At 40.7% G+C, this 144,179-nt stretch overlaps 4 protein-coding genes across 9 annotated transcripts; 1 reads left to right on the top strand and 3 right to left on the bottom strand.

Annotated features, from left to right (window-relative positions):
* Positions 1–60,044: 60,044 nt before the first annotated feature.
* On the bottom strand, positions 60,045–68,359 carry FRG1 (FSHD region gene 1). Its single transcript, XM_071684115.1, has 6 exons — positions 68,231–68,359; positions 67,622–67,751; positions 65,201–65,297; positions 64,744–64,910; positions 63,445–63,572; positions 60,045–62,544 (listed from the first exon to the last, which is right to left on the bottom strand). The coding sequence occupies exons 1-6, from the start codon at positions 68,284–68,286 to the stop codon at positions 62,325–62,327; spliced, it is 798 nt and encodes a 265-aa protein (XP_071540216.1). The 5' UTR covers positions 68,287–68,359; the 3' UTR covers positions 60,045–62,324.
* A 6,342-nt stretch (positions 68,360–74,701) lies between these two features.
* On the bottom strand, positions 74,702–92,139 carry LOC139760652 (sphingomyelin phosphodiesterase-like). 3 transcript variants are annotated; one of them, XM_071684087.1, is made up of 13 exons: positions 92,002–92,139; positions 86,531–86,648; positions 84,969–85,131; positions 84,430–84,585; positions 83,766–84,001; positions 81,091–81,249; positions 80,040–80,234; positions 78,845–79,015; positions 77,929–78,047; positions 77,597–77,670; positions 76,880–76,959; positions 76,566–76,673; positions 74,702–76,016 (listed from the first exon to the last, which is right to left on the bottom strand). In XM_071684087.1, exons 2-13 carry the CDS (start codon positions 86,626–86,628, stop codon positions 75,860–75,862), a joined length of 1,716 nt encoding a protein of 571 aa, XP_071540188.1. In that variant the 5' UTR covers positions 86,629–86,648; positions 92,002–92,139; the 3' UTR covers positions 74,702–75,859. The 3 variants fall into 3 exon arrangements, with proteins under 3 accessions (XP_071540188.1, XP_071540187.1, XP_071540189.1); XM_071684086.1 differs by lacking the exon at positions 92,002–92,139 and adding an exon at positions 89,709–89,907; XM_071684088.1 differs by lacking the exon at positions 92,002–92,139 and adding an exon at positions 89,264–89,287.
* Positions 92,140–92,248: 109 nt separating this feature from the next.
* Positions 92,249–126,709, top strand: mRRF2 (mitochondrial ribosome recycling factor 2). 3 transcript variants are annotated; one of them, XM_071684082.1, is made up of 16 exons: positions 92,251–92,355; positions 94,078–94,202; positions 96,289–96,401; positions 98,361–98,474; positions 100,203–100,355; positions 101,779–102,019; positions 103,309–103,519; positions 104,216–104,437; positions 105,311–105,442; positions 106,997–107,141; positions 109,341–109,457; positions 116,002–116,148; positions 117,519–117,619; positions 118,144–118,329; positions 120,535–120,681; positions 122,047–126,709. In XM_071684082.1, exons 2-16 carry the CDS (start codon positions 94,078–94,080, stop codon positions 122,215–122,217), a joined length of 2,325 nt encoding a protein of 774 aa, XP_071540183.1. In that variant the 5' UTR covers positions 92,251–92,355; the 3' UTR covers positions 122,218–126,709. The 3 variants fall into 3 exon arrangements, with proteins under 3 accessions (XP_071540185.1, XP_071540183.1, XP_071540184.1); XM_071684083.1 differs by lacking the exon at positions 92,251–92,355 and adding an exon at positions 92,660–92,848; XM_071684084.1 differs by lacking the exon at positions 122,047–126,709 and having other exon boundaries at positions 92,249–92,355; positions 120,535–121,000.
* On the bottom strand, positions 126,135–140,254 carry Miox (Myo-inositol oxygenase). Of its 2 annotated transcripts, none has more exons than XM_071684089.1 (7): positions 140,101–140,254; positions 136,707–136,895; positions 135,963–136,166; positions 134,588–134,724; positions 130,874–131,008; positions 127,166–127,261; positions 126,135–126,999 (listed from the first exon to the last, which is right to left on the bottom strand). In XM_071684089.1, the coding sequence occupies exons 1-7, from the start codon at positions 140,140–140,142 to the stop codon at positions 126,891–126,893; spliced, it is 912 nt and encodes a 303-aa protein (XP_071540190.1). In that variant the 5' UTR covers positions 140,143–140,254; the 3' UTR covers positions 126,135–126,890. The 2 variants fall into 2 exon arrangements, with proteins under 2 accessions (XP_071540190.1, XP_071540191.1); XM_071684090.1 differs by lacking the exon at positions 140,101–140,254 and adding an exon at positions 138,953–140,027.
* Between the last annotated feature and the right edge of the window lie 3,925 nt (positions 140,255–144,179).

Here is a 144,179-nt window from a genome sequence, read left to right as displayed (position 1 = left end):
CTGGATGTACCACTACATGTTTTCAAGGTGAAAAAGTTTTGGTCTTACAACAGAGACGGACGAGCAAGCACAGGCATCAGCTGCATATACCTTGTCTGTGTCCTTGTCATCTAGTTTCTCCTGCCTGCCATATCGTGTTGCTTCGCTCAAACGTGTGCCAAATGCTTCCGTATGAAGTCGCCGATACTAGTCTTCAGTATTTTCAGTGCATGAGTAATTTCTCGCTGGTAGCAAACCACAGTCTCTCTCTCTCTCTCTCTCTCTCTCTCTCTCTCTCTCTCTCTCTCTCTCTCTCTCTCTCTCTCTCTCTCTCTCTCTCACACACACACACACAGCTGCCTTCAATATCCTCCCCCACTCAAACCACCCACTCTCTCACATCTCTCCCTCTCCCACCTCCCACGAGCATACGTGATCTGGGGGGACGGGCAACCCTTCCCTACAGGGCCAGCCAGTCCGTCCACTCCCCTTCCGCAGCGCCACCTCCCCACCATCCATCCCCTCCCCTACAGAGGGCGGCGGACGGCCCAACACATGGTGAGGTCCCTCGGGGTACAGGAGGAGAAAAAGCACACCGAGGGGAGGGCTGGAGTGACGAAGAAACGTGGTAACTGACCGAAAAGTTTTGAGAACGGGGAGTAGGTCAGGAATGATGAATATCGAAAAGAGGAAAATAATAAAAAAAAGATGTATCCATTAGATTGTATCCATTCATAATTATCATCAAGACGCAAAAGCAGGTGACTCAAAGCTTAGGGACGTTGAGAACGACAGGGTACAAGCAAGCACAGGGCGACAGGAAATACCGTATAGAAAATGGGAGGTTAGAGTTGGGTAGCAGGAAGAGTGGCGGTGTTGGTGTGGGGGGGACAACTCTGTGGTGCTGTGGACGTGTGGGGAGTTATGGCCCCTTCAAAACATACGTCAGCTCGTAACAAGCGGGGCCCAACAGCCTCCCTTTCCCACCAACCCTTTCCTTGCCCCTCACACGTCGGCTGATGGAGTTAACCTCCCACCCTCACCAGCACCCCTCGCTGCCCCTTGGCACTAGTGTTACAAGACACTGGAATAAACTACGATCAAACACTGTCAGACCGAAGGCTACTGGTACATTTATAGTCCGGCTAAGACAAATACTTTTATCATATTGGTTACCAGCGAACAAGTCTGCATTAGAAACGCAATTTAACACACATGTGTTTGACCTAAAAAGTAGCATTTGGGCTCCTTCCCTGAAAGCAAGGCGGACGAAATTAGACCAGATTTTTTTCCCCTCTCCCACTCATACTTTCCAATGAGATTTCCATGTCAGTATACTAAAGTAGACTGCACGACGCTACTCCTTCATAGATATATCCCTGCCGGTTGATATGCCACAGCGAGTGGCGGGTGGAGAGGAGCCATATGCTTTACTATCCTGTCTCCATCTATGGTGGTGGGAGGGGAGGAACCTTCTGCTTTACTATCCAGTCTTCATCTATAGTGGTGGGTGGGGAGACGTTTCTTGCTTTACTATCCTGTCTCCCTCTATAAAGATTTGGAATGCAAGTTACTGTTACTGTCCTCTAGTTGATAACCTTGTGTCATAACCCATTAAATCTTTAATCATTTATTTTTCTCATTTACTTCAAGAATTATATCTGGCTTTCCTATGCACTGCTATATGGATTTCCCCTGTACTCCAACGTCCCGTTAGCTGGCTTTCCCATGTAATCCTGCGTCAGCTGGGGTTAAGACTTCCAACCACAGCACCCCTCGCTGCCTCCCGCTTGTCAGCTGGGGACAGGGAGGGCCCGTGTGACTAACGCCAGCCTCGGGAGAACACATCAGCCTCACCACACGAGAGGTCAACACATGAATCACACTACACGGCAGAACAACCAGTTTACCCAGCTCCGTATACACCACCGTGTTATCATCTTGCTGTACACCCGACACTTCCTCAATCCTGACCCGCCATCATAACTCGACTTTACCATCACACTACCATTACCCACGGCTTTCCACACCCTCATCAGACTACCATTATCCCCAACTTCCCGCACCCGCGTGTATATACACCAGAGAGAAATGTTTACATGACTACAGTAACCCAGGCCAGGCACTCCGTCCCTCTAGCAAACCCCGTCTCAACGGAACGTATAAATCAAAAATAGAAAAGAAAAAGATGCGTAAGAAGCGCCCCTCTCGGCGCCACTACTTTTGGTCGTGATGAAATCTTGCTCCCACCGAGGGGACCAACGCCAAGGAACCTGGCTATCAAGCCCACATAGCCTTACCGGCCGCCCCAACAGGACCCTGTGGGACATCGCCAACGCCTGTCTTCTGCAGCAGCCTCAACCTCAGGGCCCTCGGCAACATGTCTCATCCGGCAACACAAAACTACGGCAATCGCCTAGTAACTCAGGGCCTTAGTGGTGCCAACTAAACTTCTGCATAAGCTCCACGACAACCGAAAACGTAACACTCTCACGGAACACCTGAACTCACTAAACCCATACCTTCCAAACTGGCGTCAGAAAATGACTCATATTCATCTCTCCGGCGTATAGCACTTCGGGGAACATGCTTTACCTCTTGCACCTGAATCAACGCCACGGGAACCCTGCTTCTCTCATTTCATCTCTATTTACCTTCTCATTTAATCCAGTACCAAATGAAGAGGCAATCCCTGAGGTACATAATATCTGCTATTGCATTATAAGCCCAAGCTTGTACTTTTTTCTTAATTTCCTTGACAGCAATAACAGTCACAAGTGACTTCCACACCTCACGACGCAAATTCAGTCATCTTCCATCTTCACTCTTCTGGTAAACGTAGAATGGTTGGTTGGTTGGTAGGGTTTTAGGGCTATCAACTGCCAGGGTCATTAATAAAGTCGTCAGCGTCAAGCTACATCTACCAACCTATACATCTTTAACACACATCCAGTCACTGTATGTAGGACCCAATCAAACATCTCAATCGTGTAAGTCCTGTAATTAATAATTAATGATTACGAGGGATGACAAATCAATACGAAATTTTATGTTGTTTTTTTCAGGACAATAACAAGAAGTTAAAAGAATAGACAGCGTACTTCTTGTATCAGAATGACCAAGCGAAGAGGTCGGAGAGACGAGTAGCGACCATAGGGCCCGGCCTGGCCTCCATCAGGTCGGTGCTCACGGGAGGGAGGTGACAGCCGTCATACAGCCCCGGCCCCAGTGGACACTGACAGCCAGAATCCAGTCCTGGCAACATCAGGCAACACTTGTGAGCTGTTCCGTGGTTAGGACAGAAGGACAGGCAGGCAACACTGATGTTGTCAGGGGCCAGCGTTGCTCAGTGGTCTGAACAGTCAGTGTGGAGAGGGACAGAGCTGTCGGGATCAAGATGTCTGGGGCAACAAAAACTAACACACATATCAGCTCCGGCTTTCTTTCATTGCTGGTGCTCTCCCACTGCTGTTACAAGACATCCTGGTACTTGAGAGCACTAGTGCTCTCCCATAAATAAAGGTACGTACATGACATGGAATACAGTAACATACAACTTTACTGTCATTCATTGTCACCAAAACTTGCTAAAACTAACCAAGTTTAACTTGGTTTGGATATGTCTACATGGATTTGCACTGACTGTTAGGTTGGATCCATCTGGCCAGCTCCGGTAAGGTAGTTTCCAAAACAGAGACGTCACGTTCCTCCGCTGCCAGCTCAACGATGCTGTTATGTGCACGTCCTACGTGCGCTGTCGAGTACCAGCGATGGAAGAGCGCTCTCGCAGTTCAACGGTCAAGACTCAAAATGGTTAGACGCAACTAGTGGAATGCCGCAGGGATCAGTCTTAAGACAATATGTTTCTGATATAAATAAATGCCAATGAGATATACAGTAAGATATCAAAATCTGAAGACGACACTAAAAGCTACGAAGAAAATGCTAAAATTGCTAACATAAATTGAACCTCAACAGCTGCAGGCTGACGCAGACAAAATGGACTGGCTCACAGATGGCGAACGAATTTTAATTTCGATAAGCCTAAAGTTTTACACATCCGTTGTGAAAAAGACATGAAGAGCTACGCTACGAATTCTACCAACATAAATGGTACAATAATCTCCGATTACCAGAACGAGAGAAAGCAGTGAGTAGAAAAAAGTATCGGCTTAATACGTTAGGTCATTAGATTTCAGGTTTAAAATACTGGTCCTCACTCTTCATTATTTACAAATGTGTCCTCACCTTAAATATCGTACTCAGTCTTGCTCATCCTATTCGACGAAAAACAAATGAAGAGATTAAAGCAGCGAGATACCAAGATGATTCCTGGACTGAAGAATTAAATTTTGGGACAACCTAGAATTCTAAATGGCCTTAAACTTGTCTAGCTGAGAAAAGGGAAAGTTAGGAGACGATTTGATACATGTTTTCAGAAAGCTTACGAGCTCCGACAATCTTGAGCAGTCAGGAAGGAAAAAATCCAACTTTACATGTCTGAATAGACTAATAATAGACTACCACTGGCTCACCGGCGCTTGCGCGTATTAAACTCAGATAGCAGTTGGCCTAAAGGCGTCCATGAGCACGGACGTCGCTGTCCGGTCCACGGATTCGTGTCCGCTGCTGGAATTTGACGCTCCGTTGCCTTTCTATGTCGAGACCTCCAGTAAACGTATCAACATTATACCATTCTATAAGTGTGAATCATAAAACAATGCCTTCTGTGGCTATGTGGTCAGACGATTTCTCAATCTTTCTTTTCCAAAAATATCAATTATTGTTATGTTTGGCATCAATACAAAACGAATTGAAATAGAACAATTACTCCCTCCAGGACTTCAGTACGACCTTCAACCAACAAAGTACGACACTCATGTATGATGACCCAGCCTTTGACCTGACTCTTTAGGGTACGGCCATCACAACCATAGGAAGTGCTGTCGTGCTCAAGGGTCGTACCGTCGTGTTCAGGGGTCGAATACATATTGTTTAAGAGTTTAAAGCCTACATCTTATTAGCACATTCTGCCCTTGAATCCTAATGATTAAAATAACCTTGGCGTAAGATCAATCCAACGTCCATGAAATGTTTCTGATGCTACACTGGCCTTGGATGGTGGCTGGCTGGCACTGCCCCTGGCCAAAGTACGTGTCCAGCTGTGTGTGTAGCCACGTTAAGTATCCAGCTACGTATGGCCTAGGTATCCCACAGTGCGTGGCCATGGTACGTGTCTAGGAGAGAGTATGACCAAGGTATGTGTCCAGGGGCGACGCAGAAACACAAACACACAGTGTGTGTGTGTGTGTGTGTGTGTGTGTGTGTGTGTGTGTGTGTGTGTGTGTACACACGCGTGTAAGTGTGCGTGTGTAAGCACAAAAGGTCATGTTAGTATGGAACTGCGTGTGTACCTGAACAAACACCAACTGGAGAGCCACAGACCGTACTCACCAGGTGTCAAGTGGTGCATAAAAATAAGGCTATGCCGTGTTTATCAATTAACCATCAGTCCACACAAGAGCTCTAGCCGTGCGCTGTGGCGTTCCAAGACATCTTTACTGGACTTACTCTTCCAGTCTATACACACGCCTGGTCACATCACACCAATGAAAAGTTAGAAACCATTATATGCTGGGTAATTACCTACCTGTACGGTAAGGCGAGCTTTTACACTCGTGGGGGCCCCCAACACTTTTGTACTATCATAAATTTTTTTGAATAATGTGACGTCCGCATTTACTACTTTCTTATAAAGTTTATTCTCTCCACCGACTATTCTCATACTATAAAAGTACTTCTCAAAACCCTTTCTACCAAGTTTCTTTCCCCTCATGTTATGGCCTCTGGTTGTTGCATACCAGCATCTGTCGAGGAAGTGCTCGCTATCTGAATCATCTTCTGCATGATCAAAAGGTATGATCAAGTCACCCTTCACTCTTCTATCTTCCATGATAGGCAAATTTATGGCCTTTAGCCTTTCCCTGTAACTTGGCTGCATCATTCCGGTACCATACTTGTTGCTCTTCTCTAGACCTTCTCCATTAGTTCTTGGTGCTTTAAGTGCGGGAACTAAACCAGAGGAGTATATTCTAGCTCTGTCCTAGTGTCAGATGTGACGAGCTAAACGAATACTTCCTTATTTATATAAGTTTGCCTCCACTGTTTTCCTAATGTGGGACTCTGGTGATGGGTAAGGGACGATGTCTACTCCTAACTCCCTCCCCTGATACATTCCTGCAGCTTATTTCCCGTAATACAAAATTCATATATACGTGTATTTTCACTGTGTTCCGCTCTCATTACTTTACATTTAGTTGAGTTGAATTTCAACAACCATGTATCAGACCAACACTAGAACAATGTTGTTTCCCTGGCTTTTTCACTTCTCTAATGACTTCTATGTCCTCTGCAAACATATTCAGGTTGAAATCTATACCTTTGACACGTCATAAAGTAATGGATCCAGCAAAGAAACCTATGGCACTCCACTGGTGACCTCACCCCATTTCGCGAAGGCTCCTCTTACATGCGCCCTTTGTTCTTTTCCACAAAGATATATTTCTATCCATCGAAGGAATCTTTCCCTTGTTCCTGCCTGGTGACCAAGCTTCTTTATCAACCTTCTATATGGCTCAGTCTACAAACAGAGCTCACTCTCTCGTAGAAATCGTAAGAGGCGCGTAACACATGACCTTTCCCTTAAACCAAGATGTCTCTCATTTAGGTAATTTCTCCCCTGCAGGAAGTCATGTATTAGTTTCTCAATATTTTTTTTTTCCAAAACCTTACAGATCACAACGTTAGAATCTCTTCCCGGTGTGTGTGTGTGTGTGTGTGTGTGTGTGTGTGTGTGTGTGTGTGTGTGTGTGTGTGTGTGTGTGACACTTATTAAGACGAAGTCAAAAGCGCTTCATGGAGTCGACTCATAAGATCTGTACACCATATACGAACGACAAATAAAAAAACAAATACTATGTTATTTTTCCACGAGATAGCATGGATCAGGGGAGATTCGTTAAGTTCAGGAACACTCTTAAAATCCATCATTTAGTTATAATTACACCGCCTGCTGCTGCAGAAGATGAGGCGGGGGACGTTTTTTGTTGGAGAAAGATACTCTGACGTGCGGCCCGCCCTCACCCAGGTAATGAGATGCCTGACTTCCTGCCCTAAGGTTGAACTATTTCTGTCTCGTGCGATAAATACATCTTATTCTCCTACACAATCCACCACTTCTTGGTAATCTCGCCCTATCTCTCCTGCTTCATCTCTCTCCTTCGTAAGGTTCCCCTCGTTAGGCACCCGGAAATACTTGCTTAGGGAGGCACCTCGCGGACGGCCAGGGTCCCCTCTGACCCGACATTCCGCTTGTGTCACCTGCCGGCCCATCCTCCCTAACCCTACCCTCCCCCCCCCCGGTCCCGGCCGCCCCGTCTTCCCTCACCCTGCACAACCCCCTGACCCTGGCCGGCTCTTCTCTCATCACGCCCAACCCCTGGCTCCCGCCGGTCCATCCTTCCCCACCCCGCCCAATCCATGGCCCCGGCCAACCCGTCTTCCCTCACCCCGCCCAGCCTCGACACAACCCACCTCTATAAGGCCGGGCCTCTCCGTCCCCTGCCCTATCAACTGGCTGACTCCACCTTCATTCATACCCCAACACGTGGCCGGCCTAACCTACCAGCCATAACATCAGGCCTATTCCACTTTCCCCATCCCCATCTTGCCTTACCAAACTTTCCCCATCCACACCTCCTCGTTAATCCCATACCCTTGCCCTGGCCGGCTCCATCCCCAACCTAAAACTTCTGGCAAACCCCACCTCACTACCTACCAACCTAAACCTCACCTCTCCCATCTGGCAAACTCCACTTTCTCCCGGCCCAACATCCGGTAAACCCCAGCCCGACATCTGGTCGTCCACCCCCCCCCCCCCAAAAACATCTGGCGCAGCTCCCTCCCTGGATACGAAGACTTCGGCGCCAAAGCCAACATGGCGGCATATATAAAACAGACAAATAAACACTGGTATCAAAATAGCGTAAGATGAGTGCCGGCCAGGAGAGGAGGGTGCTAACCCTCATCGCCGGCAGGCTGTGGCAGTTACAGCCTTACGGTCCCACGCCACACAGTCGAAAACGAACCAACGTGCCCACGGACCGAACTATATTGAAACACTATTATCCAACGCCTCGCGATCCCAGGTAAGGTAATGCTGAGTTATGGCCAGAAAAAGCCAAGGTTAATATTCGTGTCTGTTTAATAAAATGTGACAAACTTTTTTCATCAGTGACCTCTATAAAAGACGAGGTTCTGATAACCGATAACAGATCTGGTTAGATTATTCGATCAGAGACATGGTTACGATGGTCTACAAGGTTATAATGCTCGATGACAGGCGGGTATGTAATGCTTTATAACTGACTAGGTTTTAATTCTCTACATCAGGTCGTTATAATACTCAATAAACGCAGGTTATACTAATCTACAAAATACCAGGTTATAATACTTCAAAACAAGCCAGTTTATAATGCTCTGTCAGATGCCAAATTGGAAAATTCGTTAACATACCAGATTACAATACTTTACAACAAACCACATTATAATTCTATAACAAGCCAGGTTATGTTACTTTAAACCAGCCCAGGTTATAGTGCTATATAACACTCCAGGTTAAAATACTCAATAACTGGCCCGGTTATAGTGCTCAGTAAGAGTCTGTGTTTTAAAATCTACGTTAAGACGCAAGTACGCCAGCTATACTTTAACCTTAAAGTATCTTAATGATACTTTAATACTTCATTATCGGCATCGGTGAATAACTCTACTCAAGAATGACTATAATATGTGCGTATCTTAATCTTGTCCCTTCAACGATTAGCGTTTAATATCCTTCTTCCTTTCAGCCTCTGGCAGCTGAGGTTAGATCAATACGGATCTTTTAATCACCCTTATTTGCAAAAAAAAAAAAAAAAAAAAAAAAAAAAAAAAAAATTCATTTCAGTATATTCATCTATCTATACATACATACATAAGTGCAAGACAACAGGTATCGTGGTGCATGACAGCCCCGGTGCTGTTCCATGACACCCCGGTTATGTGGCGCATGGCAAGCCCGTAGGCCAGGGCCTGCGCTCGTGCCTCCCGGTTCACATTCCTCTGATTTAAAAACAGATGACACGCGCCATACATCTTGCCGCTCCGGCTGGTTAGCGCCCGTCTGCCAACGGACAGGCCGGCCGGCTGGCTGCCTGTCTCATTTTCCGTCCCATCACCCGGCAACATCCTGCCCGTCTACAGCTCCGTGCATAACCTGGTAACCTTCTTTCGACGGTGCGACCTTTGCGCAGGATGGTGTGACCTCAGACCTGACTAACACGTCTGGTCAGTGGTCTGGCCACTATAAACAAGGATCGTACCGACGAACGCACGGGGTTAAGTCCATTATTCAGTACAATCTACACATCTTAAGTCCGGTCCGTTATGATACAAAACTCTCGTCTGGAAATCCAAGTTGTAGTTCCTTACATTGCAATGTTCTGGTCGGTTTACCTCACACGGTCGATCAGTTATTTCCTCACCAGCGATGATTGTCAAGATTTACCACAAACACAGACTAATCTCTGATTTCTACGATTTACCACAAACACAGACAAATCTCTGCTTCCCAGAACCGCATGACAACACAACACAAGACTGGGCGTTGACACCCACGAAAGATTACGATCGCTAAGAGCAACACGATTGATACAAAAACGATTTAACGGTCGGCAATCACTGTGGAGTTCACGAATACTTTCCATCAACAATACTGCTGAGATGGTGTCAGTCATGCTGAGGGCGACCGTAATGGCAGTCAATCACTAGACTGGGATATCTCTTAAGGCTCCAGTCTGTCCTTGTTTGTTTTGGTTCTAGAGTTAAGTGTTGGTCTGGCCTTACTGGTCGCGCCCGTCGGAGAGGGAAGGGGAGGGGGGGACAATCCCTACCCTCCCACAGGGTTGTGGGGTGAGGTGGGGAACCTGGCACTCGTCACTTAGCGCTCTCTTCACTCGAGGGTCGACCAGCTTTAGCTGTTACAACATGACTCATGCAAGGGATTTCTTGTGATAAGAACTCAACAAAGAATAATGGGAACATTTCCATGATAAGTCTTTAACTCCTTGATCATGAGAGTACGACCCACACATACTAGCCTCGCCTTTAACACGAAGACCTGGCCATCACACCTATGGGAAGTGCCATCATGCTTAAGGATGTTAACGCCGTGCTCGAAGGTCATTCTTAAGGAGCGTATCGTCGCGCTGATGGATCGCCCCATCCTGCCCAAGGGTTTCCACAGGAAAGTCGCCCTACCATGCAGAGTATATGTTGGCCTACCTCTCCGTCGCACTCAGGATGCTGCATAACCTTCACTGCTTCTGGGTACGGAAAAGGTCGAGAGTTCACCTGACTTCTTCCACTGGATATAACACTCTTTAAATTTATGATAATAATAATGCTTTACCTTTATCATGCTAACCGACAAGTGCCACACATCAGTTATGTGTAGTACACTGCGAATAGAAATACCTCTAGTTAGCCTAGCTTTATGATGAAATTCAACAAAACATAAATTCATTTAAGCTATCGGATAAAATCAACTGCTGGTCTAAGTTCGTGCCCGATACCTTATGACACCTTCACAGAAAGCCAGATTAAAGTTACATTACGTACAGGACCCACACACACACACTCAAATGTTGTAAGGCTTGTAACATCAGGAAAGGTTCTGGTAGGTTGGGTTTGGTGCAGGAAGGTAAAAATGACGTCCAGAGATCATGCATAATTAAGTTAGCTCTCTTACGGTACTGCAATAACCTTCCACTTAATCAAATAACTGCTTCTTAGTTCAGATTTATTCATTACCATTCCATGTATGTGTTGTGCCGTCACTATGTTCATTATCATCAAGTTTGTCTGTTGACAATACCTTCTAATATCTCTGACATCACCTAAAATGTCAACACCAGCTACTGCCCTCCAATTAAGGAGAGTAAGCATGTCATAATTTTACAATTCAACCTAAGTTAATCATACAATTTAATCGCTTGTCAGTATGTTTACCTTTCACAACAATTTGCTGAAGTCAGTTTCAAATAAAAAAAAAAAAAACCTAGTATGAGAACTTAATACAGAGAATAGTTTTTATTCAGTGGCTACAAACAGCCCACTGACATATTGGCAAAGAAATTCTGTACCCCAGTTCAGCAGCTGTGGGGGCTGCTGGAGAGCTGTCAGTAGTATACCCGCCATGTATACTGTTACACGACGTAAAAAAGAAAGAGGTTAATTCTCGAGGGATTCGATTCCCGTGCAGGGTGCGGGTCATCCAACCCTGGTGGGAAATACTGGAGAACTTCTAAATAATCCACGCCGAACAAAATCTTAATACCATATCTAAATTTGTATCCTTGTAATAGGACAATATCAAAAACTTCAAAATCTATCCTTGTAATATGACAATAACAAAAACTATTCAATAACACTAATCAAGCTTAAGTATTTCACGTCACCTGTGGGATCAGTCTTTAATATCCAAGTTATTTAGGCATCTTTGTTACTTATTTAGAACTTCTTGCGTATTACTGTGCAAGCAATGCATTAATTTCAGATACTTTTTGTACGTACGCATTCTCGCACTTGGAGACACTCCTCACGAGAACGGAATATGATTAAAGGTAGTCACAGGGTTTTTGCCATTTACTCTCATTCATCTTAACAGTTCCCTGTGGAGTTCTATATATACAATGGAGAGACACGTGGGTAAACACAGAAGGGTGTGATTAGGAGCCGCCATCCGTAAACCTATAAGCCTAATACATGTTCTTCTGCTTCTGTTTTATTTCATTCTTAAAACCGGCAGTATAGTCGCTGTGAAGTCGGGTGGCACAAGCCCACTGTTCATCATTTCAATGAAATGATCATACGGCTCGAGTTAAGGTTATAAACCAATGAACACCTTAATTTTTACCGTATATTTCACAATCATACAACATCCCTAGTATTAGCGTACCAGGAAAACTCCACCAAACATAAAATTACGGGAATGAAGGATTCTAGTTTACATGTGCAATGTTTCACCTGGTACATTCTGTACTGGTATACACTTTTTCTTCGCTCGTACTAAGCTGCAGCAGTCCAGGTTATCCTAAGTGTGCCGGTGTGTGCGCCCAGCATGGTTCTGAGGCTCGCCTCCACTTGGCGTGAGTTATATATAGCGCGAGGCTGACACACACACACACAAACACTGATGGTCACTATAATGCTTTCATTGGTCCCTCCCCCAGACGATGGTTGTTGATAATGTTTTGTTATAGTCAACTCTTTCCTTCCTCTGCAATCTAGATTACCATTTTACATACAAACAGGGAGCTGATGGGGTTGCCCTTTGAATATATATATAAAAAAAAACACCTAAAACAATGTGTCCATTAAAAAATTCTTAATAAATGCACATTTAATGCTAAAATAATAAGTCCACATTTTGGGAATGTAAAATAAATGAATACCTTAAGTTGTACCCGCGTTTCAACGCTCTGTTAAAAAAAATTCAAACGCTTCACAAGCCCCACCAGTAAGCTCAACATTCATTAATCTATGAAATCCTCCTCTTTAGATGCCAGGGACCCATTGAGACCAGGTTGCTAGTGTAGTAGGGAGGAGGGGGTATTGTTGTTGCGGCAAGTGTAGACCCTGTCACTCTGCCACAATAATTAGGCAGTTAACTGGCATGCCCCATTGCTCTCCCGGAAGTGCGCCACCTCTAGAGTCTCCGAGAGGCACGCTATTCTGCCTTGTGATTTAAGAAGGCTCAGGGGAGGGCACCCATACCTGTCTTTTCACCTCAGAGTCCCTAGTGACGAACAGCAGTCCTCATCGTTGCCATATATCTTCAATAAATCATAAAAATGAACAAGGAAAAGGAAAGAGCGGAATAATCTACAGTTTTTTTTTTTTTATGACGTGGAAAGCCTTCTAACAGGGGCAAATTTGTACATATTACGAGAGACATGAGACTGTAACTGTCTGCCCTCCCCGACACTTAGGTCACCAAGCGATGACCATACATGACTGAAACAAAAATACTTCTACGCCAAGATTCTTCGGTTAGAAAATAACTCGAGACTTATTAATGTATATGGAACAAATTCTATCAAAACCATAAAGACACAGTTTATGCTAACGGTGAGTCAGAGTAGCTATGCTAACGGTGAGTCAGAGTAGCTATGCTAACGGTGAGTCAGAGTAGCTATGCTAACGGTGAGTCAGAGTAGCTATGCTAACGGTGAGTCAGAGTAGCTATGCTAACGGTGAGTCAGAGTAGCTATGCTAACGGTGAGTCAGAGTTGCTATGCTAACGGTTAGTCAGAGTAGCTAAATGTCCCATTCTGAATATCCATCAGGGTTTACTAAACAAACCGTTCCATATAAATCAACTGGGAGCCGACGGCTTGCTGGACAAGGGTCACATTGCCAACGCAACCACGATCTCCCGCACATCAACATTCTTCCATAAAATCAGTCTTATTTCTGTCTTCCGCAGTGTAGCAATCAAAATCTACTACATACCAAAATCAGAGATGCCTGAACACTAAAATAAATACCTTCAGCAACACAGGCGTTAAGGAGGTACTGAAGGACCAACCAAATACTGGCTGGAGCAGCTAGGCTGAACCTACTTTGCCTACCTTGCCAGCACAAATGACTAACGTCACCTGCACAAACGTTGCCATTAAAATTCACATCAAATTTCACAAAGGCGGCTGTTTCCATGTTACTTCTCCGAATCTTTCTGATGTAGGCACAGAATCCAATCGTTAGTGTCTGGATAAGTTGGCTACTATACCTTACTCCCTATCCAGCCCTACCTGTGAAGCTGAGACATGCTGAGAAGTGCTCATGAAGCCCCTACAGACACGTGCGTCTTGGCAATCTGAGAAGGAAGCCATAGCGAGACGGGGTGTTGCTGCAGGGGAGGTGATGCCGCTCTTGCCCTACTGCTCCAGTACAACACACACACACACACACACACACACACACACACACACACACACACACACACACACACACACGGCCACAAGCACATACTCTTGTGTATAACGTCACGCACCATCCAAGACGAACACAAATTGCCCAGAACGCAAATCAGATTCTTCGCCCCAGTCGTTACAGCCACTCGCAGCAATACCAGAAGAGTTTTAAGCCCACAAGGTTGTCTGTTGGCATCCCAACCCGAACTTGAAACACACACACACACACACACACACACACATATATATATATATATATATATATATATATATATATATATATATATATATATATATATATATATATATATATATATACACATATAACACTTTAATAAAAAAAAGTACATATCTTCGTTACACTTGGCACAGATTGGAAATTCCATGCAACACCTTAATTACACATAAAGTTCACAAATTCAAGCCCTGCTTCAACGCAAAGGAAAAACCTTGCGATATAAACACGCAACATCTGCAGTACAGTGTGTTAACACATGAACACCCGCATTAACTACACAACTCGCTCATGCGATGGCATCCTCGCCACCATTAGAGCAGATGATCTATAATGTTCTCGAAGATGCTCGTATAGTCCTTGTTGCCAGGTATTTTCCCCCCTGTCATTATCTATAATAGCTTTGAACTGATGCTATAAACATCATCCATCAGGATCCTCATGATGCAACGTCTTTGCCTGCGTTCGCCTTTTGCTCCAAGCCTATCCTCCCGCGTCTTCGATCACGAGACACACCATCCCGTTACATCGTGAACATACCATAAAGCTAGCCACTGACGACAGGGATTAACTCAAGTACAGTGAACCTGGGAGAACAAACCTAACCTATGCCATTCACTCCAGATGGTTATAAATTGCGCAGACTCTTCTAACCAATGATCGTCGAGTTACTTAAAAGTCCCGTCCAATTAGATGTTTAAGGTGCAGGTCCCGGGCACTACTACGATTCAACCATAGCTATATCGATAAGCAATAATTTCCCTTAACTAAAGCCTTACCTGACGTTACCATATGACACTAACTTAAATCAAAGTCAGTCAACATGCATGTGCGCTACCTGACCTAGCTTTCTTTTTTTTTTCACATGGTTTACGCAAAATACGCCCCAGTCAGATGAAAGCAGGGAAATAACAAGAATTGAGAAATTAACAAGAGATCCTAATACGCATACAGACCTGACTTTTACAGGTAGAAAGGTTATGAGCAGATGGGAAGATGTAAATATGAAGTTCCAAAGCTTCGCTGCGCAAGGAGGTATCACGACGCGTGGACTGTCTCCATGCAGAGGGCATGGGATGTAGCAACCATATGCTAGACACGGGTCCAAACTCTAGTGACAGGGGCACCTGAAGGCAGCTACTGACAGCAGTGTTTATCAACCTCATACAACGTCACCATCTGTATGCAGGGTGTAATTAGCCTTATATAACGCCACTATGCATATGCATTCACATGAATTACCTTACCTTCAATCGTGCATTCTCATACCTTTAGACATCGCAAATGTGCTATGCCTTACCTAATGTTACCAAGCTCGTGCATTACCATACCTGTCGTTACCCTTTGTGTTCAACTTCGCTAACACTCGCCATAAATGTGCACTTACATAAAACTCCCATGTAAGAGCACCACCTTACCCATCCATATCTGTGCACACGTCACCTTATTTGAGCACCGCTTTACCTACCGTCACCATACAAGGCTCATCTACTTTACCTAACATCACCATACATAGGCACCATCTTACCGAACGACACCATACGTGTGCATGACCTTACCTAACGTCGCTGTATATGTGTAATAACCTTGCAGAACACCATATACGTGCAACGGTATCCTCTTAAGCGTTGGGCGCCGCGCTGCTGGCTGGGTGCTCACCGTGCGGGTCCTGTTGCACGGTACACCACGGGAAGGCTGACAAGTGGAGCCCGCAATTATGTAAACATACGTGTTTATGTTCTGTTTACCTTAAGGCAGTGGAAGTGATGAAGCAAATGAGGGGAAAGGTTGGGTGTGGTGCAGAAAAAAAAAAACACAGGCATATATATATATATATATATATATATATATATATATATATATATATATATATATATATATATATATATATATATGTAAAGGTTTTTCACTTCCTCCAAAATTCGTAAATACTTTCCCTTGTCTATCCTGTTTCCCTTTTATAATCCTCTATATTTCAATTAAGACCCGGCCTTGGTGTGGCCTTTTGTCCGTGACTGTGGCCTCCAACGTGAACAAAAAAAAATGGTCGTGATGGTGGACATGACTGGCGTTAGTGTCGCAGATGGCGGAGCAACCAGGCACTGTATGGCGATGATGTGCAACCATATACGATCGCTAGTGATCATCGTATTACGTACAGAGAGAAGCGCCATCCATGAAAACAGCGGGTGTGACCAAAGACCACCGCCTCCATGACTGAAGGAAAGCAGACGCCTGCCTGATCATCATGACAACCACAGTGCTTTAATTTGGTCAAATCAACCCGGTAGTGGTGGGGCAACCAGAAGCGCCGGTGGTTATGATCATGTGAAAATGATGTAACCAGAAAGCTGATGGTGGTGGCGTTGGTGGTGGTAAAACACCAGGTTCGAGTCGTGGCGATACTGGTGATAGCGAGAAAGTCGGTTATGGTGACAGGGACGCAGACGACGATGAAGATGAGAAAAGAGCAGCGGTGATACAAGTGTTGGTAGGAAGACTTAAAAAAAAAAAAAAAAAAAAAAAAAAAATATATATATATATATATATATATATATATATATATATATATATATATATATATATATATATATATATGTACAGCGAGAGGTAATAGTAACGCTTTGACGACGATAAAAAAAAGACAACGATCGAGCCTACAGTCACGTCCGAGCGCTACGCGAGCCGAGAGACCCAATTACAACCCAAACACGACGTCTCAAAAGCAACTTTACCATAACGGTTTGAAGTGCATCAGAATGAACACGTGCAGGAAACTGTTACGATTCCACTATAACCGTGGCAAGGTAGTCAGTGTATACAGCACATTAATCAAATGTTAAGACGGCAACAGCTTCGTATGTATGAGTTGTTTAAAATTCCTTTGATAAATGAAGCCTCAAGTACCGTATCTTCTATACTGTACAATGTAAACAAATTCTACACACTTAGACATAATATCTCTGCAAACACACACACACACACACACACACACACACACACACACACACACACACACACACACACATACACCTCAGACATTACACCACCAAGAAAACTCATCAAAACTGAAGACACTTAAAAACTCACAGCGCAACTTCGAAATCTGATTAGCATTAAAGTTAACCTAATCAACAAAAGAAGAAATCATTAATCAGTGAGTTCCACTTCTAATACCATTCTCATACGGTTGAATGAGACAACGAAATGAATTCTTGAAAGATGACACTAATACTTAGAGCCACCCAGTAACTCCAAGTTCAATTCAATGAAATTTCATCTCAATCCCCATGCAACAGAAGGATTTTTGAAGCACCGTTTTAAATGAAATATTGATCGTGAACTGGAGAAGGAAGGAATATCTCTTGAGTCAGCGGCAGAGGTGGAGTGAGTGTCTGCAGGTGGGGTGAGGGAATACAACCGCCTGACATACCTCTGACTGAACTAATGCACATTCCTTATCTGGGAGGGGAGGCGGCAGCCCACCGCTGTGGCTTACCATTACATAAGCAGCTCGACTTTTTAAGGAAAAGGTGGGGGTGGGGGGGAGAAAATATCTGACCGTGAGTCACGCTTCTTGACGTCTGGCAAAGTTCCGGCATTACTAAGTCTTTTCTAATAGCTTCTACCAAGTATGAGAAGAATACTCTCCACTTATAATTACCTTCATCACTTCCGTTCGACATCATAGAGTTTAGCCACGCTTAGTACTGCATCCGTTTCAACATCACTGTCGGAAAGGCAAGACGCTGAAAATTGTATTGGTTAAACATCACGTAACTTGTAAGGTGTCCACTGCCACATGTCTTCGAAGTGGGCGTTTTCCGTGCCGGTTATGGTGTGGCCCGTGACATATCAAACCGTAATTCTTGCCATGAAAGTCTGACGTGATCGTGTAACCAATAAGCTAAAAAAAAAAAACCTAATCATAAATTAACAATGAGAAAATGTCTCATGCTCAATAAATGGTCGTGAAGCTCAAACATGCTTACGATAATTAAATATCAGAGAAAGTTTCAGTCTAAAGTACACTTTAGTAAAAGTAATAGTTCTGAAGAAAATACAGTTTCGCTTTTAACACTATGTCCAAACCACTTACCATTTTCCTTGTTTGGAATCAGAACCATTTGTTATTTCTCTCCTGTTAGCTGCAAGTGCACAATATCCTGAGGTGTGAACTCTATTAAGTCTTAATATCTGAACTTTTATAACCACTGCTAGAAACTATATCCTGTACCATTCAAATTACTAGCCATACCGACACTTCTTACTTAGATATATATAAAAAAAAAAAGTAGCAAGTCTTACCGGTCCCGGGTTTTAAAATTGAAACCTCTTTTGTACAGCTTTCTTAGATATCCACCCAGCTTTAAGTACCTTGCTCCGGTATAAAGTTTCTCAACAAACATGACGTTCATCCTACCATGATGTGCTGGGAGCCTGTGGAAGAGTCCAGCCACCACTGATGGTTAGTGAGCCAATCTAGCTCACACTCATGGCAACAGAGCCAAAGAGCCCCTTACACACCAACGCAGACCATAACAAAACTTTAATACTGCCAACACGCCCATAAATTCTTGAATCTGAGATTCCTAATCTTAATATTATCAAAGCTATGTGCCATCTGTCATCATTAAATTTACATCATCTTTCCTAAAAACTGTTGTAGCAAATATGCAATATACAGCATTCACACTTTGGCCCGCAAGCCTTTCATATCTAATTACTTTAATTCCACTAATAAACACAAAATTCTTATACATACACAAGATCAACTAATTTAATCAGACTCCTCCACTGCAGCAAGTTGCACTGTCTGAAATACTAAGCAAAGAGAGCCAAGAGCATCACAAGACGAGGCTAAGGTAAAACAACATCAGGCGATGCTACACGAGAGAACCAAGAGGCGAGGTTTGGCTGAACCACAAATCGAGAGCACTAACCAGTCAAGGCTAGACAAGAACATCACCAACGGCTGGGCATGAGGCACCACCAGCCAAGGATACGCAAGAGCATCATTACTAGGCAAGGAAAAGCAAGAGCATCATTACTTGGCAAGGAAAAGCAAGAGCACCACAAGCCAAGGCTAGCCAAGGGCATCACCAGCCAAGTCCAAGAGAGAGCACCTTCAGCTAAGGCTAAGCAGGAGCACCATTAGCCAAGGCTAGGTGAGAGCACCAACAGCCAAAGGTAAGCAAGAGCACCACTAAGCGATGCCACGCCACATGCCATCAGCCAAGGCGAGGATACAGCACTACCAGCCAAGGCAAGGCTAGTGCACCACCAGGCTAGACCACGCGACAGAAACACTATAAAAGTCTTCATTCCATTACCTCTTTGAGTACTAAATTCAAAGGTGCCTGCCTCGCTCCCTCTTTGTCAAAGCCCAATTTCTGTTCAAGATCTTTTGAGTGTGGGTCACTGGTGAAGTGGAGGTGTGATTACTGGCACGAGGCAATAGTTGAGTCACCAGTGGAGACTGCAGCTCAGCCAGCGGTCGAGCCATCAGTGGAGGCAGTTGTGGAGGGAAGGCAAAACAGACGCCACGGTTCATTCGAAACAATAATGGAGGCAGTAATGGAAGGGAGGCAGCAAACGAAGCAGTAATCGATGGAGATGGAGCAGAAACAACTGCGGAAACTGTAGACACCAATGGACAGAGTGGTGAAGACAGCAACCGAGGCTAGTTTTAGAGCTAGCAGTATAAGGAAGGCGTAAGCTGGGTGGAGCAGAAGTGGAGGCACTAACATAGGCAGCAGTAGAGGCAGGGCCGGCCGCCAGCAGCATGCCGGGTGACACGTCAGTCAGGCACGGGCAGCAGCAGCTGCTGCGGCGGCGGCGGCAGAAATAGCTAAGTTGAAGAAGCCCGGCAGTGGGGGCACACGCACCCCGCCACACTCACCAGTACCGACAAAATTGCTGAGGACAAAGTGCAAGAGTACAATAATCCTTGCAAACAGAGCTGCAGCTGAAGAAGGCGAAATCAAATATATTCATAACATTTCCCAGTGCGTTGTAGTTTACCGTGATTATACACTAAACATCGATGTTTCAGCCTTAAAAGTAAAGGTATAATCACTTTAGAGACGAACTTTGTCATATCGTCTCTAATATATGGAGAGTTCTTCAACTCTTTTGATTACCTTCTCGTGATTCAAAGTAATCGTTACACAAGACCCGCCACTCGACGTTTCATACACACTACTTCAGCCAAGAGTCAACTGAGGATGTGCTCAGCTGACCCTTGACTTTTAGGTCACTTGGGTCATGTGCAATACATTTATATATAAGGCAACTTGTGCTGACGTAGTTTCATGCCGCGTAAGAAATATGACTTTTACATTTTTATACACGCAAACATGACGTCACACCCTGACCCTCATACCTGGATATGAACTAAGATCGACAAATGAGTCACGTCATCAAGACATCAAAATCCACCCTGATACTGTCAGGTTACCGAGGGTAAACAAACCATTATGATGTACGTACTTGATATCAAATGGGCCGGAGATAACAGTAAATGACTTCAAAACAACCTAAAGTGAACATTGAAAACTTGATGCCCATCGAGACATGTCATTAATTACCATTCAATACTGGAATACAAAAAAAAAAATATATTTCATATTTCCGATTACTTTTCCACGAGAAGGACCTCCACTCACCTTCTACTCACTCTCAGAACGTGTCCAGTCTACTATAGCAAACAAAGGCTTTCACACCACTATTACATTTTCTTTATTACACACTCTACATGCTAAGCTGATTCGTCAAGCGAGAACACCTTCCATTCACACTCGCCTCACACACAACAATGCCACCACTCCGCCCACCACTGCCAATTTTCTTGGCACAATTTGAAACCTCCTTTCATCTGTTCGCTCACTATATGTTAATGAAATATTTGAATATTATTAGACGTCTGTGTTTCTACTATAAAGTGTATAATGCTCAAGAATACTTATCATAATAAACACAAACTATCACGCATGGGAAGCCCCTTTGTATACACGCTAGGATTTCATCCGCTCTTATTGGGATTCTGTTTCCAGGGATTTGGGTTGACATTCCGTACTAAGTTCAGCCTTAATGCTAGCTAGGGTCAGCATGACCTATGGACCAATGCGACCCACGTGTAATAAGCTTACACGAGACACAACCATAACCCTGGCGTCAGCCCTACAAGCGTAACATCAGCATCACAACACTCAACATTAAGGATTCCAAGCCTAAGGCTTTCTCCTCATGTTCAGACCAGCCCCAACCACTAAGGCTTGCCTCAAAACAAGAGCCAGCCATACAATTAGTGTGTAAACTGTACGGTTAATTCGGATCACCTAAAGATTAACCCTCCATTATTTCTGTAGACTAGTTTAAGTTAGGTCAGGTTTGTACCCTCACTAAAGCTAGGAAAAAAACAATATGAGAGGAGGAGGGGATGATGAATCATCAGGTGCTTTATAAATTCCACGACTATTAAACCCATCCTCACATCAAGGTCATCCTAACAAAGGTCTGACTAACAAGCAAATCATATCACTGGTGTGTGTGATTAATTCCAACCAAGGCTCGATAACTTTACACGAAAATTGCTCAACCCACTTTATCACACTGATCCACTCCTACACTAAAATCAAAACAAAATTACCCCACACAGGTGTCATGCTGACCCAATTACGCCATGAGTCACTATAACCCATGGCCCCACAATTAGGTCACACTCAACCAGGTTTCACACTGGTCACAATGACCAGTGACCACATACAAAAAGGCACACTGACCCACTAAATACTAACTGAAGTCATACTGATTCGGTGCGAGACCCAGACTGACCCGCTGATGACAAAGGTCACAATGACCTTATGACCCTGTAATAAGGGTCACACTGGCCGAACAGTAAGGGTCACATAACCCAGTGACCCGATGATAAGGGACACACTGACCCAGTGACCCTACAATAAGGGTCACGCTAACCTAGAGATCCAACAATAAGGGACAAACTGACCAAATGACCTCACAAGTAAGGGTGACACTCACCCAGCGACCATATAATAAGGGTGACACTCAGTGACCGTATGACACACCTCAAGATGGTCTTGCCACGGTGACCTCATTAAGGGGTAATACTGACACCACACACCTAAGGAGGCTGAGCCGGGGCAAAACGTCTCTGTAATGGTATGGATGAAGAGCATGAGGCAAGGGGGAAGGTGGGGTTGCGGAGGCAACTAGATCATAAAGTGCGTACAAACACATCGACCCAGAAGGGCGCCAGGTCGGCCCCAGAGGACCCTCGTCCCTTCAGAAAAGGAGGACACGGCAACACTGGTGATAATGCGAAAGGAGGATCAGGGAACCTTCAGAGTATATCAGGTACAGAATATGAGTGAACTGCAAACATAGTGGGCGAGGCTTTTGTCCTGCCTTGAGGGGCAAATTTGTGCGAAGTGGCACCCCCTTCCCACCTACTCCCTCCCCCCGCCATACCCTAATATCATGCAAACTAAAGTGAACAAAGACCAGAACATTCCTACAGGCTGGGGAACAGAGATTCTTGTAAGTGGTCACTTGGCAGTGTCAGACGTAATGCTTCTCGAGAAAAACTGCACCTCGATCACGACCCCTGAGATCTAACGAGTTAATCTCCACGTTTCTCGCTACGTTCTCCATAGACTTAGATGGAGACCCGCACTTATTTCAGGCTTACAGAACAGAGATGCCATCATCTCGTCAAGGGAGGTCTCCTTCCTCCTCACTCATCCATCGCACCAATAAGTTCGTCATATGTTGAATACCCCTTTTTGAGAGAATCCGTCCGGGTCGAAATAGAGAGGGAAATTTTCCAATAGGACATATATATCATTTACAGTACTGTAGAAGCTTCTTGCTCACCTGATCTTACCTTTCTCTAGACCTCCTGCCTCTTGTTCTTGTACTCTTCCCAATGACTCACACCTTCCCTGCAGATACCGTCCGTACACCCTAGATTCCGTTACAGGGTCATCCCTTTCACCCCAACCATATGGCAACCCCCCCTCACGAAACGAGTCATTGATATGCCACCCCACCTCAAGATGGGGGTGAGGGGAGAGAGGGTATTGGCAACCTCAACCTCTCCAACTACCAAGTCACCAGACCACATCAGGAATCACACCACATGTTTTTTTACGAGTCACAGCCCAACCCATCCCCTCTCACCCTACAGAATCACCCAAACCATTTCAAAAAATCACTATACGTATTTAGCACCACCACCTCACAAGTCAGTTGCACTCTACTGAATCATCTCCACCCTCACGAATCAATTAAACTCAAATGAATTATCTCCACCCTCACGAATCACCAATGAACAAGTCAATCATATCCTCACCATTTATCTACACATTCCTGAATCACTCACACCCTCTAGGTACACCCATTCTCACGCCAACTCCCTCATAAACCTCCTTCCATTCCTACTACCAACCCTCTGGGTAACCCTCACGAATCACCATCCTCCTAACCCCACAAGCCTCCCTCCTCACATCGCCCCTTGTCTCCCCGAAAGCCCTACAGTCACTCCAACACCCCCAGTCATCCACACCCTCCCAGGAGAGTCACACTAGCACCGACTTCAGCGCCTGACCTCTCATTCCTGACGGCCGGCTGGCAAGATGCTGGCGCTGCTGGGGACAAGGGGGGAAGGTGGGGGGATTCCACTTTGGGGAGGTGAAGGGCAGGAAGACCAAGGCCCTCACAGCGGGGAGAGAGAGAGAGAGAGAGAGAGAGAGAGAGAGAGAGAGAGAGAGAGAGAGAGAGAAGATGCGGGCTAGGAAACGCATGACGGGGCCTGCACCTGATACGGGACACGCTCGTCACAGTAGAAGTGGACGTGTCCCTCAACACCAGATGACTTCTGCCACGACGACTGACGATGGCTGTTCATGAGAGAGAGAGAGAGAGAGAGAGAGAGAGAGAGAGAGAGAGAGAGAGAGAGAGAGAGAGAGACGTGCAGGCAGGCAGGAAGTCTGGCTGGCACCACCCGGAGCCAGCCAGCTGCCCGGGCGGCCCTCACCTGTCACCATCCCCCAAAGCACCCCTGCCACACCCATGACACCACCACCTCATCCCATGACAGCACCCGACATCCCCATGACACCATTACCAAACCCCGACGACACCACCGCCACAGTACTATGACCATAGTCATACCTATGATACCAGTCACACTACCATGACACCATCCCCACACCCTCATGGTCCTCCCTACACGCCATGACACCACCGCCACACTACCAAGAAACCCCCGCCATAAAAACCTCCAGAAAAGCAACGGAACACACCTCCCATGACGACCCCGCCGCCCACGGAGCCACTTATGAACATGGCACTTGTTTTGCCTGCAGGGGGAGAGGGAGGGGTGAGGGGGTGTTAAATATCCTCTTCAACTCTCCCTCCCCCCCGACTCCACGCGTTCATGCCACCACCCCTCGGCACCTCACCTTGCTTCCCCTCTCCCACTGGCTCTTCCCCCATCCCACCTAATCCCAGCACAACATCTCGTGCTGACAACAAACACAGTGAATGAGATGGTCACGAAATTTCTGCCATTCCAATTCTTCATCCTGTAAAAACTCAATCTTCCTCCGCCCCCCCCCCCCCCTCCCTTTCCTTACCACCCAGACTCAACACAGACCTCAGGGCGACCTCCTTCCACTCACAGAGTGGGGTAGTGCGATCACCCCCCACCCGCCCCTCCCAAGATGTGACCTGTATTACAAAGGGAAATGAGCCTCTACCTTCACTAGGTCCAGGCGGCGACGCATCGTCGGCCAAACACCCTCCCCGCTCACCAACGTACCTAGAGAGAGAGAGAGAGAGAGAGAGAGAGAGAGAGAGAGAGAGAGAGCTTTTGGTTCAGTTAGAGGTTATAACAACTTGTGGTTAATGATTTGCAGGTCCATTATCCTGAGGCGCACAGCAACCACCCCCCCCCCCCCACACACACACACTAGCGTGGTCGTGGGGGACCGCAAGGTGTGTCACAGGCTGGGCGGCAGAACACTAAGGTTTGGAGACTGTTAACGCCTTGAGTACGACGGTTCGACTCGAGAGTATGATGACCTGGACCTCGACTTGACCCATATGAATCAAGCCACTCACTACCCATGATCTATACCGTCGTGGCCAGGGGAAGAGGGGTAGGAGTAAATGACTTTATCTAACAGACGTGATCTGGTAACATTCTGTCCACAACGTTTGTGTTCTAACCTAGACACAACTGGTGACTTGACTAGTATCTGTTTGCACTCACCTAATTAAAGTGAGTCTCTCTAATAATCCCTGAGTGTCACGAAATCTGCTCACGTGGTGCTAAGCACGATACAGCTCGATCTATGCAGACACTCGTGGACAACTGCGACTCAACACAACGGCATTTCCATATCATGTATCATACATATTCTGCGCACAGTGACGCCCCCTGATGTGGCGAAGGGTCGAACCGTGCAGAACCATTCTCACCCCTTCTGTAACGCAGGGTCGTTTCTTGCAGGACTATGTGCCACTCCCGGTATGAGAGGGTCGTAACATGCAGGACCAAGACTATCCCTTATGCGACACAGGATCCAGGATCTTAACATGCAGACCCGTCACGACCTCTTAATGACGTAGGGTCGTACCTTGCACAACCGTGCTACCCCATCTGTGGCACACGACCCTAACAAACAGACCCCAGTATCACCGGACCTACAGTTGCCTGTTTCTTCATTTCATTCCTCGCAAGACATTTGTTGACATTATACTTCTAACTACTGCTACTACTAACTACTACTACTACTACTACTACTACTACCACTACTACTACTACTACTACTACTACTAATAATAATAATAATAATAATAATAATAATAATAGTACCACCACAACGTATATTAATATTTTCGTTGACTTTATAAAACAGTTGATAAAAAAAAAATGCACACATGACAGCCAGTACAGGATTCGAACCCCCCCCCCCCCACACACACACACACACACACTCCATCCAGAGGATCAAGTTAGCAGTGTTTCATTCCGCCCCGCCAACCAAAGAATATCAAACTGTGTCAGAGTTGTTTATATTCCCACCAGTCAATTGCGTCACGCCAGATGAACCATTATAGTCTCTACCCTCGGATATTTTATTAATTCTTTCTGCTCACAAATCCTCAAATCTTCACCTTGCATTGTCAGGCTTGCGGCCCTCAAAAACCAAACATGGAATCTTATATTTTCATTTTATCATTGTTACTATTATCACTATCATTGTCATCACTGTTATTACTGATTGTTTCCCATTTCTTATTTCCTTATCGTTGTCACCATTTCCAACACAAGCTATAATTACGATCATCATCATTACTACCATCATCATCTATCATGACGCGTACAACTGTTCATGAATGGGATAATTTCACAAACAGTTAACTGAGGCATACATCTGCAGAGTGACAATGAAACAATAATACAAAACGGCACGTTGCCAGGAAGGGGGGAACCCCCAACCACTCTTCTTCCCCGCCCCCTTTTATCTTAAATGTTTAAAGCGGTGAATGCTCCGGATGAAATTTTTCATGGAGAGTATAACGAAAAAATTGCCCTCAGACTCGCGACCTTAAGTCCCCTGAGCAGGACGATGCAGCCCTTATGCACAGCATTACGACTTTTGGAATGCAACAGAACGACCCTAGGTCTTTGAACGTCAGACGTACCCTCGAGCTCACGGGATTGAAACATTTTCCACACAACACAGCAAACATTTAGCACATACGTATTGCAATGGGCCTCTACCCCTCCTCCCTTCTACGTCTACACCAGACATTCACAGCCTCTTTTCAAACACGCTACCCCACACAATACAACCTTAAATCCCAAGAAATAGTTTCTTTAGGCCATTGTGGACAAACTATATGATATAACAACTAAAATGTAACTAATTTCATGAACTTATAACACGAAAGAAACCTGGCGGCCTTGTTCTTAATGGGAAGCAACTGGGGCCATATTTTCTAAATTCATGGTCCTGACCTCTAACAATCGCCAAACATGTGGCCACAGAGTTGTATAATTACAGTACGGTCTCTTATTTCATCAGCCCTGTAATTACTAGCGAGGCTCAGGGAAAACGTTAGTGGATGATGTTGGATGCCGAAATTTGGAAGCCAGTCCCTCTCTAGAGCACCAGCGATATCAAGAGATCACCCCTTAAATAAAGGTTGGTTACAGACGATACAGATATACAGTGCTTATTTCTCAAAGTTAAATACTGGGGAGTATTGCGACTTAACAGAATTTACACCTCAACGTCAAATGCTGACCATATCTAGCGATCGCCTCTTGCTGTCGAATACAAGAGATACACAGCAGTTAAGGCATTTACCACCGAATACCAGTGATATCTACAGCCTAACCGCCACGTCCCAGTCAGATTCAGAGACCCGAAACCTTGCATTCCCAACACTCCCACCCGACCCGCCGAAATTCGTGACGTGAAACGAGAAACAATACCGAGAGGGAACCCTCGCAGGGACTACTGGGAACTGTGCACAATGAAGGAACACACTTGACCTGCCAACCCCAGAGGCAGGAGACAGGTGTAGAGTTGGAGAGGATGCTGGCAGCTTAGACCTCGGCACACAGTCACGAAATCAGCAGTCATTTAGTATGTTCTCGCCACCGAAATGGAGTTCCGTTTTCTCCTAATACGGCACATCAGAATCTACCGGTGAATCAATTTACTGCAAAATAATGAGTAGTTCTGGTCACACTTCTGTATGGTTTCGTGAACAGTGTGATAACTCCATTCTATACGACGGTAACGACTCAAGTATTTCTAGACGACAGATCCACGCCTCCTGCAATCTGCCGTCGTCTCGCATGTGTACTAACAAACGTAAACATTCGTTCCCATCAAAAAATGAAAATCGTCGGAGGAAGGAATTTACCAATAACCCATCCCCGGGTTATTGAACTTACCGTTGTATTATTACATACACGTTACTTCATAATCGTGAATTTATGAACTAAAACAATTTTTTTTTAACACATCAAATGCACATAAAACACGTCAGCTTCAGTTGGCACACTACTTCCCAGAGAAAACCCCATCTCGTGTTGGTGGCGCGCGCCCGCCCAATCCTCAGCAGTAGGTTAATCAAGCATTCCTTTCACTGGATCTCACGTTTTCTCAATCGCACTGTGTGGGGAGCTCAGTGGACCACAAAAAACAAGAACAGGGCCTGACTCGGAAAACAGTGACTACTGTCTGACGGAAGAAAAAGATAGGCCGCATCAAACACTACTTCTTTTGAGCAATAACACGCCATAACAACCTGAAGTTCTCATTCCAAGCTACGTTTTATTTCAGCTTGAATTACAGTTCGAGTTTTGAATGAAAACGACATGCTAGCTTGTAGATTTAATACTACCTTTGGATGGCTTCTTATAATTCATTTTAACTCACGTAACTAGTTTTGAATTATCTTAAAGAAGTACAGTAATCACACCTGACTAAATGTAAGCTATCAAACTTACCTTGAGTTTAATTTGATATTTCTTGCTTATTCAGGTTCACTTAAGGTTAATGGTGTCCCACCTACGCCTGGGCACAAAAACTGCCCTCTTTTTGTTGACGTCTAACTACTTCCGTTACTAGTGCGGATGCAGCGAGAAAAAATCCCAAATATCAAAATTCTGGGAAGCTCAGTATGACACATGACATGTGCCACTAAATATTATGCTATATAAATAATGGACCACCATAAAAAGAATTACTCCATGAGCATTACAAACACGAGTGGGAAGCTTTCACAACTATTTCCCTGCGGGCTGGCGCGCTTTCTCGAGTCTTCCATGATGAGGGCGCGCCCGCGGGCTGGCACAGCTGCCGGCATCTTATTTTCCTCACGGTCCCCGCCCCCCATCTCCCCCCCTGGCCATACGGCAACCCCCAACCCCTAACCATACCGCAGTCACGCACTCTTCCCAAACCTTGACACGTTTATCATAATGTTACCCCCACAAGCTCCCAGCTACGAGTCCTTCGTCAGCAGAAACACCGTTGGCTCAGGTTACACACTCTCGTTTCCTGCATAGCGCTTCATCCAAATATTAACGTCTGGATCTGAAAACAAACAAGACAAACGACTGGGTCACCTACAATATCCCAGTGCATATTTCTTTGCAATTTACACGTTTAGATGTTCACATGAAATAAAACATCACTGCAGTAAGGTGGATGGAGCCTATCTGCAGACACACTTGTAGGGTGTCCTATATAGACTCACTGCAGTGTTTACAACACGTTAACAATCACTAGTACATGAGAATATTTCAGTGTAAATAAAGTGGACCATGGAGTCTCTATCTCGAATATATAGGGGAGAAAGAATACTTCCCACGTATTCCCTGCGTGTCGTAGAAGGCGACTAAAAGGGGAGGGAGCGGGTGGCTGGAAATGCTCCCCTTTCTTGTTTTTTTTTAATTTTCCAAAAGAAGGAACAGAGAAGGGGGTCAGGTGAGGATATTCCCTCTAAGGCCCAGTTCTCTGTTCTTAACGCTACCTCGCTAACGCGGGAAATGGCAAATAGTATAACAAAAAAAAAATAATATATATATATATATATATATATATATATATATATATATATATATATATATATATATATATATATATATATATATATATATATATAAAGCGGGAAAAACCCCTGATGCAACAACAAAGTCTTTAAATATGAATTTCTTTTTCATCTATGAATTCCAGGTGAGCATTTCAATCATCACAAATACAATACGGAATAAACAAAGAAGACACTGAAATTAGGAACAACACAAATCTAGGCCACTCTTGGCAACTGAGAGAAGGAAATGCGACAATACATGAATCTCAAATAGACGCTACACTGATGATAGACCTCTAGTCTGGAGAATCTTGAAGAACACAATGGAAATTTTGGCTCTGAATGGCATTGCAATCAATATCTTCCACACACACACACACACACACACACACACACACACACACTGGTCCGATACACTACTCATAAATTCAACCATTAGAAGCAAGATTATAAAGACGTGAAGAAGAGAAAACATGTCAATCACATATGAAACAAAGTGTGCAGAAACCAACCACAGAAAGCAATCTTGAAGCTGAAATAATGCATAAGTGAACTCTGCAAAACAACGTAGGGAGGATCGTGATGAGGGTATACCAGTGTGTCAAATCTGATCTGTCATCAAAGAACACGGACAACGAACACGAACATACAAAAGATGCATGCTCGACCCGTACATTTCTAGCTTGGTTTCCTCACTTGAGGTAGCAGAAAGAAATGGTAGAGAAAGCCTAGTCAGGTGCGGCTCATGAACGTTTCTAGAATCTGTAGGGATGAGGTACGGGGAGAAGAGAAGCCCTCGAACCACCCACACTACACGTATGTCATTGAATATATGAAAACCATATTTTCAATTTATCAGGACTAGTTCTGCAAAGCCAAGAGAAATATGGCAACCAGAGGACACAACAGGAAGTCGAAGACAAAAAGCAAGAAAGTGCGTGCGAAAACACATCTTAAATAATTACAGCAGACAAGTGGAACACGCAACATCAGAGGAGGTGAATTCTGGTAACACAGGGAAATTCATAAGTTTATATGACACAAATACGTTGAGGAGGTGACTTAAGAGTAAAGCTCCCTACCCACAAGCTCAACCAGGTACTTCAGCTATGTAATCACACACACACACACACACACACACACACACACACAACATGCACACTGCAAAAAGCATTATGTTTACTTACCAGATTCATGAATCACCACTCCATGGAATCCAACAATAATAAAAAACACATCAAAAGTGTTAAAATCTTTTACTCCTATTTGCAAAGTAAATTATTTATAAAATATGACAATTCACATGACCCAAGGGAATATGACATCATGCTAGAGTTATTGACATACTGCAGACCTACAAATGCATTCTTTGCAGAAGCCTTTGGCAAATATAAAAATGGTATCTGAGCAAACAAAAAATACACGAAGGGAATAACTGGAGTATTAATCTTTGCTACAGCTTTCTATAAAATGGTCTATAGTACATCAGGTTATTTCTGTTTTCTCATCGATAAAAAGCTATTCCGTAAAAGAAACTGTATTTGTATCTCGTTATTATTTTTGCAGATACAGATGCCCGTTGTGTAACAGTTAGCGTTACTGACCATGAGTCGCTAAAAGTCGGACCCGTACGGGTCCTGACCGCGGCAGTCAGCCTTCACCCAACCCAGGTGTTCATCCTCCCCTCAGGCCTGGTCTATAAATGCGTGCCTGGCTTTGCCTGGTGTGTGTGTGTGTGTGTGTGTGTGTGTGTGTGTGTGTGTGTGTGTGTGTGTGTGGTGTGTATGTGTGTGTGTGTGTGTGTGTGTGTGTGTGTGTGTGTGTGTGTGTGAGTGTGTGTGTGTATGCATACATCAGTTTAAGACAAGGTACATATATATATATATATATATATATATATATATATATATATATATATATATATATATATTCTTATGAGTCCACGGGGAAAATGAAACACGAAAAGTGTCTGTGTCTCCCCTGATGATGTGATTATTACACGAAAGTGCACTTGGGAACTTTTCGTGTTTCATTTTCCCCGTGGACTCATAAGAATATCTTGATCACGCGCAAAATTGTGATCCTTTCCAATATATATATATATATATATATATATATATATATATATATATATATATATATATATATATATATATATATTGCTCTAAGATGGGGTAAGGCGAATGTAAAATTCTCTGTAACACATAGTGATCAATATAGCCAGTTTGGGTAATCAATGTCTGTAGTAGATATATCAATAACAAGTGCTAGAATCGCATCGGCAGATGACACTTAGAACTTACATCTGGATATCATGCTTATCATCCTATGGGCCACTGAAAAAACAGCACGATGTTCAGGAGATTAATTTCAATTTCTTCGTTTGGGGGAAAATGGAATGTAAATTCTTACAGAATACTGTATTTCATCAACATCACTTTGCAATGCGGGCGATACAATCAAGATAAAAAATACCCAAGATCACAGCCCGCATGACTTAGGAATCACACTACTTGGAATGGCTGAAATCACTCAGGACTTCTCTGGAGCAAAGACAGCAGTGATTTAGGATGATTGATACCCATTAAAGTTGAAAGCCTATAATCCCTAATCTACACTCCAATATCACTCCCAAATGCCAAGACAAACACGAAAAACTATTAATTAAACCACTGTCAAAAAGTACCATAAATACACAATGAAATACTGTACACATTCAAGAATTGAAATAAACAAAATTACCAGCAAGCATTAAAAACATTATGGATCACAAGGAAAAGACATTCAAGAATGTACTGGATAATGAATTATCTACAATCGTTTTTAAGGTAAATTGTCGAGGGTATGTAAACTTACTGGGCAGTAGCCTCAGCCAGACTTCAGAAGACACAGCTGTGAAGGTAACACCTGATAGGCCGTGTTATTCCCAATCGAGGAACAGTTCATCCACATCAAATTCTTAGCAGGTCAACAAACTTGTGAAGCACTATATAAAAATATAATGGGCGCAGCTGCGCTTATGGTTTTGTCTTGTTACACTCAGCTAGCACGTACAGCTACGCCCAGTGAGTCTTGTCCGCATCATATTTTCCGGGTAACGTCATAAAATTCAATAAATCATTGACAGTTTCCAAATCCACACTCCATACGGTGCTTTAGTGAGAGAGAAGAGTTAAATCATTAGCAATCAGCAATGACTCCTCCCATCACCTTCCTAGGTAAGATAATGGGGATGCCGAATGTACTCTGCCGTAACAATACAACAGACACATCTGGGATTTTCCATCTTCATTTGACGGTTTCGCGATAAAGATACTGAGAATATGCGGCGAAGATTCTGATGATGATGTCACTGCAGGGAACATTTATTACTCAGGATGTCAACCGTTAGCTGGTCTTTGTACGGGATCGACAAAGATAGATGCCACAGGAAATAGTTCTGTACACACCTACACACCGGTGAACCACTCCTTGAACTTCGGAAAGTATAACAGATCAACCACTTTTTTACTTTAACATTTAAAAGGTGGTAGAACTCATGAGACAAAGGTATTCTTGGTATCGTATGATAATATATGTAACCACATAAGGTTTGATACTCTTACATTCTACCAAATTCAATGATAAACGGCTAAAATATATTTCAAATACTAATACACGTAAGTATCCACAACACATCCATCCACTGCTCTCACACATGGTTCGAAACTTTCCTCCGGAGAATTTCTCAGTAACAGCTGAGTGCACCTCCAGCTTGTGGTTGACATTATATGAATAAACTTTCTGTATGGCCACAGTTATACAGAAATAGACATACCATAACCGGACACTAGCCAGCAAAAACAAACGTTACATTAAGCATTAATTGTGAATTTATATTCATTAAAAAGATAGAGAAAATCCTGCCAGTGAATCTTAAATGAGTCAGCCGGTATTGCACCGCCCGAGTTGTGGAGAAATGAGGTAAGACCACTATTATATGGGTAGCTGGCAACCGAACTAAGCTCCTCCCCTGACATAGTGCTCACTCTTCTTCAGGAATTTTGTCGCACGTTTTATCAATTGGTTTACCCGGTCTAGAATAGCACTGCATTACTATTAACCATTTTCTGAATAAAATGAAAATATGAAACTGCACTGTCGTCAGTCTAAAACAGGTGAGGTGATGCACTTTGACAAATATGCATCACAAACATAAAGATCAACTCAAACATTAAACAGGCGTAATATTTGTAAAAAAAAAAAAAAAAAAAAAAAAAATCATATGTCATGTCTCAGTGGATACAAACTTGATATTCCGGTTCCCGTACCTTCTGACACAATAAATGATGTTAAACCATCCACTTTTGAAAGATTAAAGTATTTTTTGTTGTTCACTGAACTTTACTAGAGCTGTTCGATAACTATCCTACCCCAAAGTAAAATATAAAAACATCTGAACTACATCAATATTTATTCAGGTCTAAAAAAAATCAAATGGCATAACCATGTATGTTCACCAAGCAAAAGTTGATTTCCATTATCTCGCCAGTCCGGTTTATATATTACCAGACTCCGCCTTCTTAAGTGCATCGCGAGTGAAGGGTCACCTTTAGAAGTTTAATCTTCGTTAGCTGCCGAAGACCACAAATGGAGCAGACATGGTTCCATATACAAAGTTGTCATCCCAAGTTTAAAATTCTGTCCGCATATACCCACATAATAATCACAGTATAGGCAAAGAACTAGTTTCAAGGTCTATACCGCCCCTGCTACTGAGCATTCCGCAGCCTTAGGGCTGGAGGAGCCCCTGGACAGGGGATTATCGGGTTGTAATTATATATATATATATATATATATATATTCAATATGATTATGAAGATTATGTCACATAGCACCATCATAAAATACTTCAACCTACAAAGGAAATCTTGATTTCTATGACGACTTTACCATCTTTCATTCCCAAAGATTTTGTTCTCCATCAAGCTACAGATTCACCACAGCTAAGCGTAATCCACTTCCTTGTTCTAATTTTCTAAACCTATTTGTATGCTTGTGATCTCAAAATCCACAGCATTTCAATGCATTCTATGTACCTATTACTATCTTTAGAACGATAATGAGGACTAGGCTCCGTGTCGTAAAGCAACATCTGGTATGTCGGTGATCCGAATGCTGATCAGCTGACTCGACATTCATTGCACTCAGTGCTTCTCGTCTTTTATCAACATCATCAGCTTGACGACAGGATCGCAGGCACAAATTGCAACATAATTCACCAGTTGTTAGGCTTTCTCTCCATGCGCTCAGCCCCGAATTTTCAACGCATACTCAATCGTACTGAGCGTTAATACCAATAACAAGCAAAATACGAATATTCAGGATATCCATCCACAGTTTATGCACCTACTTTTTTCACAAACGGAGAGGCAATACTATGTTCACTAGCTGAGTATGCGAGACCAAAGAAATGAATACGTCAGGTTAATACATGTCACACCGTGTGATCAGTTGGTAACAAGTGAAGCACAACTCCGTGTAGAACAATAATCAGATTAAGGTGAGCTAAAGCACAAAGAATTTCAGAAAAAAAAAAAGAAGTTCCCGTTTAAAGTGATGGTTTCAGTCCCCAGAGAGATCCAAACTCTCCTTGCTAAGCTACGTTAGGCAGCCATTATTGATGCTTACAACCTGACGCAGCGGTGTGACCCAGTAAGCATCTCCCGCCCGGCTGTAACCCCCCTCCCCCCTCATGACCTCTAACTTCCCCTCCCTTCACCCTTTCCACCATGACCTCTCATCAAGGTTCACACCCCGACTGACTGGCGGGTCACCCGTAATGCCGGGATGGGGCGGGAGTAAGGGAGGAGGGGGACGCCAGTCAGTGCTACAAGGCCAACATTCTAGGCCGTCTCCCAGGTCATGCTCTTTAACCCATGACATCATACGCGCAAGCAAAGCAGTTATACGTGTTCAATAGAGCATATCCGTGTGCCAGCCAAGCTTTACCCTGTACCAGCCAAGCTTTACCCAGTATATGATGACTCTCCTGACCAGGTGCTTTAAACCAGTCAATCGCAGGTCATTTTCACCACATGTGCCACAGCCAGGTCATGAACGGAAGTTCAATAGTCAGTGCAACCCATCTGCTGACCCTTCATCTAAACTCATTACATGTGCTGACACTTAGTTCATCCTATTTGCTGACAGTCAGTAAATCTCAAGTGCTGCCTCTTCCCGAGTCAGTTCAATCTCGTGCTGACACTTCCCAAAACCAAGTCATCCCTGTGTTGACACCTGCTGACTGTCTCTTCATCCGATGATCTAAAACTTCCAGACAGTCAGCTCAATTCTGCCGCTGTAACAATCCACGCATCTCCTGACGCTCCTCTTACATTGTGGTAACGATTCTTATTACACATCCACACATGCTGACACTTACCCCTCACGTACTGACTCATTACCCAACATATACTGATACCTCCCTGACATCGGCTTACATACGAACCATGCAGTAACATTTCTCCCCAAATTCTCACACCTCCTGGTCACATCCTCATACTTTTCTGCACATCTTGAAAGTAAATCATGGGAAAATATTTCCCAAGCATATAAATCGTGAAATTATTTCCTGATATATATATATATATATATATATATATATATATATATATATATATATATATATATATATATATATATATTTTTATGTTTGTCGCTGTCTCCCGCGTTTGCGAGGTAGCGCAAGGAAACAGACGAAATATATATATATATATATATATATATATATATATATATATATATATATATATATATATATATATATATATTTATCTGTATGTACTGTACAGGGAGAGGCTTCCAAACTCGTGGGTCCTCACCTTTTCAAATTAATCATACGTCTTAAACTTTTGGTTGCTGTCCACATTCACCATATTATCACCCATAAGTGTGTGTGTGTGTGTGTGTGTGTGTGTGTGTGTGTGTGTGTGTGTGAAACCCAACTCTTTTTTCCTACCAATACTGATGAAACAACATATATACGAGGCAACATACGTACACATACCACTTGTAGGGAAAATTACGTACACACACGACACACGAGGTCCATGTATGTACTTACAAACGCACACCATAAGTGTGGGTCATGTACATACATAGGTATATATGCACAATATACGTGGTTATGCACACTCGCATCCCACATGTAGGGGTTATGTAGAACGCACAAACATACGATGCAAGACTGCCGTGTACGTATACGCGGACACCATGTACGCACAATTACGACGGGGTCATATCCATACATTCGCACAGCATACGTTTGAATATAAAAAACACACCGCATGTTGGGGGGAGGGGGGGCTAAGTACGTACATACGCACACCGTGCAGAGGGGGAAGAGGGCGCCCGTGACCAGTGCCACCCGGCGCTGCTGCAGTTGGCACCGGCGCCAACCACACAAAGCCTCAGGCACATGGGTGCCCTTGGCGTTAAAACCCAAGAGTTAAGAATGTCTGCCACGATACAGATGGAAATGTGATAATGCAAGACGGGTGAGTCAATGAGGCTTCTTTACTGTTGGGCAAACCCACCAAATGACTAGTGAGTCACTATAATGAAACACTTTCAGATTTTTTTCTCTCTCTCGGTCCCAGCACCCTCAGAATATTCGCACTGTATTTCTCCAAAAGAGTTAGACTCATCTCCACATTCAGGCATCTTTACCACACGTTCCTTTCCCATCAAACCATTCTCTGGGTCCTCTCGATGAAACACTGGGTGGGAGGAGCATGGCCAGGCTCCGAGAAACGCCGCGGCCAGAATACACACTTCGATAACATCGCTCGCTGCTCGCCTGACGCACTCCGCGCAATTACTTGATATAAACACTAGTCGCTTGCATGGTTTTGCATAAATCACACCATATCATTGACAATATATATCTCGCAGTATTATTATCCGAAATCACTACAGGTCGCTAAGCATATATAAATGACGAGGAAATGTAGTGGACTTTGAAGGCAGTTAATTGTAAGGTGATAAGTGGTGGCTGGACCAACCAAACGCATGTGCTGGCGGGACTATGACCATAACTGGTGAGGAGCGGATGGGTACTGGCGTCTGCCGTGTTACTGGAGTACTGATAGGTGAAGGAAGTACGACTGATGAAGCCTATAAATTACGCTATGGTTTTTCTTTTTTTTTTTTTCAATGCCGGGCAGTAAGATGACGAGGCTGCAGGATGGATGACGGAGAGTGAAAGTGAGGCCGGAGGAGTCAGGTGGGTTGGGCAGGTGACCACAGGAAACCCTCGCCAGTTTCCCCGCCGAGTCTGCCCCCTCCTGCCACCCGCCACAGAACACTGCCGCCTGTCCTCACTCCCGGTGTCCCTACTGCTCCATCAGGCCGGCCGGCCGGCTTACCTGTGCTGTTGATGATGGAGGTAGTTTCTGGGTTGGTGAAGGTCCTTGTGAATAATACCTTGGCCACCGGTTCTGTGTGGTCTGTAAGGGCGTGACTAGAGAGAGCGTCACACGCCCACACCAAGCAAGGGCTCGCACACGACTACCGAGCGCCGTCTGAACTAACCAACACTTGGCAACCCGCGTACGTTGCCGTCCGCCACCACCACTGCCCCAAATTTGCGCCACATAAGCAAGTCGACTATTTTTAATACATTGTTTCATTTTGGCATAGAGGTGTGAGTGTGTCGGAGTCGTGTAGGAAGCGGTGGTGACCGCGGCGGCGAAGCCGGTGTCACGTCAGGAGCGGGAAAACTGCTGACGAAGAAGACACATACCGGTACATTCTTTAACGCAACTACTGACCTCCTTCAGTAATATAATTACTGAACCACGTGTCTTCTTTGACCCACCTACTAGGCCAGCGTCTCCAGTAAAACACCTAAGACAGACCCATAACAACCATCCGGTTTTTCTCTTTCTACAATCCAATTCTCAAATCTGAGTACCAGATAAGCTCATCGCCTAACATCTTAAAAACCATAAGAGCATTAACATTACCACAGTGCATATCTCCCCGATACAAAATAAAGTCCTGGCAGAACAAGTTCGGCGTTACAAAGGATCAATTTGGTGTCCAACAGCTGAAGAGCCCAACCTTAAAAACCAGTAATTGTTCGATGACTTGCCCCACCTTGTGAACAAGCATTCCGAGACTCGTTCATACTATGAGTTACATCATCATGTTCCGAGACTCGTTCATACTATGAGTTACATCATCATGTTCCGAGACTCGTTCATACTATGAGTTACATCATCATGTTCCGAGACTCGTTCATACTATGAGTTACATCATCATGTTCCGAGACTCGTTCATACTATGAGTTACATCATCATGTTCCGAGACTCGTTCATACTATGAGTTACATCATCATGTTCCGAGACTCGTTCATACTATGAGTTACATCATCATGTTCCGAGACTCGTTCATACTATGAGTTACATCATCATGTTCCGAGACTCGTTCATACTATGAGTTACATCATCATGTTCCGAGACTCGTTCATACTATGAGTTACATCATCATGTTCCGAGACTCGTTCATACTATGAGTTACATCATCATGTTCCGAGACTCGTTCATACTATGAGTTACATCATCATGTTCCGAGACTCGTTCATACTATGAGTTACATCATCATGTTCCGAGACTCGTTCATACTATGAGTTACATCATCATGTTCCGAGACTCGTTCATACTATGAGTTACATCATCATGTTCCGAGACTCGTTCATACTATGAGTTACATCATCATGTTCCGAGACTCGTTCATACTATGAGTTACATCATCATGTTCCGAGACTCGTTCATACTATGAGTTACATCATCATGTTCCGAGACTCGTTCATACTATGAGTTACATCATCATGTTCCGAGACTCGTTCATACTATGAGTTACATCATCATGTTCCGAGACTCGTTCATACTATGAGTTACATCATCATGTTCCGAGACTCGTTCATACTATGAGTTACATCATCATGTTCCGAGACTCGTTCATACTATGAGTTACATCATCATGTTCCGAGACTCGTTCATACTATGAGTTACATCATCATGTTCCGAGACTCGTTCATACTATGAGTTACATCATCATGTTCCGAGACTCGTTCATACTATGAGTTACATCATCATGTTCCGAGACTCGTTCATACTATGAGTTACATCATCATGTTCCGAGACTCGTTCATACTATGAGTTACATCATCATGTTCCGAGACTCGTTCATACTATGAGTTACATCATCATGTTCCGAGACTCGTTCATACTATGAGTTACATCATCATGTTCCGAGACTCGTTCATACTATGAGTTACATCATCATGTTCCGAGACTCGTTCATACTATGAGTTACATCATCATGTTCCGAGACTCGTTCATACTATGAGTTACATCATCATGTTCCGAGACTCGTTCATACTATGAGTTACATCATCATGTTCCGAGACTCGTTCATACTATGAGTTACATCATCATGTTCCGAGACTCGTTCATACTATGAGTTACATCATCATGTTCCGAGACTCGTTCATACTATGAGTTACATCATCATGTTCCGAGACTCGTTCATACTATGAGTTACATCATCATGTTCCGAGACTCGTTCATACTATGAGTTACATCATCATGTTCCGAGACTCGTTCATACTATGAGTTACATCATCATGTTCCGAGACTCGTTCATACTATGAGTTACATCATCATGTTCCGAGACTCGTTCATACTATGAGTTACATCATCATGTTCCGAGACTCGTTCATACTATGAGTTACATCATCATGTTCCGAGACTCGTTCATACTATGAGTTACATCATCATGTTCCGAGACTCGTTCATACTATGAGTTACATCATCATGTTCCGAGACTCGTTCATACTATGAGTTACATCATCATGTTCCGAGACTCGTTCATACTATGAGTTACATCATCATGTTCCGAGACTCGTTCATACTATGAGTTACATCATCATGTTCCGAGACTCGTTCATACTATGAGTTACATCATCATGTTCCGAGACTCGTTCATACTATGAGTTACATCATCATGTTCCGAGACTCGTTCATACTATGAGTTACATCATCATGTTCCGAGACTCGTTCATACTATGAGTTACATCATCATGTTCCGAGACTCGTTCATACTATGAGTTACATCATCATGTTCCGAGACTCGTTCATACTATGAGTTACATCATCATGTTCCGAGACTCGTTCATACTATGAGTTACATCATCATGTTCCGAGACTCGTTCATACTATGAGTTACATCATCATGTTCCGAGACTCGTTCATACTATGAGTTACATCATCATGTTCCGAGACTCGTTCATACTATGAGTTACATCATCATGTTCCGAGACTCGTTCATACTATGAGTTACATCATCATGTTCCGAGACTCGTTCATACTATGAGTTACATCATCATGTTCCGAGACTCGTTCATACTATGAGTTACATCATCATGTTCCGAGACTCGTTCATACTATGAGTTACATCATCATGTTCCGAGACTCGTTCATACTATGAGTTACATCATCATGTTCCGAGACTCGTTCATACTATGAGTTACATCATCATGTTCCGAGACTCGTTCATACTATGAGTTACATCATCATGTTCCGAGACTCGTTCATACTATGAGTTACATCATCATGTTCCGAGACTCGTTCATACTATGAGTTACATCATCATGTTCCGAGACTCGTTCATACTATGAGTTACATCATCATGTTCCGAGACTCGTTCATACTATGAGTTACATCATCATGTTCCGAGACTCGTTCATACTATGAGTTACATCATCATGTTCCGAGACTCGTTCATACTATGAGTTACATCATCATGTTCCGAGACTCGTTCATACTATGAGTTACATCATCATGTTCCGAGACTCGTTCATACTATGAGTTACATCATCATGTTCCGAGACTCGTTCATACTATGAGTTACATCATCATGTTCCGAGACTCGTTCATACTATGAGTTACATCATCATGTTCCGAGACTCGTTCATACTATGAGTTACATCATCATGTTCCGAGACTCGTTCATACTATGAGTTACATCATCATGTTCCGAGACTCGTTCATACTATGAGTTACATCATCATGTTCCGAGACTCGTTCATACTATGAGTTACATCATCATGTTCCGAGACTCGTTCATACTATGAGTTACATCATCATGTTCCGAGACTCGTTCATACTATGAGTTACATCATCATGTTCCGAGACTCGTTCATACTATGAGTTACATCATCATGTTCCGAGACTCGTTCATACTATGAGTTACATCATCATGTTCCGAGACTCGTTCATACTATGAGTTACATCATCATGTTCCGAGACTCGTTCATACTATGAGTTACATCATCATGTTCCGAGACTCGTTCATACTATGAGTTACATCATCATGTTCCGAGACTCGTTCATACTATGAGTTACATCATCATGTTCCGAGACTCGTTCATACTATGAGTTACATCATCATGTTCCGAGACTCGTTCATACTATGAGTTACATCATCATGTTCCGAGACTCGTTCATACTATGAGTTACATCATCATGTTCCGAGACTCGTTCATACTATGAGTTACATCATCATGTTCCGAGACTCGTTCATACTATGAGTTACATCATCATGTTCCGAGACTCGTTCATACTATGAGTTACATCATCATGTTCCGAGACTCGTTCATACTATGAGTTACATCATCATGTTCCGAGACTCGTTCATACTATGAGTTACATCATCATGTTCCGAGACTCGTTCATACTATGAGTTACATCATCATGTTCCGAGACTCGTTCATACTATGAGTTACATCATCATGTTCCGAGACTCGTTCATACTATGAGTTACATCATCATGTTCCGAGACTCGTTCATACTATGAGTTACATCATCATGTTCCGAGACTCGTTCATACTATGAGTTACATCATCATGTTCCGAGACTCGTTCATACTATGAGTTACATCATCATGTTCCGAGACTCGTTCATACTATGAGTTACATCATCATGTTCCGAGACTCGTTCATACTATGAGTTACATCATCATGTTCCGAGACTCGTTCATACTATGAGTTACATCATCATGTTCCGAGACTCGTTCATACTATGAGTTACATCATCATGTTCCGAGACTCGTTCATACTATGAGTTACATCATCATGTTCCGAGACTCGTTCATACTATGAGTTACATCATCATGTTCCGAGACTCGTTCATACTATGAGTTACATCATCATGTTCCGAGACTCGTTCATACTATGAGTTACATCATCATGTTCCGAGACTCGTTCATACTATGAGTTACATCATCATGTTCCGAGACTCGTTCATACTATGAGTTACATCATCATGTTCCGAGACTCGTTCATACTATGAGTTACATCATCATGTTCCGAGACTCGTTCATACTATGAGTTACATCATCATGTTCCGAGACTCGTTCATACTATGAGTTACATCATCATGTTCCGAGACTCGTTCATACTATGAGTTACATCATCATGTTCCGAGACTCGTTCATACTATGAGTTACATCATCATGTTCCGAGACTCGTTCATACTATGAGTTACATCATCATGTTCCGAGACTCGTTCATACTATGAGTTACATCATCATGTTCCGAGACTCGTTCATACTATGAGTTACATCATCATGTTCCGAGACTCGTTCATACTATGAGTTACATCATCATGTTCCGAGACTCGTTCATACTATGAGTTACATCATCATGTTCCGAGACTCGTTCATACTATGAGTTACATCATCATGTTCCGAGACTCGTTCATACTATGAGTTACATCATCATGTTCCGAGACTCGTTCATACTATGAGTTACATCATCATGTTCCGAGACTCGTTCATACTATGAGTTACATCATCATGTTCCGAGACTCGTTCATACTATGAGTTACATCATCATGTTCCGAGACTCGTTCATACTATGAGTTACATCATCATGTTCCGAGACTCGTTCATACTATGAGTTACATCATCATGTTCCGAGACTCGTTCATACTATGAGTTACATCATCATGTTCCGAGACTCGTTCATACTATGAGTTACATCATCATGTTCCGAGACTCGTTCATACTATGAGTTACATCATCATGTTCCGAGACTCGTTCATACTATGAGTTACATCATCATGTTCCGAGACTCGTTCATACTATGAGTTACATCATCATGTTCCGAGACTCGTTCATACTATGAGTTACATCATCATGTTCCGAGACTCGTTCATACTATGAGTTACATCATCATGTTCCGAGACTCGTTCATACTATGAGTTACATCATCATGTTCCGAGACTCGTTCATACTATGAGTTACATCATCATGTTCCGAGACTCGTTCATACTATGAGTTACATCATCATGTTCCGAGACTCGTTCATACTATGAGTTACATCATCATGTTCCGAGACTCGTTCATACTATGAGTTACATCATCATGTTCCGAGACTCGTTCATACTATGAGTTACATCATCATGTTCCGAGACTCGTTCATACTATGAGTTACATCATCATGTTCCGAGACTCGTTCATACTATGAGTTACATCATCATGTTCCGAGACTCGTTCATACTATGAGTTACATCATCATGTTCCGAGACTCGTTCATACTATGAGTTACATCATCATGTTCCGAGACTCGTTCATACTATGAGTTACATCATCATGTTCCGAGACTCGTTCATACTATGAGTTACATCATCATGTTCCGAGACTCGTTCATACTATGAGTTACATCATCATGTTCCGAGACTCGTTCATACTACGAGTTACATTATCATTCTCCAAGATTCGTTCATACTACGAGTTAGATTGTCATGCTCCGAGACTCGTTCATACTATGAGTTACATCATCATGTTCCGAGACTCGTTCATACTACGAGTTGGATTATCACGCTTCGAGACTCGTTCACACTACGAGTTAGATTATCATGCTCCGAGCCTCGGACCTGTACAAACTGAGCAGACGTTCGCTCATGACGGCAAATATCGCTGAGCCGTCTACATATCTTGGCACCCCCACAACTGAAGGTATCCATGACTCACGATTAATTCCGTTATGTCAAACGCCAGACCCTGATCCGCCGATATTTGAGGGAGATCCGCATCTATTTAACGTTAAGCTGAGTTATTGTGGGAGGTGGGTATACAGGAGATATCTATGTAGGGTGGGCGATTTAATGAGAGGTAATCCCTTAAACATTCATCCACGGAACACTGGTGGCTCGAACGAGCGATAGAATTATTCAAAGACGATGCCTGCTGGGAATTTTTTTTTCTTCGTTCTATATTTGGAGCGTGTTTCCCCGAGTTAAAATTACGCAAAATTTCCGGGGACGTTGGCCGACGCTGTGCTGGCAAGGTTGGGCACGGGTAGGGCGGGGAGCGGAGGAGGAGGGGGTGTTTATGAGGTAGGCGGGAAGGTGATGGCAGCTCGGGAAGAACGTGTTGGCAGAACGGCCTGGAGGGTGTTGCTCGGGAAGGTAAATGGGTGGTGGCATGCGGAGACAACACCGTAGGTACTGGCAGAACTGTTATGGACACAGGCAGCTGTGTTGCCAGTTCGTTGGCAAGAGACGAATGAAGACCAACAGGGTAAGAAAAATGAGTGGAAGCAGTGAGTGCTGGCAGAGGCAAGAGAGTGTTGGCAGAGCCAAGGTAGAAAAGTGTTGGGAAGGCAAGGAAGCGTTCATAAGTAGAGGTGTATGTTGGTAGGGGAGGAGAAGTATTGGCAGAGGCAACGGAGTCACCCTAGGTGAAGGCATGGAATGTTGGCAGGGGCAGAGAAGTGTAGGTAAGGACGGAGAATGTTAACAGGTGTTGGTATGGGCAGGGAAGTGCTGGTAGGGGCAAGGGAGTGTTTGTACGGGCAGAGGAGTGTTGGTAGGGGCAAGGAAGTGCTGGTAGGGGCAGGAAAATGTTGGTAGGGGTAGGGTTTTGAGAGAATCAGGGGAGTTTTGGTAGAGGCTAGGGTGTTGGTAGGATCGGGTAAGTGATGTCAAGGAAGTGTTAGAAAGAGCAGGGGTGATGACAGAAGCAGGGAGTGTTAGCACGGGCAAGGGATATTGGCAGGGATATGTGGTGTAGGCAAGGTAATGTTGGTAGGATGTTGCTGGGGGCAGGGGGTGTGGGGGGGGGGGGAGAGGGTAGTGTTGGCAGGAGCTGGGGAGAGGGGAATGCACCTGGTCGCCAGTAATAAGATGAACTATGATGACGTCAGCCAGGCAGCCGTCCACACCACCCCTACAGCCACCAGCCCACCACATTTACCACGTCAAACACCACATCCCAACCCCAACCAATCCCAGTACAACGCTGCCTAAGTCAGGGACTATATCTGTCACCTTATCTCTCACCTCAGCTACCCTAGTCTTAACAGCCCTCGCCCTAGCCATTCCTAGCCCTTAGTACTAGTCCTCTCCCTCCTCCAGCCTTCATTAGCAACCTTCCCCCTCCTCAGCCCTTACCAGCAACCCTCCCCTTCCCTAACCCTCACCAGCAACCCTCCCTTTCCCTAACCCTCACCAGGAACCCCCTCCTCCCCAGCCCGCAACACTAAACTTTCCCCTTCCCTACCCTCACCACAATCCCCCTCCCCAGCCCATACCACCATTCTCTCCTCCCACCCCATGTTGATGACTCCATTCATCTTTCACCACCTGCCGAAATCATTGCAAATGTGTTATCTCACGGCCAAATATTACTGTAACCATAGGAAGTGTTATCCCTCACAAGGCAAGTCTTTTTAGGTGTCTCTTCTCTAAATTCAAGACTCGAACATTCCCTCATCCCTTGACGCACTACGAACTAATTCTACACTCTTCTCTGGACACAGGCAAGGCGCATGGACCCCATGGCATTCTTCCTCGTGCTTTGAAGGTGTGTGTTGCTAAACCCGCGACTGTGCTTGCTCGTCTATTCCACTTGAGCTTAAGAATAGAAAACTTATCCTTCTGGAACATGCACTGGTATAGCTCATTCTAACGAAGAGCAATTATCGTCTTGTTGCTCTGTTATCTATTTCCACTCAAGATCCATCTCCTAAATCATCTAAACCTCAGACTCCTCTCTGATCATCATCATGGTTTACACGAAGCGGATCCACCTATGATATCCTTTCCTGCTTTGTCATTGATAGAATTCCGTTTCTCTGTAATACCCTTTATACCGTCCCCATTTCCTCTAATGACTCGGTATTCCACCGTTCAAACCAATATACATGACACTACCGTAGTTTCTAACCGATCTTGGAAACGCCACAAGATACAGTTACCTATGTCTGCCTCTGACAAACTGGAGGTTCTGTCCTGAAGCCGAGAATTCTTTTTATCTGGACGGTTGTTCCGATTACACAAAGGTTAGATGCGTCCTTATATGGAGTACTGTTTTCAGACCTGGAAAAGTTCTACCCCCTACTTAGTTGACAGATTCAATTTCAAAAGAATCTGGCTTATCTACTTTCCCAAACACCTCAAAACTTGACCTACTTACCTTAAGCCGCAGTGCTGGGTTCTCTTTTCCTCTTCTATAGATTCTATATTACTCCGATTTCTGCTACCGAGAGCTGGCTACTTGTGTGCTCCCGCCATCAGCTAGACCAAGTAATACTTGGCAAGCCTCTCTCCCACATCAGTACTATGTGACACTGTTCCTTTCCTTTGGAACTCATTACCCTCTCGGGTCTTTCCTAACAGTTACGACCTAGCACATTATGAAAATCAGTTCTATTCTTTCCTCCCATTATTTTCTCACCTTCTCTTCTCTCATCTCTTTAATATCTAACTGATTTCACATTGCACTTGAAGCCTGGTATCGAGGACTTTAACCCGAGGCAGGAGCTTTCCATATAACAAAGATGACTCCAATCTAAATCAAAGATGAAATCGTGTTACTATACCTGGTCGCGGTGTGGGACTTTATATACTGCCCCCACCAGCCCTGTGAGGTCCACTAGCCAAGTACATAGATCGGAGCCACGCGGAGGGAAGGGCTTTCCTCCACCATCATCGTGGCAAAGGCTTTCCTCCACCATCATCACCTCCAGCCACTGAGAACTGGCAAGGAAAAAACTAAATTTTATTAAAGTTTGGTTGATATACATTCCATCACAATAGATTTGGAAAAAAAAGCTAGATTCGCCCTCTACCGTTTTCCAAAATAAGTTAGCCTGACCTAACCTTGATTAGAACAACAAGGTGAGTAGAAAATTCAGGTGATCCAAATAAAGTTTCTTACACCTCGTATCTAAACCACCTTTTGAGTATGACGGTACGACCTTTCAGCACACCGGTACGATCTTTGGATATGATGGCCTGACCATAGACTTACCACTTAGGGTCATGCTAAAGGTTAGGCCGACAGTCTTTCAATTCATTCGACTGGACAACGTAGCATTTGGTACAGTTAAGGAAATAAGTCCTCTAACTAGAACTTAAAGAATGTTAAAACTTGAAGATAAATTTCAATCCGCAATGGACAGCGAGGAACTTGACGATCAGTCAAATAATATTCCACAACACAAAACTTTTCATTCTCCCTCTAAGATGCTAACGTTCTCGAGACATCTCTGAGAAGTGCGTCTGGGGGGAACCACTGTGTCGGCACTTCTGTTTTTACTCGTGCTCAATAGACTGAAAGACTTCTCAAAAAGTGCGGCAAAATCACATGACAAAAGCTAAAACCAACAAACTGTCTTAATTACATAACTTATGTGTATACTACTATACTTCCTAAGGTCCAGGCTGATTTCATAAAAAAAAAAACTGGGCTGATACATGACCGACCCCATTTGAAATAAAAAAAAAAGATATTCCAAAGACCCACATTAAGGCTTTTTATGATGCACATGACTTAAAACTAGAGTTACGCGTCTTTATGCCATATACTTCTGTGCATGCTGGGAAACAACTGTATTTAGTATATTGTCTTGATGCATCTGACCTGACTCTTACGGCTTCAGTCGAACGCATCTTCACAAACCCAATGTGGTGAATACAAACCATGGACAAACGGACGGTGAAGCAATCCTTGTGTCTGGCATGTTATGCGGGCGACACAAAAATGTATGACCATGACTTAAATACATGCTACCGGAGCCAACGTCCACCACGACAGTAAGCGAGGCTAAATGAGAGGCAGTGGAGGAACAAGAGTGAGAGGCAAAGAAGTAGAGGGGGAGGGAGGGAGGAGCTTCTCACTTGTTCTCCGGGAGGCAGGTTTCGGGTCACCAACGCTTGTTTACATCCGTGGTCTTCCTTCATGGCTGCTCGGCACATCCTCCCGCCGGTAACGCACACAAGCGGACGCTCTCAAGCTGACATGCCCTACCAATACCATAACTCCCATCATCCAAGCTTCCAGTCAACAATAAAGAGCCTTTTATCTCCAGCCACCTGGAACCTAAATACACCGCGCGACTGTACCTTTTTGTTAGTCATTTGTCGCTATACGCAAAGGGTAATAGGTTCGAATATTTCAGAGCTTAAAGACTTGTTTCAGCATGTTGCGCCTGTTTTGTTTGCATTCTGTAGTAACCAACTCTGTGAGCGATAGTATAGTCAATACGTGTTTGTTTTACACATCTACATAAGATGGTGATACACAAATCACATAACAAACACGTATGCAATAGAAATAAACATAAACTAATGAGAGTATCTGCGTACATCTGTCGCCTGTGCAATAACCTATATGTACTGTACAGGGTAGGGGTTTTACTTATGAAGCCCCGTCTCTTGAGCTTTCTATCACACCTTTTTAAATTTCTGCGTGTTATCGGCATTCACAATCTCATCATTCACTTTGATTCATCCTTCCACAACTCATACTAAAACTGGATGCCGGGCCTAGGATTAGAACACATGAGGGCCCAACCCTGGGCTGACCCGTAAAGACAGTCAGTACTGCTAACCACTACATCACGGAGATCCGTGTGTGTGTGTGTGTGTGTGTGTGTGTGTGTGTGTGTGTGTGTGTACAAAAATCATATTGGTTACACATGTACGGACGTACTTACGATGAGACAACATTTGACAAGTGAGAGTTCAAGTTTCAAAATGAAAGACACTGTCATAGCAGCAACAGTAGAAAATTACATTTTCGAAACACACTACGCGTGCGATATACGACAGACGTGATGATCAAATGAGATATAAAGCTGAGGAATCACTGACAACCAACAGAGACTTTAGGCAAGTCATTAACTGCTGAAAGAAACAGAAACATTGTGGAGTGTTACGAAAGAAACATGGAAACATTGTGGCGTATTACAGAAAAATGAGGGAACAGATGAGGCAACTGAAAAAGAGAAGTGTGACACACCAGCAGAGATTGACATATGACTGTGGGATACACCTAAAATAACAGAGAAACACATGCATCAAGCGTATTAAAAAGACTGGATAACCCCATACGGCCCAATCGTTGTGTAAACATTAGCTCAGTCTCGCCTTGTAATCAGCACATCGGTGTTGTGGCTACTTCATCCCCAATTCGTTTCATTATTGACTTGGACCTACTTTAAGTAAACTTCGACTGTAATCGTCGTCACTGCAGTTATTGTAAAGTAACTGTCACTTCTTATTCACACAAATCCTTTCACTTTTCTTGAGAATGAGAAAAAAGAACATGAGAGAATGCGCTTGCAAGAAAACGAGGTCGGTTGTGCAGGAAGTCAAGGCGGCCTTACAAGTGTGGAGAATCGGCGGTGACTTGCGTAGTATTGACACTTTTTTGTATTTTAGTTGTGTCCCCGCATTAAATTAGAATAGCTAAATTCAATACTTAAGTTTTCTTTTTTGACAATATATGGCAAAGTATTTAGACCCATGTATCTGTAGTTTTGGGGGGCTTCCGAACAAGACCAAATCTTCGAATGTAAAAATCTTTAACAATTACCTAACAGTAGCTAGCAGCGAACATCTATTCTTTTACCTAGTAGTGTTTGACAAAGGATATCTACTGCACTGTAATTTGTCTCATGGTTAACTCATACGTGGGGATGACAAAGTATAACGTTTTGGTTTATATTACCAATAACAATACCATCTTATGAGTAAAACTGTTAAAAACACAATATATCTTTTCAATTTTTCTCGTTATAACAGTTCTGAGGGCAAAATAACTGTATAACAGTAAGAAAAAACAGAGTATTAACATCCTGATCAGACTCGAGTTCTGTGATTATAATGACCGGAACAAATGTAAGCTATCAAAAATTTTCATAATGAAAGTCATAAAACTATGATCATAGTAAGAAATTTACTGCATTTCCATTTCAATACTAATTTGAAATACGTTTACCATTCAAAGGTACATCGAATTCGTCAGCGGTTTCTGGATTAGGCAATCTTTCCAACGTCACTAAGATACAAATAAGGTTCAAAGAAATACACCAGTAATAAAAATAAATACGTGAGACATCCCACCACATCAGTCAGCTCTTCAGCTCCTATACCACTACGTCAGTCAGCTCTCCAGCTCAGTCAGCCCTCTAACTTCCATATCAGTCAACCCTCTACCGCCATACTACCCCATCATTCAACCCTCCAGACCCTCACAAACACATCCCCTCAGTTGGATCTAAATTACACTTTAGACATCCTTGCACACCTTTACACCTCCATAACTCCACACTTACACCCACACCATGCAACCCACGCTTCAGCGACCACATATTGTACACCCACACCAAAGAATGAACACCACGGGCAAGAAGGTCGTATGAAGAACGCAGTTAATAGAAGTGGTTTACAGACAAGGAAACAAATCGTTCCCTTCCTTCTGGTCAGCAACACAAGGGCCAGCGAGGTGCAACCACACGGTAAAAGGTCATGACCCATACCGTTTTTCATGTATATCGTTCCTTCTCAGCTATGCCAAAATGGTTAATAAAGTATATTGCTAATGATGTTCTATACCAGTGCTTCCTTTACCGCCCTGAGGTTGGTGCTCGCCGATAATGTAGAACGTGTACACCCAGCGTGTACCGCAGGCGTACCCACCTGTACCATGGTGTCTACCTGGAGACGTAGAACCGCCTACCTAGCACTGTACACCCAGCCCGTGAGGTCAGTGACTGGCCCGGCACTCTAAACAGGATGGAGTGTGCAGGCTGTACCCCGTCAGTGCAACATTGGAATGTACGACATGCAGTGCAAAACTTTATTCCAACTGTTATTAAAGTATCCGCTGATCAGACTAGGCTGTTATTGAAAGGCGGGTGCTACGCTTAGCAAACTTGGACCGACGTTATACTTATAAAGTCTATGATGTTCCAATGTCAAGCTATACCATACTGGGGCCATATATAGACTTTAGTAAATCATGATAAATTCCGGTTTGATTGTACTAAACTATGCTATATTCCGTCCGATGAGACTGTAATATACTAGAATACATTCGAACCTACTCTACGTAATACTAGGCTGGGCTAAGCTGCTTTACCCAGACGGATGGCATCTGCCTCTACTCTTCAGCTACGCTATTCACATCTTGGCAACATCCAGACGATGACCATCTGGTAAGTCAAATACAGTAAGCTCGCTTCGGGAAATGGCGAATAGTATAAAAGAAAAGAAAGATTTATTTATTTATTTTGCTTTGTCGCTGTCTCCCGCGTTTGCGAGGTAGCGCAAGGAAACAGACGAAAGAAATGGCCCAACCCACCCCCATACACATGTATATACATACGTCCACACACGCAAAATATACATACCTACACAGCTTTCCATGGTTTACCCCAGACGCTTCACATGCCCTGATTCAATCCATTGACAGCACGTCGACCCCAGTATACCACATCGATCCAATTCACTCTATTCCTTGCCCTCCTTTAACCCTCCTGCATGTTCAGGCCCGATCACACAAAATCTTTTTCACTCCATCTTTCCACCTCCAATTTGGTCTCCCTCTTCTCCTCGTTCCCTCCACCTCCGACACATATATCCTCTTGGTCAATCTTTCCTCACTCATTCTCTCCATGTGCCCAAACCATATCAAAACACCCTCTTCTGCTCTCTCAACCACACTCTTCTTATTTCCACACATCTCTCTTACCCTTACATTACTTACTCGATCAAACCACCTCACACCACACATTGTCCTCAAACATCTCATTTCCAGCACATCCATCCTCCTGCGCACAACTCTATCCATGGCCCACGCCTCGCAACCATACAACATTGTTGGAACCACTATTCCTTCAAACATACCCATTTTTGCTTTCCGAGATAATGTTCTCGACTTCCACACATTCTTCAAGGCCCCCAGAATTTTCGCCCCCTCCCCCACCCGATGATTAACTTGTTTCCGCTTCTATGGTCCATCCACTGCTAAGTCTACTCCCAGATATCTAAAACACTTCACTTCCTCCAGTTTTTCTCCATTCAAACTCACCTCCCAACTGACTTGACCCTCAACCCTACTGTACCTAATAACCTTGCTCTTATTCACATTTACTCTTAACTTTCTTCTTCCACACATTTTACCAAACTCAGTCACCAGCTTCTGCAGTTTCTCACATGAATCAGCCACCAGCGCTGTATCATCAGCGAACAACAACTGACTCACTTCCCAAGCTCTCTCATCCCCAACAGACTTCATACTTGCCCCTCTTTCCAAAACTCTTGCATTTACCTCCCTAACAACCCCATCCATAAACAAATTAAACAGCAATGGAGACATCACTCACCTCCCACACAGCATCTATCCACCCTATCATATGCCTTCTCCAGATCCATAAATGCTATACAAAAATCCATATGTTTTTCTAAGTATTTCTCACATACATTCTTCAAAGCAACCATATATACATATATATATATATTTTTTTTTTTTTTTACTTTGTCGCTGTCTCCCGCGTTTGCGAGGTAGCGCAAGGAAACAGACGAAAGAAATGGCCCAACCCACCCCCATACACATGTATATACATACGTCCACACACGCAAAATATACATACCTACACAGCTTTCCATGGTTTACCCCAGACGCTTCACATGCCCTGATTCAATCCATTGACAGCACGTCGACCCCAGTATACCACATTGTTCTAATTCACCCTATTCCTTGCAAACCTTTCACCCTCCTCTATGTTCAGGCCCTGTTTGCTCAAAATCTTTTTCACTCCATCCTTCCACCTCCAATTTGGTCTCCCTCTTCTCCTCGTTCCCTCCACCTCCGACACATATATCCTCTTGGTCAATCTTTCCTCACTCATTCTCTCCATGTGCCCAAACCATATCAAAACACCCTCTTCTGCTCTCTCAACCACACTCTTCTTATTTCCACACATCTCTCTTACCCTTACATTACTTACTCGATCAAACCACCTCACACCACACATTGTCCTCAAACATCTCATTTCCAGCACATCCATCCTCCTGCGCACAACTCTATCCATGGCCCACGCCTCGCAACCATACAACATTGTTGGAACCACTATTCCTTCAAACATACCCATTTTTGCTTTCCGAGATAATGTTCTTGACTTCCATACATTCGTCAATGCTCCCAGGATTTTCGCCCCCTCCCCCACCCGATGATTAACTTGTTTCCGCTTCTATGGTCCATCCACTGCTAAGTCTACTCCCAGATATCTAAAACACTTCACTTCCTCCAGTTTTTCTCCATTCAAACTCACCTCCCAACTGACTTGACCCTCAACCCTACTGTACCTAATAACCTTGCTCTTATTCACATTTACTCTTAACTTTCTTCTTCCACACATTTTACCAAACTCAGTCACCAGCTTCTGCAGTTTCTCACATGAATCAGCCACCAGCGCTGTATCATCAGCGAACAACAACTGACTCACTTCCCAAGCTCTCTCATCCCAACAGACTTCATACTTGCCCCTCTTTCCAAAACTCTTGCATTTACCTCCCTAACAACCCCATCCATAAACAAATTAAACAGCAATGGAGACATCACTCACCTCCCACACAGCATCTATCCACCCTATCATATGCCTTCTCCAGATCCATAAATGCTACATACAAATCCATTTGCTTTTCTAAGTATTTCTCACATACATTCTTCAAAGCAACCATATATACATATATATATATATAATATATATATAATATATATATATATATATTATATATATATATATAATATATATATATATATTATATATATATATATATATATTTTTTTTTTTTTTTACTTTGTCGCTGTCTCCCGCGTTTGCGAGGTAGCGCAAGGAAACAGACGAAAGAAATGGCCCAATCCCCCCCCCCCCCCATACACATGTATATACATACGTCCACACACGCAAATATACATACCTACACAGCTTTCCATGGTTTACCCCAGACGCTTCACATGCCTTGATTCAATCCACTGACAGCACGTCAACCCCGGTATACCACATCGCTCCAATTCACTCTATTCCTTGCCCTCCTTTAACCCTCCTGCATGTTCAGGCCCCGATCACACAAAATCTTTTTCACTCCATCTTTCCACCTCCAATTTGGTCTCCCTCTTCTCCTCGTTCCCTCCACCTCCGACACATATATCCTCTTGGTCAATCTTTCCTCACTCATTCTCTCCATGTGCCCAAACCACTTCAAAACACCCTCCTCCGCTCTCTCAACCACGCTCTTTTTATTTCCACACATCTCTCTTACCCTTACGTTACTCACTCGATCAAACCACCTCACACCACACATTGTCCTCAAACATCTCATTTCCAGCACATCCATCCTCCTGCGCACAACTCTATCCATAGCCCACGCCTCGCAACCATACAACATTGTTGGAACCACTATTCCTTCAAACATACCCATTTTTGCTTTCCGAGATAATGTTCTCGACTTCCACACATTCTTCAAGGCCCCCAGAATTTTCGCCCCCTCCCCCACCCTATGATCCACTTCCGCTTCCATGGTTCCATCCGCTGCCAGATCCACTCCCAGATATCTAAAACACTTCACTTCCTCCAGTTTTTCTCCATTCAAACTCACCTCCCAACTGACTTGACCCTCAACCCTACTGTACCTAATAACCTTGCTCTTATTCACATTTACTCTTAACTTTCTTCTTCCACACATTTTACCAAACTCAGTCACCAGCTTCTGCAGTTTCTCACATGAATCAGCCACCAGCGCTGTATCATCAGCGAACAACAACTGACTCACTTCCCAAGCTCTCTCATCCCAACAGACTTCATACTTGCCCCTCTTTCCAAAACTCTTGCATTTACCTCCCTAACAACCCCATCCATAAACAAATTAAACAACCATGGAGACATCACACACCCCTGCCGCAAACCTACATTCACTGAGAACCAATCACTTTCCTCTCTTCCTACACGTACACATGCCTTACATCCTCGATAAAAACTTTTCACTGCTTCTAACAACTTTCCTCCCACACCATATATTCTTAATACCTTCCACAGAGCATCTCTATCAACTCTATCATATGCCTTCTCCAGATCCATAAATGCTACATACAAATCCATTTGCTTTTCTAAGTATTTCTCACATACATTCTTCAAAGCAACCATATATACATATATATATATATATATATATATATATATATATATATATATATATATATATATATATTTATATATATATATATATATATATATATATATTTTTTTTCTTTTTATTTTGCTTTGTCGCTGTCTCCCGCGTTTGCGAGGTAGCGCAAGGAAACAGACGAAAGAAATGGCCCAACCCACCCCCATACACATGTATATACATACACGTCCCCACACGAAAATATACATACCTATACATCTCAATGTACACATATATATACACACACAGACATATACATATATACACATGCACACAATTCACACTGTCTGCCTTTATTCATTCCCAGCGCCACCTCGCCACACATGGAATAACATCCCCCTCCCCCCCTAATGTGTGCGAGGTAGCGATAGGAAAAGACAACAAAGGCCCCATTCGTTCACACTCAGTCTCTAGCTGTCATGCAATAATGCCCGAAACCACAGCTCCCTTTCCACATCCAGGCCCCACACAACTTTCCATGGTTTACCCCAGACGCTTCACATGCCCTGATTCAATCCATTGACAGCACGTCGACCCCAGTATACCACATCGATCCAATTCACTCTATTCCTTGCCCGCCTTTCACCCTCCTGCATGTTCAGGGCCCGATCACTCAAAATCTTTTTCACTCCATCTTTCCACCTCCAATTTGGTCTCCCACTTCTCCTCATTCCCTCCACCTCCGACACATATATCCTCTTGGTCAATCTTTCCTCACTCATTCTCTCCATGTGCCCAAACCATATCAAAACACCCTCTTCTGCTCTCTCAACCACACTCTTCTTATTTCCACACATCTCTCTTACCCTTACATTACTTACTCGATCAAACCACCTCACACCACATATTGTCCTCAAACATCTCATTCCCAGCACATCCACCCTCCTCTGCACAACTCTATCCATGGCCCACGCCTCGCAACCATACAACATTGTTGGAACCACTATTCCTTCAAACATACCCATTTGTGCTTTCCGAGATAATGTTCTTGACTTCCATACATTCGTCAATGCTCCCAGGATTTTCGCCCCCTCCCCCACCCGATGATTCACTTCCGCTTCTATGGTCCATCCACTGCTAAGTCTACTCCCAGATATCTAAAACACTTCACTTGTCCAGTTTTTCTCCATTTAAATTTACCTCCCAATTAACTTGTCCCTCAACCCTACTGTACCTAATAACCTTGCTCTTATGTTTACTCACAACTTTCTTCTTTCACACACTTTACCAAACTCGGTCACCAGCTTCTGCAGTTTCCCACCTGAATCAGCCACTAGCGCTGTATCATCATCAAACAACAACTGACACTTCCCAAGCCCTCTCATCCACAACAGACTGCATACTTACCCCTCTCTCCAAAACTCTTGCATTCATCTCCCTAACCACCCCATCCATAAACAAATTAAACAGCAATGGAGACATCACTCACCTCCCACACAGCATCTATCCACCCTATCATATGCCTTCTCCAGATCCATAAATGCTATACAAAAATCCATATGTTTTTCTAAGTATTTCTCACATATATTTTTCAAAGCAAACACCTGATCCACACATTCTCTACCACTCCTGACACCACACTGCTCTTCCCCAATCTGATGCTCTGTATATGCCTTTACCCTCTTAATTAATACCCTCCCACATAATTTCCCAGGAATCTGCCTCTGTAATTTGAACATTTACCCCAGACGCTTCACATGCCCTGGTTCAATCCATCGACAGCACATCAACCCCAGTATACCACATTGTTCTAATTCACCCTATTCCTTGCAAACCTTTCACCCTCCTCTATGTTCAGGCCCTGTTTGCTCAAAATCTTTTTCACTCCATCCTTCCACCTCCAATTTGGTCTCCTTAGGTGTTTATTTTTCTTTTTCCTTTCTTTCTGGATTCATCAACCTTTCCTACATTATGTAACTGCACACACCGACATTAGTTCTGAAGGGGCCAACAGCTTAATTTTGATTGCCTGAAATCCACCATGTTACGGAAAAGCTCCTACTTGTTGCCATTTTGACATGTAGAGAAATTGTTAGATTAATACATTTTAGGGAGCGGGGGGCTGGAAATCCTCCCCTCTCATTTTCTTTTAATTTTCCAAAAGAAGGAACAGAGAAGGGGCCACGTGAGGATATTCTCTCAAAGGCCCAGTCCTCTGTTCTTAACGCTACCTCGCTAATGCGGGAAATGGCGAATAGTATAAAAGAAAAGAAAGATTTATTTATTTATTTTGCTTTGTCGCTGTCTCCCGCGTTTGCGAGGTAGCGCAAGGAAACAGACGAAAGAAATGGCCCAACCCACCCCCATACACAATGTATATACATACATGTCCACACACGCAAAATATACATACCTATACATCTCAATGTACACATATATATACACACACAGACACATACATATTACTCAAGCACACAATTCACACTGTCTGCCTTTATTCATTCCCATTGCCACCTCGCCACACATGAGGGGGCCAGAAATCCTCCCCTCCTTGTATTCTTAACTTTCTAAAATAGGAAACAGAAGATTAATACATATAAACCAATAAACAGTAGCTAAACCCTAACAGGGCATTAAGATTTTTGTGAAAGCCCCTGACTACAATCAACCTCAATGTAAGCCAATGAAATGAAGGGGAAAATAATGTCAAAATTAAATTAGTCAGCAACATAGAATTTAATTTACTGATGCCAACTAGTCAGCAAAATAACCATCATGTTTTCATTATTTCAAATTCAGAAACTATGGGATACATTGGTACAGGTAAACTAGTCCCCTGATGGTACATAGATGGCAGTAGCAAGAAGCAAGAGGAATATGATGAAAGTATAATTTTGATTCTTGAATTTACTTAAGCAGAAATAAAAAAAAAGTAATCTGCAAGTTCACTACTGCTGCGTCTCATGTCTTGAATGATCAAAGGTTGAAGTGTCATTAAATTTTGTTTTCTGTTATCGGATCATCATATTATTTGAAAATTACGAAGCATACTGAAGTACAACAGTGGAATTAACAATGCACTGAAAGTGAAAATGAAGAATCTGTTCAGTGAGGTCTACATGATCTGGTAATATCTCATTACGCCATGTTACACCAAAAGTGTATGTATTTCTGGGGGTATGAATTATATATGCACTTCAAGAAAACTACCAGCAAACCCAGTGTGAAGCCAAGATATTAAGAAGACAAAATACAGTCACTTGTGAGCCAATTGCACAAACTGCCATATGATTTACATAAACATTTTGCATGTCCAATATGTTGGTAATAGTAGTCAGGTTGCTAAACTTGTAAAGTTTTAGGAATTCTATATAGTATTCCTCTACAAAATGAAATTTGCTTTTATAAGAATGTCTATCCTAAATGTCATAAAAGGCAATTATAATGGGTAGGTGTATGGGAGGTGGTGGCAATCCTTTTCTTTTGTATTATCATTTTCAAAGTCAGGAGCAGAGAAAGGAGGTATGACAGGATTTTTCTTTGAAGGCCCAGTCATCTTCCTGTAGCCACAGTGGTATGATAGGAAATAGTAAACAAAAAAAAAGATGTTTAGCAATTTAAAATGCAGATAATGGCTAAGAAAATATTATCATTCAGAGTACAAAACAGTACAGCAAGATGTGAAATGTGCAAATTACAGAACCTCATGGTTATTTTTCTCCAATATTGCAGTTTCAAGATAAAATCATAATTACTCAATTATTTCAGTTAACATATTCAGTCCCTAATTGTGCCACATCATTAAAGTTGTATATTTCAAATGATGATTACAGATGAATGATTTTTTATGTGCGAAAGATGGATTTTGTGTGTAAAGGTGCAGGTGTAAATGATGTTAGTCACACACATCTTAGTGTAAAAATCACAACAACTTTTATCATTTTAGCACACTGCACAGAGGATCAGGATATGTTTGAATGAACTGAGTGATTGAGCCCACTTATCCATCCTAATATAAATGGAAACAAGGTTTAAAATCATAGATAGGAAGAAATAAACAATCAACCACTACTGACCTAGGTGGAAGGAAGAGCAGGCACTGGCAGAGAGACAGGCAGATACATATGTTTACTTCAGGGTTACTCTGTTCTCAGCAAAGGCCTGGATTAGGACAAAATATGCTAATGTAGCTTTAAACATCTGATGAAAAACATTTTTTTAAATACTTTATTCTAATTCATAAGTTCACCGCACAGTTAAAAACTATAAAAATGCAAATTATAAAAATAATCATATAAATTTATCAAGGTTCATCTGGTTGATAAAAACCTACTCTTTACATTTAGACTTACAATCAAAATTTTTCTACAATCCATAATCACATCTGTTTTCTGGCAAGATAATACAAAACCCTAAAAATCTTCAGTATCAAAAGACATGAAAACAACAGTGAAACATAATATTTTGAGATGGCTTGGGCATGTTAAAAGAATTTAAATGGGGAATTCACAAGGAGTGTGCATGATAGTACAATTAAAGGGGTTGGTATGAGAGAAAGACCACTTGAGACATGGGAAAACAGAGTGGAAGAGTACTGGGGGAAGAATGTATGGAATGGTGCATACGAGGGAGGCATGTTAGGACAGGGATAAGTAGAAACTCTTCTGCCATGACCCCCTTGACGGGAATTCCCAAAGGGAATAGGCATCAGAGATATAGAAAGACAAAGAGAAACAACAGTAAAACAGCTAGTGAACACTAGCTCTTAAGCATAACAGAAACAGTAATTATTATTGACTATCAGAATTCTCTTGCCCATCCTCCTTTTTTTGCATTCACAATTCATTTTTCGTAGGTGCTACCAGACTCTGCCTGTAAGGGAACGATCTCATTGAAGAACATCTCATTCCAAAGGAGTCCGTCATTTCCCTGCTTCTGATTGTAACACAGCCTTGAAGCTGCACAAGCCCCATGAAAAGGGTCCAGAATAATGAACATGGGTGCTATGAAATAAGAGGAAATTTTAAAAAGTTTTTAAAAATACATTAAATCTCCAATCTAATCTACTAATCATCACAATAGTTGGGATGGGATAGTTCTTGTGGTTTGTGTCTCATATGGCTTTACTGTACGGCAGTTGTGTTGCCAAACCACAACTTGGGAGTGATGAATCTCCATTGGCAAGGATAATACATTACTTCTGTCCTGAACAGTCAGATGAAGTCCATGTAGAGGTTGGAAGATAAAGGTTAAAAGATAATACACTTTTCTGCATCTTCTGTAGCAAATCCTGCAGAGTTGGGAAGAAGGGAAATAATCTAGAGGGGAAGGCAATCATAAAACAAGATTATGATCTTCAAAACTTATCCCCTCTCATTCTCTGTGCTTTAAATCACTCTAAAATCCTGCATTTTGTATCAATATGGCCTAATGTGACTGTACCTGCAGCTGTCTTATTCATATAAATACGCATATTGATTTAATAATTCAAAATGAACAAATATTCTGTTTTCTGCTTTTCATCACATCAAAATTTTGCTTTCCATAACTGTAAATGTCATGATGTTCTTTCTATCCTAACATAGCCAAATTCTGCATTAATGCATGACTCGACCACAAGTGAAACCATGTTGCGAACCCAAAAAGAGGTAGGGTTGGCAATGTGTTATCTCCTTCATTATGCTCAATGATGTCTACTACAACTCTCATGTGAGACAAAAACTAGATTTTCTCATTCTGGCAAAACTATCTCACAAAACTGGTAGACATAAACATAATTTCCTTTTAAACTATTCAACAAAGAAAAGAATTTTTCTCAACTTAAAACTATTGATTAGAATAGTGGTCAGCTCCTTGTAACCAACCGAGTTGTCACTTCAAATCTTATTTACAGTATCTATCAGCCTTCATTTTAGAACGACGATCAAGAAGAGCTTCATGTAGGTGGCCTTGATTCCTTGCATCTTTAAGTTCATTCACACCTTCTTCACTGATACGAAGATGCTTATCTTGGAATTTCTGAAACTTTTTGACATAATTTTTTTCAACATCTCTGAGTTTCCCACGCTCCTCTTCAGGTATTTCTTTAGGCTTGTCACAGTCCCTACAAAACCAATTAATAAGATCATACACAGTAAGAGAGAATGGTGTTATATACAGAACATATAATTTGGGAGGAGCAGTGTGATTTAATTTGAAGTAAAGGATATGTGGAACAGGTGTCTGCTTTAGAGAATTTATATGAAAAAATACTCAAAGAAAGTGAATTGTGTGTAGCACTTACTGATCTGAAAGAAGTGTATGATAGGGTTGACAGAGAGGCTATGTGAAAGGTTGAATGAATATACAAAGTAAATGAAAAGTTTCTATATTCAGCAAGGAGCTTTCACCCTGGGGGTAAGGCATATGTGCATGAAGCCAGGGAAAGAAGGTGAGTAGTTCCAGTTGAAAGCAGGTGATCTTACTGTGGCTGTTTAAGCTGTTCAAGGTTGGGGTGGTGAGAGAGGTAAAGGCAAGGAGCTTAGATGAGGGACAGATCTAGTCTGATGAGGGTGGGAGGGTCAAGGATGGTGAATAAGTTGTTGTTTCCAAATGGTAAACTTTACAAGCTGGTAATTATTCATTTGTAGTGTGGAGAGAGACTTTTACACTCATGGAGCTCAATCAACTTCTTAAATTTGTACACTGGCCACATCAACCATGTCTTCATCCATCATTCAGCCACCACTCTTATACACAGGTTCATAAGGCTACTTTAAGGTAAAGAAAGTTTAAGAGGTGGACTGATCACATAAGGAATGACATTGTTATAAAGGTGTGGCAGTACTGAACAAATATATAGTCAAGCTAATGAAGAATGTGAAAACAAATAAAAATTGGTATAGGTTATCTGCTTAGGATTAGTATGAACAACAACCAACTCTATACAAGATAAGACAAAAAATGAAGAGCTAACTTAAGTCATACATGATTAAGAATTATTAGGGTAGTGAATTTCAATTACCTGAGAGCACTGGATCGTATAGTTATCATCTGATCAGGTCCAGCTTTTGAGCTCACTGCTACTACATTGTCTTCTTCATCAACACCAAGAAAAAAACTATTTGCTGCTAGCAAAGCCATTTTACCATCCTGAAAATATAGGTACTCTGAATATTCTATTATCATAATCATTTTTAAAGTTCATTTTGTGTGTGAGACTGTACTCCTACATCAAACTCTTTCTTAATTTTTCAATCATATAATTACTAAGAATCTTGTGGAGGTGTTCCTGCAGCTCCAAGGCTGTGCTACAATCACCATCAGTGAAACGATGGACTCCACTGAAGTTGGAAGTTCTTTGACAAGATTACAAATCTTTTGGCCACCGAGAATGATAAAACCTTCCTAAAGATGAGTTTCAAACTGCAGTGTAACCTCATACAAGTGAAGTCTGGTTATACCATATTTTTTGTTTGATACAGAGGAATACAGAAAACTTAAAAGAAAACTGGGGTAAAATAAGAAAAGAACTGGAAAACGTTTCACAGGAACAAACTGATGATCTCCAGCTTCAATGTAATCACTTACTTATTCTAAATACTTATGTGTAACAATTTAGCATTTCATGGTAAGAACAACCTACAAATGTTATTCAAATGGAAAATGAGTGAGAGTAGCATGGTATTGATCATCTCAAGAAAAACTGGGTTAGTTCTCTGGAGTTTCCTGACCTAGTTGTAACATTTGATTCTATTACATCATCTGACTCTTCATCCTCTAGATGAAGTTGAATATTCAGAAATTTAGAGGACTTTGGAAAATTTGATTAAACTTGTAACAACACTGCAACCCAGTCAGCATATGATGCTTTCCTTGTAAGAAAGTTTTCATGTGGAGAAAAAAATAAACTAAGAACTCCGATATACAGATCAATCTTTCTGTACAAAATGAAAATTTTTACTTTTGTTCCCATGTACCATGAAAATCATTCATTTCATTTTCTTACATGTTTGTCATTTCCAGCATAAGTGAGGAAGTGTCAGGAACAGAAGAAAACATTGGAAAAAATGTCAGATACATCAATAAAAAATTATAAGAAGTTGAAGGAAGAAGCTATCAATAAAAACAGAAAAGCATTTTTCCCCATGATACTGCTTCCATCTTCGAACAAAGATAATGGGTCGACTACCATTAAGCAGACTGCCTTTGCTATTAAAATTTCACTCTACTTAAGTCACTTCCCACAAGAATTATATCAGATTTTATCTTTAAATAATTTCCTTCTAAGGCAAATTATCAACTACTGAAATTTTCAGCCTACCTGAAAGACAGGCTCCCACATCTCTCTTGGACCAATAGCATCAGCACGGCCCACAACCCGACCAGCCCCATCAACACCCAAGTACTTATTGTAACCAGACTTGAATGCAATACGATCATCACCAGCTGGCACTGCTGTTAACACTTCCTCTGGAGAGGGACCTTCACCTACAAGGGAAAAGAAATAATCACTAATTCAAGTCCAGCAATTCGGACAATCATAGTGTCCACAATATTTCACTTACTGCCAAATTCACACTCAAATCATACAATTGGTTAAGAGCACCAGACAAGTGGCTAGCTTCCTGAGAATTGCAGGGGTTCTACAAAGATAAGAAGTCCTGGAACAGGAAGTAAGTAATAAGTACAAGAAAACTTACTTATGACATATAGTGACTAACTGAACATGCACAAATTCTTATAACATAAACTGATTTAACTTTCAAATTTATTGTTACCTTGATCATGTGGTGCACCAGCAGTAAACAGTCCATTGTCCAATGCTCTTACATACACAGGCAATTCACCCAGCTGTATGGCCAAAGATCCTGTCATCTGTCAATAAAAAAAAAGTATGTAATTTTGAGCATCACCACCAACCTAAAGGTGATGGCACTCTAAATTTGTTTCATATAAGGACATTTTTCCTAATTTTATTGGAAAGGTCTCATCTAAGGGATGTTTTAGGTCAAGCGAACAGGGAAGCTTATCATTCTTATATGTAAATACCACAAACACACAGCAACCCAAAGTCCACCCAACTGTTCATCCTCCTCTAGGGGCTGGTTGATAAAGTGGGTACCTGGCATAGGCTAGGGTGTGTATGAGTGTGTCTGTCTGCATGCACACATAATAACTGAGATGTCCATATATACAAGGGTAAGATATAGGGCAACATGAATGTAAAACTCTCTCCCTATACCACACACATAATAATTACAATCAGTAATTACTCACACACACACACACACACACACACAAAGTTATCCACAAAAAGACACCCTAGCATCTGCCATTTATCAGGAGTATGTGTTTGTGTGATTATGATTTGTGTGTTCCAGAAAGAAAGTTTTACACTTGTGTTGCCCAGTGTCTTAACCTTGTATATGCATAACATGTCTTTACTCCCCTGTATCACACACAGACACACACCCTAGCCTCTACCACTATTGGAGGATGAACAGCCAGGAAGACTATGGACCTGCTGCCAAGACCAGGATTCAAATCTATGCAGGTTTGATCCCTGGTAGCACTTGCATATGTGATGGGCAGTAACACTAACCACTGCACCACAGGGTCTGTGTGTGTGTGTGTGTGTGTGTGTGTGTGTGTGTGTGTGTGTGTGTGTGTGTGTGTGTGTGTGTAAATAAAAAGGAGTAAAGACTGTATATATACTTATTTATCTATCTATTATACTTTGTTGCTGTCTCCTGCGTCAGCGAGGTAGCGCAAGGAAACAGACGAAAGAATGGCCCAACCCACCCACAAACACATGTATATATATACATGTCCACACATGCACATATACATACCTATACATTTCAGTATACATATATATACATACACAGACATATACATATATACACATGAATATAATTCATACTTGCTGCCTTTATTCATTCCCGTCGCCATCCCACCACACATGAAATGACAACCCCCTCCCCTGTATGCGTGCAAGGTAGCGCTAGGAAAAGACAACAAAGGCCACAATTGTTCACACTCAGTCTCTAGCTGTCATGTATAATGCACCGAAAATATATATATATATATATATATATATATATATATATATATATATATATATATATATATATATAAAGGAGTACAGACATGATGCATATGTGGACAGTTAAGAGATGGGGTAACACGAATCTAAAACTCTCCACATAACAAAAATAGTAATCACACACACACAAGGCTGGGTGGTTTGTTTTTCTGGACTGCCAAGAAGCAATTGACAATGTCACATAGGAGGCAGGTCAAGAAGCTGGATATTCAAGCAGAAAGTAGGGGTATACTACTTAGATGGATAGATCATCTCAGTGGAAGAAAAGCTTTCTCAAAATGGATTGAAGTCATCATGATATAATGCATGGTTATGTTCTGGGACTATTGTTTTTCTTGATCCAAGAACATGGCTTTCAAGAAGGGCTGGGATCCCATCTGAATATGTTTGTGGATTGTGCCAAGGTCATGTGGGAAGTGAAAAGTGAAGAGGATTGCATTTAATCTATCATTGAGTATGTGCACATTACAAACTATTTCGTGAAAGCATGAATTTGCCTCTTACAAATATACCGAACATGTGATAAAAAGGCTGGACCAGGATTGAGGAAAGTACTCTTATGTCTTACATGTTATAATGCTGGATAATTCATATATTAAACATATAATCCACATTCTATATTACATTTCTTATTTAGTGATTTTGATTCATAATGTATCTTAACTGCACAGTATGTTTCTCGACATTGTTCACATTCTAGGATGAAAATTAGGTTGAGAAATATCCCCAAAGAATATTACTCCACTTGCCACAGAACCTACAGTAAAATGTGATCCCATATCTGGTGCTTCCATTAAGTTGTAATTTCCAAGGAAGCATCCCCAACAATAAGGGACATAAGTATATACATCCTGAATGGTCAGCCAATACCACTCAACAAAACTCCAACAATACTAGGTATCACACATGATACACTCACTAGAATTTATTCCCCACACACGACACACAAATGGCATTCACTCCCCACATCATACACATCAACATAATGGCCATAAACTCAATAGCCTCAAAACACTTTTTGGCATCAGAATAACACACTCGCCAGTCACAGTAGGAAACGAGCATGAAGTAACTTTATAAAATTAAATTTCACCTGGTGCACAGAAGTGCAATGCCACCATCCACCATGATCTGTAGTGTCCGTGTTTTTACTGGCTTTGCTGCTATTACTGCCACTCTCATCCTCTGCTTTCCTTTTCTTTGATTTATGTTTCTTGTGTGATCTGATGAAGGTTACTTAAATTAGATCATAGAGAATCCACTACACTTTGCATAAGTTTGCAACTTAACATTTAACGTAATTTTGTAGTTAACTACACAACTTATTCACTCTAAATTTACATAACAAATGGTACTTTGTTTAGCTAGATATTGCGAAAATAATCATAACAGGTATATTTTACAAAAATCTTGTATGATCTTTAAAGTAAGAATCCTAAGTGACTGTACTACAGCAAATTAACTTATTTGAATAAAATGCATATTCAAGTACAGTACACGTAAACAGAAGACTTTGCCCAGTATTTTAGACTAAACAACATTAACATTAGTTAAGAAATTTCATTAACACTACGTCACTATAAGGTCCATTCTGTAAGCATTACACCTTTAGAGATAGAGAGAAATTAATAATTCTTATATTGCGAACGTAATAAGGTGACAGTATTAAAACCGTATAACGTCTAAATTTCGTTATATCTACCTTTTCTCTCCCTTCAGTTTTAACTTTGCAACTTTTACTTTGCCGTACTCGGACATCGCGGAAGATCAAAATAAAAACAAATTTCTATACTAAGGGTTATGTAAGTGACACACAAAAGAATGAAATACAATAAAGAATAAAAATCTTGAACGCTATAAATGGAAACCTTTAAAAGTAACAAAACATGCCAAATCCTACATATAATTTACTTTCTTATCATTCCAACAATTGTTTTTTGAACATTTACATGATATGTATCTAAAGTTGTTAAAGCGTTTAATTCGTAAATCCAGATTTTCTCTGTAGGTATCCGTAATGTTTCATCAAATTTGTATACCTCAACTAATGTATAAACAAACTGCTGATATGTAGATATAACATAAAAGTATATTACTGTATAACAGTGAACGGGTAAAAAATCACTGGTATCATCCATAATAAGGAAGGGATATGAGAGGTCAAATTGTTAGTCATATATATTTATGATAATTACATCGCTGATTTTCCCCGTTAAATCACTATATATATATATATATATATATATATATATATATATATATATATATATATATATATATATATATATATTCATGTGAGAAACTGCAGAAGCTGGTGACTGAGTTTGGTAAAGTGTGTGGAAGAAGAAAGTTAAGAGTAAATGTGAATAAGAGCAAGGTTATTAGGTACAGTAGGGTTGAGGGTCAAGTCAATTGGGAAGTGAGTTTGAATGGAGAAAAACTGGAGGAAGTGAAGTGTTTTAGATATCTGGGAGTGGATCTGGCAGCGGATGGAACCATGGAAGCGGAAGTGGATCATAGGGTGGGGGAGGGGGCGAAAATTCTGGGGGCCTTGAAGAATGTGTGGAAGTCGAGAACATTATCTCGGAAAGCAAAAATGGGTATGTTTGAAGGAATAGTGGTTCCAACAATGTTGTATGGTTGCGAGGCGTGGGCTATGGATAGAGTTGTGCGCAGGAGGATGGATGTGCTGGAAATGAGATGTTTGAGGACAATGTGTGGTGTGAGGTGGTTTGATCGAGTGAGTAACGTAAGGGTAAGAGAGATGTGTGGAAATAAAAAGAGCGTGGTTGAGAGAGCAGAAGAGGGTGTTTTGAAGTGGTTTGGGCACATGGAGAGGATGAGTGAGGAAAGATTGACCAAGAGGATATATGTGTCGGAGGTGGAGGGAGCAAGGAGAAGAGGGAGACCAAATTGGAGGTGGAAAGATGGAGTGAAAAAGATTTTGTGTGATCGGGGCCTGAACATGCAGGAGGGTGAAAGGAGGGCAAGGAATAGAGTGAATTGGAGCGATGTGGTATACCGGGGTTGACGTGCTGTCAGTGGATTGAATCAAGGCATGTGAAGCGTCTGGGGTAAACCATGGAAAGCTGTGTAGGTATGTATATTTGCGTGTGTGGACGTATGTATATACATGTGTATGGGGGGGGGTTGGTCCATTTCTTTCGTCTGTTTCCTTGCGCTACCTCGCAAACGCGGGAGACAGCGACAAAGTATAAAAAAAAAAAATATATATATATATATATATCCCTGGGGATAGGGGTGAAAGAATACTTCCCACGTATTCCTCGCGTGTCGTAGAAAGCGACTAGAGGGGACGGGAGCGGGGGGCCGGAAATCCTCCCCTCCTTGTATTAACTTTCTAAAATGGGAAACAGAAGAAGGAGTCACGCGGGGAGTGATCATCCTCCTCGAAGGCTCAGAGTGGGGTGCCTAAATGTGTGTGGATGTAACCAAGATGTGAAAAAAGGAGAGATAGGTAGTATGTTTGAGGAAAGGAACCTGGATGTTTTGGCTCTGAGTGAAACGAAGCTCAAGGGTAAAGGGGAAGAGTGGTTTGGAAATGTCTGGGGAGTGAAGTCAGGGGTTAGTGAGAGGACAAGAGCAAGGGAAGGAGTAGCAATACTCCTGAAACAGGAGTTGTGGGAGTATGTGATAGAATGTAAGAAAGTAAATTCTCGATTAATATGGGTAAAATTGAAAGTTGATGGAGAGAGGTGGGTGATTATTGGTGCATATGCACCTGGGCATGAGAAGAAAGATCATGAGAGGCAAGTGTTTTGGGAGCAGCTAAATGAGTGTGTTAGCGGTTTTGATGCACGAGACCGGGTTATAGTGATGGGTGATTTGAATGCAAAGGTGAGTAATGTGGCAGTTGAGGGAATAATTGGTATGCATGGGGTGTTCAGTGTTGTAAATGGAAATGGTGAAGAGCTTGTAGATTTATGTGCTGAAAAAGGACTGATGATTGGGAATACCTGGTTTAAAAAGCAAGATATACATAAGTATACTTATGTAAGTAGGAGAGATGGCCAGAGAGCGTTATTGGATTACGTGTTAATTGACAGGCGTGCGAAAGAGAGACTTTTGGATGTTAATGTGCTGAGAGGTGCAACTGGAGGGATGTCTGATCATTATCTTGTGGAGGCTAAGGTGAAGATTAGTATGGGTTTTCAGAAAAGAGGAGTGAATGTTGGGGTGAAGAAGGTGGTGAGAGTAAGTGAGCTTGGGAAGGAGACCTGTGTGGGGAAGTACCAGGAGAGACTGTGTACAGAATGGAAAAAGGTGAGAACAATGGAAGTAAGGGGAGTGGGGGAGGAATGGGATGTATTTAGGGAATCAGTGATGGATTGCGCAAAAGATGCTTGTGGCATGAGAAGAGTGGGAGGTGGGCTGTTTAGAAAGGGTAGTGAGTGGTGGGATGAAGAAGTAAGAGTATTAGTGAAAGAGAAGAGAGAGGCATTTGGACGATTTTTGCAGGGAAAAAATGCAATTGAGTGGGAGAAGTATAAAAGAAAGAGACAGGAGGTCAAGAGAAAGGTGCAAGAGGTGAAAAAAAGGGCAAATGAGAGTTGGGGTGAGAGACTATCAGTAAATTTTAGGGAGAATAAAAAGATGTTCTGGAAGGAGGTAAATAGGGTGCGTAAGACAAGGGAGCAAATGGGAACTTCAGTGAAGGGCGTAAATGGGGAGGTGATAACAAGTAGCGGTGATGTGAGAAGGAGATGGAATGAGTATTTTGAAGGTTTGTTGAATGTGTCTGATGACAGAGTGGCAGATATAGGGTGTTTTGGTCGAGGTGGTGTGCAAAGTGAGAGGGTTAGGGAAAATGATTTGGTAAACAGAGAAGAGGTAGTAAAAGCTTTGCGGAAGATGAAAGCCGGCAAGGCAGCAGGTTTGGATGGTATTGCAGTGGAATTTATTAAGAAAGGGGGTGACTGTATTGTTGACTGGTTGGTAAGGTTATTTAATGTATGTATGACTCATGGTGAGGTGCCTGAGGATTGGCGGAATGCGTGCATAGTGCCATTGTACAAAGGCAAAGGGGATAAGAGTGAGTGCTCAAATTACAGAGGTATAAGTTTGTTGAGTATTCCTGGTAAATTATATGGGAGGGTATTGATTGAGAGGGTGAAGGCATGTACAGAGCATCAGATTGGGGAAGAGCAGTGCGGTTTCAGAAGTGGTAGAGGATGTGTGGATCAGGTGTTTGCTTTGAAGAATGTATGTGAGAAATACTTAGAAAAGCAAATGGATTTGTATGTAGCATTTATGGATCTGGAGAAGGCATATGATAGAGTTGATAGAGATGCTCTGTGGAAGGTATTAAGAATATATGGTGTGGGAGGCAAGTTGTTAGAAGCAGTGAAAAGTTTTTATCGAGGATGTAAGGCATGTGTACGTGTAGGAAGAGAGGAAAGTGATTGGTTCTCAGTGAATGTAGGTTTGCGGCAGGGGTGTGTGATGTCTCCATGGTTGTTTAATTTGTTTATGGATGGGGTTGTAAGGGAGGTAAATGCAAGAGTCCTGGAAAGAGGGGCAAGTATGAAGTCTGTTGGGGATGAGAGAGCTTGGGAAGTGAGTCAGTTGTTGTTCGCTGATGATACAGCGCTGGTGGCTGATTCATGTGAGAAACTGCAGAAGCTGGTGACTGAGTTTGGTAAAGTGTGTGGAAGAAGAAAGTTGAGAGTAAATGTGAATAAGAGCAAGGTTATTAGGTACAGTAGGGGTGAGGGTCAAGTCAATTGGGAGGTGAGTTTGAATGGAGAAAAACTGGAGGAAGTGAAGTGTTTTAGATATCTGGGAGTGGATCTGTCAGCGGATGGAACCATGGAAGCGGAAGTGGATCATAGGGTGGGGGAGGGGGCGAAAATTTTGGGAGCCTTGAAGAATGTGTGGAAGTCGAGAACATTATCTCGGAAAGCAAAAATGGGTATGTTTGAGGGAATAGTGGTTCCAACAATGTTGTATGGTTGCGAGGCGTGGGCTATGGATAGAGATGTGCGCAGGAGGATGGATGTGCTGGAAATGAGATGTTTGAGGACAATGTGTGGTGTGAGGTGGTTTGATCGAGTAAGTAACGTAAGGGTAAGAGAGATGTGTGGAAATAAAAAGAGCGTGGTTGAGAGAGCAGAAGAGGGTGTTTTGAAATGGTTTGGGCACATGGAGAGAATGAGTGAGGAGAGATTGACCAAGAGGATATATGTGTCGGAGGTGGAGGGAACGAGGAGAAGAGGGAGACCAAATTGGAGGTGGAAAGATGGAGTGAAAAAGATTTTGTGTGATCGGGGCCTGAACATGCAGGAGGGTGAAAGGAGGGCAAGAAATAGAGTGAATTGGAGTCATGTGGTATACAGGGGTTGACGTGCTGTCAGTGGATTGAAGCAGGGCATGTGAAGCGTCTGGGGTAAACCATGGAAAGCTGTGTAGGTATGTATATTTGCGTGTGTGGACGTGTGTATGTACATGTGTATGGGGGGGGGGGGTTGGGCCATTTCTTTCGTCTGTTTCCTTGCGCTACCTCGCAAACGCGGGAGACAGCGACAAAGTATAAAAAAAAAAAAAAAAAAAAAAAAAAAAAATATATATATATATATATATATATATATATATATATATATATATATATATAAATATATATACATATATATATCTTTTCTTTTTTTCATACTATTTGCCATTTCCCGCATTAGCAAGGTAGCGTTAAGAACAGAGGACTGGGCCTCTGAGGGAATATCCTCACCTGGCCTCGTTCTCTGTTCCTTCTTTGGGAAAATTAAAAAAAAACGAGAGGTGAGGATTTCCAGCCCCCCGCTCCCTCCCCTTTTAGTCGTCTTCAACGACACGCAGGGAATACATGGGAAGTATTCTTTCTCCCCTATCCCCAGGGATATATATATATATTCTTTCTTTCTTTCATACTATTCGCCATTTCCCGCATTAGCGAGGTAGCGTTAAGAACAGAGGACTGGGCCTTTTAGGGAATATCCTCACCAGGCCCCCTTCTCTGTTCCTTCTTTTGGAAAATAAAAAAGAAAAAAAAGAAAAAAAAATTGAGAGGGGAGGATTTCCAGCCCCCCGCTCCCTTCCCTTTTAGTCGCCTTCTACGACACGCAGGGAATACGTGGGAAGTATTCTTTCTCCCCTATCCCCAGGGATAATATATATATATATATATATATATATATATATATATATATATATATATATATATTTTTTTTTTTTTTTCATACTATTCGCCATTTCCCGCGATAGCGAGGTAGCGTTAAGAACAGAGGACTGGGCCTTTGAGGGAATATCCTCACCTGGCCCCCTTCTCTGTTCCTTCTTTTGGAAAATTAAAAAAAAACGAGAGGGGAGGATTTCCAGCCCCCCGCTCCCTTCCCTTTTAGTCGCCTTCTACGATACGCAGGGAATACGTGGGAAGTATTCTTTCTCCCCTATCCCCAGGGATAAATATATATATATATATATATATATATATATATATATATATATATATATATATATATATATATTTTTTTTTATACTTTGTCGCTGTCTCCCGCGTTTGCGAGGTAGCGCAAGGAAACAGACGAAAGAAATGGCCCAACCCCCCCCCACACACATGCATATACATACGTCCACACACGCAAATATACATACCCACACAGCTTTCCATGGCCCACCCCAGACGCCTCACACGCCCCGACTCAATCCACCGACAGCACGTCAACCCCTGTTCATATGCTTCTCAAGTAGCCACTACATCCCAAACCAAAAAAAAAAGCACAAAAAGCTAATAAAGATCCACAGGAGGACAATGAAGGTGGTACCTGAAGTGAGTACTGAGTTATGGGGAAAGGATAGAAGCCTTAAATTTGTCCACCATGAGTGTTGGGTGACCTAATCATAACCTTTAGGTTTTACAAAACAGTATTAAGAAACTTTGTTTGGAAATACGCGAAGAGGTAATTTTATAAGTGATGGATGAATGGAATAAAATGACCGATGACTTGTTTAATGCAGAAAGCATATTGAAATTTAAGATTTTCTTAGGATAGCAAAGTGTCCAGGGATGGGGCTCAATGAGCATAAAACTCCCTTCCCATGCAGTACAAATAAAGTAATCATAAACCTTTAGATACACCCCAGGGAGAAGAAAAGGTCTAGTTTGGTGAATTATACGAGCTGATGTGATATTTTCACTTTATTTTCCATGAAATGCATGTATCATACATATTTTCAACATATTACTTCAGCATGAATTTTGTTACATTAAAAAATATACACAACTATGATAAACGTCATGTCCAAATACCATCCAAAGAATGTTATGGTGTTTGTCAGCTTCCACCTCTGATTCATGGGGATTGTGTGAGGGGACAGGGCAAGATGACAACAGTAGGCTCATTACAGTCCAGTAAGCCATGTTACCCTGATGACCTCCCTGAATAAAATTTCTTTTTCAGTGGATGCTGAGTACTCTTCTTCATTTCCAGTGGAAACATCAGTAATGAGGTTATAGTTATTCTAATAAAAACTAGGTAACTTAATAAGGAAAACTCATTTTCAGAGGTGCTGGCACCAAAAAGTTCTTGGATCTGCACAGACCTGAAGGGCCTACATCCCCATGAGGTTTATCATATTTGTCAGTTGCTAGTAGCTATTAACAGGTACGACAGAACATGTATCTTGCATCACAATGCTTCTGTGTACACAAACATTATGTGAACTGAGTGTGAGCAGGACTGTTTACATGTCGGCATTTGCAAGTGAGTAGCCAAGTTCGCTCATGTTAAAAGATTTTCCTCTCTCCATCATGCAACAGTGAAATCAGGTAAGATAGTTAACAAGATTTTGGGGGCTTTGTCCTATTACTGCGAGAGTTATAAAAGAGTGAAGATGTGGGCAGCTCAATACATAATAAATCTTGATATTTGACTTTTTGAGGTAAAGATTCAGGTGCTGCCAACATTTTTGGGCAACTCAATACATAATAAATCTTGATATTTGACTTTTTGAGGTAAAGATTCTGGTGCTGCCAACATTTTTGATAGTCATATAAATTCTGATGCTAACCTATGATAAAATAATCTTGAATTGTTTAGTTTAATGTTCATTTCAATTTCTAAATAATTTGAATTATGCAACAGAATGACGTGATGATCAGAAACCTTCTATATGTGTCTTGATTTGGTAAAATTCATTCTACAGATTTGTTTCCAGTTTTTGAATATCTTTTTCATACTAAAAAGCACTGAATAACCATCAGTTATGAGCAATTTACAAATTCCACAAAATCAGTTAAGTTGGGCCTTAAGTAGCATATTAGAAAGAAAAAGATTTTATTTCATGAAGTATTAACACCATCAATAATGGCTTCAATATGGTGGCAGGGACCAAGGTTTGAGGAATCCCCAGTAACAAGCTCACAAAGTCTTCCTTTGAGACAGTTCTTATCACAACTCCATGAGTCTGGTAGCTCTGACCAAAAATTTTGTGTGTTCCTGAAAGAATCTTCCATTAATAATCTGTTAAAGTTAGTCAATCATTTCAACATGTCAAATAATTATGCTTATCAATTAATACCTTAAATCTACCATATGTTTCCCAGCATTTTGTTTACTGACACTATTCACTTCAATGCTTAAGATCTAAGTGTAGTGGTCAAACAGTTCTAATGAATATGCACATTGCTTTGATTATCAAGTAAGTAAAGCAGCTGCTAATTGCTCAAACATCATAAAATAAGGATATGTATGGAGGTATTAAGGGATTTTGAGGAATATGAGCTAATATGTACATATAGAGGAAAAAGGTATAAGTATGGAACAAAGATGAAATATAGAAATGGTAACAGCAATCTTTATGGGATAGCAAGATAAATGAGACTACAGTATTACAATACAGATCAAGTAATGAATACACGTTATCCACTAATGCCATAATAAAAAGAATAAGCATTCAAAGATCTTGATGAAGAGTAGTATGTCACCAAATATCACATGATACTTAGGTTTGTTTGTACAAACTAGGATACATGCATCTTTACTGACCATTCAAACTTTCGGAAGAGATTTTCATCAGTGGCCATGTCTACAACAAGTTGGTTGACGTTAGATGGAGTCATTGATGTCACACCATATGAGCTCTGAGTTGTGTACCTGCCAAGAAAGTCACATTAATTCTATACTACATAAGGAAGAATCTAGGTGACTTTATACCAAAGTAAGCAGCTGGTGAGATTTGTAGAATAATGATAAAGTGCTCAGTGTAAAGGTGATGCATTTCCAATTAAGCTCTTTTGATTATATAATTGAGAAACGGAACACTTGAAAAACTTTACCTAATACAGATATCTGTAACATACCTGAGTGTGTATTCTGGAGAGCCACCCTCAGCATTGGCCTCTGTCATGTTCATGGTGTAAGTTTCTACGTCTAAGACAGTCTGTAGATAGAATGTTAAAACAATACAAATAATCTTTTCATCAATACTTTTAAAGCAACATTTCACTTTTTTAAGAAAAGTGGGTTTTGCAAAATCCTCTGCAACAATAAGGATCCACACATAAATTTGATCTTCACAGCAGTGTCAGAAACATTTGTATATAATGGATACTGTTCAGGTAAATCTATACTAAGTTTTTTTACCAGTGCCTTTCCTGTTAGGAAAGATGCTGACATCCTTAATAATTTCACACAGGCAAATGTCTGTTGAGGTGATGCTTAAGACTGCATTGGGAGGGCAGCTATTTTGGGCTTGTTAGGTCATTTCATAAAGTATATGATTTGTCAATGTTGTTTTTGTTGTTTAGTGAGGTTTGTGACTTTGGTCATATTTGTTTTCGAAAGAGTAAGTGACCAAACAAATAAAGCATAGTTTAGGGTGAAATTGGTGAGCTTTTTGTACAGATTAATGATCTTTTATATTATAAACTGATGTAAAATATTACTGGCAGCAGCAGAATTGTCCTTCATATATATAAAAGAAGTTATTCAATAATAAGTCAAAAAAGGATATAATCATCATACTAATTACAGTCACAATGAAAGTCATATAGTACGTAAACAAAGCCCATCCTTACCCAGGTAGCGGCATCATGTCCACCATCCATGACGAAAACCCTAAAGGATGGGTTATGCTGAGTGTTTGTTGTGCCTGTCAAGAGTTAATCATAGAGAAATTCTACTTCTAATTCAATTAATTTTCATCTAAGACAAATGTACAATTTTGATTCATCTTTTTATAAAGATGACAATCCCTGTTCGGTAGTAGTGTCTGTACAACAGTGAAGTATTTAGATCAAGACTATTCAGGTGATGGAGATTTAGCATTTTACCATCAAGTAGTATGGATTACTATGTCCCAATAATAGAAATCACCATCATTTTTATATATGAAGCTATGGTTGTGTACCTGAGGGAGTGATGAAGGCTGTAGCCACAGGCCTTGTGTTGTTCACTGGGTCATACAAAATTTGCCAGGAGTCATTATGAGTATGTCCAAAAAACATACCTCGAATTGTTGACTCATACCTGTAATTAAGGACTGTAGGTACATAAATTTTGGTCATACGTTTCTTGTACATATTCTGATATAGGTACAGAATTCTACTTTTCAAATCCATTTATCATATATAGATTTCAGTCAAATACACAATAAGAGACACATATCAAAATTGACACATCTAGAGAGGCTCTTCTTCCACCTTCTTAACAGAGTTTAGCCAAAAGCATTTTGCCTCATCAGTTTGCCCTCTCGCAGCTCTCAACTTGAAACCCTTCTTTTTTCTACACTAGTGTTCATATTATCTCCTTTAAAGATATTTCTCTGGATGCCCTCTTAAAGGTTGATGTGTACATGTCTCCCCTTTGGCTAAGCCATGAAACATTAAACAGGCCACTCTAACCCACAGATGCCATTTGAGCACTGGAAGCTAAAAAGTTAGACGATTCCGAGTCTGCTTCTTTTTTAAAAGAGAGTGTGGGACTTTACTTTTATATATTTTTCTCATCTCCTACAATCTGTTTCCAGTTAAGAAGTAAGTCTATCATCATATAAATAATACATTAGGCTTTAAATTTTATCTTCCATCAGGCCTGACTTTCATATGGGCATCTGAGCATGTGATTTTGTTTTACTTGAAAAATTACTTTGGAAATTCGTTTTACTCTTTTGGTCACATTCTCTAGACATGATTATACCATTTGTAACATATACTGTGTGTACTCTCTTTTCAATGACTAAACTGCTTATAATGCTCCTAATATCAATATTATGACGTATTTTACATTAACATACAAACTCATCATGTCTGTCAATCTTGGCCTACCTGACAACAATCTGATTAAAGACGTGACTCCAGGTGTGGTCACAGTCTGTCATACCAGGTGCAATGTGGCCTAACAGGTGAACCACCTCACCAGATAATTCAGCTGCAGCCAAGGTGTCCACCAGCCACTGAAGCTCTCCCACTGGGTCTTTGTTCTCTAGCAGAAGCCACCTGGGGAAGGTAAGTGATGCATAGTAGACTTACAGTGAAATGAAATCTAAGTCTTATATTCAAACCAGTTATGAAATGAGGTTTAACACTCCAACTTATGAGATCCTTCGACAGCTTGACACAAAGTCTTGTGTTTATCAGTTAAAGATAAAAAATAAATTTGATTCATTAATTCTATAGGTACCGAACTTGTAAACCTTATCATGCACATTGGAAATGCAAACAATGTTGAATAATCTAATGATGGTGACTTGCAGGATTTCAATTTCTACATTACTGATAGCAGTTCAGGCCTTACATGGATGAGTGAAAAAACAGCACACAATTCATACTGTATGTTGGTAAATAGCACAATTATAAGTTCATTTATCTCTGACTGTAGTGATATAATGCCTAAACAAAATAATGTGTCTGATACTGGTGACAGAACTGGAATAAAGGAGACAGGGTACTGTATAGAGGTGGGACTGAAAACTGAAAAATTTTCTATCTGCCTTGACACCACTGTCGACCTCAATAAGTCTTTCCCTATTGTCCTTTCTACATTCTTTTTTCTTTTTACATAATTTCATAGACTGTACTTCCTATTTTTTCTCTGATTACATGTGGTCCTTATCCAGACTAAACATCACCACCTATGTATATCTCTGTACCTCGATTTCACTTTTCTACGGTGAATGATCTAACCAAACTGCCTGCTAAGTTTTAGAATTTGTGTTCATCTGTATCAAAGCTTATGGCCTTATCTAATGGTGCTTTTTTTTCTAGTTTAATGATTACATGTTCATCCATTTCTAGTTTCATCCTCTGTTTCCTTTCAGGCAAAGTAAATTCATCATCATGATCTTCAAGATGCTTGTCCAATTTCTCCAAACCATCATGAAACTATTGTATCTTTTGTATGTGCTTTTGAATCATCTCCAGTCTTTCTGCTTTTGAACCCTTCTCAGTTTTAGAAAATTTTCATCCTTGGACAGCTTTTAGGTTCTTGGAAAAAACTACAGGCAAAGCTTAGGATACTTACCAGTTCAGAGTGTTGCAAAAATTCATATTGATGGATATGACTCTTAGACCAGGCAGAGGTGAGTAAGAGAAAAACCCTCCACGCTGTATGTCATCCAAAGTTTCGCTTGGTAGCCAGTGTGTCCACATGGAAGCCAGGCTGTCATACAGCCAATTCATATCCCATCCACTATTGTAAGCTGCTGGTACTACATAGCTGCCAATATTCAAAAGCATGGAATAAAAATATTCAAAAGCATGGAATAAAAATACTAACTTGATGGTAGAAATACAGAGGTGATACTGTATGTCTGAGAATACTGTGTCCTTAAAAAGATTTGTAGGCTTCAGCATGTATTACAGTAATGAAAACAAAGAGCTGAAGGAATTATAAGTCAAGCACAAGTGACAAATGTAATGATATTTCAGAGTTCATGATGGCTGGACACAGACTGTACCACCTTCAAATTGTTTACAAAGGAACAGATATACACCTCTTGAATGAAACTGGAAGCTAGCTTTTTATCTTTTCTCTATGCTCCCAAACCTACTGAAGTAAATGAAATGACATTTTTCCATTAACCAACTTATCAAGATGGGAATGACTTTCTTTGTTTTCTATTACACTTAATCGTCTTCTCCTGCATCAGCAAGGTAGCGCAAGGAAACACATGAGGTATGGCCCAACCCACCCACATACACATGTATATACATAAACGCCCATATACACATATACACATACATATATATTTCGACGTATACATACATATACATACATAGACATATACATATACACATGTACATATTCATAGTTGCTGCCTTCATCCATTCCCGTCGCCACCCTGCCACACATGAAATAGCATCCCCGTCCCCTCCAACGAGGTAGCATCAGGAATGACAAAAAAGGCCACATTCATTCACACTCAGTCTCTAGCTGTCATGTGTAATGCACCAAAACCACAACTCCCTTTCCACATCCAGGCCCTACAGACCTTTCCATGGTTCACCCCAGACGCTTCACATGCCCTGGTTCAATCCTTTTGAAATTACTTGGGCACTCTTGTCTCCCTCACCTGTTGACAGGGGCTGATGCATGATTACCAAGAGCATTGATAACAGGTGTTTCAGGGAAGTATTGCTTGAGGACACTCATGGTGGCTCTTATGGCAACTAGGTTACTTTCATGGTCCTGTGCCCACACATCATGGGGTGGAAGGTCTCCAGTCACGTATCTGTGTGATAGATCATAGACTAGCAAAGCCAGTATTCCCAAGAATGTAAGATAACATTAAGGAGACAATAAACAGTACGGTCAGTACCTACCTATATTACCTATAAATGGTTAAAAGTAAGCGTTGCTTTGTAAATCAAAATCTACAATTATTTGAGATGTATATGACTTTCATATCTAACCTGTCTTTTCATCACCATTTGGTGCTAGTGATCTGGCCAATTAATTTAAACATTCTCAAACCTTTTTGATATGTGATTGCTGGTGTCTATAATGAGACATTCAGTTGCCTAAGTGCATATAAACAGTACACTAATATATATCATTTTTAGGAAATTTATTCAACCCAGTGAAAGCACTCCTTTCAAAACCTGATATATAAAATGGGAAGGTTAAGTCATTCTCTAAAGAAGTTAGAAATTTCTGCACTATAATATAATAACCAACATCACAAATAATATTTTTTTTTTTTCATACTATTCGCCATTTCCCGCGATAGCGAGGCAGCGTTAAGAACAGAGGACTGGGCCTTTGAGGGAATATCCTCACCTGGCCCTCTTCTCTGTTCCTTCTTTTGGGAAAAAAAAAAACAAACCAGGAGAGGGGAGGATTTCCAGCCCCCCGCTCCCTTCCCTTTTAGTCGCCTTCTACGACACGCAGGGAATACGTGGGAAGTATTCTTTCTCCCCTACCCCCAGGGAATAATAATATTACAAGATCAAAATAATTTACTAAGCAAGAAAATGAGTTAATAGGGAGATGCTTTGATCACAAAATTACTCAAACAACCTCGGTTTAGCCTTTGATTGATAAGGTAAAAGCAGATTACTTGACATAAAGAAAATGAATTGATCTATTTTTTTTTTTTTTTTTTTTTTTTTATACTTTGTCGCTGTCTCCCGCGTTTGCGAGGTAGCGCAAGGAAACAGACGAAAGAAATGGCCCAACCCCCCCCCATACACATGTACATACACACGTCCACACACGCAAATATACATACCTACACAGCTTTCCATGGTTTACCCCAGACGCTTCACATGCCTTGATTCACTCCACTGACAGCACGTCAACCCCTGTATACCACATCGCTCCAATTCACTCTATTCCTTGCCCTCCTTTCACCCTCCTGCATGTTCAGGCCCCGATCACACAAAATCTTTTTCACTCCATCTTTCCACCTCCAATTTGGTCTCCCTCTTCTCCTCGTTCCCTCCACCTCCGACACATATATCCTCTTGGTCAATCTTTCCTCACTCATTCTCTCCATGTGCCCAAACCATTTCAAAACACCCTCTTCTGCTCTCTCAACCACGCTCTTTTTATTTCCACACATCTCTCTTACCCTTACGTTACTTACTCGATCAAACCACCTCACACCACTCATTGTCCTCAAACATCTCATTTCCAGCACATCCATCCTCCTGCGCACAACTCTATCCATAGCCCACGCCTCGCAACCATACAACATTGTTGGAACCACTATTCCTTCAAACATACCCATTTTTGCTTTCCGAGATAATGTTCTCGACTTCCACACATTTTTCAAGGCTCCCAAGATTTTCGCCCCCTCCCCCACCCTATGATCCACTTCCGCTTCCATGGTTCCATCCGCTGACAGATCCACTCCCAGATATCTAAAACACTTCACTTCCTCCAGTTTTTCTCCATTCAAACTCACCTCCCAGTTGACTTGACCCTCAACCCTACTGTACCTAATAACCTTGCTCTTATTCACATTTACTCTTAACTTTCTTCTTCCACACACTTTACCAAACTCAGTCACCAGCTTCTGCAGTTTCTCACATGAATCAGCCACCAGCGCTGTATCATCAGTGAACAACAACTGACTCACTTCCCAAGCTCTCTCATCCCCAACAGACTTCATACTTGCCCCTCTTTCCAGGACTCTTGCATTTACCTCCCTAACAACCCCATCCATAAACAAATTAAACAACCATGGAGACATCACACACCCCTGCCGCAAACCTACATTCACTGAGAACCAATCACTTTCCTCTCTTCCTACACGTACACATGCCTTACATCCTCGATAAAAACTTTTCACTGCTTCTAACAACTTGCCTCCCACACCATATATTCTTAATACCTTCCACAGAGCATCTCTATCAACTCTATCATATGCCTTCTCCAGATCCATAAATGCTACATACAAATCCATTTGCTTTTCTAAGTATTTCTCACATACATTCTTCAAAGCAAACACCTGATCCACACATCCTCTACCACTTCTGAAACCGCACTGCTCTTCCCCAATCTGATGCTCTGTACATGCCTTCACCCTCTCAATCAATACCCTCCCATATAATTTATCTTCTAATGTAAGATATAATAGTTTTAAAAATAGGCAGCCACCTACCAAAAAACCTACATATTCAATATAACAGGATGATAATGTTTCAGTCCAAAAGGCCATAAGTGACAAATACATTTTCCTACTTATTCGTACATTTTAATCATAAAAACATTAGTTAGCATTTATTCCTAAAAATTACTCACACAAGGTCAGGATTAGTGAGAGCAGCTTGAGCTATGAGGTCTTCAAGTGTATGCAGTGGAATGTCACATTCAGCCAATGATCCCCAGTGACCCGCTGCAGCCTCACCTGGGGCAGGATCACCAAAGGCATGTCGACAACACAATGGGTACTGACAGTGTGCAGCACTTCCCTCATCATACAACAGGTCAACATGGAGGTCAGACAGATGCAGGACCCGCACTGTGTTTGGTGCAGGCTGAGCAAAATCACAAGTCAAGGTCAGACAAGGGAAGGATGCTTACCACTTACATGCACTTCTTTTGGTTATAAAATAAAAATAAAAAAGATAAGATCACTTTCTAAGCCGACTGCTACCATTTACTGCATTTCAATCAGTTTAAAATGATAATTAGGTAAATTCTATTACAGGAATGGAAATTTATTAATGACAGAGAAAGCCAAAGTTGAGAGTAGAGTCATCCAAGGGAAAAGATTTGGAAGTACAGTGAGAGATTTGGTGAACGGAAAGAATGCAGATGTTGAAAATGTATATGTGAAGAATGCATGGGCTAATTAAGAGAGATTGCTTCTTCCTCAGTATCACTCCCAACTACTGTGCATCCAACCAATTTGTTACTTTAACACTTATTGATGTAATAATTCAATGGATCTTGTCACACTAACATGCGCTGGTTCTGGGTGAAATGGTTCAGGTTTGTTTCCAGGAATCTCAACGGTCCAAGGCTCAAGCTCAATATTTTTGCAGTGGCCTCTGAGCAGCCAGCCACATACAGTATCATGGCTGTAGTTGGTGTTGTTGAGAACATACAGAACCTCCCCCTGGAAATGGATAACAAAGGGGAAATTATAAACAAAAGTATTCAACTTTTCTGCAGACATAACAGTTATCTCAGAAGTACAGTACAATGTAAAAAATATTGAAACTGATAATACAGTACAGGACTTGGAGGGAGGGAAAATTCTTTACAAATAATATAACACCCTGATAACAGAAGGAAGACTAGACATCTACTGTGCCTCTAGATTCTAGGAAATGAGGCCTACATAGGCCCTACTGTAGATATACAACACATCCAACACACGTGGGAAAAGTGGTCTTCAACTATTACCTGATCAGTCCAGTATGTTCTGAGCTTCACATCTAAATTTAAGGCTGACCAGCTAAAAAACTATCGTATCAGAATCTCACAGCCTGAACTTACCCCAGCCAACTTAACCATGCCAGAGCAAACATCTTCTGGGAAGAGATCAAATCTGATGCACTCCAAGATGAAAAAGTCCTTTATCTCTTCTACTGTGGCCCCAGCTGCCATCATAGTACCCAGAGCTGCAACCACTGTTTTACATTCCAGACATGTCAAATCCCTAGAGGAAGGGGAGGAAAAGAGGGATAGAACATGCCATCATTCTTCTGAGATCAAGATGAAGAGGTAATGGTCATTGTCATGCTATGGTAGAATAAGATTAGTAAACCTTCAACAGAGCTTTATGATTCAGCTTTCAACTAACCAGATACCGAAGCTCTTGTATCTAGAATTTTCAACAACTCTAAATAAAAGAGTAATCTAGTAACTGGTATTCATATTTCATCTGGCATTTTTTGGTCTATTCTTGATGTTACTAAAAGTTTGCAGTAATTCCTAACACTACTTCTTAGTTTGTTGCTTAGTTGCTACCTACAAATACCATACCATGATTCACACTCATTAAGCTGACTTATGAGTATTTTCCACACCCTGTAAGATATCGATGGCCAGAATCTCTAGCAAAGGAATAAAACTTGAAAGAGTTGCACTAACACCGCATCAGAAAATTGACATTCACGAATAATTGCAGAAAGGTAGGAGGCATATTTTACTCATTAACAAATGCAATTTGTTTCATGAACTGTCTATGAATTCAAGGCTCAAAAAGAAATTATTCAATTTTTTCTGAATCAAAATTGATATCACTCATGCTAAGTGGAAGATGCTAGCCAAACCTAAATCAGAACAGTAAGACACAATGCTGTAAGAAAGAGTCAAAGTGAAGTGATCTGTAGATTAACCAGTTTCAGATCTAGTACCGTATGTTTTATATAGTATATATCATTTTCTTTTTTACTCTTGTTCAAAACTATTAATGTAAACAGATACAGAAATACAGTGCCATACTTCAGAACACTGATATGGTGTCAAGAATTTTTCCAGTATACAAAAATCCTAGTGGGAACACACTGTAACAAGCATATTGTTATATTCAGCACTGCCTAGGTCTGGCAGATGCCATATCAATCTTTTTCTTCATGATTCTCCTAAACACATCTCTAAAAAACAGACACTGAAATTGAGAAAATTATCTCTGAGCTTTGACATATTAAGCCAATAACAGATGATCTAAACTTGGAGTCAGGTTGTCTTCTAAACAGCACATTGATGAAGTCCTCAAGAATAGCTATGGTGGCACTTTTAATTTTACTTTCAATTTCTATCCCTTACTAAGTACTATTTGCATTACCATTAAATTTGATCTTCAGGATATTAGTATGTAATTTTTTGTTTAAAATCAAACCTGGATAGGAGTTTCTGACATGTTTCCTATGCTTACTGTTAAGTTTAAACAACACATGATTACAAAAAACTACTCATAATATCCATTAATGAAAGTTGGTCAATATTACAAAACTTACTGAATAACATATTGGTACTAAACTCAAGCTGACAATGTGAACTGATTCAAATACTACCTCTACAAAGGTGTTACAATATGAAAATCTGTTTCTCACTTGACATTTTGGTGTGCTGAGAAGATGGTATGTATGAGGAAATGTGCAGGAGTATCAGGATCTAGACCGTCAGTGTCATGCGTTACTGGTACTGCCATGATTATGCTGCACCATGCACCTGGTAATACATTTTTCAAGTTCAGTACAATGAGAAAGCAGAAGGGAATACACTCTAACAACATAAACAGATGAGCAAGACAGATTATCAGTGACATTCAAGAATCATGTCATTTAGCTGTCTGTTTTTGATCAAACAGGTTATATATGTACCATAATGAAGGAAGCCTACTTACTGCATATCAGTATAATGGTAATAAGGATATTAGGCTGGTCCAGCCTTTACACAAATGAAGAAGCTTGCAAAGAAGTAAAAACACATTTCCTTACAGATGAGCTCACCGAATATTAAAGTAAGGACTTTAGAGAAAAGAAATGAGAACTAGGAAACAACAGGATTCTTAATTCATTATTAATTTATTATACTTTGTTGCTGTCTCCCGCGTTAGCAAGGTAGTGCAAGGAAACAGACGAAAGAAGGGCCCAACCTACACACAAAACATGTATATACATACACGCACATCTACATACCTATACATTTATGGATCTGGAGAAGGCATATGATAGAGTTGATAGAATAGAGATGCTCTGTGGAAGGTATTAAGAATATATGTTGTGGGAGGCAAGTTGTTAGAAGCAGTGAAAAGTTTTTATCGAGGATGTAAGGCATGTGTACGTGTAGGAAGAGAGGAAAGTGATTGGTTCTCAGTGAATGTAGGTTTGTGGCAGGGGTGTGTGATGTCTCCATGGTTGTTTAATTTGTTTATGAATGGGGTTGTTAGGGAGGTGAATGCAAGAGTCTTGGAAAGAGGGGCAAGTATGAAGTCTGATGTGGATGAGAAAGCTTGGGAAGTGAGTCAGTTGTTGTTCGCTGATGATACAGCGCTGGTGGCTGATTCATGTGAGAAACTGCAGAAGCTGGTGACTGAGTTTGGTAAAGTGTGTGAAAGAAGAAAGTTAAGAGTGAATGTGAATAAGAGCAAGGTTATTAGGTACAGTAGGGTTGAGGGTCAAGTCAACTGGGAGGTAAGTTTGAATGGAGAAAAACTGGAGGAAGTAAAGTGTTTTAGATATCTGGGAATGGATCTGGCAGCGGATGGAACCATGGAAGCGGAAGTGGATCATAGGGTGGGGGAGGGGGCGAAAATCCTGGGAGCCTTGAAGAATGTGTGGAAGTCGAGAACATTGTCTCAGAAAGCAAAAATGGGTATGTTTGAAGGAATAGTGGTTCCAACAATTTTGTATGGTTGCGAGGCGTGGGCTATGGATAGAGTTGTGCGCAGGAGGGTGGATGTGCTGGAAATGAGATGTTTGAGGACAATGTGTGGTGTGAGGTGGTTTGATCGAGTAAGTAACGTAAGGGTAAGAGAGATGTGTGGAAATAAAAAGAGCGTGGTTGAGAGAGCAGAAGAGGGTGTTTTGAAATGGTTTGGGCACATGGAGAGAATGAGTGAGGAAAGATTGACCAAGAGGATATATGTGTCGGAGGTGGAGGGAACGAGGAGAAGTGGGAGACCAAATTGGAGGTGGAAAGATGGAGTGAAAAAGATTTTGTGTGATCAGGGCCTGAACATGCAGGAGGGTGAAAGGAGGGCAAGGAATAGAGTGAATTGGATGGATGTGGTATACCAGGGTTGACGTGCTGTCAGTGGATTGAATCAGGGTATGTGAAGCGTCTGGGGTAAACCATGGAAAGCTGTGTAGGTATGTATATTTGCGTGTGTGGACGTGTATGTATGTGCATGTGTATGGGGGTCGGTTGGGCCATTTCTTTCGTCTGTTTCCTTGCGCTACCTCACAAACGCGGGAGACAGCGACAAAGCAAAAAAAAAAAAAAAAAACATACATATACATACACAGACATATACATATGTACACATTCATACTTGCTGCCTTCATCCATTCTTAATATAATTCTAAAAGCACATGGCTGGTTCGTACTTGTTGCCTCTCTTTTTACTCTTGTTCTGCCACAACACTTTTCCATTCTCTATTTCAGTGATGTTCTTTCTCCCAATATATCCATTTTTTCTTTTCAACAGATAAAATTACTTCTCCCATCTTAGTGCGGTAGTGTCTATACTTCTCCAGTCTCTAGCTAACAAGTACAATTTAGTGAAACAAGAGGCTACTATCTGGAGTCAAGCATCACAGACTTCCATGGCTCATCTTGTTTGCTTTATATGCCCTGGTTCAGCCAAATGTGAACATGTTGCCCTTTGCATGCCGCATTGATCTAGTTCACTCTGTCTCATACATGTATCACATTCTTGAATGTTCAGGCCCTCATAACTTAAACTCTTGCTCAATCCATCCTTCCATCTCCTTTTTGGTCGCCCCCTCCCCTACCTCTTTCGATTTCTGGCATGCAGATTGTCTTTCTTCACAATGAACCGTTGTAGTACACCCTGACCAGCGCTTTCATTCAGACTGTCCTTACTACTACACCTCTTACACTGTCATCACTTACTTGATCAACCCACATCATTCCGCATAGTGGCTTAAGGCATTTAATTTTCCACATGTCCCACCTTTCTTTCTTTCGCACTCAAGGACCAAAGCTCACATCTAACAAAACTTTTATATGTACCCCTCTTTGTCTTAACAGACAATTACCTCTCCTTCCATAGACAATGTACCCAGGACCTTTGACCCCCTCTCCCACTCATTACTCACTTCAGCCGCCATGGTTCCATCCGCTGCCATGATCACTATCAGGTAACTACAGCATTCCGCCTCTTTCGGCTCCTCCTCGTTCAAATCTACACTCGACTATCATTTACCATCTACCTGTTACTGTCAACTTTCTCCTTTCAAACACTCTCCCAAAATATCTCCTGCTCTTCAAATTTCTCTCTGAACTCTGCCACCAGAGCCATTAGAATAACACCTTTCATGCGCGCCTAACTTGAGCATATCATAGGCCCTGCCCTTGTTGTAGTACCTTCTTGTATTACTTGTGTAAAAGTAGGAACGGAGCAAAGAGCCAGGTGAGAAATATTTCCTCTAAGACTTAGTCATCTGTTCCTGACGCTCCCTCGCTTGCACTTACATATGCTAGAGATAAAAATAATAAAACACTTTCAGTAGAAGAATGTACACCATCATCAACGATACCCACCGAGGACCGCTGTAACAAGGTACCACATTCTCCACGGGATCATGATACTTCTGTGTTACCAGTACACCACAAATAGACACAGGCATGTGCTACAGAAATGCTTCACAGCACGAGAGTACCGCAACCGCTGAATTACAATTACATCGTAGGAGATCTCGATTTTTATGGATGAGAACCTACACCAGTTGTCATCTGGTCAGTTCTCACAGCCAGCACTTAAGGTCACATAGGAAATCATGTGTCGTTTGTTTCCACTCCGTAACTGCTTAACAAAACTTTTCTTTCAATGTTTTCATTCCTCAGTTCTTTGGTAATGTCTACAGTTAAGCTATCGAAGTGGATTTTCAGGAACATATATGAAATCATTGATGATCACATTTGAAAGACGCATTACTGTAAATGAAACAAAAATTATTATGAAACTGATCTGAGAGTGACCTTCAACAAAGCAGGTCCAAAGGGCATGGGAATGTTTGAATATTTCTTCTTGCCAGACCACAAATTGTTTGTATCATCTCTATCGTATTCTCATGTACCAAATATTGCATTCTCAAAAGATGGTTTATGAAAAATGATTCTATGGGGAGACCTACTATGAAAGGATTAATCGTTATATCTATTTCCTAGAACAACAAAGTTGTAAGATTATTTACATTCTTGTACCTTCCCATCTTCCTCCAACATATTCACATCTTAGACTCAAGTCTGCAAACACCCGAGCTTCATTAAATATCTTAATTCTTTCTATCATACTCGTGTATTTTTCCTTTCTCTTCTAGTTGGGGCATGTTTTTGTTCGCCATGACAATTCGTATGTGTTGACTCATAGGAATATCTTGATCACGCGCAAAATTGTGATCCTTTCCAATATGTTTATAAAACCTAAATGATTCTCCCGCCTTAACGAAGTAGCATCAAATACACATGAACGACGGCCTCATTTACACACATCCACTAGTTATTATGCATTATGGACTGAAACCAGAACCTACAATTCATGGCCAAGCTGACATGCTATACCCTATTGAACCTTGATCGCTTCATAAGCCATGGCTCTGTACATTGAAAGCATTCTGTCATATATCACTTCGATCAAATTCATTCTGTCATGTGCACAATTCGCATCCTCTTGAATGTTTCCGCCTCAATACTCCAAAAGCCTCCCTTGTCTTCCTGTCTCCTTGGTTTCCCCCTCCTTTCTCCTTCCACTTCTGAAATGTGGATGTTCATTGTCTCTTTGTTCACTGTTCATCCACTTCATAAGTCGGCATATTATTTCACTTCTCACTTACACTGCCATTCCTTATTAGACTCGACTACCTCGCACTACTACTCAGGCGTTTCATTTTCAAAGCCCAAGACTCCCTATCCACTTAATACTGTTGGGACTACCAAAGAATATATATGTATATTCCTGTGAGTCCACGGGGAAATGAAACACGATAAGTTCCCAAGTGTACTTTCGTGTAATAATCACATCATCAGGGGAGATACAAGAAAGAAATGTCAGTTATATATATATATATATATATATATATATATATATATATATATATATATATATATATATATATATATACTAACCCTTGTAGTCCTCTCGAAAGGAAAAATACATGTATGGGTTTTTTCACGGTTAGAGTTATTTACACAACTGGCCACTGAAATGAAGCAACCATGTTCATTTCACCAATTTCTTAAAACAGATATATGCATATAACTAAATTTTTTCTCCATAAGCACGTTGTTCCATTGAACAAAATTTCCTTGACTAATGTTATCGGCTGTTAAATGCTATTGCATATGAAGCCATTTTCTTGCAGAGGTGTTTGATGGTCTCACAATAAACTTTCCTCTGTACGACAAATGTATTCACTTTTATGAATATTACTAATACTAGATTTAAAATAAGTAATTTGAATAACGATTCGTTCTCAAACATATAATGCGTTCTTTGAGACCTATTATTCTTTTGAACATCATAATTTTTGCGAGTTCCTAATTTGATAGCCTCCAACTTGACCAAATCGTGGGTAAGCGCTAATATCTTTAAACATACCCATCTTTGTCAAGGCAGACAGTAATCTCTCTTCTCAAACTTTCTTTAATGCATCTAGGAACTTAGCCACCTTTCTCGCCCACAGTGGTTCCATCCGCTGCTATGTCCAAGCCAAGGTACTTAAAGCACCCCATTTCCTCTAGGTCTTATGCATTCAAATGTACACTGAAACTATCCTGTCTTATTTCCATGCTTTATCATAATACCTTACATCTATTAATATCTAGATACTCTTACCTCTCTCCTTTTACACACCCAAAATGTCACCATCTTTTCAAGATTCTCTCCGGTCTGCCACCAAAGCCATACCATCTGCATTCAGTAACTAATCATGAATCACCCACTGGCTTGCCATTTTTTTTAAACCCTTACAAATGCTGAGTTAACCTAGGTTGATTGAATTTTTGTAACTGTTCTCCTCGTCACAAGAACTATCTTTTCCTGCGGGACTAGAAATGCCCGCCCAACCTGGTTGTGTGGTGCCATGATGGTGCCATCTAGGAGCAGCTTCAGAAAACACGAGGATAAATAAACATCATCAGCTGTTCCTCACTTACCACTTGTACAACAATGAATACTATTTGATTTAAAGTAAGTTACGCACATTGATGAATAATATAATTGTTTCTGGTATATTATATCTAAGGAGATATAATGGATGAAAATATCTTGATAAACTATATATCAAATTATAGTAAATGATGAAAATTATGTCATTACATTATGTGATGTGTTGACTTGATTTTAATTGAATAATGTTTTCATTACCCAAAAAACTTGGCGGATTCAATCTTTTTGAGAAAAAATAACGTTAAATTTATTACATGGTACAAAAAGTAACAACTGGACAGGGATATTTCCCTTCTGCACAGTGCACACGTCCACGTAAAAGAGCTTCTTACAATCTTGGTCACACATGGGCTGGCCTTTGCCAGTCATGGCATACTGAGAACGTATCATACTACCTTCGCTTGTAATAAATGGCTTACACACGAAGGGGTTGTCACTGATAAGAGCTCATACTAGGCTTAATCTCAGCAAGGGAATTCTCGGCCCAATATATATCCCGCTCTCAGTGGAAAAAGTAAATTTTCCCAATTTCTTGTTAAAAAAAAATCTGTCACACTGCTATGTGAAACAAGATATGTGTTACTGTCATAGAAATGATCATGAAAAGTAAAATGGAGTGAAACTCTTTACTGTTAATACGAGAAAGTGGAGAAAGGTTAACAAAGAGGATATATATGTGTCAGAAGTGGAGGGTGCAAGAAGAGTGGTTAGACCAAATAGATGGAATGATGGAATGAAAAAGATTTTAAACAATTGGGGCCTGAACATTCAGGAGGGTGAAGGATGTGCACAGTAAAGAATGAATTGGAACAATGTGTTACACAGATATTGACATTCTGTCACTGGACTGAACAAGGGCATGTGAAGGGTCCAGCATAAATCATGAAAAGGTCTGTGGGGCCTGGTTATGGATTGGGAGCTGTGGATTTGGTGCGTTACACATGACAGCTAGAGAACAGATGTGAGCAAGTGGACTTTTTGTCTGTTCCCGGAGCTACCTTGTTAACACAGGAAATGGCGATCAAGTATAAATGAATATATGTATAATATATATATATATATATATATATATATATATATATATATTATCCCTGCGGATAGGGGAGAAAGAATACTTCCCACGTATTCCTGCGTGTCGTAGAAGGCGACTAAAAGGGGAGGGAGCGGGTGGCTGGAAATCCTCCCCTCTCGTCTTTTTTCAATTTTCCAAAAGAAGGAACAGAGAAGGGGGCCAGGTGAGGATATTCCCTCAAAGGCCCAGTCCTCTGTTCTTAACGCTACCTCGCTAATGCGGGAAATGGCGAATAGTACGAAAAAATATATATATATATATATATATAAATATATATATATATATATATATATATATATATATATATATATATATATATATATATATATATATATATATCAATACAATTTTCCTGTCAGAGTACACAGTAAAAATATAATTTCTAAACTTCCACAGTAATATCTTATACATTTGTAACATTCATATCACTGGACTCTTTATGCTTGATGAAAATGATTTAGACTGGGGGAGCATGACTTACAGCATTATTTTTACTCTTATGATAGATAAATGAGTGGGCAGATATGATGAATTGGAGTTATAGGATAAAATTTTGTTAAAGATTACTAGAAATTAACAGAATCTATGTAAACCTCAACTAACTATGCCTGTGGCAATTTCCTTTTTGTTCATAGACCTTATTGTATTAATTCATTTTTCTTTTTTTACAGATGTTGGCATTAGAAAGAGTTGGAGCATATATATGGAGACCTAATGTAAGATTTTTTCAAAAAAGCCAAATTACTTCTCTACCTATTCTATTTATTCAACGCTACTTTCATCAAAGTATTATTAGGTAAGTGGCAAATGTGCCATATCTTTGTTATTTTGGTCCTTAACCCTTTCACTGTGTAATGGTTTTCTTGGCCTTCCTTAATGTGCAAAAAAGTCTAATTTTTTACGTACAAAAAGTTCACAGAAACATATAAACCATCTATTTTCTTATGAATTCAGAGTTTACCATTATGTACTAGATTAGCTAGTTCAAATTGTTGAAAAAGACTGGTGAATTTTTTTTTCAGCCTTCCTTGAAGTTTAAAACCAAATTCTGATTTTCCCTTTAAAGGATTGTGTATTAGTTTATGGTACATGTGAAGTGTTTTTTATATTTTTTGTTGTGGAGGTTTTATGCATAGACTGGAGATTTTGGTCAAGCATAGGGCAGGGATATTGCCTAACCATATCTTAAAAGTTTGGACCACTAGTTCAATCTGTTTAGAAGTTTACTTCTCAAAGGAACAGTTCACCAGGGGGCTTCTTTCAGAGATTTATGTAAAATCGTGTCAGGAGCTGCATGCCATCATTGGGAATAGTGATGACAAAGCCCAAAGCAAAGAGTCTCATGTCTCAACTAGTATACTGATGATGCAATATGGGTACAAACCAAGTTGGATGATATCTACCTAGAGGGGTCGTGTTATGTTTTATGTCTTTTCCTTTATGGACCCTTTATGGGGTTTTGTTGGTAGATAGCCCACATAGCTCCATGGTTGTAGATGTACTGTTGGCTTTTAAGTTGGCATAGTAGAAATAGAATTTTTTTTCATACCATTTCATTTTGTATATAAGCTGACTGTTCTAAGTCTTCTATCTCATTCTTGTTTCTCCTTTGACGATGTAATCATTACACTGAAGTGAATGTGGGAATTTATCGTTTCACTTTCAAGTGTCTCATGCAGGGCTATTGAGTCTTTAGGTGATTTTAAATGAATACAGTGTTTCAAGGACGTTGATAAAGGTCATAGAGTTCTCACTGGACTTAAATGACTGCAGTGTACCATGATTTATAAGCTTGTGTCATGCCAACGTTTACATAACTATAATACAATTGGTTGAAAGGATTATTATAGTTGAAATGGTTCATGTATTTTTGAAAATTTTCAAATATTAATAGCATTCATCAAGCTAGAAAGACAACTAATTCAACAGAATCAGGACTGAAATTGCTGACATGGTGCAGTAGATATACCATGAAGCATATTTATAATACATTAGTCTTATTTAGGACCTTCTTGCTCCAAAGGAGTCTATCATAAAGTTCCATCATGTTCAAGCTCTTGCAGGAGTTCAGTCTTAAAGCTGTAGGAACCCAAGAAAAAGGGTCATGGGCTTGTATGATAATGATAGTAATAATAATGATAATGAGATAATTTTAATTTTCCAAAAGAAGGAACAGAGAAGGGGGCCAGGTGAGGATATTCCCTCAAAGGCCCAGTTCTCTGTTCTTAACACTACCTCGCTAACGCGGGAAATGGCGAATAGTCTGAAAGAAAGAAATATATACATATATATATGTGTTATCCCTGGGGATAGGGGAGAAAGAATACTTCCCACGTATTCCCTGCGTGTCGTAGAAGGCGACTAAAAGGGGAGGGAGCGGGTGGCTGGAAATCCTCCCCTCTCGTTTTTTTTTTTTTTTAATTTTCCAAAAGGAACAGAGAAGGGGGTCAGGTGAGGATATTCCCTCTAAGGCCCAGTCCTCTGTTCTTAACGCTACCTCGCTAATGCGGGAAATGGCGAATAGTATGAAAGAAAGAAAGAAAGAAAGAATGAGATAATAATAATGATAACAATAATAAGAAGAATGATATTTTTTTTATATATCTTTGCCTATTCCCACATTAGCAAGGTAGCATTTAAGAATAGATGACCTACCCTTAGAGGAAAAACTCCATACTTGATCTTCTCTGTTCTTTCTTTTGGAAAAATGAAACTGGAGTGGAGAATTTCCAGCCCATTATAATAATAATGGTTGTAATAATGATAGTGATAATAATATAATAATAATGATAATGATAATAGTAATAATGATAATGGTGATGAAGCTAATGTACCATTTAGTGAAAAAAAACTACATGCTTTTGATGTTTCTTGATCATCAGCCAGGTTGTTTCACGATCAAGGAGTGGTGACCATGGAGTACCAGCTATTAAAGATGATGTTAGACATATTGACAGAATACGCAACATTGGCATTATGGCCCATATTGATGCAGGTAAGTGGGGTAAGGTAGGAAGCATTGGTATGCTACAGGATTGTGGATCAAAGTATGGAGTAGTACTCAGTACAGTTAGCTCAACCTCCATCCATTATTTTGTAGTCAGCTAATTTTCCTCAAAAAAAAGAAAACTTCACTAGTCTGCAGTATCATCAAGATATAGCACATCATAATTGGGATTTCAGAACTGATAGTGTATGAGCAGTTATTGACTTTTTGCAAGGGTCCATGTGTTGGCAGAAAAAAAATTGACTATACTTCACTCTGTTTCAAGAAGTTTCTCTTGGCCAGGTGAAGTAATAAAGTATATTTATTATACCTAGTCACCTTTTGTACCTTAGCAAGTTGTTGAACTGAACAAGTTAAAAGTAGCTTCACTTGAAAATGACCATTCTTTAGCTGTTGTATATGATTTATTGAATCCATAACCCACCATCCATAGTCAAGCTCCAGTTATTCCATTGGTTATCTTGACTACTTAATATGCTGTGGCAATGACAAGTATAATGATCAGTAATACATAATGATATTAAAGATAAAAATGTTATTAGATAATGATATTGATATTAAAGACAGTGAGAATGATGATATAATAATAATAGTAGTAGTGATACCACTACTACTGTTACTGCTTCTACTACTTCTATTACTATTACTAATTCTGCTACTAACAATAGTTATATTTTTTTCATACGTGTCTGCCATTTCTCAGATAATGAGGTTAGCATGCCAGGGACAAAGTTACATACATAACATTTTAGCAATTATGTATAATGCTCCAAAACCAGAGTCCCCATCTACAGCCAAGCCCCATAGACCATTCCATGGTTCCCTGGATGACTTCATGATAATGATATTGTTAATGATGATTATAATCATAATTATGATACATAATGATAACATACACATTAATAGAAATAACTAATGGTAATATTAATGATTGAAATGATGATATTTTTTATTCATGATTGCTCCTACAATAGTTTGGTTGCATCAGGAACATACATATTAACTATGGCTTCATGTGCACACATCCAGTCTCTAGCTGGCATGTGTAATGCAACAAAAAGAAAGGCCTAACATCCACATTCATGCCTCACAGACTATTCCAAGGTTTACCTTGACTGATTCAGTGCATTTGATGCATGTCTCCACCCTAAGGTATACTATGTTGATTTAGTTTGTTCTATCCCAAATGTACCTCTCATCATCCTTAAAGTTAAAACCTGATACCCCAAAGCCTATTTCACTCCATGGATTAAAGAGAAAGAGTTATTAACCAACAGAAAATTCAGATTGGTGGCAAATGGAACCCTGCCTCACAAGAAGGGTGTTCTGTCAGATGTGCCACAATTTTAACACCACTGAGGATGGTCCTGCATGCTCTTTTCTGAAACATCTGTAAAAGCATTTGTGTGATGGATAGGGAGGATAGGATGGATGCGGAAGAATGACGTGTCTTCTTCGTCTACAAAGAATGTATAATTGGTAACAGAGGATTTGATGATGGTGCTGATATGTTCCTTTCTGGGCAAGATATATATGAGCATTAATCTTTGTATTAGGTGTTATGGTAGTTGAAGAGGATGAAATCTGGATGGATACATTCAGTTTGACCTCTTTTTGAGAGCTGGTCTCTCAGATGCTCAGGGGGTTGTGCCACTTATAGAGACCCTTCAAGACCTGCATTTTTTTTAATCAGTTTGCAGAGCTTCCATCATTCATCAGTGACCATAATTCCCTTATCAGCTCTTTCATATGTTCTTTTCTCCATTTGTTACTGTTTTCTGCACATAACTTATTCAGAAGATGTATATTACCTTTGTTGTTTTCTCATTCAGTATTCCCATCAGAGGCAAATCAGTTTTAATCTTGTCACTTTAGGATTTCTCAACCCACCAGTCTTGTGCTTTTATACTTTTCCAGTATTTTTTTTTCTATTTTTCATGTTCATAGGTAAAACAACAACAACAGAGAGAATGCTGTTCTATACTGGTTTGACACAGACTGTTGGAGAGGTCCATGATGGTGATACTGTTATGGATTACATGGAACAAGAGCGTGAGAGAGGTGAGTTTCTTGCACTCTGGTATCACAGAATATAGTTGGGCAAATGTCGCTTTGTGTTGAGGGCTGTCAGTATGGATAATTACAGCAGTGATGTAAGATTTGTCGTACTCCTAATATGGGTAGTAGCTCTTTGTATAGTATGTATACAAAAAATATGCACTGGGTCAGGGTTTAATGATAGTGAATGATCATGTGTATGTATGTGATGATAACATACAGATGCATTAGTTGTCCTCTAGACACCACAGGTATGAAATTTGTTTTTGCCATTCATACTGTCTTTCATAGGAGACCTGTAAATAGTGCATATGTTGGGCCATTCTTTCGTCTGTTTCCTTGCGCTACCTCACTAACGCGGGAGACAGTGACAAAGTATAATAAATATAAATGAATATATATATATATATATATATATATATATATATATACTGTGAATCTTGAAACATTGTCAGTAAACAATACCATGTTGACCACCAAAAGCACAATGTAAATACTGTAAAGACATCTGATGCTTAGTCTTACCAACAGAAGTACCCATCTGAACTTGGAGTGACATGGCCTGGAAGGGAATAGAATTGCTTTGTCCATTTTTGCTCAGTTATCATTACAAAGAATTCTTTAATGCAAACAGTGAAAAGAGGCAAATGTGTGACTATTGTCTGTTGTGAAAATAAAGCTAGGAGATACTGCCATCTTTAGTATTTTATTATTGTGGTTTCAGTGCATTGGACATGACAGCCAGAGACTGAATGTGGATGATTGTGGCCTTTTTTGTCTGTTTTTCTGGCACTACCTTACTGATGCACAGGGTGGTAATGCTGTTTATTGTGGGGTGGGGTGGTGCCAGGAACGGATGAAGGCAAGCGAATATGAATATGTACATGTGTATATATGTATGTGTCTGTGTATGTATATGTATGTATAGGTTGATATGTATATGCATGTATATGTGCGTATATGGGCGTTTATGTATATACATGTGCATATGAGTAGGTGGGCCATTCTTCATCTGCTTCCTTGCACTACCTTGTTGATGTGGGAAATAGCGGTTAAGTATGATAAATAAATAAAATATGAGTGGATGGGTCTTTCTTTGTCTGTTTCCTGGCACTACCTCGCTGATGCAGGAAATGGTGATCAAGTGTAATGAGTAAATGAATTAGTAAATAAATGAATAGATAAATAGATAAATTGATTAATGATGATTATGCTTGTAAAACAATGGAGCATATTGCTTCTGTCTGTGTGTCCATGTGCATGTCCATGGTCTTGATTTTATGCAAACAATATCTCATGACTGGCTTATTCTACAGACAAAATTCTATGCTTGTTTTAGATTTTAAAGTCATTGATCAAAGGTTATGAAAAGTAAGACTATTCTACTAAAATATTTCTAGATGCTTGAGTACATGATGTCTCATAACCAGGTAATAGGATATGAACCAAAATTATACAATGGAAACTTTATACTGAAGTTTACAGCTTAAGTTTTCAAAGTTAAGGGGTCAGAGGTCAAGGCCTCAGGGTTTTGTGTCCTTATATGCTTTTGCACATGGTATTTCATGACTGGGTGCTTGGATATGGGCCAAACCTGTAGCACAGATTCTCCATATAAAGCTGACTAACTTTTCAAAGGACATGGTCAATAGGTTTTGTCTACTAAGATGTTGCTAGATGTTTATGCACATGCTATAACTAATTGATTTAGTTACTGAATCTTACTGGCAGGTATCACCATCACATCAGCAGCCATCACATTTTCCTGGGATGGTCACAGAGTCAACTTGGTGGATACACCAGGTCATGTCGACTTCACCATGGAGGTGGAACGCTCACTCAGGGTTTTAGATGGGGCTGTGGCCATATTTGATGCATCAGCAGGTACATACATTATTCATGTGAAGAGTGTCTTTTGCTGCTGCTGCTTCACAATTATCTGTACAACTGACAAGCTGTTTGGTATTCTCAAATATATTAGCTTGAGTGTAAACCTGAAATGCTTATGCTCCTGCACAGATAGGTGTTGAAATGATGCCAGGAACCATATAAGTATCGCATTCTTGGGATTTTTAGTCTTATTTTCTGTCTCATTTAAACTAAGTTACCAGGCTGCTTTTAATATCCTTTCTTTTTATGCAACACACACATGACCTTTTTTAACCTCTCGCCTAAACAGATTTTCTCTTCACTTGTTCTCTGTGTATCCCATCTTCTTTTCCTTTAGGACATTGTCTTAATAAGGGCTTATGTTTGTAACTGAGACCTGAGTTACATACTTTATTATTTCATTATCATGTTTACAATTTCCTCAGGACCCTTTTCTTGAATGTGTCCTTGTTTTACTGTAGAGCCCTTTTTCCAGGAGCTCCTGAAGCTCCAAGGCTGCATTATTTCCAATAGCAGGGAATTAATGGGATCCTCTGAAGTGTGAAATTCTTTGATGAGGCTGTACTCTTGATGTACCGTAGCCTCACCAGAAATGACTTTTCACTGGATTCATTACTTCTTGCAGGTAAAGGGAATAAGCTTTTGAATGCTCAAGTCCTTAACATGCAGTTTGTGTGTGTGTGTGTGTGTAAGTGAAAATTGTGCAGGGGTAGCATGAATTGAAGTGATTGGGGATGCAGGGGGCAAACTACTGTTAGTGAACTGAATTAAGGTATATAAAACTGCTAAGGGAAACCATGAAAAGGTTTGTGGGGCCTAGTTTTGGATATGGGGCTTTGATTTTGGTGCATTACACATTGTGGATAGGGGACTTTGGTTTTGGTGCATTGTACATAACAGCTAGAGAATGGATGTGACTGAATGAGGCCTTTTATTTGTCTGTTACTAATGCCACTTTGCTAATGCAGGAAATGGAAGAATAAGTGTGGAAAAAGTATATATATATATATATATATATATATATATATATATATATATATATATATATATATATATATATATATATATATATATACTTTTTCCACACTTATTCACACTTAGGCATATGTTTGCATTCTCTGGGAAGTCTGTACAATTTGAAGGAAGTAGATATTCAGAGGAATGTAGTGTCAGGAGGTCACTTGAAAATCAGACATATACCACAATATTATGGAGGTTTCTGTATGTAAGTGTTTCTTGATGCATAGTGTTTATTCTAAAATAGTTTTACAAAATGAAGTACTGATTAGAACAGTTACAGTTGTAGAGTAACTGGATCCAAAATAGATATGGTTCTTGTCAGTTAACTGGGTCCAGAAGAATTACCTAGATGTTAGGATTTGTAGGCATAAATATCTAGAATGATAATATTTTTCAGGCGTGGAAGCCCAGTCTCTAACTGTGTGGCGCCAAGCTGACCGCTATCAGGTGCCTCGGCTATGCTACCTCAACAAAATGGACAAGCCAACAGCCAGCCTTTCCATGAGTCTTTCATCTGTTAAGGACAAGCTGTGTGCAGTGCCACTAGTTTTACAGCATCCAATTGGTCAGGGGAGGGACTTTACTGGAGTAGTTGATCTCATTCACATGCGCAAGATGATATGGAACCCACAGAACAGGTTAGGGATAATTATGTTAATAATTGGATCATTATAAGTAACTGATTTTGGTGTTTAATGAGGACTGGGCATGATATACCTTGTTTTAGATGTAGGAATTATTGTTGTAATCCCAAGTAATTGGATGAAGGAAGTGATACTTCTGCTATTTAGTGAGAAAGTGTGAAGAAGGCTGTAAAAATTGTAGAGGAAAATATTGCAGTATTTAAGCTTGATTATTACACTACTCAAGATTTAGAAAGGAAGAGTGTTCACAAAATAGAATTTTGCATTTATTTCTGTTGTGGAGATGGTATGGAAAACAAAAGGTATATTCTAAGATTATGGCTTCAGAAATGGCATGTGAAAGAAGCTGCATAAAAAAAAGGATTATATGATGTGCAGTGAAAGTTTGTTATGTGCTATTAGAAACTTGTGATAAAGCGGTACATGTGTGAGAGTAAAGTGTTTCTTGGTGAATGGTGGAAATGCATTTAGGAGTGCATCTGGAATGTATAATGTCTCCATTGTTTTTGAACCTTTAAAGGGCTATCCTAGTTGACAGACATCATGAAACATAAATCATAATGTTGCTTGAAAGAGATAAAGAGACAATAGAGTTGAAAAGGGAAGTGTTATACTTATTGTATCTATAGCTATCTCTTGAGTATGAAGTCATGTGATATGTGGAATTGATCTTATAATGTTCAAGGTGTGGGTGATGTCCAGGAGGCATATGAGAGAGTGTTTCTCATACTTGTCTGGAAAATGTAGATTTAAATTGGTGTTTGTGGTGGAATGAAGTGCAAGATTGGGTGGTTGAGGTGGGGAGTTGGGGGGGTGTATAGTGTTTCATGTTTCATGATGGTGTGAATTTATTTTGTCAGTGTGGTATTTAATGGATCTGTGGGATCTGTGAGTATAGGTTGCTGAAGTGTGAGAGAGGGTGGTTCTTAAATCACTTGGATGGGAGGGATTTAGAACTTTTGTATGGAACTGGGTATCAGGCATGTAGGTGTGGGATTATTTTGGAATTACTTTTGCTTTGTTATCCATGTATTGAATAGTTATGGTTATTAAGCATTCAGTGATTGTTCTGAGTGGTGTTTTTTGTTTTTTTTTATAATTACTTTTGTAGGCCAGATGAGGCATAGTTTAGGGTTGAGTGGATGAATGGCTGGTAAAGAATATAGAGGAATTCATTTTCATGTCTGCAACTAGTGCTGGTAAGTATTCAGAAGGTGTATGATTAATGTATGGCCTTTTTATTGATATTTGATCTTAAAAAGTGGATTGCTCTTCCTGTGCAGAGACTTTGGCAATAAGTATCAAGACAGCATTTTGAATGAAGATGGTGATGACAACTTGTGGGATTCTTCATTTCTAGCAAGGTGTGAGTTGACAGAACAGTTAGCAGACCTTGACAACAAACTTGCAGAATATGTGCTAGAGAAGGAATCCATAGAGAACATCCCTCCACCCATACTTGAAGAGGCAGTAAGAAGGGTCACACTAAATCAGGTAAAAGATCATTTTGCATGTTGGCAAATGTATCATATCTACATACAAGTGAATTAGAGATTGGGAAGTTAGTTGTACTTCTGAATGATTAGGAACTGAGTGTAAAGACAAGGATCGACAGGATCAGTCCTGTGGTTCTTACCACTGGGTAAGAACCACCTTCACAGACAAAGTTAGGAAATCTTATTCTTCACTAAGGTACCACATGAAATGCAGATATTCTGTACTGATCATGTGTGTCCCTCTGTCCATCACACTCTTTTCTGCAAGATATATTGTGAATCAGTCAGGGAATCAGAATTATAGTTTATGCAGGTGCTACACACCACCACAATGTGTTTAAAGACTCATCCCCAGGAACCTTCAAAATCAAGGTCACAGTTTGGGTTTTAGTATTTTTCATTAGGGGTGGATGTAGGTGAGTTAATTGAAAATAAACATAGGGAAAGATTGAGAGCTGGAACAAAGTTCAATGTATATGATTAACCTGATTGTTGCAAGATATCTGGTAAGTTGAAGTGGCTGCAGTAGTTAGGAGGGAATCTTTTAGGGACCAAGAATCCTAGACTTATATTAAGAAATAAATTTGTGGAAGAAAATTGTATTTGTATTACTGAATCCTAGACTTATATTAAGAAATAAATTTGTTGAAGAAAATTGTACTTGTATTACTGATTGTAAGATTTTTCCTCTTAGGATGCAGTTCCACTCCTCATGGGCAGTTCATATAAAAATATTGGAGTTCAGCCATTGATGAATGCAATGGTGAAATACCTCCCTTCACCCCTTGAATGCAAGCATAAGACTGTGGAGTTATATACCCCTCACCTTTGTGCAATGGCTTTTAAGATCATCCATGACAAACAACTAGGGGGTATACTAACATTTGTTCGCATCTATTCTGGTCAGATGGAGAAGGTATGGTATAATTTTTTTCTTGTATCTGCATATAGTTCATTGTCAGCATTTAGTTAAACCTTGCTATAAGAATTTATTTAAAGTATTCATAGATATTCTGGGCATTAATAAGATTATCATGGTTAGACGAGATTTGTGATGGTGTTTGGAGAGTAGTGTGGCTGCTGTAATGATGAAAGCCAATTTTACTCTGATTCAGCTCTTGAGATAAAATACAGCCTTCTTATGGTTTGATTGGAGAACACAAATTTTACTTCATGATTTTATATCATCGGATGGTAAATTTAAAATCTTGCCTCCAAAGCATAAGGATACAAAATAGGGCTTTTCAGTTTGTTACAAATGAAAAGCACCTCTTCAGTGAAAACACTGAGGAAGAACATGGTTGACTAGAAATTAAACCAGTCGGATCACATTTGAGAGAAGCAGCACAGAAAATATGTAGAGGCCAGAAGACAATAATGACTTAAGTCATAGGTATATCAGAGACCTCACCAGCAGTACTGTACAAACATGGTATGCCCTTGGTTCCCATGGAACCTCAAAGCACTAAAGGAGCCCCAATCCATCCATTAATATATTATTGCCTGAACATTCAGGAGGATGAGAGGTTTCATGAAATAGAATCAATAATGAATCTAAGTGGCATATAGGGACATTGTACTGGTGAGGGGCTGAACCCAGGCATATGTAGTGCTTAGGGAAATATGGTGAATATGTGAATGATGGGCTGTGGTTTTAGTATGTGTTTAGTGGCACATGTATAGAAAAAGTCTTCAAAATCTAAACACTCTCTCTTGTTGATAGCTAACTTTAGATTCATTCATTAATAACTCTTAATCTATTAACTGATCAGCTTCATCTTATTTTCAGGGGCAGGGGCTTTACAATGTTAATAATGAGCAAGTAGAGAAAGTGGGCCGTGTGATGATTGCATATGCTGATGAATTTAAAGAAGTGTCATCAGCCAGTGCAGGAAATATTGTAGTTATTACTGGTTTAAAGGTACAGTGTTCTAGTTTGTTTTCAGTTTAAGCAAAAGAATCATTAACATAGAATATATATATAATTCAATTGAAGTGTGGGGAAAGCTAATGATTAGATAGAACATCCATGATTAATTATGTAAGAATGAGTGAGAGTGAGGGAGAGAGAGTGATTGATTATGTAAGAATGAGTGAAAGTGAGACTGAGGGAAAGAGAGAGTACCTGAAATCTTTTCTAAATATAGGCACAGTGTTTTGCCTCTTCCTCTACATTGACACTTAACCCTTCTCCAGTGATATATTGAACTGTATTTGAAGCAGACTATTGACTGTATCTACACACTTTTTCAGCACATATGGAGCAACTTTATCAGGACCTTTAACCTTATGTGAGTCAAGGCAATTTTTAGTCTAATGATGTCTTTTCTAGCAGTTTCTTTGCTTTGCTAGACCTCTTCACCATCCCATCTTGGAAATGTTATTATGTCTTCCTCTATGAAGACACTTTTGAATCTGTCATTCATTTCTTTGCATATCTTTTTTTCACCCTCTACAGTTCTTCCCTCTGAATACTGTACTCTGATTAGCTCTTCTTAAGCTGGTAGTATTCTTGATGAATTTGTACAGAAAAGTTTTGGATTATCTCTTCTTTGTCTCTAATATTCTTCCTTCAGTTTCTTTACTTCCCCTTTCTTATGTTCGTCTGTTATTCCTTTCAAATGATGATTCATCATAAATCCCTCAGCTCGTATGTGCTTTCAGAGGGTAAGGAAAATGTCAGTTCGTAGGTCCCTCCCACACAGAATCCTGCAGTATATTTTCTGCTTGATAGTAACCACATTAAGGCCTCTTTCATTCTGTCCCATCCACATTTTTTACATTTTTTCAGGCAGAATTTCATCAGCCATGTAATAGATCAACTTTGGAGTGAGCAGGATTGCATTAACTTATTGGGGACCCACCCCAATAAGTTAATGCAATCCTGCTCACTTTCACTTCCCTCATGACATTTGCATCATGTGGAAACACATTCTTACCTTTTGACAAGTCATTCTCATAGATCAAGAACTCCAATGGTGATCACCAATTTGGAGAAGGTTTCTATGATATGTGTACTTTGTTCCTCATTCCCTTCCACACAGATAATCTCTCATCCATCAGATGTGTGTGTGTGTGTGTGTGTGTGTGTGTGTGTGTGTGTGTGTGCGGTAAGTGTGTTGGTGCAGAAGTAGCAGAATGTGTGAAGTATATCTGATGACCTTGCTAATGTACTTTTTAGTACAGTGAAGAGTGGTTCTACAAAAAAGTTCAGCCAGAAAAAGCAAAGAAAAATGGCAGAACTGCTGTGTTTGAAAGTCGAACTGCATGGTAAAAAAATTGATGGGATTTTGTTCTCTGTAAAGCTCTGTGAGTTTTGTTGTTATAATGGCACATTAAATCTTTTCAGAATTACAAATTTACTTTGCCATAGAAGATACAACTTAAAGGTTGTCTTTAAGTGAAAATAAATGTTTTAATAGCAAAATAATTATACCAAAATATCTTGTTATTGTTGTGGAAATGTAATTGGCAGATCACCAGTACAGGAGATACACTAGTTGAAAGTCGCTCTTTAGCCAACAGTGTTCGCAAGAAACTAGTGGATGAAAAGGGAGAAAACCAGACAGCAATGTTGCTGGGAGTCCAGGTTCCTGAGCCAGTGTTCTTCTGCTCTGTGGGTAAGTAATGCTTACAAAAACATGTTGTATTATATACTAACAATGCTCCTTAAAAGCCTTTCCCAGTAAAGTACTCTCAGAAGCATATGAACTGTGGCCTCATTTGCTCACATCCAGTCTTTGAATGTCATGTCTTTTCTACTGAAACCAGAGACTGCCATTGACAAGAAAGACCCTAACTACTTCATGGTTTACCTTGACCACTTCATATGTACTTGTTTGGCCAATTAACACATTGCCCTTGGGTACCACAATGCTCCAGTTATTTTTGCCCAATGCATCCCTTTCACTACCCTGTTCTGAATTTTTTTTTTTTGTTCTATCTTTCCATCTCCACCTTGGTCTCCTTTCTTCCTCTGCTTCTGACAGATGTGTGTCTATGTCCGTATCCCTTCACTCATCCTGTCACTGCCTAAAACATTTCAGCACTCCCTGGTCAGCCCTGACAGTCAGATGGAATTTATTACTGCACTTCGCTGCAACAGTCATTTCTTACATGATCAACATACACAATGTGTTGTCCTCACACATGTGCCAAAATTGAAATGACATGCTAGGTTTAAAAGGCTCAGTGATTTTTTTTGTTGTAATATTTCACATTTGCAAAACATTCATCAGACTAGGGAAGGCTTTTTCATGAAAGGGTTAGTGTAACAATGAGTTAGTGTCCCCTGCTGTGCTATGGCTAACTTCAGCCATCATGGTTCCATCCTTTGTTTTGTCACTAAAAAACACTGATTTCCATCCACACGTTCTTCATTACACCCAGGATCTTAGCTCCCTTCCTCACCATGTGACTCATTTCAGCCACCATTGTTTCATCCACTGCCAAATCCACTCCAAGGTATCTCAAGCATTCCACTTCCTCCAGGTCCTCCCTTTTAGACTGATAATGATAATGATTACCAGTGATAATAATGATCATAAGTGGAGGCAAGAAAGAGGTGAGAAAGAGATGGGATGAGTATTTTGAAAGACTTTTTGATATGTTAGATGATAGGAGGGTGAAAGTTTTGTGTTTGGGGTGAGGTGATATGCAAAGTGAGAGTACTAGTGATTTAATGGAATGGTGAAAAAGAGAGGTAAAAAAGAACTTGCACAAGAAGTCTGGCAAACCAACAGAAGTGGAGGGGAACCCACTTGAGTTATTCATTATATGTATAGCCCAAGGTTATATGTTTAAGGACTGGCAGAATGTATGTGTAGTGTCCCTGTATAAAGGCAGAGGATACAAAAGTGAATGGACAAATTACAGTACTATGTCTGTCGAGTATACCTGGCAAATTGTATTGGAAAGTGGTAATTAAGACAGTTGTGGTATGCTCAGAGCATCTGATGAGGGGAGAAATGCATATTGAATGGATTTACTTTGGGCCCTGAGGACACTTTCTCAATCAGATTCTTGCTTCATTACATGCTGTGTCTTTAGGTACTTGAAAGATTTTTTGTGGTATGCTGTGTGTTTAGGTACTTGAAAGCTATTTCATAGCGTGCTATGTGTTTAGGTACTTAACAGTTATTTCATAGCATGCCTTGTGTAGGTACTTGGAAATTATTTCATAGTATGCTGTGTGTTTAGGTGCTTGACAGTTATTTCATAATATACAGTGTTTAAGTACTTGACACTTATTTCATAGCATGATGTGTAATATTAGGTTCATGGCAGTTGTTTCATAGCAACGTGTGTATGTAGGTTCTTAACAATTATTTCAATGCAGGTTCTTAACAGTTATTTCAGTCTGAGTGTAAGATTCAGTGGGGCAGTTGTAGGGATGGTAGATTGCAAGAGTAGGTAAGGGGCCACTTATGGTAAGCAGTCACTAAGGACTATTGACAGCTGTAGCACACACCTTCCAGCTACATTGTTTTATGTACTCTTTTATTGTGCTGAGAATTAGGTTCATGAATATGATAATACACTGTTTTGTGAGATAGTGTTCATTGTATTATCACTGTTCTTGGAATGATATGCAAAATAACACATTGGTTGACACAGTTGCTACATGTACTGATTTTGGGTAGTGTCTCTTACATGAATATTAAGAAAAGTCCTATAGTAATGTTCATAATGTGCATTTTCATTACTTTTTGCTACTGCCATTGTAATTTTCTCCTAGCTTATCATTAGCACGGTAACCATGTTCATTCTTGTTACCATTACTTCTATAGCAGTAATATGTAATATATGCTGGCCTCTAGAGGCACCATCTATATCACAGCAGAAGGCCTTAGAGGAAGCTCTCAGTCAGTTGCAGAGGGAAGACCCAAGTCTGCGTGTGACACTTGACCAAGACACTGGCCAAACAGTTCTTTCTGGTAAGTTGATATAGTACCTTGTATCTGAATTGTAGTTGTGTGCTAAATAAGTATAACAGTAGTAGCACAGAATATTCTCTATGGTTGCCTTTTTTTCATGTGATGATTAGTAGGCTGCCTTCTCATTTTTTGTGTAAAGTCTTTTTTTTTCTTCCTCCTATTTTTTTTCCCACCTGTCATTTTGAGTATTTTCTTTTAATATATTTAACTTTTAGGGTGCTGTTGATTCAATAAATCAGTAATTGTTATCAAATATATATATATATATTTTATTTTTTTTTTTTATTATACTTTGTCGCTGTCTCCCGCGTTTGCGAGGTAGCGCAAGGAAACAGACGAAAGAAATGGCCCAACCCCCCCCCATACACATGTATATACATACGTCCACACACGCAAATATACATACCTACACAGCTTTCCATGGTTTACCCCAGATGCTTCACATGCCCTGCTTCAATCCACTGACAGCACGTCAACCCCGGTATACCACATCGCTCCAATTCACTCTATTCCTTGCCCTCCTTTCACCCTCCTGCATGTTCAGGCCCCGATCACACAAAATCTTTTTCACTCCATCTTTCCACCTCCAATTTGGTCTCTCTCTTCTCCTTGTTCCCTCCACCTCCGACACATATATCCTCTTGGTCAATCTTTCCTCACTCATCCTCTCCATGTGCCCAAACCACTTCAAAACACCCTCTTCTGCTCTCTCAACCACGCTCTTTTTATTTCCACACATCTCTCTTACCCTTACGTTACTCACTCGATCAAACCACCTCACACCACACATTGTCCTCAAACATCTCATTTCCAGCACATCCATCCTCCTGCGCACAACTCTATCCATAGCCCACGCCTCGCAACCATACAACATTGTTGGAACCACTATTCCTTCAAACATACCCATTTTTGCTTTCCGAGATAATGTTCTCGACTTCCACACATTCTTCAAGGCCCCCAGGATTCTCGCCCCCTCCCCCACCCTATGATCCACTTCCGCTTCCATGGTTCCATCCGCTGCCAGATCCACTCCCAGATATGTAAAACACTTCACTTCCTCCAGTTTTTCTCCATTCAAACTCACCTCCCAGTTGACTTGACCCTCAACCCTACTGTACCTAATAACCTTGCTCTTATTCACATTTACTCTTAACTTTCTTCTTCCACACACTTTTCCAAACTCAGTCACCAGCTTCTGCAGTTTCTCACATGAATCAGCCACCAGCGCTGTATCATCAGCGAACAACAACTGACTCACTTCCCAAGCTCTCTCATCCCCAACAGACTTCATACTTGCCCCTCTTTCCAAAACTCTTGCATTTACCTCCCTAACAACCCCATCCATAAACAAATTAAACAACCATGGAGACATCACACACCCCTGCCGCAAACCTACATTCACTGAGAACCAATCACTTTCCTCTCTTCCTACACGTACACATGCCTTACATCCTCGATAAAAACTTTTCACTGCTTCTAACAACTTTCCTCCCACACCATATATTCTTAATACCTTCCACAGAGCATCTCTATGAATATTTTTTTTTTTTTTTTTTTTTTTTTATACTTTGTCGCTGTCTCCCGCGTTTGCGAGGTAGCGCAAGGAAACAGACGAAAGAAATGGCCCAACCCACCCCCATACACATGTATATACATACGTCCACACACGCAAATATACATACCTACACAGCTTTCCATGGTTTACCCCAGACGCTTCACATGCCTTGATTCAATCCACTGACAGCACGTCAACCCCGGTATACCACATCGCTCCAATTCACTCTATTCCTTGCCCTCCTTTCACCCTCCTGCATGTTCAGGCCCCGATCCCACAAAATCTTTTTCACTCCATCTTTCCACCTCCAATTTGGTCTCCCTCTTCTCCTTGCTCCCTCCACCTCCGACACATATATCCTCTTGGTCAATCTTTCCTCACTCATCCTCTCCATGTGCCCAAACCACTTCAAAACACCCTCTTCTGCTCTCTCAACCACGCTCTCTTTATTTCCACACATCTCTCTTACCCTTACGTTACTCACTCGATCAAACCACCTCACACCACACATTGTCCTCAAACATCTCATTTCCAGCACATCCATCCTCCTGCGCACAACTCTATCCATAGCCCACGCCTCGCAACCATACAACATTGTTGGAACCACTATTCCTTCAAACATACCCATTTTTGCTTTCCGAGATAATGTTCTCGACTTCCACACATTCTTCAAGGCCCCCAGAATTTTCGCCCCCTCCCCCACCCTATGATCCACTTCCGCTTCCATGGTTCCATCCGCTGCCAGATCCACTCCCAGATATCTAAAACACTTCACTTCCTCCAGTTTTTCTCCATTCAAACTCACCTCCCAATTGACTTGACCCTCAACCCTACTGTACCTAATAACCTTGCTCTTATTCACATTTACTCTTAACACATTTACTCTGTGAATATATATATATATATATATATATATATATATATATATATATATATATATATATATATATATATATATTCATTATTTATTATACTTTTCGCTGTCTCCCGCGTTAGCGAGGTAGTGTAAGGAAACAGATGAAAGAATGGCCCAGTCCACCCACATACACATGTTTATACATACACGTCCACACACGCAAATATACATACCTATACATCTCAATGTACACATATATATACACACACAGACATATACATATATACACATGTACATAATTCATACTGTCTGCCTTTATTTATTCCCATCGCCACCTCGCCACACATGGAATAACATCCCCTCCCGCCTCATGTGTGCGAGGTAGCGCTAGGAAAAGACAACAAAGTCCCCATTCGTTCACACTCACACACCAGCTGCCATGTAATAATGCCCGAAACCACAGCTCCCCCTCCACACCCAGGCCCCACAAAACTTTCCATGGTTTACCCCAGACGCTTCACATGCCCTAGTTCAATCCATTGACAGCACGTTAAACCCAGTATACCACATCATTCCAATTCACTCTATTCTTTGCACGCCTTTCACCCTCCTGCATGTTCAGGCCCTGATTGCTCAAAATATTTTTCACTCCAACCTTCCACCTCCAATTTGGTCTCCCACTTCTTGTTCCCTCCACCTCTGACACATGTATCCTCTTGGCAATCTTTCCTCACTCATTCTCTCTGTGTGATGAAACCATTTCAATACACCTTCTTGTGCTCTCTCAACCACACTCTTTTTATTACTACACATCTCTCTTACCCTTTCATTACTTACTCAATCAAACCACCTCACACCACATATTGTCCTCAAGCATCTCATTTCCAACACATCCACCCTCCTCTGCACAACCCTATCTATAGCCCACGCCTCACAACCATATAACATTGTTGGAATCACCATTTTTTCAAACATACCCATTTTTGCTTTCCGAGATAATGTTCTCGCCTTCCACACATTTTTCAATGCTCCCAGAACTTTCACCCCCTCCCCCACCCTGTGACTCCCTTGCACTTCCATGGTTCCATCCACTGCCAAATCCACTCCCAGATATCTAAAACACTTCACTTCCTTCAGTTTTTCTCCATTCAAACTTACCTCTCAATTGACTTGTCCCTCAACCCTACTGTACCTAATAACCTTGCTCTTATTCACATTTACTCTCAGCTTTCTTCTTTCACACACTTTAACAAACTCAGTCTCCAGCTTCTGCAGTTTGTCACCAGAATCAACCACCAGCGCTGTATCATCAGCAAACAACAACTGACTCACTTCCCAAGCCCTCTCATCCACAACAGTCTGCATACTTGCCCCTTTCTCCAAAACTCTTGCATTCATCTCCCTAACAACCCCATCCATAAAGAAATTAAACAACCATGGAGACATCACACACCTGGGGGTAGGGGAGAAGAATACTTCCCAAGTATTCCCTGCGTGTCGAAGAAGGTGACTGAAAGGGAAGGGAGCGGGGGGTCTGGATATCCTCCCCTCTCATTTTTAATTTCCCAAAAGAAGGAACAGAGAAGGGGGCCAAGTGAGGATATTCCCTCTAAGGCTCAGTTCTCTTGATGCTACCTTGGTAATGCAGGAAATGGAGAATATGTATGAATATATATATTTATTTTCATTTATTTTTCTTTGTCTCCCGCATTAGCGAGGTAGCGCAAGGAAACAGACGAAAGAATGGCCCAACCCACCCATATACACATGTATATACATACACGTCCACACACACAAATATACATACCTATACATCTCAATGTACACATATATATACACACACACAGACATATACATATATACACATGTACATAATTCATACTGTCTGCCTTTATTTATTCCCATCGCCACCTCGCCACACATGGAATAACAACCCCCTCCCCCCTCATGTGTGCGAGGTAGCGCTAGGAAAAGACAACAAAGGCCCCATTTGTTCACTCTTAGTCTCTAGCTGTCATGTAATAATGCACTGAAACCACAGCTTCCTTTCCACATCCAGGCCCCACAGAACTTTCCATGGTTTACCCCAGATGCTTCACGTGCCCTGGTTCAATCCATTGACAGCACGTCGACCCCGGTATACCACATCATTCCAATTCACTCTATTCCTTGCACGCCTTTCACCCTCCTGCATGTTCAGGCCCCGATCACTCAAAATCTTTTTCACTCCATCTTTTCACCTCTAATTTGGTCTCCCACTTCTCCTTGTTCCCTCCACCTCTGATGCATATATCCTCTTGGTCAATCTTTCCTCACTCATTCTCTCCATGTGACCAAACCATTTTTTTTTTCATACTATTCGCCATTTCCCGCGTTAGCAAGGTAGCATTTAGAACAGAGGACTGGGCCTTAGAGGGAATATCCTCACCTGGCCCCCTTCTCTGTTCTTTCTTTTGGAAAATTAAGAAAAAATGAGAGGGGAGGATTTCCAGCCACCCGCTCCCTCCCCTTTTAGTCGCCTTCTACGACACGCCAATATTGCGTGTGATCAAGTATATTCCTGAGTCCACGGGGAAAATGAAACACTTATCGTGTTTCATTTTCCCTGTGGACTCATAGGAATATATATATAATATGATGAAGTCATAAGATAAGTAAGATATTAAGAGGATTACAGTAACTTAATATGGAACTTATGGAACTTAGACAAGACCTAAATTTGGTGTGACACTTTGTTGATTAAGGTTATCCAGGCAAATGTAATCCAATGAAGATAGGGCACAGTGAAAGAGGGCCTTGATTTAACCATTAATTGGCAGGAGACAAGCTACATGAATTTGTGGGCGACAGATTTGGTATCACTATTATACTCAGGCTGCCACTAGAATACCAATTAAGAAGTATTGTTGAAAATGCAAACTATCATCTGGGCAGTATTAATGTTGTATTTAAATTTATGTCTGAGGGAAGTTTCCTTTTTTCATTTTATTTGCTGTTTCCTAACTTAGCTGGGTTTATCAAGGAACAGACCCATTTGTTAACATCCACCCCTTACCAGTCATGTACAAAACATCAAAACCAGAGCTCACCATCCAGAGTCCTCCCACAGACCATTCCATGGTTTCCTTTGACTGCCTCATATGCCTTGGTTCAGTCCATTGCCATCACATCACATCTCATATACCACGTTACTTCAATTCATTCTATTCCATGCATGCTTCACACCCTCTTGAATATTTAGGTAATGATATTTCAGAACCTTTCTCAATCCATCCTTCTATGTATGTTGTTTTCCCCTCCCCCTTGCTGCCTCCTTTTCTTATATGTAGATTTTCCTGGTTGGTCTTTCCAAACTCACCCTCTCTACATGGCCAAACCACTGTAGCACAGTCTGGTTAGCTCTCGTAGACTGTGCTTACCATACTCTTTGTTCCTTACTCTATTTAAAACTTATTATAATTTTAATATACCAGCTCTACTTTTCCACATTTGACCCAGATTGAGATATGCATCTCAGGTTTGGTCACCACACTTAAAGAAATATAAAAAAATATAATAGTGAGAGTACAGAAGTGGACAGTAATGATGGTACATGAAATAAGTGATATGAGTTACAGGGAGAGGTTATAGGCAACAAACCTAAATGATTACAACATTTAGGTTTCTAAATAAGTTTGGGATTGCTGAGTAAAGTAAGGTGATAATAGTAAATGTGACATGAGTTGGAGCTAGTGTTTGTAAAGGCCACTCTTTGAAGAATTTTCATAATGTATTCTTTTGTAAGCTGCTTCCTCATTTTTGTAATCTGTCTTATGGAAAAAAGTGCAGCATATATTTGAGGCAATACAATACATATCCTCCCCTCTTTCCTCTCCCGTTCAAGAGAAAGAGGGAAAGTCAGGGGATACTAGATGTGTGGGTGTGCTGAAGTTGGGCATGAACTGCTGTGTTTGATGAAGGTTCTACATGAGTCACCATACTAGAAAAAGATGCAGTAGTGCGAGTTGGGTAACAGCATGGAGGTGTGTGTGCAGAAATGCATGGATCATATTGTTGTCACTGCATAGGAGAAAAATAAATACGGCAGATACATATATAAAATAATCTCTTTATATTTTGACATCATTTGCCAGGCATGGGAGAACTTCACCTCAACATCATTCGGGATCGAATCCATAAAGAATTCAAAGTGGAAGGAGAATTGGGTCCATTACAAGTGGCTTACAGAGAAACACCAAAAGCCTTATGTACCCACACCCTTGTTGTTGATAAGATGATCGGTGAGTATATTTTTTTGCTTTGCAAGTTTAGCTAAATCATACTTGCACATTTGACAGTAATTAGGAGCATTTGATAATCTTCAGTATTAAGACATGAATATTTGATTATCTTCAAGATACTTTTGCATGGACAGGCTTCTTTCATGTAATATAATCCATATTGATGACAACAGAGATCTTCCTTTTATTGTAATCTATAGATGTAGCCTCAAATAAATTTAATGGAAGTGATGGCATTGAGCCTGTATGATGTGGATTACAGATTTTACATTTTACATTTACATTCATAACTTATCACTTGATTTTCTTCAACTGAAGGTTACCATAGAAGATTTAGATTAATTAAAAAGTTTTATATTTTATATACTTGGGGATAGGGGAGTACTACTTATGGGTCACCATCATATTGTATCTGAAGACTAACAGGGGCAGAAGCAGGGGGCTAGAAACCTCTGTTCTTTAAGTGAGGAGCCCAGTAAGATTTGTCCTCAGAGGGTTGTTTCATTGTTTATGTTTGTAACAGTAAGGAAAAGAAGGGAGATATAGGTAATAAATTTGATGAGAGAAACTTGGAGCACCTAGCTAAGTAAAGTTGAGGGAGATGGGGTACAATGGTTTAAAAATGTTCAGTTGGGGTAAAGTCTGAGATTAATGGGAGGACAGAGATGAAAGAAGGGGTGGCACTCCTGATGAAGATTTTTTTATATAAGACTTTTAAAGAATCCAAAGAAGTGAGTTCAAGACTGATGTGGTTAGGATGAAAGTAGACTGTGAGAGATGGCTGGATGTTGGGGCCTATATATTTGTTAGAGAGAGAAGTGATGAATAATGGGGTACAGTTAGGGAGGATCTGAATGAGTGTTTTGGTAGTTTTAATTACGGACTGAATATTGGTGCTATAGCTTTTGAAGGTAAGGATGGCTGATTTGGTAACCAAGGGTATGATTAGTGGGCTGATTGATAGGGTTGACCAGGTGCTGAAATAACTGGTTCATGTGGGAAATGAAAAAAAAGGGCATAAGAAGATCTATTTATCAGAATTGGAAGAAGGGTGGTAGGAAGGAAAGAAAGAAAAACAAATCTAGAGGATTTGTTGATCAGTGAGCTCATCCAGGGCATATGAAATTGTTAAGGTAAAACATGGAGAAATCTATGTGGCTCAGCTGTGGATGGTATGCTCTTGTTTTGGCACATTATTCATGACAGCAAGGGATGGGATGTATGTAGATGAGGCCAATGTTCATTTTTTTCTGATACTACCTTGCTAAAGTGAGAAAGGCACTTGATTTAAGAGAAAATATTCTTTTGCAACATTTTGAAGCTTGTAAAGTTCAATATTGTTTGAACATGTACATCCATTTCTTATTCAGGTGATAGAAGACAGCAAGTGAAGTTGACACTTTCCATTGAGCCTCAGCCAAACCATAAGTTCAAGTCATTAGAGCTTGCTTACTCCAAAAACAATCAGGAAGTAAGTTATCTTCATTCTGGATGTAAGTTATTTTCTAATGTTGAATTTCCTTTTTTATATATTCTTAGAGATAAGAGAGAAAGAATATTACTCATATATTTCCAGTACTTTGTAGAAGCCTTTAGAAGTGGGGAGGCACTTGAAATCCCCCCATCCTCTATTATGATTTTCTAAGAACAGGAAAAGAGGAAGGAGCTCAGTTATCTGTACTTAATGCTATCTCACTAAAGCAGGAAACACTAAACAGGAATTCAGAAAAAAGACAGTTGAGTAACATTGACTTTTATATATTTTCATTTTCATTTTTGATTAATTACTAACATGATTAAGAAACTGTAATTATCATTTAAGAATCCACCTTTTTTTCAGCCATATGAACTTTCATCATTGTTGCTTTTTACTAATACCTCAAAGCATTACATAAAGCAAAATCAGTTTTGTTATCATTATTATCAATTTATTATAATTATTATTATTATATGATACGTTTTATATCAAAAAGTGCTTTTTATTTTCTGGATCAGAATCTACATGCCATCCATCGTAAGCATATGACAGCCCTGAACCATGGTGTGAGTTCTGCCCTGACCAGTGGACCTGTCTTAGGATTCCCAGTAGTGAATATCCAGGTTGCCCTACATTGGTGTGATGTTGGTCGTGGTACATCAGAGACCATGGTTTTTGCTGCTGCAGCTCAGTGTGTTCACCAGGTAGGGAAGCTACAATGTTCTTGACATTGTTTTTGGAAGTGTATCTGCATGTATTGTAGGAAGAAGCATTCCAAGTTTTTTCATACTTGATCGCCATTTCCTGCATTAGTGAAGCAGTGCCAGGAACAAACAAAGAAGGGCCACATTCACACATTCACTCAAATCCATTCTCTAGCTGTCCTGTGTAAGACAATTATTAGACTGTCCATGAATCACTTTGCTGTTTGTTAGGAAGAGGTATTTCATGGTATGTTAATTATTAGACTCTCATAGCATTCTTTTGGATGGAGTATGATTCCCAATGTTAATAGTAAAAATGTTAAAGTGCAAAGGCATAGCAACCAGTATGACTGGTTTAGCAGTGAAATATTTGATAATGAAAACCATGCTTTTAATATGTTCCCCTTTAAGATGAAGGGTATTTGAGTAGTAATGAAATAGTATTTTTTCTATCATGGGCTCCAAAGATGTATGGCTGTCTTCCCCAGCTTCCACACTAATATACTATATTATCAAAATTTTACCAGAAAATATCTCATATTTTCTAGTGGACATGTCTTTGGACTGTTTAGAATTAGTCAGGGGTATAGCACCGTGTGGCTTACTTTCAACACATGGCAGCACTCAAGTTAAGACTTATGTTAAAGGATGTTACATTTTTAATAACTTCATTATGGGGCAGAACTTTAATGACAAATGAAAGTCAGCAAAATTTGAAATATTATGACCCATTTGAATGACAACAGTCATTTAAACCCATCACAACATAGACATTTATACCTTGGCACAATGATATGCATAAAAAATCTTGGTATACTGCACATCATTTAAACCCACTACATACACAGCATGTGTTTGTGGAGATTGAATCGTCCTATATTGAATACAGAATCACCCCAAAATCTCATCTATTTACATTGTGGGTTAACAGGGTTGGGCCATTAGGGGAATGTGTGACATAATCCCACCCCAGTGATCACTGAATTTGCTAGGCCTGAGGATTTTCCCACAGGCTACTCAGAGTTGTGGCTGACATGTTATATCTACTCATGTACTTGCCCCTAATGAGTAAGGGAACCATCTATGTATTTAAATGCAGGTTGGAAAATTTTTAGTTAGCAGCATCCATGTACCCTTTCCTCTGTTTTGTACATGGGCCCAGAATGTGTGGTTTTACTCATGTATATTCACTCTTTTGACTCCAGTTTCAAAAAGCAAGGGCTGCATTTTACTTATGAGTGGTAAGTGCCCACAAAGTTAAGTTGGTTAACAACCAGAGCCCAGAAGAGACATATTTGGCCTATTGCTACATCTGTTTCCAGGCTCCCTAATTATTCCTTCCTTTTAACAGTTTCCCTGTCCTTACTGTCAATTGTCCTTGTTTTCACACTTTGATTGCTATTTACATAATTTTTTATACTGCTAATATCTACAATAATCGTCAAAACACCTGAGCTCAATTTATATTTCTTATGTTTTATCATGGTCAGAGATGAGAAAATACTTAATATGGCAAAGATGTATTTAAGCAAAATGATGATAAGTAACATGACTTGGAAAACATGAAAAGTTTCATTTCTTAAAATGTTATTCTCATAATTTTCTTGGGAGTTCACAAAATCTGATTAGAATTCAGACATGCTTTACCCTATTGTGAGAAGAAAATGTAGGGTATATATGATTAACTGTAAAGAAACAATGTGTTATATTAGCTGGATAATTCAGTTTTTTTTTATTAAAACTGTGCTACTAACCTAGGTATGTAAAGCATGAAAAAAGTATGTATTATATGCTGTGTTTATTTACCCAACCCCCATGGGCTTGGGTAAGCTCATCACCCAGCTCACTCCTCTTCCCTCATGTTTGCCAGAGGATCATGGTTATTTTTTTATCTTGATTTACTAGGAATTAATATCGCTTGCACATTAAAATACAAGAAATAAACACTACGTGCAGAAACTTATACTACTGTACTTATGCAGCAGTCAAGGTAAACCATGGGATAATCCATAGGGCTTGGCATTGGATGGTAGGTTCTATTTTCAGAACATAAGACAACAATGAGAGAGTAGGTATATGCAGATGAGGCTACTTTTTCTTTATTCCCAACGCTACCTCATTAAGATTGTGGAAGCATTTAGGTATAAAAGAAAAAAGGCAAGTTATTTGTGATATTGTATTGTAAATCTAAAATTCATTTTTCAGTTACTACAGAAAGCTCAGTGTCAGTTGCTTGAACCGTTCATGGAGATGGAGATAGTCACCCCTGAAGATTATACTTCTCCACTTCTTGCTGATATCACTCACAGAAGAGGAAACATTCTTCATTTCACGCATCGCCAAGATATGAGGGTAAGTCTTGGAAGAAAATGTAGTCTTTCTCATTCACATTTTACTTTTAATTTACACCAGTTGGTCACATCGATATTTAATGAGCATGATGCATTATCGGTGTAATTGGAATGATGTGAATAATACAAAAGTCTGAATTTTCATATAAAGCTGTGATTATGTTGCCTTTTCCTCATAAGTATTATGCTACAGTCTCACTGTAGTAAGTTTGCTACCCTGGGCAGGCCTGGAATTGCCAGAAGTTGCCAAAAGTGACATCTCCCATTTTCGGGTTTAGATTAGTTGGATGAGTGCTTGATGTTTTTCACTTCATTTTCTACCATTTAGAAAAGTTTTATGAGCAGATATCCTCATGCAATTATTGTATATATTCCATGTTTTTAGCTTTCTCTAGCTTCGTCACTTTTCCTAGAAAGAAGTGTTCCATATGACAATGATTTCCCTGATCAGATTTGTTTTTAAGGGTTCTCCTGTGACTTTAACTCTTTTTCTCACTTTTTTTCCTTGTGTTTTCCCAGCTTCAGTGTTATAAGCTCTTTGGGTTTACACTATATTGTTATATGATGCATACTTTTCCATCATCTGTATATCTCTTACCTGTCTTTACTGATGTACAGTTCTGAATTTTTTGCAATAGTTGTACAAATTTTGCTTTTTCATTCTGTATTTCTGATGCTTGTTCCCACCTGGAACTCCCTCAAAAGGGTGGCTAGAGGAATAGAATCACCATAATTAGTAAACTCCACTGCTGTTTCTTAGCCTTTATGCCTCACCCTTAACAGGTCACTCCCTGGCAGAGGGCAACTCTCCATTCACATTTTCATCACTTTTGCTTATTCTGTTCATCCACAGCTCTGAACATTTCAAAAGTAACTTTATATCTTTTTAACAAGTTTCTTGTGTAATTTCTTGTTATAACTTCTGATTCTTCTTTCTTTGCATCTTTCAAAAAACTGTTCGCTGTTGATATTATCAAACTGGCTTAAAACTTGAAGCTTGTGACTTGGCGTCCCTATTTCTGGTTGGCAGTTAAGTAGCCTCCAAACTCCCCTTCTAACTTTGCTTATTTATTTGAAACCCCATCTTTTTTGGCCTTCGCTGGACTGCTCTCTTCGATCTTTGTGGGGAGTGTGGCTTTTGATAGGTGTATGATTGGTGTATTAGAGTTTAAAACTGATCTGGAAGGATGGTTGTTTGGAAGCAACCAACTTATGTGATCAGATGAGATTTACACCTTTCAGCAGTAGCCATCTACAAGGAATTAGGGAGATTGGGTGTGTGCATCTTATATGTAGCATGTAGAGTGATTGATGTTACTTTTACCACTCTAAAATCTTGATTACCATTTTATTCTTGTTTCAACAGGTACTCACTGTAGAATGCCCTCTGTCTGAGCTAATGGGTTATTCAACAGTTGTGCGTAGTCTTACATCAGGCACAGCAACTTTCACAATGGAACTCTCTGACTATCGACCAATGAGTCTTGTTGACCAGGCAGCAGCAATTGAATCCGTTACAGGATTTTTTCCTAATTGAGGGCATTGCTAGTTCTTGAATAGACTTATTACAATTTACAGGAACTGCACTGTAAATTAGTTTTATGCAGAGGAGTTTATGAACTAAATTGTTTTTTGATTCTTGACTTAGTAATTCACTTTGATGAAAGATCACATTATATGTAAGATTTTTCAAAACTAAAATGGTTCATTGCTAAAATTATAGAAGAATTTCTAAACTGAATTTAGACATGAATATAAGATACAGTACATCCTCTCAATCCTAGATTGATTGGTGTGCAAGGGTTTCATTTTCAGACTTCTCTGGGTTTTAGGAGAAAAATTGAACACAATATTTTTGTTCCTTTGATAAGTGTATTATGTTGGATTTGTGTAAAATATTTTAAACATTTTTATTTCATGTAGTATTATTATTATGTCTAATCATTATCTTGTGGAGGCGAAGGTGAGGATTTGTAGAGGTTTTCAGAAAAGAAGAGAGAATGTTGGGGTGAAGAGAGTGGTGAGAGTAAGTGAACTTGGGAAGGAGACTTCTGTGAGGAAGTACCAGGAGAGACTGAGCACAGAATGGAAAAAGGTGAGAACAAAGGACGTAAGGGGAGTGGGGGAGGAATGGGATGTATTTAGGGAAGCAGTGATGGCTTGCGTAAAAGATGCTTATGGCATGAGAAGCGTGGGAGGTGGGCAGATTAGAAAGGGTAGTGAGTGGTGGGATGAAGAAGTAAGATTATTAGTGAAAGGGAAGAGAGAGGCATTTGGATGATTTTTGCAGGGAAATAATGCAAATGACTGGGAGATGTATAAAAGAAAGAGGCAGGAGGTCAAGAGAAAGGTGCAAGAGGTGAAAAAGAGGGCAAATGAGAGTTGGGGTGAGAGAGTATCATTAAATTTTAGGGAGAATAAAAAGATGTTTTGGAAGGAGCTAAATAAAAAGCGTAGGACAAGGAAACAAATGGGAACTTCAGTGAAGGGGGCTTATGGGGAGGTGATAACAAGTAGTGGTGATGTGAGAAGGAGATGGAGTGAGTATTTTGAAGGTTTGTTGAATGTGTTTGATGATAGAGTGGCAGATATAGGGTGTTTTGGTCAAGGTGGTGTGCAAAGTGAGAGGGTTAGGGAGAATGATTTGGTAAACAGAGAAGAGGTAGTAAAAGCTTTGCAGAAGATGAAAGCCGGCAAGGCAGCGGGTTTGGATGGTATTGCAGTGGAATTCATTGAAAAAGGGGGTGACTGTATTGTTGACTGGTTAGTAAGGTTATTTAATGTATGTATGACTCATTGTGAGGTGCCTGAGGATTGGAGGAATGCTTGCATAGTGCCATTGCACAAAGGCAAAGGGGATAAAAGTGAGTGCTCAAATTACAGAGGTATAAGTTTGTCGAGTATTCCTGGTGTTAGAAGCAGTGAAAAGTTTTTATCGAGGATGTAAGGAATGTGTACGTGTAGGAAGAGAGGAAAGTGATTGGTTCTCAGTGAATGTTGGTTTGCAGCTGGGGTGTGTGATGTCTCCATGGTTGTTTAATTTGTGTATGGATGGGGTTGTTAGGGAGGTGAATGCAAGAGTTTTGGAAAGAGGGGCAAGTACGCAGTCTGTTGTGGATGAGAGAGCTTGGGAAGTGAGTCATTTGTTGTTCGCCGATGATACAGCGCTGGTGGCTGATTCGTGTGAGAAACTGCAGAAGCTGGTGACTGAGTTTGGTAAAGTGTGTGAAAGAAGAAAGCTGAGAGTAATTGTGAATAAGAGCAAGGTTATTAGGTACAGTCGGGTTGAGAGACAAGTCAACTGGGAGGTAAGTTTGAATGGAGAAAAACTGGAGGAAGTGAAGTGTTTTAGATATCTGGGAGTGGATTTGGCAGTGGATGGAACCATGGAAGCGGAAGTGAATCATAGGGTGGGGGAGGGGGTGAAAGTTCTGGGAGCGTTGAAGAATGTGTGGAAGTCGAGAACATTATCTCGGAAAGTAAAAATGGGTATGTTTGAAGGAATAGTCGTTCCAACAATGTTATATGGTTGCGAGGCATGGACTATAGATAGAGTTGTGCGGAGGAGGGTGGATGTGCTGGAAATGAGATGTTTGAGGACAATATGTGGTGTGAGGTGGTTTGATTGAGTAAGTAATGTAAGGGTAAGAGAGATGTATGGTAATAAAAAAGAGTGTGGTTGAGAAAGCAGAAGAGGGTGTTTTGAAATGGTTTGGTCACATGGAGAGAATGAGTGAGGAAAGAGTGACCAAGAGGATATATGTGTCAGAGGTGGAGGGAATGAGAAGTGGGAGACCAAATTGGAGGTGGAAAGATGGAGTGATTTTGAGCGATCGGGGCCTGAACATGCAGGAGGGTGAAAGGCATGCAAGGAATAGAGTGAATTGGAACGATGTGGTATACCGGGGTCGACGTGCAGTCAATGGATTGAACCAGGGTGTGTGAAGCGTCTGGGATAAACCATGGAAAGTTCTGTGGGGCCTGGATGTGGAAAGGGAGCTGTGGTTTCAGTGCATTATACATGACAGCTAGAGATTGAGTGTGAACGAATGTGGCCTTTGTTGTCTTTTCCTAGCACTACCTTGCTCACATGCAGGGGGAGGGGGTTGTTATTTCATGTGTGGCGGGGTGGCGATGGGAATGAATAAAGGCAGACAGTATGAATTATGTACATGTGTATATATGTATATGTCTGTGTGTGTATGTATATGTATATGTTGAGATGTATAGGTATGTATATTTGCATGAGTGGACGTGTATGTATATACATGTGTATGTGGGTGGGTTGGGCCATTCTTTTGTCTGTTTCCTTGCGCTACCTTGCTAACACGGGAGACAGCGACAAAGCAAAATTAATAAATAAATATCATTCAGTGTTAGCTATGCACATATGTAAACAAAAGGTTCACAACCCAGAGTGCCATATTTTTTCTAATGGAACTTGGACGAAACCTGAGCACAAGAATGTTTTCTACAGTGGGATCTGGAGGGTCAGACATTTCAGAGTAAAATATCTGGGTTTGAAAGGATGTACTGTAGCAATTTCTTTAATTTTCACTATTTTGTTTCCTAATGTGGTCAGTAACTTGTACAAAATCACAGGTCAACTGTAACTGTCACAGATTACAAAATGCAATATTGGAGTATCAGTAATTTATCAGAGTTTTAAGCATGTATTTTTTTTTTTATTTTGTATATAACTGTATCATATTTGTAAATAACTTTCTCTGATTAATAATGATTCTCTGTAAGTTGCTGAAATATGTGTACATCATATATTACAAATAGAGAAATTCAGTTTGTCTGTTATTATGAGTCCTTGATATACTGAATGATGAAATTTTTGAGGGATAATTTGCTATGGAAAAACTTTTGATGAGTCAAAACATCATTTTTACGTATTATTATTGATGTAACTGTCGAGTAAGTGTGGTGACAGAAATAAGCATCATAAAAAAAGTTTTTAGGAGAAAATGGGTAATTAGGTAATGGGTGGTGGTTTGTGATGGTGTGGACAAAATTTTGATGACTGAAAGCAGAATGATTATAGAAAAGTCATGTGAAGAGAAGATAGTGGTAGGAGACTAACTGGACTTGAGAATGGAGGTGAAGAGAAGATAGTGGTAGGAGACTAACACTGGACTAGAGAATGGCACACTTTAGGGAAAATAAAGGAAGGTGTTAGTTTTCAAAAATAAAGAGGTTTGTGAAATATTTTTGATGATGGAATGTGGATTTTCAAGGCAGAATGAGCCAAGCCAAGAATGATGGTATTGTAACCATGGTAGTACAAAAGAGTAAATATAACAGAATTTTGCTGGCTTTGGGATAAATCATTAAGACATTAAGAGATTAATGAAGATTTGCAGGGAGGGAACAAAAGTGGCACAAGTGGATGATTGAAAGGTGCTCTTAAGACAAGGTCATGTGATGATTGGGCTATAAGATGGGAAAGCAACTTATGTTACTTTTATTATGATAATGATCATTCATTTCCTCTGCACAACAAAAGTCTATTAATATGAAAGGATACTTTTTCTCAAAGTTGCAAAAATTTTTCATGCATATCAGCCTCTCCTGTCTAAGCAGGTAGTGTCAACAACAAGCAAACAAGGGCCTCATTTTAACACAATGGATTTCTAGCTAGTTTTCAATTCTATAGTGTAGCTTTAATACAAACATGTACAACCACTAATGCTGCTGAGTCTACTCTATTCACATCCTTGATGGATGATGTATAGTACATGTTACCACAGCATAAACAGTAAAACTTCAGAAGAGATTAAAGAATTTAAGTAATTATGTACGACAGGGGAAAAATCTATCTGTATGTCTGACTCAAAAGTAACAGTAAATTTAAAGATTTCTACAGTATTTTGTATCAGTTCACATTTCATAATAACTTTTCTTTTGTTATATTAATGTCCCCCTTCTCCCTCAAACTTTTCTAATAGATTGGTGCCCACTGTGTTAGGTATGGTAGCATGTATCTGCAAAACCCTTATACTAGTAAATGCTTTCAGTGACACCATTTCTTAAGCAGTTTGTCTTTCCCCCTTCTATATTCATATGAGCTGTCATAAATTTTCAATGATCTAATTATGTCATTCTGTATATTTATTGTGGTCGAGCACTCATAAATCAGATGCAGGATTAACACAGTCCAAGTTGTGTTTCAGGGCAGTCCTTTTTAACAGAGATACCAGGGAATTACCATTTGAGTTTCCCTGGACAGTACTTGTCAATGAGGGACTGGTAGTAAGGCTGAATCTCTTTCATGTTAGGTGTCTCCTCCTTTTTTGTGTATAGATCAAATTTGCTGAAAAAATTAAGCTACTGATAATATATTTTCGTGAAATTAGAACATTTAATATTCTATTGGTGAAAACTATAGCTCTATGTATATCAAATTCGAAGTGGTAATGGTATGTCAATGAATCTTCATCAAATAATTGATCTTGATAATCTAACTTGACCTGACCTACCTGAACTCTTTAACCCATGGAAGGATTTCCAGATCACGATTGTCACACAGATGCATGTAATCTCCACTACAGTGCCATGGATAGAAAGAGTGGAACCTGCAATATTTGTCCATGTTATATGTAAACTGTATGTTATGCATGGAAAAGATAATTTTTGTAGAGAGAATGACTGAAACTCTTCTTTTTCATACTTTATCATCATTTTCCAAGGTCCCACCGACCTTTCCATGGATTACCTTGGATGCTTCACATGCCCTGGTTCAGACCATGGACAGCATGTCGACCCCTGTATACATCATTCCAATTCACTGTATCCCATGCAAACCTTTCACCCCCCTGCATGTTCAAGCCTTGATCACTCAACATCTTTTTCAATGCATCCCTTCATCTCCATGTTTCATGTTAGAGCATTATTCAAGAAAGTATTGTTGCCTATAGTATAGGGCAGTACCTTCTATCTATCTATGCCTCTGATGTCTCCTTGCCCTTGGGATCTATCCCCTTGGTGGGGATGTGTTGGCCATGGCAGAAAAATCTTCAGGATGTTCTGTCCAAACACACCAACCTAGCATATTCAATCCTCCTCTCACACCCCTTCCTGGGTCCCTCTCCAGTATATTTTCTCTCTCCTTTCCTGAGATGCCAGCTGCCTTCTCCTCAATCTATTTCATTATACTTTGCTCCTAGTTTTTTTTTCAACCTATCATCTATCATCCTTTCTGCATGACCAAATCATTTCAAGATATCTCACTTAACTTAGTTTGTGATACTGCATTCCATATCTTTTCTTCTCTCTGATATTTCATATTTTCTATATAGTCGCCATCAGCCATGTAAGGTGAATTGGTGAAAGGCTTGTGGTGAAATGTAGGTCTATGTCACAGACTTTAACTTGCATGTTCACAAATGTTTTCAGTTGTTAACTGTTACTACTGATTTTTTCAAAAAAGTTCCAACTTGATTTCACCATTTAAATTAGCTTGTAATTTTGAGAATAGTGCTTCACCATTCATATGATGGTTTACCAGTGGTTCTAACTTGTTACACATATTTTTTGTAATGTGAATCTATGAAGCTGATTGCCACAAATGTACAAGCAAAAAAATCCTCTTGGGCAAGCCTCTTCTATACACTTCTCGTTTTGTCCACCCCATACATTAACACCATAAGCACCCCTTATAGCTCAGCCTGAATGCTAGAACTGTCTACTTTGTTCCACATGTTTCATGTTTCACATCCAAAGGTTAAGTTAAAAAGGGCTATACTACGTTGTCCCTTAGTAATTTTTTTCTGCTTTCATGTCACAATCTTATCTATTCTATGTGATCGTGCAAGGTCTACCATTTTATTTTTCCTCCTGTTGAGAACCACCATCTTACTCTTCCTTACTAGCAAATGCCTTCAACTTTCTTCTTTTACGCACCATGTAAAACTCTTTTACCATCTGTTATTTCTCTTCAGCCAGCTAGCAACACCAAATCATACATCTTATTATCTTATTATACTTAGTCACTGTCTCCCGCGTTAGCGCAAGGAAACAGATGAAAGAATGGCCCAACCCACCCACATACACATGTATGTACATAAATGCCCCCACATCCACATATACATATGTACACATTCATACTTGCTGCCTTCATCCATTCCCATTGCCACCCTGCCGCACATGCAATAGCATCCCCCTCCCCCATGCAAGGTAGCCCAAGGAAAAGACAATAAAGGCCACATTCGTTCCCACTCAGTCTCTAGCTGTCATGTGTAATGCACCGAAATCACAGCTCCCATCCCACATCCAGGCCCCACAACACTTTCCATGGTTTACCTCAGATGCTTCACATGCCCTGGTTCAATCCACTGACAGCATGTTGACCCCGGTATACCACATCATTCCAATTCACTCTATTCCTTGCAAACCTTTCACCTTCCTCATTATTAATGACCAGGTCATTCCATCCAAATTAAGCTTTAGCCTTTCTCAACAAATGAAGGGGGTGAGGCACAGCTAAATGACCTGACAACAGAAAATGAATGAAGACACTGCCTCACAGATAATTGTGAATTTAATGATTACAGAGCTGAACATCCACCATTAAACAGAGGTTTGTAAAACATAAAAGTACACAACCACTCCAACAAATACCATGTATACAAATGAGAGAAAGATACAAATTTGTACACCTAATAATGGAGACCTCAAGTTTGCTACAATTATGACATATAATAATTGTAAATGAGGCAATCTGTGCAGGGTTTCCTTCCCCCAGTAAAATCAAGCGGAACATAGAAATAGAGAAAGAGAAACGATGGAAAAATAAAACAGTGAAAACAAATGAAGACAAACAGATAAACATGACTGATTTGTCAGATGGAGCTGGAGGCAGGAATGAGTAAGTCGAAGGAACATTCAAAGGGAAATAGGTGGAATGGAAGGATAAACAATAAAACAAACTATTCTATTTTAGTACTGCGAAACCTATGGTAACCGCCATGCAGTTCTGCATTGAATCTAGATGTGTTTTTACAAAACTGGGACAAACAACATGTTGATCTAACAAGATAAATAGCCCAAATTATTGACAAATCAGTAAAGAATGACAAAATATAGAAAAAAAAGTGCTGGAAAGCCATGGAAGACATACCTTAATGTAGAGATCCTAATATGGGGAAATTCAAAACAAATTTATATCAATCAATATGATAAGGACAGGGGATGTTGATTCAGGGCGGCAGGTTGAATTTATGTCTCTCGAAAGTTTAGAGGGTCTTGGTGGATTTCTGAGGGAATATAGATATCTAATTTGAGTGAGTCAGTGTTCTATGTAACTATGTTACTATGTTCTATAGTAACTATGTTACTATGTTTGCTGTTGCTTGAGTAGTGTCAGGGTGCTGTGACTGTGAAGTCACCTACACATGAGACACCATAGTTTCCAGGAGGTGATGGGATGTCATGTAAGAAGTGACTGAAAAGGGTCACAAAAAGAGCTTAGGACATTGAGAATTTTTGTGCTAAAGCCACTGTGAATAACTAGTTTGGTGGCCGGTTATGAAGATGGATGACTATTTGTTCTTGTGGAGGGTGTGAAGTATCTTTAGCTTGAGGGTCTATTGAGGAATGGGATGTTTCTTTTCATATGAACATATGCACTTATGGATCAATATTATGGATAGAATGAAAGGTTTTAGCAACTTTGGCATGATGACAGACAAAGATTGTGGTACAATGAGCATGAATGTTTTGCATGGAACAATTAGCATAAGTGTCAGTAAACATTAAGATAAGGATTCTAATACATTCCAAATTCATCAGGAATGATGAATCTTTTTTATCCCAGCTTCATTAAAGACAAAAGACAAATTGTTCCATGATTTTTCAATATAAATTATATGGCTGTCCTCAATTGGGAGAATAGGAACTAAATGACTGACTTTTTCTTTTACAAGAATCATTCTCATTCACTTGAGCACCAAAGGAAATGGATCAAATGCAAGTTTTTTAAAGATTAATCTGCAGACAGGCTACATGCACCTATTCTAATTCATAAATAAAAATTATGTAAACAAAAGATATCTGATGATATATGCACATTTTTCAATGAGTATGATCGTCAGTTAGTAGGTTATTATTAAGAATGGAAGCAGGATTTCAAATTTTCAACATATGATAGATACATAATGTCAATTTCTCTACATATCATCTTTACTTACCTGATGATGTATAGTGCTTCTTCAGGTAATGTACTCTTGTTGTGCTTCAAAACCTGGTACATGTATTCATCATGGCCCCAAGACATTAACACATTCTTCAGGCCACAGTTAGGCTCATATATGCCATACTTGGTGCTGTTGAAATGAAACATAGGGATATAAATATACTATTGTATTCTTGTATCTACTCAATGAACAGAATATTCAACATCATAATCTAAAATGTCCTTCAAAGAACATTACATAGAAAAAGCATGTGTATATGTATGTTATATGTATGTATGTATGCAGTAATCTCTAGCCGCCACATAAAAATAAAAAGCCTACCCCTGCCTCACACTTTAGCAACCTACACTCACATGTCCTCTTACTCCCAACAAACAAAACACAGAAAAAACATACACACTGACATGGCCCAATTATCACTTAACAACTGCTCTTCCAACTCAGTCTTAAGTGTCAACCCACCTAACATATGCCCATCTGAAACTACACTCCCCAAACATCCATGAGTTATACTTCCTTGTCTACACTCTGGACATATCCCAATTCATACCACCACTACATACAGCGATTCAACTGGTCTCAAGACCCTTCATGAGCACAAATCAACTAAAACACTAAAGACACTAAACAGTTATATCTTAACTGCTCTGCACTCTACCCACATAGCCAAACTCATATTCCTACAACGTATAATCTGTAGTCCCATCCAATGAATGTGGCCAACTTCCTGAGTGCCTGAGTGGTGTGGGAGTCCCAGAGAAGATCAATGGCACTCAGGGGGTAGGAAGTTAGTATTGATTAGGTGTGGAGGAAGATCAGAGAAGTATATGTTATCATTTTTCCTTTCATTATTGTGCTCTTTCTCGTGGGGTAGGGTGGCATTGGCAATAGATGAAGGCAAGTAAGCAAGTTATGCATGTTTATGTATTATTTTTTTTTTTTTATTATACTTTGTCGCTGTCTCCCACGTTTGCGAGGTAGCGCAAGGAAACAGATGAAAGAAATGGCCCAACCCACCCCCATACACATGTATATACATACGTCCACACACGCAAATATACATACCTACACAGCTTTCCATGGTTTACCCCAGACGCTTCACATGCCTTGATTCAATCCACTGACAGCACGTCAACCCCGGTATACCACATTGCTCCAATTCACTCTATTCCTTGCCCTCCTTTCACCCTCCTGCATGTTCAGGCCCCGATCACACAAAATCTTTTTCACTCCATCTTTCCACCTCCAATTTGGTCTCCCTCTTCTCCTCGTTCCCTCCACCTCCGACACGTATATCCTCTTGGTCAATCTTTCCTCACTCATTCTCTCCATGCAACCAAACCATTTCAAAACACCCTCTTCTGCTCTCTCAACCACGCTCTTTTTATTTCCACACATCTCTCTTACCCTTACGTTACTTACTCGATCAAACCACCTCACACCACACATTGTCCTCAAACATCTCATTTCCAGCACATCCATCCTCCTGCGCACAACTCTATCCATAGTCCACGCCTCGCAACCATACAACATTGTTGGAACCACTATTCCTTCAAACATACCCATTTTTGCTTTCCGAGATAATGTTCTCGACTTCCACACATTCTTCAAGGCTCCCAGAATTTTCGCCCCCTCCCCCACCCTATGATCCACTTCCGCTTCCATGGTTCCATCCACTGCCAGATCCACTCCCAGATATCTAAAACACTTCACTTCCTCCAGTTTTTCTCCATTCAAACTCACCTCCCAATTGACTTGACCCTCAACCCTACTGTACCTAATAACCTTGCTCTTATTCACATTTACTCTTAACTTTCTTCTTTCAATTTTGAGCAATTGAGGCCTGAACATACAGGAGGGTGAAAGGTGTGCAAGGAATAGAGTGAATTGGAATGATGTGGTATACTGGAGTTGATGTCCTGTCAATGGATTGAACCAGGGTATGTGAAGCATCTCGGGTAAACCATGGAAAGTTTTGTGGGGCCTGGATGTGGAAAGGGAGCTGTGGTTTCAGCGCATTACACATGACAGCTAGAGACTGAGTGTAAAGGAATGTGTCCTTTTTTGTCTTTTCCTAGCGCTACCTCGTGGGGGTGGGGTGTGTGTATGTGTGCTATTTCATGTGTGGTGGGGTGGCAACGGAAATGGATGAAGGCAGTAAGTATGAATATGTACGTGTATATATGTATATGTCTGTGTACGTACATGTATGTATACATTGAAATGTATAAGCATGTATATGTGCGTGTATGGGCGTTTATATACATACATGTGTATGTTGGTGGGTTGGGCTATTCTTTCGTCTGTTTCCCTGCGCTACCTTACTAACGCGGGAGATGGTAATATAGTATAATAATAATAATAAAAAAAGATACATAATAAGATATATATATGATATTACCAAACTCCATCCGCTGGTAACTGGTTGCACCACATGTCAAAAGTTACTTTCAATTGGGCTGTATCATTTTCAATGGATGTAAAGGAGTACAGTCTTGTTACGGACCTTTCTCCATTTCCTTGCTCCTGACTGAGGGACAGCCTCAAAGATGCAGGAACCCCATAACAGTAGCTTGGAGTTGTATAATTAATTGAACAATTATCTATTCATTGGACTGAACCAGGGCATATGAAACAGCTGAGGGGAAACCATGGAGAATGGTTGGTCATGGATTGAGGGCTGTGGCTTCAGTGAATGTAAGTAAATGAGGCTTTTTCTTTATCTGTCTCAGGTGCTGCCTCACTAAAGTGGAAAACAGCAGACAAGAACAAAAGGAAAAATATGTAAATCTGTGATATGCATTACACATGATAACTAGAGAATGGATGTGAGTGGATGCTGCCTTTCTACCTTGCTAATGTGGGAAGCATTGATCAAGTATGAAAAAAAAAAATAGTTTTTTCATACTTATTTGCTGTTCGCTAGCTACAATAGTAAGATAGTGCTAGGAAAGGATGATGAAACAGAATGTACTTGTTTAAATTCACTCTTTAGTGGTCACATATGATGCACTTCAGCCAAAGCCCCACAGACCTTTTTGTGGTTTCAATGGCTGCTCATTTTATTTTTTTCAGTAATATGGTTGCATATTGGGACCACATCTATAATGGATTAGGATTAAGTTTTAAGGCAAGTTTTACGTGAATCCATGCAATTTTCATGGTTGTCCTCTGTATATAAGGTTCTAAATAGTTTACTAATGAGAAAAATTGAGGTTTCCTAACCAATAATCAGGACATCCTCAGAACAGTTACATGGCCACAAGATAGGGAAGATACAAAAGGCTAGAGATAGAGACAAAAGATTTACTAACGCTGTTGGGTGTTGAGTTTAATCACATTTCTAAAAGAAAAGCTACCCTGCAGATGTAAACAAAAAATGATAACCATCACTGGCAAGAACAAGAATTAACTGACAAATCCTCCACATAAACACCTTCTACTTCTCACAGCTGCCATGTTACTGACAGAACCCTACTTACTGACAGCAGAAAAAGCTTAGTCCAAAAGAGGTGCTTATGAGTTTAAGATTATCTTACATAATCGTTAGTATTGGTCTGGATGAAGCCTGTTACTCCATTAGCCATTTAGTATTTATGGCTTATGTTTTTAGATATGTCAGTATATACTGCTATTTCACACCTGTTACTATTACTGTTATGTTGTATTACTTTTATATAAAGTGATGCAAATCATATGGCAACCTACTTGAACTTCGGATTGTGAAGATCAGGGTTGTTGTGGAAGGTGGAGTGGCGGAACACAAGGGACTCGGGAAACTCACAGCCCACTACGAAGGTGTCACCTACTGTTGACCACTGGGGCTCTCCATAAAAGGCCATCACCTGATTGAGCAGGGAAACACAGTGATGTTAAAAAAGCTGGATAAAGATGGCATGCTACAGGAGGTTAGGAGCTTAGGGGATTGACATTACTATTACTAGAGGCTGGAGAGGGACAGGGTGTGTTAGTGGAGGCATATATATATATATATATATATATATATATATATATATATATATATATATATATATATATATATGGGATAGGGGAGAAAGAATACTTCCCACGTATTCCCTGCGTGTAGTAGAAGGCGACTAAAAGGGAAGGGAGCGGGGGGCTGGAAATCCTTCCCTCTTTTTTTTTTTTTTTTTTTTTTAATTTCCAAAGAAGGAACAGAGAAGGGGGTCAGGTGAGGAAATTCCCTCAAAGGTCCAGTCCTCTGTTCTTAATGCTACCTCGCTAATGCGGGAAATGGCGAACAGTATGAAAGAAAAGAAAAGATATATATATATTGCAAGAGGCCACAGTAGTGCGCGTGATCTACAATATGCATAAAACCACAGGAAAATCTAGGTTTAATTTTCCAATGGTTACATAAATATATATATATACATATATATTAATATATATATATATATATATATATATATATATATATATATATATATATATATATATATATATATATATATATATATATATATATATATATAGGGGAGAAAGAATACTTCCCACGTATTCCCTGCCTGTCGTAGAACACGAAAAAGGGGAGGGGGGGGGGTTGATTAGCTGGAATCCCTCCCTTCCTGTTTTACTTTTTCAAAAGAAGGAACAGAGAAGGGGAACAAGCTCAGTCACCTGTTCTGGAACGCTACCTCGTTACGCGGGAAATGGCCTGGATGTGGAAAGGGAGCTGTGGTTTCGGTGCATTATACATGACAGCTAGAGACACGGTGAACCAATATAGCAATGTTGTCTTTTCCTAGCACTACCTCACGCGCGTCCGGGGGAGTGGGGTGTAATGTGTGGCGGGATGGCGACGGGAATGAATAAAGGCAGCAAGAATGAATTGTCTTGAATAATTCACCTCTTTTCTCAATATCTATTTTTGTCCTATCTTATATTCATTTAAGAACTGCCTGCATGGAGGGCACTGTTCACGATTGGAGCCTTTTCATCATCAGATCAGCTCTGCACTCATGCCTTTAGCAGGATAAACTATCTGTCCAAAGTTAAACTGTCCAAATCATAAGCAACAACATACATCGCTGCTTCAACTCCCAGTACCCTTGTCTCTTACCTTGCCCAAGTCATGGATGAGGCCTGTCAGGTGGAACCAGTCCTCATTGGGGAACACCTTGCGGATGCGCTCAGCAGTCTGGTAAGCATGGATGATGTTGGGAACATCAACGTCAGGGTCACTCTCATCCACCACATTGTTGAGCTTCTCCAGTGCCTCCAGCACTGTTGCCTCAAATTTATTGAACTTGCCCCAATCACTGAGCTGGTGGAAAGGATGAAGGTAGGCATTAGTAAGTTGTTGGGAATATCCGTGTTGGTGAAAATTTACACCACTTGCACTGGTGGGGGGGGGGGGATGCGTGCAGCAATTGATGGGGAATGCTGGCAGCTACCATTGTTGGAAATGCATACCACTGTTGGGAAGCATGAGCAAGTACTTGGCAACATTAGTGATGATAAGTAAAGGGAATAGTGCTGGTGGGCAAGTTACGCAGAAATACTGCCGGTAGATGTGGAGTAACTGGTTACCCTGGATTTGATGGTGATCTCATCCTTCCCTCTACGATTACAGTCTCATTTGCTTAAGTAATCTACTAATTTGATTTCATCGATTTCATTCTCTTTTTTCTCTCTTCCTCTTCCGTCACTCTCCTTCCTTCCTTATGCCCTTCTTCGTCTCCTCATTATCTTCAAGACACAGTCAAGCTAATGGTGGGTGTGTATCTTAACATATGTTGGTTTCAACTGTTGATGCCAGTTCCTCTTTAACTCTCTCTTTCCCCTCCTTTTCATCTTTCCTCACCTTCCTCTTGACAAAGTCAACACACTGGTGCGTGTGCATCTTGAGGTAGGTCTCCTTCACCATCTTCTGCCTGGGGTCCTGCGAATCCTCGATGAAATTGCGGAACTGCCATCTACCTGACTTCACAGCCTCTTCCGGACGGAACACCAGCGACGGGTCTAGCATCAGCACTTTCTCTGAGGCTGACTCCTGTCAGAGGAAGGTTGCAGGTTAAAGCGGGTCTGATGGTACTGGAGATTGGAATGAGGTTGAGGGGAAACTGGGGTAAGGGAGGGGAAGCCTGGGGCAAGGAGAAGGGTAAGCAATAGGTCAATAAACAGAAACTTCAGCACCCTGGGAGGCAAGGGTCTTCAGAGTAGGCCTAAGGGAATGGGGAAAAACCACGAGGATGAGAGTATGTGATGGACGGGACTGGGGAATCTAGTGGACAGAGTAGGAAGGAAGGCTTAGGCAGAAGGATGAAGAGTAGGAGACTTAGGCAGGAGAGAAAGAGAGTAAGGCTTAGGGAAGGAGGAGGGGAATTAAGGTATAGTATGAAGGATAGCGTAGCGGGCGGGGTGTTAAAGTGTGAAGGTACATATAGCGTACGGTTGGGGTATGGTCCAGGGAGGATATACCTAAAACCTTCCAAGAAGGCCAGGATGTGGGTGTATGCGACCAACAACAGTGTTGCCTCGGTAAATAAACAACCTCTGTAATGTAGTTCGACCGTGTGGTGAGTACTGGAACACAAGCTCTGACTATTGCGTGAAGATTAGGGAGAGGTGATGTTATTGTGCAGTATGGTACATTACAATTCATTGTGCAATCTGTATACAGAAATTCATACATGTCACTGTAGTAGTGTGTGAGTGCTGGTGCTGTAAGCGGGGCCCACATGATGCAATACATCCCTGATATACATACAACTAAGCTCGTATTCACTCTTTCCTCATAAGTTACATGTGAGGGAGAGGCATATCCTGTGAGGAACACGTATCTCATTTGAGGGACTGGTGGACCATGTGAAAGGGAGGTAGATGATGTAATGGACAGCTGGACCATGTGAATGAGGAAGGTCGTGTGAGGGAGAGGTAGATCAGATGAAGCAACAAACTTATATTTCATCATCAACTTAAGCCTAATCAAAAGGAATTTTAACTTGTAATCTAGTTCATGAGATCCACAATACACTAATAGGTAAAGACTGTATCAATTCACTATTACGTGAAAGTTACACTTAGTAGACATAACAGAAATGCAAGTATGCATAAAAGCAAACAATATATTCCACATAATCGTTCATAAACATATATAGGAATACATTAATACAAGCATTGTTCTCTATGACTGTAAAACTGTCTAAAGCCAAATACATTAGAATAAAACCAGATATCATTTTCTCTTCATCGCATAATAGAAAATGACAATATTAGAGTAAGGAGGATAATAAACACCATAAGCTATTTGTACGGTCTTGATCAGTGGTTAGCCATTTGGCGCACCGCAAGAAACTACCGGTACAATTTCTTTCCAAATATTCTCTCCGATAGTTCAACAACTGTAAAATACTAACGCTAGTGGATGATGGGGATGATGGTGGTTGGGGACTGAAACACACACAAAAGAGCAGAAGTTGGAAATGAAATGCCTGGGGACAATATGTTGTGCGAGATGGATTGTGCCTGTGAGGAATAACAATGTAAGGGATAAGCGTGGTAGTAAGTGCAATGTGAAAGAAAGAGATGATCAAAGTGTTTCTGAAATGGTTCGAAAATACGAAGAGGAGGAACTAAGAAAAGCTGAAAAAGGAAATCTACTTGTTAGGGTTGGAGAGAGGATAACGGAGGGGTACCGGGTTGGAGATAAATATATACGTTTATCAGGATACAAAGGCAGGTAAACTGTAATGTTGACAAAGTTGGGTGGTGGTAGAGGTTGGAGATAGAGAAGTCACAGAGAATCAACATCAGTAAATATCGACAGACAGCAAGGTACAAGTACCTGGCCTGAGCTGTAACGTTTGAACAATCGTCTTCATCTACTTATATCTTATCTTTATCTCCGTTCTTTTTTTTTTTCAAGATATAAGTTAAGTACATACAGGCTCACAGTTCCCTAATACAACGTGTCCAGTCTGTTAAACCTAACCATGGGCATCCATGCTAACAAAATCTTACTTTTCAACTCTGTACACTACGAGGATTCGTTAAGCGAGGCTAAGTGGTTATACTCACCTGTGTTTCGTTAGAAGTGAAGGCACCTACCTGCTTCACAAGAATCCTCAGGGGTTAACAAGATCCATCGTCCTCACAGCTCTGTGATGACCCAGGTCCTGGCCCTCGGCAATCACCCACAACAATGTTCTGCCAAGGGCACCCAACACAAAACTCCAGCACATACCGAAGACAAAAATGCAACCTACAGAAATAACCTGAGTAAAAAAGGGAGGAAAGGAAAAACAATCAGACCGATCCAAAGGCTAAACCTCAATCCGATTATCATGCACCATCAAGAGAATCGTGTCATCAATACCTTAAAACAGAAAACATTTTTCCCTCACGAAACTAAATTACTCATCAGAAAAGTAAAAAAAAAAAAAAAAAATCAGATACTGCACAGACTCCTATCCAATTCTGAGAGCACTGGACATGTTTTGCAAAATTGCTGCGTTTGGAGGACATCAAGATGATAGTAAATTAATCCTGTTGTTGCAAAACATATTCTAAAGATGCTGCCGTGTTGACCAAAACAGTGATGCTTAGGGTGGTGCTATGTTCGCTACAACAATAAGGTAAACATTCCTCTTTATACCAGTAGGTCTGATGATATTCACACATTCGTATGTTGCAAGACAGGAACAGATAATCAATATTTCCCAATAATCATGATAATGGGCAGACTTTCAATACATCTCTGTTTGCAAAACTGGATAAGATGTTCCAAACAATCCTAATAACGAGAACACTGAGGTAAATATCAGGTGCATTTGCAAAGGTACGTCTGACATCCCTGTGTCTGACTTTCAACACACTCCCACTTTAAAACACTGGGAGAGACGTGTGTGTCCATGTTAAATAGAGAGGGTCGAACTTTCAGTATATTCCTTCTGGATAAACCTACAGGAGACAGTCAACACCTGCCACAGTAAGAGGATGGAATGAAATAAAGCCTTACACAGTTTACATTATGACAGTGGTAGTCGTGCAAGTTGACAGATGACTGTAATAGTAGTTAACCTAAAGCGACAACATTGTCCCTCTCTCAAGAGAGAGGGACAGAGAGGAGTGAGGGATGGGTACATTAAACAAAAGGCAAATACAAAAACAGGTGGAGATAAGTAGACAGTAGTAATCAAACACGTATACACTCAAGAACGGAGAAGGAACTGGGAGTGTGGACGGAGTGGACTTACAGCCATGGCGGAGGCTTTGCAGAGTGTGAAAGACAGGGACATCGCTCAGTTTTATATCCATGGCTAGTAGACTGGGTCGTCCACTGTTATCGGCCCAACTCAGTTCCAACTACTGCAACGAGGCCACGTGGCCCACACATCAGTGCTGCCAACCTCACCAGACACACATTCCCATCACTAACAACACGGCGTACTGTGTCTCTGTTGACCTTCTCTTCCCCAATACTGCCACCGTTACCCATCGACCAACTGACCTTGAGTCTCAACTGATGACATAAATGTCTAACTTCTGTTACTCTTACGATAGTTTCACCCAAATAGATTCCTATTTTCAGTATCGATTGATATTACAGGAGGTCGATTCCGACAACCAAGTTCATATCATATCCACCATGGAAGACCCATGTTCTGTTTGTAATGTTTCGTAACCCAAAGCTGATTAGTGTAGTCACGGTTTATTTTCAAGAATAATCCATAAGGCTGTACGACAGTCTTCTAAAATCTTGAGCCATCCAATATCATACACCTCGGTGTCACATTTAGCAGAAACAAGTTCACTTTCGTTTCATCACTTTCAAAATTTTCTACGACCACTGGGATCACCTGAAAGTTTTATATTTACAGTTATAAGTATGATGGCATACTGGTTTACAGGTTCATCTTTAAAAGCACACAATAAACTTCAACAGAGATTCCAGTTTCTAGTTAAAACGGAGAGAGAATGATACAGTAACACTTCATTCTTCACAGGAAAGACTCTATTCTAACTAAAATAGTTTAACATTTAATACGTAATTAAAATTATAGGTAAGGGGGCCATCATAAGATTTGGGTGAACTGAATGACAGGCTCATTCGAAGAGACATTCCTGGTTTGAACAAAGGATCGCGTTGAAGCAGTCGGACGACCATAAGATAATTTTGCACTCATGGGACCACCAGGGCGATCGGTGTATCTGTACTCTGGCACACTGTGTACTTTGCGTTCTTAAAGGTCCGCCCATATGTTGATGTACATTCATGAGTCAAAACGAAACGAAGTATAGTCGTAAAGAAAAATCAAATAAAACTTTATCTTCTAATTATATCTCCATATTCTCAAAACGCCAGCATGTACTGAGGGCATGTTATGATCCATACACCCGTTGGTTTGATAGCGTGAGGAGGCGAGGCAGTTGATTAGCCAGGAAGTACACGATCATGTTATCTATGACGCCACCTTCACTGCGACACACACGCCCACTACTTCCATCAGGGTATATCAGAATGAACAAGGACGGAAGAGGAATACAGAAGCATCACAAAGGGAGGACAAATTATATAATAACGTCGAAGAGAACTATTGGTCGATTGCGACGCAGGGTTTTGACAGCAGTGCAGAATAGCGCGAATGCGCATTTGATATTACAGCGTACTTAAGGATTGTATTAAAAGTCGTACCGTTGTGTTGAGGGATCGTACTGCCATGCTGAAGAGTCGTACCGTCGTGCTGAAGGAACTGACGTACCAACTTGCCGAGTTTTCACGGCTGTGCTGCAGGTGTCACTGGAGGAAGGTGTTGCAGAGACACGTAGCTCTGCTGAGAGGGAAGAAGGTATTGCTGAGGTACGGTGGCTGTCTGCAAGTGTGCAGATGTTGCCGCGGTCCAGTGGCTGGGCTGTGTCTTAGAGCAGAGCTAAAGCGCTGCAGAGGTACTGTGCTTACGCTGCAGGAGGAAGATGGTGTTTAGTCCCCGTGGTGCTGCTATTACTGCAAGAGAGATGACGAGGTCTACGGACGAGAGAGAGAGAGAGAGAGAGAGAGAGAGAGAGAGAGAGAGAGAGAGAGAGAGAGAATCACAAGGTGCTACTGCTGAAGGCGGTGCTAAAGCCCTATCGGTTACCCAGGAGGCGCACGTGTGGACCGTCCTCCAAGACGCGAGCTGTGCGTATATTATGAAGTATTAGATATGACAGGGGCTGAGCGGGATGTAACTGGGAGGTGGGTACACGCCAAGGTTACACAAACAACAGTTCACGTGGTAACATGGGAGACGGGAGAGGGTTTTAGAGCGACGTTGTGGAGGTAGGGGGTATGGCTACTGTTTTTAAGTCTACCGTTAATATTGTCCTGTTTGTTATGCGAGGCAAATGCATATACACACTTCCTGACACGCATAATATAACTGCTGTGTGAAATATATAAACATCCACAATTTCTCGAGGTGGCCGAGACGTCTGCCTACGGGCTGGCAACCTGACTATCTGAGGACGGGGAAGGAATTTGTAAATCACAAATCTATATGTAAACCCGACAGTTATGGCTGGTGGTGCGGTCTACTTCAGTTTTTTTTTTTTTTTTTAGCTTGTACACGTTATTAGTGTGTGTGTGTGTGTGTGTGTGTGTGTGTGTGTGTGTGTGTGTGATTATGTACGAATGAGATTACTTCTTTATTCGTGACATAAATGGGGAACACATCTCTCTCAACTATAAAAGTATCCCCTAGCTTTTCCAACTCACTTCTTGCTCAGTTACTTACGTACTCTCATTCACGTACTCCTGTTTGATACTGATAATCATCGAGACTGTCAAACTGGTTTGCAAACTTGAGAATCATCATGTCTGCCTCTTCCTTCTCTCTTCCAGTATGGACAGTCTGTACTGCTAACCTTCCCCTGCAGCTCAGTTCCCTGACTTCAGGCAAAATTACTGATACCTTCCGTTGAAACCGCCAGAACAAATCTCTGTCCCTTAAAAATTGGGTCACACATCTCTGTTCTTCACTTCCGACTATTACGCCTGGCATCAGTTCCGTAGTGTCAGCAATCATCACAGCTATTTTTCTGCGCTCTTGTTTCTATTGGTTCACCTCTCCCACCCTCGCAATGTATCCTAGTTTTTCAGCCTCATCTCCAGTTATTTCTTCAGACATTTCTAGACTATCGAGATTGGTTTTTCGATGTTACACATTTCTCTCTCTCTCTCTCTGCATTCTAAGTTTTTTCAATTTCTTGTATGAAGTTTATAAATTCTTTCGATATATTACCTAATTCTGTTTCTTAATCATGACCAACAGCATTGTCGACTGGGGAGCCTTTGATGGTGAGAAGTGGCTTTGTAAAGTAGCCTAGCTAGAGAACTTAGTCGCTTGAGACGTCAGGGAATTGTAAAAGGAGGAACGTTCCTGAGTTGCATCAGTGGTTTAAGGCCATGAAGTACACATCTCTGGAGAATATGATTATACCTACCGGTCTGTTGTCACGTCATGGTAAGAGGTTCTCGGCAACTTCATGAAGAGGCACTTGACCTATGGTTGTTACTACCCGCCCAAGGTTAGCTTCACCTGGATGGCGAGTATGAGGATGGACTCATATACACACACAAATGCATGGGTCGACTAAGGAATCACCGACCCTATAGTTGGTCCATCTGATTAATTGCCTTCCCATAATAGTTTTGCTATTGAAGCTTCGTCCCTTCATCCATTACCCCCCCACCTCCTCCTCCTCCCCAATCTTATCAATCACCTGAAGATTAACCACCTCAACACAACCTAGGTGGAGGGGATGAATTCCTGATGTCATACAAACATAAACATGAATTGCGACACAGACATATCGACAATCGTATTCCACACGATATTACGAAAAAAATTTGGGAACAGACAGACTGATTTTTCGTTGATGAGAGCTATGTCGAGACGACACGGTGAAGAGAGAAATTTACATACAAAGCACGCCTCGGATTTTTACAAGTGTAAGAAAAATCATAGAAAAGATGCATGGCTGTGTGAACTATGAGACATTCGAACCCCAGGCTAGCGTCGGTACGCCTCATATAACGGACTGATAAACACCTACTGGGAGACAACAAAGAACACATATTACGGATGTCTTTAAAGCCATATTCAGACATCCCAGCGTTACTGGTAAAGGAATTCATGTTAAGATACTTAAGATACCCATTCATCACGGGGTCCCCGAAAGCTTGATTGATACTGATGTATGGCGAACAATTCAGTTGGTAAGTCGATGTTATTTTTGTTTCTGACATTCTTCTTTCATCTTTTACGACTAGGATTAGGTTAAATTACAATGGCAT

The sequence above is a fragment of the Panulirus ornatus genome, chromosome 37 (assembly GCF_036320965.1).
Source record: "Panulirus ornatus isolate Po-2019 chromosome 37, ASM3632096v1, whole genome shotgun sequence".
Taxonomy (NCBI): domain Eukaryota; kingdom Metazoa; phylum Arthropoda; class Malacostraca; order Decapoda; family Palinuridae; genus Panulirus; species Panulirus ornatus.
The sequence above is the reverse complement of the archived record's forward strand: the minus strand, read 5'-3'. Positions and strand labels throughout refer to the sequence as shown.

Bases quoted from the DNA above. Each gene is read 5' to 3' on its own strand.
- FRG1 (XM_071684115.1), bottom strand. From the start codon at position 68,286: ATGTCCGAGTACGGCAAAGTAAAAGTTGCAAAGTTAAAACTGAAGGGA. The intron at 64,911-65,200 runs GTAACAATAAAT...TTTCCCTTGTAG, and splicing joins TGGTGCACCACATGATCAAG to GTGAAGGTCCCTCTCCAGAG. The intron at 63,573-64,743 runs GTAGGCTGAAAA...CTATATTTTCAG, and splicing joins TGTGGGAGCCTGTCTTTCAG to GATGGTAAAATGGCTTTGCT.
- LOC139760652 (XM_071684086.1), bottom strand. From the start codon at position 89,751: ATGATCCCGTGGAGAATGTGGTACCTTGTTACAGCGGTCCTCG. The intron at 86,649-89,708 runs GTGGGTATCGTT...ATGTATTACCAG, and splicing joins CCTTGTTACAGCGGTCCTCG to GTGCATGGTGCAGCATAATC. The intron at 76,960-77,596 runs GTAAGGATGGGC...TTCTATCTACAG, and splicing joins GACATGATGCCGCTACCTGG to ACTGTCTTAGACGTAGAAAC.
- mRRF2 (XM_071684082.1), top strand. From the start codon at position 94,078: ATGTTGGCATTAGAAAGAGTTGGAGCATATATATGGAGACCTAATGTA. The intron at 104,438-105,310 runs GTATGGTATAAT...TCTTATTTTCAG, and splicing joins ATTCTGGTCAGATGGAGAAG to GGGCAGGGGCTTTACAATGT. The intron at 120,682-122,046 runs GTAAGTCTTGGA...TTGTTTCAACAG, and splicing joins CGCATCGCCAAGATATGAGG to GTACTCACTGTAGAATGCCC.
- Miox (XM_071684089.1), bottom strand. From the start codon at position 140,142: ATGTCCCTGTCTTTCACACTCTGCAAAGCCTCCGCCATGGCT. The intron at 136,896-140,100 runs GTAAGTCCACTC...TTCCTCTGACAG, and splicing joins GCAAAGCCTCCGCCATGGCT to GAGTCAGCCTCAGAGAAAGT. The intron at 136,167-136,706 runs GTGAGGAAAGAT...CCTTTCCACCAG, and splicing joins TTGACTTTGTCAAGAGGAAG to CTCAGTGATTGGGGCAAGTT.